Source organism: Budorcas taxicolor, chromosome 18, assembly GCF_023091745.1.
Source record: "Budorcas taxicolor isolate Tak-1 chromosome 18, Takin1.1, whole genome shotgun sequence".
In the NCBI taxonomy this organism is placed as follows: domain Eukaryota; kingdom Metazoa; phylum Chordata; class Mammalia; order Artiodactyla; family Bovidae; genus Budorcas; species Budorcas taxicolor.
Window position 1 is genome coordinate 27,695,742 of NC_068927.1, and position 138,831 is coordinate 27,834,572.

Sequence of the window (138,831 nt, forward strand, 5' to 3'; positions counted from 1 at the left end):
CATTTTTAATGTTGGAGTTGATACTGCTCTATCTCAGCATCCACCCACATTCTTCAGAAAACTGTATTTCGTAGCCAGTTTCCTAGGACATTGTCCACTTTAAAAAACAGCTTGAGAACAAAGACTGAGTAGATACTTACCGCTGGCTTACCCAGCATTTGCCACAGCTCAAGGTTTTCATTGAATACAGTGTTACCCTTCTGTATTCACTGAAAACAAAGCATGCATTAATTACAAAGGGGATCGTGGAGATCATCACTCTAATCATGAATCGAACTTAAATCATTGATAAGGGACCAACTGACCCTCTGATATGATGCACCAAGAAGGGACACAGCATTTGCCCCAAAACTTGAACTTGAATCCAAACTGGGGAGCATTCTGCAAAACAGCACCTACACTCTTCAAGAAGGTCACTGTCACAAGAGAAAACAAGAAAACAAAACTCCGGAATTGTGGGCTCTCAATCAAAGGCGCCTGAGAGAGATAACTAAATGAAGTGTATCATCCTGGATTAAATCCTGAATTAAAAAAAAAGATAGGAAAGGTGGGGGGAGGGAGGAAGGGAAGGAAAAAGAATACAGCTAAAAGGTCAGCACTTACTGGGACTACTGGGGAAATTTGAATATAGGATGTAAGTTACATAAAGTATTGTGTCCATGTTAAATTTTATGAGTGTGAGGATTGCCTTGTTTAGGCGGGTGACTCTCCTGATCTTAGGAGTTACAAGCCAAGTGTTTAGGGATGTGGTAACATAACTTCTGCAATTTACTCTCAGATGATTCTCCAGAAAAACATGGGTTCGTGAGTACACACGCATACATAGGGAGAGGAGAGAGACTAAGGGAACATGGTGACCATATGTTGACAATTAAAGAGTGTGATTGAAGATCACATGAGCTTGTGATTTTTTGGTACTTTGAAAAATTTCAAAATAAAAACTGGAAGAAAATGAAGTATTTATGGGTTAGGTGGGCTTTGGAGTTTAATTCCCAAACCTGCAAGCCTCTGTTACAGAAGAAGACACAAACGTTCTCAGATTCTTAGTGTAGCCCTAGGGTTTCTTTCTGACAAGTCCCTGTGAACTAGTCTAGACAGAGGTTTTTAATCCTGAGCCTTTGGCTGAAGTTCCTCAGTTTTCAGAAACCTGATGCTGTATGCAAATTTGTGGAGTAATGTGTGTGTGTGTGTGTGTGTGTGTGTATGCGTTTGGGTGTGTGTGCATTCTTTCCTTAGCATCCATAGAATTCTCAAAGGAAGCCATGACCGAAAAATGGTTCCAAGCTACAGGTCTAACTACTAGGTCCAACCCCAGCTGCGGCCCCATTCCTCACCTCCACCCTCGCCCACCTCTGGCCCCACCCACCATCTCTGCACCTTCCTTTCAACCCTCACCACCTAACGCACACCCATCTCACGTAACCTGCTCCCACACCTGCGGGATGCCTGAAGACTCACCCACACAACAGTCTGGTGCAACATGCCCTTGGATTTGGCTGACACTTCGCTAACTCAGCTCTGAAACCTGCAGTCAGCCCTCCCACGGCCAAATGGAATATGCATTTGTGGTTTCTTGTAGGTAGGTTGGGCACCCAGTGGACTTGGTAGAGAGATCCATCTCCTCTCTTTCCTGCTGGTTTGCTGTGCAGCGTGCTTGGTGTCAGTTAAGATGGGCAACTGGAGATGGTACCAGTATAGCTCTTACTGAAGGAATAAGACTCACCTGGGTATGGAGAAGGACAGGCTAGTGGCTTCGCAAGGGTGGCCAACAGGGAAGGGACATTCCATGAACCTGAATCGACTTCCCCTAATTATTCTGTGTGTGGGGGCTTGGGGATGAGTCTAATTCAGGGTTACACAAGGGAGAATGAAAGAGAGCATCTTGAATCAACCAGCCCAAGAATTTTGTACCCGCATCTGTGCCCCTAAATTCTATCCAATACTAAAAAATAACCCCCAACCCCCCAAATTAGAAAACTGTCATAAGAACATTTTCTGTCTTCACAAAGCTTATTTCCAAAATATTTGAGAGGTTTACAGGCATTTATGCTATATTGCTGGTTCTAAGAACCTAGCCCAAGAAAATGATGAAAATTATGAGCAGAGAATTATTAATAGTATTAAAATTTGTGTGTTCAATATCATTGAATCCTGCAAAAACCATGAGGCTAAAAACCATTGAATTTACCCCTTAACTGACAGGATTGTATGGTATGTGAATGATATCTCAAGAAAGCTGTTTAAAAATCCAGCGAGATCGGGGCTATTGTAAGGATCTCCTTTTTTGCAGTTGTGGAAACCATGACTTCAGTGACATGGATAATTGAAGCAGAGCCTGGATTTGAATGCTGGTCTTTCTAACCACCAAGTCCATTTCCTTAACTCATTTCAGATTCAGTATATCTCTTCAAAGACCTAAAGGTGTTTATCATGAAAATCATCATCTTTACGGACTTTCCCAGTGGTCCAGGGGTTCAGTTCAGTTCATTTCAGTTCAGTCGCTAAGTCGTGTCCGACTCTTTGCGGCCACATGAATTGCAGCACACCAGGCCTCCCTGTCCATCACCATCTCCCGGAGTTCACTCAGACTCCCGTCCACTGAGTCCATGATGCCATCCAGCCATCTCATCCTCTGTCGTCCCCTTTTCTTCCTGCCCCCAATCCCTCCCAGCATCAGAGTCTTTTCCAATGAGTCAACTCTTCGCATGAGGTGGCCGAAGTACTGGAGTTTCAGCTTTAGCATCATTCCTTCCAAAGAAATCCCAGGGCTGATCTCCTTCAGAATGGACTGGTTGGATCTCCTTGCAGTCCAAGGGACTCTCAAGAGTCTTCTCCAACACCACAGTTCAAAAGCATCAATTCTTCAGCACTCAGCCTTCTTCACAGTCCAACTCTCACATCCATACATGACCACAGGAAAAACCATAGCCTTGACTAGATGAACCTTAGCACAGTAATGTCTCTGCTTTTCAATATGCTTTCTAGGTTGGTCATAACTTTCCCTCCAAGGAGTAAGCGTTTTTTAATTTCATGGCTGAAATCACCATTTGCAGTGATTTTGGAGCCCCCAGAAATAAAGTCTGACACTGTTTCCACTGTTTCCCCATCTATTTCCCATGAAGTGATGGGACCGGATGCCATGATCTTCGTTTTCTGAATGTTGAGCTTTAAGCCCACTTTTTCACTCTCCTCTTTCAATTTCATCAAGAGGCTTTTTAGCTCCTCTTCACTTTCTGCCATAAGGGTGGTGTCATCTGCATATCTGAGGTTATTGATATTTCTCCTGGCAATCTTGATTCCAGCTTGTGTTTCTTCTAGTCCAGAGTTTCTCATGATGTACTCTGCATAGAAGTTGAATAAGCAGGGTGACAATATACAGCCTTGATGTACTCCTTTTCCTATTTGGAACCAGTCTGTTGTTCCATGTCCAGTTTGAATTGTTGCTTCCTGACCTGCATACAGATTTCTCAAGAGGCAGGTCAGGTGGTCTGGTATTCCCATCTCTTTCAGAATTTTCCACAGTTTATTGTGATCCACACAGTCAAAGGCTTTGGCATAGTAAATAAAGCAGAAATAGATGTTTTTCTGGAACTCTCTTGCTTTTTCGATGATCCAGCAGATGTTGGCAATTTGATCTCTGGTTCCTCTGCCTTTTCTAAAACCAGCTTGAACATCAGGAAGTTCACTGTTCGTGTATTGCTGAAGCCTGGCTTGGAGAATTTTGAGCATTACTTTGCTAACATGTGAGATGAGTGCAATTGTGCGGTAGTTTGAGCATTCTTTGGCATTGCCTTTCTTTGGGATTGGAATGAAAACTGACCTTTTCCAGTCCTGTGGCCACTGCTGAGTTTTCCAAATTTGCTGGCATATTGAGTGTAGCACTTTCACAGCATCATCTTTCAGGATTTGAAATAGCTCAACTGGAATTCCATCACCCCCACTAGCTTTGTTCATAGTGATTATCTGGGTCGTGAAGATCTTTTTTTGTACATTACTTCTGTGTATTCTTGCAGGGGTTAAGACTCCTTATTTCCAAAGGGGTGGGTGCAGGTTTGATCCCCTGGTTGGGGAGCTAAAATCTCACATGCCTTGTGTCCAAAAAACCGAAACATAAAACAGGAGCAATATTGTAACAAATCCAATAGACACTTTAAAAAATGTTATGTGTGTGTTACTCACTCAGTTGTGTCCTAGTCTTTGGGACCCTACGGACTGTAGCCCACCAGCCTTCCCTGTACATGGACTTCTCCAGGCAAGAATACTGGAGTGGATTGCCATTCCCTTCTCCAGAGGAACTTCCCCATCCAGGGACCGAAACGTGGTCTCCTGCATTTCAGGCTGATTCTTTACCATTTAAGCTACGGTAAAGTACTAAACTAGAATGAAGCTAAGTGTAGTGTTAGTCACTTAGTGTCTGACTCTTATTGAACCCATGAATTGTAGCCCTCCAGACTTCTCTGTCTACAGGATTCTCCAGTCAAGAATACTGGAATGGATTGTCATTCCCTTCTCCAGAGGATCTTCCCGACCCAGGGATCAAACCCAGGTCTCCCGAATTGCAAGCAGATTCTTCACCGGTTGAACTTCAGGGAAGCACCATTTTAAAAATGGCCCATGTTAAAAAAAAATCTTAAAGATAATTATCATCTTTAAAATCATGAAAATGTAGAACAGCCTAAAGATCCCCAATTGGGGCAACCAATTAAATAAACAGTGGTGTATCCCTACAGTAAAATATAGGCATCATTAGAAATTACAGTTATCAGGGATTTTTAGTGATGAGAAAAATTTTATTATATAAGGTTTTTTAAAAATTACACAAGTAATTGTGATAGCAGAATAATACCACCATCCCTGCCTTGTTCCCCAAAGAGATCTACTTTCTAATCTCTGTGACCTGTGAACATGTGACTATGTTACTTTACATGGAAAAAGTCTTTGCAGATGCAATTAAATAAAGGACTCTGAGATGGGGAGATTATCCAGGATTAGCCAGGTGGGCTTAATGTAATCACAAGGGTCCTGATAAATGAAAAAGAGAAGCAGGAGAGTCAGTCGGGTAGATGTGAACATGGAAGCAGAGGTCAGGATGATGCAATTGCTGGCTTGAAAGGTGGAGGGGTCCACGAGGCAATGATTGCAGTCAGCCTACAGACTGGAAAAGGCAAGGAAATGGATGCTCACCTAGCACCTCCAGAAGAAAGGAAGCCTTGATTTTAGTCCAATGACCCCCATTTCAAACTTCTGACCTCTTGAACTATAATAGACCTGTGTTGTTTTAAGCCACCGGGTTTGTGGTAATTTGTTGTAACAGCAACAAGAAGCTCATAACTCAACAAGAAACTCTACAAGAAACAATAGAATATAGTTACTAAATATTCCTCAAGAAACTCAGTCAGCAAAGTCAAAAGTGAACAGTGTCTTCTTTCTCTTCCACACTCCCACAGTTTGATTCCTTCCGGGCCTTTTTGTCTTCATTTCAGTTCAGTCGCTCAGTCATGTCTGACTCTTTGCAACTCCATGAATTGCAGCATGCCAGGCCTCCCTGTCCATCACCATCTCCCGGAGTTCACCCAAACTTATGTCCATCGAGTTGGTGATGCCATCCAGCCATCTCATCCTCTGTCGTCCCCTTTTCCTCCTGCCCCCAATCCCTCCCAGCATCAGAGTCTTTTCCAATGAGTCAACTCTTCACATGAGGTGGCCAAAGTACTGGAGTTTCAGCTTTAGCATCATTCCTTCCAAAGAACACCCAGGACTGATCTCCTTTAGGATGGACTGGTTAGATCTCCTTGCAGCCCAAGGGACTCTCAACAGTCTTCTCCAGCACCACAGTTCAAAGGCATCAATTCTTCGGTGCTCAGCTTTCTTCACAGTCCAACTCTCACATCCATACATGACCACTGGAAAAACCATAGCCTTGACTAGACTGACCTTTGTTGGCAAAGTAATGTCTCTGCTTTTCAATATACTATCTAGGTTCGTCATAACTTTCCTTCCAAAGAGTAAGCGTCTTTTAATTTCATGGCTGCAGTCACCATCTGCAGTGATTTGGGAGCCCCCAAAAATAAAGTCTGACACTGTTTCCACTGTTTCCCCATCTATTTCCCATGAAGTGATGGGACCAGATGCCATGATCTTCGTTTTCTGAATGTTGAGCTTTAAGCCAACTTTTTTACTCTCCTCTTTCACTTTCATCAAGAGGCTTTTTAGTTCCTCTTCACTTTCTGCCATAACGGTGGTGTCATCTGCATATCTGAGGTTATTGATATTTCTCCTGGCAATCTTGATTCCAGCTTGTGCTTCTTCCAGCCTATATTTAACTTCTTCCATGTAAGTTAAACAAGCAGGGTGACAATATACAGCCTTGATGTACTCCTTTTCCTATTTGGAACCAGTCTGTTGTTCCATGGAACATGGAATACAACATATGCTTTTCTGCTTTGCTTTGCACCAAAATGTATGTACTTATTTTGCAGGTAAATTCCCAGTCTTGTAACAACTGCATAGAAAAGGGACTGCAAGGAGATACATTAAGTGCCTTTGAGTCTTGTAATCATTTATTTATATAATTGAAGAAATAACTAACGTTTAGTGGCTGTTGACTTATCTTGGCCTTTCTCCCAATGCCTATGGGTTAATGGGAGCTTTTCACCAGTGGGAGGTGAAAAGGTGGGGAGGCTTCCTGGTGGCTTAGACAGTAAAGAATCTGCCTGTGATGCTGGAGATGCAAGAGACGAGGGTTCCACCCCTGGCTCGGGAAGATCCCCTGGAGAAAGAAATGACAGCCTGCTCCAGTATTCTTGTCTGGGAAGTCCCATGGACAAAGTAGCCCGGCGGGTTGCAGCTCATAGGGTCGCAAAGAGTGAGACCCTGATTGACTGACTTAACATTCATGCACAGGCTGAACTCTGGTAATAGCCACCACATCCCCTGGCAAGACCATTGTACTTCACAAACTTTTATCCTCATCTGGGCAAACCAACTGCTCTTCCAAATTGTCCAGAATTACCATCAACTCCCACCTCTCATCCATCACCAAGTCCAGCTGGCAGCTCGCTTCCACCATCTTGTCTTGATTTAAGTCTGAATCATTTCCTCCTTAGCTTTTCTGTGGGTCCTTTTCTGCAGCCATTTCTTGGTTGTCAGGCTTACCATGTACTAACCAGTGTGTGTGTGTGTGTGTGTGTGTGTGTGTGTGTGTGTGTAGGAGGCTCCTTAACCTGGGTAAGTGTGCTAGAATTCAGTGGGTTCAGAACCTTGAGTAAAAAAAATTACATCTTTATTCACTAACATCTAAATAAAATTTAGCATTTCCTTCCATTATGGATGTAGTAAGAAAAACAAAAGTAAAAACAAATAAAGCACAGTGGTATTAGCAGTCCCTGTGAGTTTGTCACCCGTGGAAATCCCAGATGTGTGTTTATCACTTTACGGTTGGTATTATTTCAAATGAGAAAAGTGTGCTCTCCAGAAGGACCAGCTGCTCTGAGTGTTGGAGGCAAAAGGATCTGGTGGAATCCTCCTGATTTTGGACTTTTCCCCTTGGATTCCAGTCCCTACTCTGCCACCATGACGCCTCTGTTTAGAAGATGCTGAACCTGAGATTTGATACTTTTTTATTTCCCCCAATAGATTCTAGGGGATATACCCTGAGGAATAAGAAAAACACACACGCACATAAACCAATAAAGAAGCAACTAAACGAAAAGATGATGTACTTGCAAGCTTTGCTTTTTGTTTTAGAAAGGGCATCATCTTCTGGATGCTTGAGGAAGCCTTTCTCTGTTTGACTGGACAATGACACGGAAAGCCCAAATGCTAGTATTGGGCTGACCCTGCGAATGGAGGGACTGCCACCTCTGTTGCTCACAAGAGCACAGTGTACAACAGAGGTTCCTGTGGATGGACTTCCAGGCCCAAGAGGAAAATCACAACTCCACACCCCTAACTGGGGACCAATCTGTTCACTGAAAAAGTGGAAGAGGAGACCCAGACCACAGTGAGAGAGATGGGAGGGAGAAGATGGCCCTGGTGGCAAGCGCAGTAGACCCCTGTGGCATTGCTGGAACCATCGTGGAGTCAGGCAGGGACTCACCCTAATTAGCTCAAGAATTGGTTCCTTCTGCTGACACCATAATCCTTAGACCCTCGTCCTAATTTTCCATTTGCCCCACTAATATCCTTTAGGGCAAAAGCATCTCCTCCAGGACCCCGTGTGGCATTTCAGTTCAGTTCAGTCGCTCAGTCATGTCCAACTCTTTGTGACCCCATGGACTGTAGTGTGCCAGGCCTCCCTATTCGTCACCAACTCCCAGAGTTTACTTAAACTCATGTCCATTGAGTCAGTGATGCCATCCAACCCTCTCATCCTGTGTCATCCCCTTCTCCTCACGCCTTCAATATTTCCCAGCATCAGGGTCTTTTCAAATGAGTCAGCTCATTTTTTCAAGTTGAGATATAAAGGACATAAATTGAGTCTTGATAACATCCATTGCCATACAGTAACCATTGTCATGTTTCTTTAATCTCTCTCAGTTGAGGACAGTTCCTCAATTTCTTCTAGAAAATTATAGGCCAGTACTTTTGTAGCTTCATCCTCATTTGGGGGTTATCTGATATTTCTTCATGATTTGATTCAGACTGTATAGTCTTGACAGAAATATTACAGAAATAATGCCACGTTCTTGTAGCATCCAGTCAGGTGACGTATCATTTCTATTGTCCCGTTTGCTGTTGCTGTTTAGTCGTTAAATCATGTCCAGTTCTTTTTTTACCCCTTGAACTATAGCCCATCAAGCTCCTGTGTCCATGGGATTTCCCAAGCAAGAATACTGGAGTGGGTTGCCATTTCCTTCTCTAGGGGATATTCCTGACCCAGGGAGAACCTGAATCTCTGCATTGTCAGGCGGGTTCTTTACCACTGAGCCACCAGAGAAGCCTGCTGCTGCTGCTGCTAAGTCGCTTCAGTCGTGTCCGATTCTGTGCGACCCCATAGACGGCAGCCCGCCAGGCTCCGCCATCTCTGGGATTCTCCAGGCAAGAACACTGGAGTGGGTTGTCATTTCCTTCTCCAATGCATGAAAGTGAAAAGTGAAAGTGAAGTCGCTCAGTCGTGTCCGACTCTTAGCGACCCCATGGACTGCAGCCTAGAAGTCTATCGTCCCCTTAACCTGAGGTACTAACTTCAATCACTTGCTTATCATGGTGTGTGTGCTCAGTTGCTAAGTTGTGTCCAACCCTTCGCAATCCCATGGACTGTAGTCTGCCAGACTCCTCTGTCCATGGAATTTTCCAGGCAAGAATACTAGAGTGGGTTGTCATTTCCGTCTCCAGAAGATCTTCCCAACCCAGAGATCAAAACAGAGTCTTCTGACCTTCTGAATTGGAAAGTGGATTCTTTACCACTGTGCCAACTGGGAAGCAATTATCATGGTAGTGTCTGCCAAATTTCTCCACTGTAAAGTCACTCTTTTTACCTTTTTAAGGGATATGTATTCTATAGGGAAGTGTTTTGAAAACTGTAATTATCCTGGTCTTCCTCAGACTTCCCATTTGTTTCTTTATATTGATATGAAGTAAATGGCAACCCACACCAGTATTCTTACCTGGAGAATCCCATGGACTGTAGACTGTCAGGCTCCTCTGTCCATGGGGTCACAAGAGTTGGACACGACTTAGCGACTAAAGCACCACCATTGGTATGAATTCATAACCCATAGATTCCTGTTTTATTCTATGAGTTATAATCACTTCTTGTCATTATTTATTTTCGTGTTAAGACTGTCCCTTATTTGGCTAGTAGGAGTTCCTTCAAGCTGGCGCCTGTATCCTTTCAAAGTTTTTTGGCACCAAAAAAAATGTTGCAAGTGCATCTTGTACTTTCCCTGTCCCAGGCCAGGACACCTGGAATTTCTCCAAGGTGTCCTGATTCCTTTAGTGGAGAAGAGTATTAAGAAACCAAGATCTGGGTGCAATGTATGCACATTCTTTTTGGAATGAGCCTTCTTGGGTGGACTGAGCTATATAATATATATATGCTATATATATGTAGAATACGTGTGTGTGCTTGTGTGAGTACATACATGAGTGCACTCACATCCACACACCTCATTTCCTTCTATATTTATTGCTCTCTATATCTGTGTATATTGGAAACCATGAGTTAGGACTCCCCGCCTCCACTGCAGGGGGCATGGGTTGGATTCCTGGTCAGGGGGACTGAGATCCAGAAAGCATAAAACAAACAAAAAGAATAAAGTAGAACATTTGTATGCAAAGCACTTAGCACAATGTGGATTTCCCCATATCTCCAATTCCAGTCTGAGGCCATAGAATTCATCCTAGTTTTCTCCCTCTCTCCATTCGTAACCCTCTTTTCTGACAGCCAGCAACCTGGTACATGCAGGCCATTTTAGATGGAGGAGGGAGTGGTAAGAAAGGTCTCTCTGAGGAGGCAACGTTTACGCTGAGACATGAAGATGCTGGGAGTGTTGCAGGCAGAAGGCTGCAGTCCTTGTTGTGAGCAGAAGCCCATGGGTGTGTCTGAGGAGCAGCTGGAGTCCTGTAGGTGAGTCTGTAAGCAGATGACATCTGCCAGGTAAGAGGGCCTAGTTCAGGTAGCAGCACCCTGCGTGGTGAAGACTTCAATTTTTATAGTAACTGAGATAGGAAGCCATTGGAGCATTCTGCGTGCAGGAGAGGAATCTTTTTAAAAAGGTTGCTGTGACTGAAAATATGGAAACCAGGAGACCAGTGGGAAACCCCTGCAATAAACCAATGGGTGAGCTACGGGGCTAGGAAGGTGGTGAGGAAGGGTCAGATTCCAGAATCATTTTTCAGGGGGAGCCAACGGAATCTGTAATAAATTAGATGTAGCATGTGGGGTGTGAGAGATTGGTGGTGGCATATGGCGCTCCAGAAGTGCTTGTTAGGAAATGAATCAGGAGGAACCTCCCTTGGTGGTCCAGTGGTTAGGACTCCCTGCCTCCACTGCCGGGGGCATGGGCTGGATTCCTGGTCGGGGGGAATTGAGATCCGGAAAGCATAGAACAAACAAACGAAAAGAATAAAGTAGAACATTTGTATGCAAAGCGCTTAGCACAATGTGGAGCATAGAATAAACTAATCATGATCACTGTTTATCAGTTGATGAATGGAGGTGAAAACTTACCCAGGAGGCTTCTTATTCCAACTCTGGCCCCGTCCTAGCCTCCAGCAACCTTAACCCTTGAGCAGAGCTACCCCTTTCCACCTGTCCCCTCCACCCTTCCCAGTGAGTCAAAACTCCCACTTCCTCTGAGCCCTGTCTCTGCAGAATGTGGGAGAGCATCTGATAAACTAATTCACAATAATGTATTGACATCTAGCGAGATGCCGACTCCTCCCAGAAGCATTCGCATTTTCTAAAAGGTGGCAATTTATTTACTTAGCACTGGGTAAGGGTGGAGTCTCTGACAGTGTGGCAGGGTGTTGAAGGAGGTCATTTTGTTCTGGCCAGTACTCAAAGGACAACTTATAGAGGTCTGGAGTTTCCTTGAAGGGGTCCAGCCCAGGGCCAGACTACATTCCTCCCCTCTTTTGCCTCCCACAACAACCTGGGTATTTCCTGCCTCCATTTACCACAAGAACCACTTGGCTAGAAGACCATGAGTTTTAGGTGCTTTCCCCAAGATGGTCAGGGCATGGCTTAGCTGCCCTGGCCCTTCGGGAGCCCCCAGCTGTGAGATGGCTCAGCAGCGTGGTCTTCACTCATACATCAGGCTCCTCTCCCCAAGAGAGACTTAAACCTTGAGGTCACTGGGCTGAAGTCCTGATTGGTTTGCAAAACTGGTTTCTGAGCAAGGCTGGTTTAAGAGGCCAGACCACAAAAGCACAATGAGGTACCATTTCCGACCCACTGGTGAAACCATGAATAATCAGAGTTCAATCCATTACACCTGTAACTTGCCTTCACCAATCAAGGTAATATGTTGCTACAAAATCCCTTGCATGTCATTCAAGTTGCACATAGCCCAGACAATAAGATTTTTGCTGGAGTTGTTTCCTAGGAACTTGGAGTCAGCTGTGTCTAGTTAGAGCTGAGCAGGTTAAGACTGGATGGGACTGTTAGGGGAAGCGCACTGATTGAAACCACCCACCCTGGCCAGGCACCATAGTAACCATTTGCATGAGTTGTTTTACGACAGGAGGTCCTGGTAAGGAACATGGAACTAATAAGCCTCCACCAACCAGAAGAGTTTGGGAACGGTCCAAAGGAGGCACCACGTGTCCGACCACCTCCCAGAATCCTTCTCTCTGGCATCCATCTTGGCTGAACAAGGCCTGCACCACCAGGAAGGACTCTGAGTCAGAATGACTGGCTAAAGACAACTGGTAAACTAATCCCACCACCATAAAACCTGAGACTGCAAGCCATGTGACAGAGCTGTTCTCCTGGGTTCCCTTACCCTACTGCTCTCCACTGGGGTGCCCTTTCCCAATAAAATCTCTTGCTTTGTTAGCACATGTGTCTTCTCAGACAAGTCATTTCCGAATGTTAGACAAGAGCCCAGTTTTGGGCCCTGGATGGGGTTCCCCTTCCTGCAACAGGACCACTGATGCTCCAACTGAGCATGTGCGAGTTTCTGCTCAGTGACCTTTTGATGTCAGATGGCCGAAAACTCCACCCTTAGATCATGTTAAGGTGATCTCCATTTTTTTTCCTTTTTATTTGTTTTTTCTTTTCCATTATGGTTTATTACAGAATATTGAATATAGTTTCCTGGGCTATACAATAGGATCTTGTTGTTTATGCATTCTAAATATAATTGTTTGCATCTGCTCATCCCGCACTCTCAATCCAATCCTCCTCGTACCCTCTAAACACCTCTATCTTTGAACATGCATCCCACGAAGAAGCATGTAGCTCAGACAGATCTGCACGGAACACTGATTACCTCACCTTTTCCCTTCCTCTTTTCCCTGTTCCTAAGACCAACCTTGGAGAAGGCAATGGCACCTCACTCCAGTACTCTTGCCTGGAAAAATCCCAGGGACAGAGGAGCCTGGTAGGCTGCAGTCCATGGGGTCGCTAAGAGTTGGACACAACTGAGCAATTTCACTTTCACTTTTCACTTTCATGCATTGGAGAAGGAAATGGCAACCCACTCCAGTATTCTTGCCTGGAGAATCCCAGGGATGGGGGAGCCGGGTAGGCTGCCATCTATGGGGTCGCACAGAGTCGGACACGACTGAAGTGGCTTAGCAGCAGCAGCAGCAGCAGCAGCAGCAGCAGCAGCAGCAAGACCAACCTGCTTCTTTATTGCATAAATATCCCAAGGCCGTCTCCGGTGAGGAGGCAGATTTGACACTTGTTCTCCCATCTCCTTGCTTGGCTGCCTCATAAATAAACCGTTTCTTTGTGGTAAAACTTGGTATCTCAGTGTTTGGCTTATTGCACACTAGGCAAATTAACCTGCCTAGGTAATACTAGAATGGCTTTAATCAAAAGACTGATAATAACAAGTGTTGACAAAGATGTGGAGAAATTGGAACCCTCCTACACTGCTGGTGGGAATGTAAAGTGGTGTAGCCACTTGGGAAAACAGCTTGGAAGCTCCTAAAAATGTCAGGTATAAAGTTACCACATGTTCCAGAAATCATACCTCCAGGCATGTGCCCAAGAGAAATGGAAACATGTGTCCACAAAAAAACTTGTAACTAAATTTTATGGAAGCATTTTTCATAAGATCCAAAAAATGGAAACAATTCATGTTCATTAACAGATTAAAATGTGATCTATCTCTCCAATGGAATACAATTTGGCAATGAAAAGGCATGAAGCTCTGGCACAGGGTGTGACATTGATGGAACCTGGAAATACAATGCCAAATTAAAGAAACCAGACACAAAAAACCCCTCACAGGTTGTATGATTCCATTTACAGAAAATGTCCAGGATAGGCAACCACACAGAGATAGAATGTAGACGACCATGTGCCAGGAGCTGGGAGGTCATGGGGAGTGATTGCTAATCGGGATAGGGTTTCTTTGTGGGGTGATAAAAATGTTTTAAAACAATGCACAATTCTGTGAATAAACCAAAAAACATAGAATTGTACACTTTTTAAATTTTTATGGCCATACCATTTTTTGGGGTTTGTAGAATCTTAGTTCTCTGACTGGAGATCAAAGCTGTGCCCTCTGCAGTGGAAACGTAGAGTCTTAACCACTGGACCAGGAGGGAAGTCCCCGGAATTGTACACTTTAAATAAGTATATAGTAAGTAAGTTATATCTCAGTAAAGCAGTTTTATATATGTATATTTATCTCTTCCTTTTTTATTTTTTATATTATGAAAGTATAACAGATTTACAGAAGACTTGGAAAATGCAGAACAAAGTTTAGTTCCACTATACATTACAATTATTTTTTAAAGTAGATGGATTAAGTGTTTTAGTTGGAGTTTCAACATCAAACTCTCAACAATTAATGGAATGAATATACAGAAGGATATGCTGATGCTGCTAAGTCGCTTCAGTCGTGTCTGACTCTGTGTGACCCCATAGACAGCAGTCCACCAGGCTCCCCCGACCCTGGGATTCTCCAGGCAAGAACACTGGAGTGGGGTGCCATTTCCTTCTCCAATGCATGAAAGTGAAAAGTGAAAGTGAAGTTGCTCAGTCATGTCCGACTCAGCGACCCCATGGACTGCAGCCTACCAGGCTCCTCCATCCATGGGATTTGCCAGGCAAGACTACTGGAGTGGGTTAGGGTTATAGTAGACCTTAAAAGCACCATGAACCAATTCAACATAATTAAGATCTATACAATTTTCACACAATAGGCTACAAATTCTATTCAAGCTCCTATGGACCATAGACTAGGAGACACTGAAACATATCCAGGGACATAAAACAAGGGGCAAAAATTTCATGGTCTAAAGGCATTGGAATCATACAGAGTCTGTTCTCGTATAACTGTGGAATTATGTTAGAAATCAATGTCCAAAGATATTTGAAAATAGCATCTCTCTATATATTTTTAATGCAAGTAACAATGGAAGAAGAAGGAATTCCCTGGCAGTTCAGTGGTTAGGACCCTGTGCTTTTCACTAGCAGGGTCCAGGTTCCATCCTTGATCAGAGAAAACTAAGATCCCACAAGTCCCACAGGGTGGCCTGAAAAAAAAAAAAGAAAATCAGCATGTTAAATCAAAGTATAGGATGACATGTTAAAGAAAATGAAAGGAAGAAGAAAGAGAGAGGGAAAGAAAGGAAAGAGTAAGCCACATTGACTAGGAAATCTTGCCGTATACAGCAGCTCATTGGAAATACCCAGGTCCCTGGGGACTGGTCTTACCTTTCCAGAATGTGGATGAATAGGAGGAAGATGAGAGATTCCAAGGAGACCAAAGAATCCATGTCCACTTTCCCTTAGGGAAATACTGTGCAGGATTTGCTTGGGGAACCAGGGTACAGAACAGGGATATTAAGAAAAATTACCCCAAACTCGGAAATCGAGCAAAAGGAGGACTACATCTCCTTTCAGCTCATGCTGGAGCATTATCTAACTGGCCACCTCTGAATTATTTCACTATCTGGGAGATGTACCTTTGTTCAACTTAAACTTTCCTGTTGCTTGGAGCCCACGTTCTACAAAGTTGTTTGTTAACTTGTAGAATTCGGTAGAGATGCAAATAATTTTTGCCTGATAGAAAAGATAACCCCAAAGGTCACAGTTTTATTGCCCTGTAGAATAGTGATTAATGTTGTCTCTAACCAGTAAACTGATTTTAGCATGAATTTTCTGATGGACTAGATAACCCCTTTTAGTCTGATTCCTCTTTGAACCATCTTTCCCCATGCTGCTGTTTCCCTCACTAACAAATTCAACTTATCTTGCGTGCAGCTCATTTGTATGAGTCGTGTTTTGAGTGTTCTTAAAGTTATACTTTAACAGGGAACAGAGGTCATTTTCTGTATATAAAAAATGATATGGACAAGTGGTCACCTTAATCAGTATAAACCCATCAGAACTTGAATAAGGAGTAGCTCTCTGGATGTAGGAGCAGAGACTGATTGCAAAACACTTTAAAAAATTATATATTAATATTTGGCTGTGCTGGGTCTTAATTGCAGCACATGAGATCTAGTTCCTCGACCAGGAGAAGGGTGTAAGGAAAACCACCAAAAGAATGTTATCAGTGTATCTGAGGGAGCCTAAAGGGAAAATTTTAATTCTCTTTCCTGGGTTTTTCTGTATCTTTCCACTTTCAGTCATAAATATGTATTACATTTGAAAGTTTCTCAAAGTTATTTAAAAGAAAACCCACAAATAAACTTGATAGAAAAAAATCTGGGAATAAATGAAGAGAAAATCACCCTTTATCTGGGCACCCAGGAGAATGGCAGGCTGAGAATATACATCCTGTCCTGGAAAAAACTCCAATACTTTGGCCACCTTATGTGAAGAGCCTGATGCTGGGAAAGACTGAAGGCAGGAGGAGAAGGGAGCAACAGTGGACAAGATGGTTGGATGGCATCACCGACTCAGTGGTCATGAGTTTGAGCAAACTCCAGGAGATGGTGAAGGACAGGGAAGCCTGGCATGCTGCAGTCCATGGGGTCACAAAGAGTTGGACATGACTGAGCAACTGAACAACAACCTCAAAAATCATAAATAACTGGTTTTACCAGAAACGAAGCAGAAACAGCTAAGTGGGTCACTTGTTGCTAAGAGAACTTCAGATCGGTTTTGAGCTGATGGTGATTTTGCCCCAGGCAACATTAGGCAAAGTGTGGAGACATTTCTGCTTGTCATAACTGGGGGCGGGGTGGTGGTATGTGTGTGTGGAGAAATGCTATTGGCACCTAGTGGGCAGGGGCCAAGGATGCTGTGAAATATCCTCCAACTCACAGACCTGCCCACAGCTAAGAATTCTCTGATTACAACTGGAATTCTGCCAAAGTTGAGAAATCCTGGTTTTTAACAAAAAACTCGGGGGAGGAAAAAAACAAACAAACAGGATCTGGGGACTTCTCTGGTGGTCGAGTGGCTGAGAATCTGCTTGCCAGTTCAGGGGATGCAGGTTTAATCCCTGGTCCAGGAGGATCCCACATGCCATGGAGCAACTAAGCCTGTGCACAACAACTACTGAGCCCAGGCACCAAAAGTACTGAAGCCCACCCGCTCTAGAGCCCACGCTCCGCAGCAAGAGAAGCCACTGCAATGAGAAGCCCTCACCCCGAAACCGGAGAGTAGGCCCTGCTCTCCGCGACTAGAGAAAGCCCACGTTCAGCAACAAAGACCCAGCACAGCTCCCCCCCCTGAAAGCTCCCTGGGTGCAGTTAGAGTTGAGAACCATTGCTTGGCAAGAAAAAATACTTCAAATACTGACTTAACCAGAAAATTGTCATGTAACTATGTGGGAAGGACAAGGAGAGGGGAGGCAAGGAGGTAGGTCGGGTGCATATAAAGCAAGAAATCTGCATCTACCACAGGAAGGCAGAAGGTCATGTTGATAAATCAGGAAATAGAACATAAGCATCTTGTTTATAAATATGTAGGTAAGCACCAGAAGAACAGCTGAAAGAGGAGTAAGTCATTTTCTCAGAAGCACAGGACTCTGGAACAGCGGGTTTGTGTATATACGTGGAGGTGGGGGGGCAGGGGGGTAGGGAATGCTTACTGACTTTTGCTATAAGGTGGCGCTAGTGGTAAAGAATCCACCTGCCAATGCAGGGGGAGCCACAAGAGACCTGGGTTTGATGCCCGGGTTGGGAAGATCCTCTGGAGGAGGAAACTGCTGCCCACTCCAGTATTCTTGCCTGAAAAATTCCATGGACAGAGGAGCCTAGTGGGCTATAGTCTATGTAGTCACAAAGAGATGGACATGACTGAACACAGCACAGATAAACTTTGTTTCAGGCATGGTTCAGTCGCTTGTGCATTGGGTTGGTAATGCCATCCAACCATCTCATCCTTTGTTATTTAATTTTTAATATCATTAACATGCATGAATCTGATCAAAATTTTAAATAATAACTTTTATAAAGGGACAGAAGAAAAAATTGGGAGCCACCCAAGTATCCATGTGTAAGAAGAGGCTGAATGAATCGTGATATGTCACTGAATGGACTACAAGAACGAGATAGCTGGGTAGGTCCTGAAATGGCTGGATCCTCAAGACTCAGCATGACTGTGACTAGCAAAGACTAAATATGATATCCCAGCATTTACGTAAAACACAAGCACACAAAATAGAGCTATGTATTCCCCATAAGAATAGAAATATGTACAAATAAAAGCACAAAGAGAAAAGTAGGGAAGAATACAGTTGGAAGAGGTAGGCATAACACCTGGGCCATGCAGAGTGGACTCAGATGGGGGATACAATTCAGGGCAGATTTTGTTCTGTTTCTTCTTTTTTTCTCAGAGAAGGTAAAATGTTGTGTTACTTCTAAAATTAAATTTTTAAAGTTGAATATACATTAAGAGAATAAGAAAATAAGCCATAGGTTGGGAGAAAATATTTACAAAAGACACATCTGATAAAGCAATGTTATCCAAAATTTATGGATTCATATCTACTGCAGCATTATTTACAATAGCCAAGACATGGAAACAATCTAAGTATCCATCAACAGACTAATGGATAAAGAAAATGTGATACATGTATGTATATGTGTGTGTTAATCACTCAGTCGTGTCCAACTCTTTGTGACCCCTTGAACTGTAGCCCACCAGGCTCCTCTGTCCATGGGATTCTCCAGGCAAGAATACTGCAGTGGGTTGCCATTTCCTTCTCCACATATATGTATACATATACATATGAATACTATTTTATTCTTGTTCAAAAAACCCCACAAAATATACAAAGAACTCAACACTCTCAATAAGAAATCAAACAATGTAACTGAAAAAATGGGCCAGGGGTTCCCCGGTGGCTCCATGGTAAAGAATCCGCCTGCCAATGAAGGAGACGTGGGTTCAACTTCTGCTCCGAGAAGATCCCACACACTGTGGGGCAACGAAGGCCATTCACCACAACTATTGGGCCTATGTTCTAGAGCCTGGGAGTCGAAACTACTGAAGCCCGTGTGCCCTAGAACCTGTGCTCTCCAACGGGAGAAGCCACCCTAATGAAAAGCATGTGGACTGCAACTAGAGAGTAGCCCCCGCTTGTCACAACTAGAGAAAAGCCTGTACCGCCACAAAAACCCAGCATAGCCAAAAATAAGTAAATAAACAGAACGATGAAAAGAAAAATGGGCCAAAGCCCTTAACAGGCATCTCACCAGAGAAGACATGCAGATGACAAACAAACATATGGAAAGATACTCTACACTGCATGTCATCAGGGAAATGCAATTAGAACTCTGAGATGTCATTACACACCTACTGGAGTGGCCCACATCTGGAACACTGACAACATCAAGTGTTGGAGACAATGTGGGTTAACAGGACCCTCTCATTCACTGCTGATGGGATTGCAAAACGGTACAGCTACTTTGGAATACAATTGAGTGGTCTCTTACAAAACGAAACATACTCTTACATATGATTCAGCAAGCACACTCCAAAACCTGCACACAGATGTTTATAGCAGCCTTATTCATTATTGCCAAAGCGTGGAAGCAACCAAGATGTCCTTCAGTGGGTGAATGGTGAAATAAACTGTGGTACGTCCAAATGATGGAATGGCATTTGATGTTGAAAACCTTGAGCAATCTAGGCATGAAAATATATGAAAGAATCAATGAATATTACTAAGTGAAAGAAGCCAATCTGAAAGGGCCACGTACTATAGGATTCCACCTGTAGGACATTCTGGAAGAGGCAAAACTGTGCAGACAGTAAAGGAAGTGGTTGCCAGGGATTGGAAAGAAGGATGAATAGGCAGAATACACAGGACTTTTAAGTTTTTATTCATTTATTTTTAAATATTTATTTGTCCATTTGACTGGGCCAGTTCCCAGTCAAGGCAGGCAGGTATCTTTGATCATTGCAGCCTGTGGGATCTTTACTTGTGCCGTGTGGAATCTAGTTCCCTGACCAGGGATCCAACTCCAGCCTCCTGCATTGGGAGTGAGGAGTCTCAGCCACTAGACCAGCAAGGAAGTCCCCAACATTGTAAATTTTTTAAAATGTTGTAATGAACAAAATTGCATATGTATTATATAGCATTTGAAATGTCCCACACCAAGCTGTTAATAGTGGTTTCCTCTGGAGACTGGCTTGAGAAGGAGGCCAGGGAGGGAGATAAAACTTCCTCTTTTTCCTCTGTGTCATTCAGTAATAATAGTTTGACTGTGATCATCTGAATGGCTTCTGAGTAGAACGGGGTTCTGGGGTCCTGGTAGTCCTGGCTGGCCTGTGTCTCTGGCTTTTCACACCGAAGGGCGTTGAGGGTTCCAGCTTGGCCAGGGTGGGGCGGGCTCCAGGGGGATCTGGTAGAACCAGCTGTGACGTCAGATGGGCATGTTGACAGAGTGACTCATTGTTCTGGACGGGTGGAGGTGATTCCCTCCTCTCCTGGCCTGCAAGCCGCCCCTGGGGCTGCAGCCTACAGAGTGCCCCGTTTCAGCCATCCTAAAGGAGGAGTCCTTTACAAATCAATAGAAACAAGGGACCATTTCAATCTGGGCCTTTGCACAAAGCTCTTTTGAGTCAGCCCGGGATGGGTTTGGGGGTAGGGGTTGTGCAAGGTTCATTGATTAAAGCAAATGCTGAAGAGGAGGGTTAGACGGGTGCTGGGAAAGAGCCTTAAAATAGGGATCTGGGGACCCCTTGGGCCTCGGGGTGGGGGGGGGGCGAGTTTGGGCTAATGAAAGGATTTTGTCATCCATTGAGCTTCATTAGTCACTTTGACCATGTGACATGTGGAATCTTCATGCCCTGACCAGGGATTGAACCCATGTCCCCTGCATTGAAAGCACAGAGTCTTAATCACCAGACCACCAGGGAGACCCCTAGTGACCTTTTATTTAAAAGATCTTGTAAGTATAGTTATTTTCTTATTTGGCTTCAGGGCCACGTGTGAGGTAGAAGGAAGTGGTATAAATATGTCCATTTCTCAGATGAAGAAACTGAGGCCTGGCGAGATCAGACCATTTATCTGAGAGGCAGGTTAGTAGCTGAGGGCAGTGTCCTCTCAGCCTGGCCCATCGCCTCTCCTTGCCTCCTGGTACAGGAGGTTACCTCTGAGGTCATGCAGAGAGTGGCTGGCAGAGGACTGAGATCATTGTTGGGCAAAAGGGAAACAAACAGAGCCACATGGAAGAAGGAAGGAGGCGCCTGTGGGTACCCTAGATGTTCCCAACACACAGAGTAGAGAACTCGCGACATCAGCAGTCCTTCCCTGCAGCCATCAGTTCTGCTAGCAACCTTTGGGGGAGGCGGGCAATGTCTCTTCACTTCAAGGGAGGCTCAGCGAGACTGAGTAACTTGTTCAGGTCACACGGCTAGTGGGAGATAGAAGAGGTAGGGGGGTGGTTGGCTTTGGACTCCAGATCCAGTCCCCTCTTCCTCATCCTGCCATTCAGTGGAACTCAGAGGATGGAGGCTGAAACCAAGACTGAGAGAAATTCCTGACTTACAAACTGACACCCCCAAGTTACTCTGAGGCTTTGAGGTTTACGAAGCATTATGACACTCACATCTTTATCACCGTATCTGTCCCTTCTTTTGTGGTTGATTAGGACAGGCTTCACGTGTGCATCGGCAGGACACAGGTGACACATTCAACTGGGTCACTGAGGAAAGTGTAATCAAGTCCTCTTTATTACGGTGAAGGCAGGATGTAGGGAACCCAGCAAGAACTGCTGCTGGACCTGCGGTGGCAGGGAGCTGTCACCTCCTGTAGCCTGAGGGGCGAGGAGAGGGAGTGATGACTAGACCCAGGAGGAGCAGTGCTATATGAAGAAGCGACAGGGAACCCTCGGTGGAGACACACAGACAGCCCACACTGGAAGAGACGGAGCTGGAAATACACATCCTGACTCTACCCACTTAGCTGAGCCCAACCCCAGCCCAGAAGGCAGGAGAGCCTGATTCTATAGGCTGCACGGGTTAGTCCCCCAGGGCACAGAGCGGGATGAAGACGGTGGGGAGTGGCTATGGTATGGGGAGGGGGGCAGGGTGGAGAGCAAATAGAAGAGATCTAGCATAGCGTACGGGGAAGAAAATGGAGAAGGAAATGCACCCCACTCCAGTGTTCTTGCCTGGAGAATCCCAGGGTTGGGGGAGCCTGGTGGGCTGCCGTCTATGGGGTCACACAGAGTCGGACACGACTGAAGCGACTTAGCAGCAGCAGCACAGCATATGACGCAAGCAGATCAATAGTCATCAGCCCCAGGGCCTTTGTTGGAGTTACTGGGTAAAAGTTCACTCTCTCTCTTTGCTGGAGTTGCTCAGCTGGTAGGATTTAAACCTGGTGCTATTGATGATCTTGCTGCCACATGAGAAGAGTGAAGATTCAGAACAAAGCCAACATAGAGGAAAAGTAAGGGCAGAAGAGATGGAGGAGGTTGGAATCTTGATGGCATAATTGTGTCCCTGGATCCAGCCACGCCTGAAGGTGGGAAGCACCCTTATGGCCAATGGATTTTGTTTTGTGTAAGCGGGCTGGAGTTGGGATTCTTTCACTTGCACCAGAAAGGGTTCTGACTGATACACAGCTGCCTGCAGGCACTCAGGGATGAAGGCAGCTCAGAGTGGAGATCTTCCTGGGCCATGAGGAATAGTTTGTGAGCACCACTTGTTGGGGGCAGGGAATAAAAGATTGAGAAGTTGTCTCTAAGGGCAGCAGCCTCTGTGTGAAGTCATGACAACCACCAACATCGTGTGTAATCATACTCTCACTTGCCAGCTGCAGTTCTCTGTGCTTGACATACATCAAATGGGGCCACCCTCTCCAAAATCCTCTGGGGGTGGTACATGCCCATTTTACAGATGAGAAAACTGAGGCATAGAGATATTAAGTTGCTTACAGAGACAGGATTTGAAACCAGGATATCTGACTTCTCCTTTTTTTTAGCCACACCATGTGGCTTGTGGGATTTTAGTTTCCTGACCAGGGATGGGACCCATGCCACCTGCAGTGAAAGTGTGGAGTCCTAACCACTTGGCCAGCCTGGCTCTTTTTAACCACCTTCCCCACCACACTGTCCTAAAACTTCCCCAAATAAAACAGAGTAAAATCCCAATGTATCAAGATATAAGACAGATATTAGCAAAGTTGCTCTGAGGGTGGGGGTCAAGGTCGGGGTTCAGAGAGAGAAGACAGAGCTGCGCTGAGACTCACCATCACTGTGGAATTCTTTTCCTCTTCATTTGAGCACCATGCTGCTGCTGCTGCTAAGTCGCTTCAGTCATGTCCAACCCTGTGTGACCCCATAGACAGCAGCCCACCAGGCACCTCTGTCCCTGGGATTCTCCAGGCAAGAATACTGGAGTGGGTTGCCATTTCCTTCTCCAGTGCATGAGAGTGAAAAGTGAAAGTGAAGTCGCTCAGTCGTGCCTGACTCTTTGAGACCCCATGGACTGCAGCCTAGCAGGCTCCTCCGTCCATGGGATTTTCCAGGCAAGAGTACTGGAGTGGGGTGCCATTGCCTTCTCCATAGTAGAGGGCTATTAGGAAGTACGCTGGGGAGGTAGAGAAGTAATTTAGACCCATATTCAGGAAAAACCTCGAATGTAGACTTTTGGTGTAACGGTCTAATGTGGATCAAATTATATTTGTATCATATTCTTTTTTAAAAAACTATCGATTTGTTAAATGTAAACACTTAAACACCCACTGCAATATGTACAACCCCACCCCCCACCCCCTTTTTGGACATATTGTCTCCTCCTCCTTTTCCTTGTTCTTCTCCTTCTTCCCTTTAAAGATTGAAGGATGAATTGTCTCCTGAAAGAAACTAGGACTATTTGGAGAAATGGCTGTTTCTAGATTTGGGTAAGGGAAATGTAGATGAACATCTAGTTTGCCAGAAACTAAGCAACCACACAGAAAATGGTGCAGATATGTTAAGAGGATGAAGGAACCAGTTTGAAGGGGCTCCCACTGGCCAAATTTGGGATAATTTGAGCATTAAATTAAATAATGATAATATGGGATTACAAATCGTAGAATAACAGAATTCATAGGTCCATACAGATATAAATAAATAAAGTACAATCTTGACTAATAAATGTAAGATTCCTAAGATTAGAAAAATCACCATTTGGCAGCTGTCTCTGTAACAATTTATTCAGGCAAGAATTACCAGTGATGGTGGGTGAGAGTACGATGAGAAATAGAGTATTTACAGACATAAATTATCTCTCCACAAAATGCTTATAAAGGACAGAGAAATTCAGTAACCTTAAAGCAGAGAAACCTGGCAGGCACCACCTTAGTCAAGTGACCAAAGTTGAAATCACACACTATCAAACGCCTCCTGACACACTGTTCTGAGAATGGCATATCGTTTCTGCGGTTTTCCTACCCAAGAGACAGAACCTGAATCTAATCGTGGCAAAACACCAGACAAGCCCAAATTGAGGAGCACAGATCAAAATAATTGGCCTCGACTCTTTATAAATGTCAAGGTCACAAAAGACAAAGACCAAGGAACTGTTCCCCATCAGAGGAAACTGAAGACACAGGACCACTAAATGCAGTTCTGGACCAGAAGAATTCACGTGTCTGTTTTACTAGAAAGACATTAGTGAGGCAATTGACAAAAATTTAAATAAGATCTCTGTGTTAGATAACAGTATGAAATCAACGTCAATGTTTTGATTAACATTATCTTAGAAGATAATATCCTTGCTTTTAGGAAACACACCCTGAAATATTTAGGGATAAAGAAGCATATGGGGTCTGTAACTACTCTCTAACATTTCAAGAAAAATGTTTGGGTAAGGAAAATATAGATGAACGTCTATTTTGTTTTATATATATATATTTATATATATAGAGGGGCTTCCCTGATAGCTCAGTTGGTTAAGAATCCTCCTGCAATGCAGGAGACCCGAGTTCAATTCCTGGGTCAGGAAGATTTCCCTGGAGAAGGGATAGGCTACCCACCCTGGTCTTCTTGGGTTTCCCTTGTGGCTCGGATGGTAAAGAATCTGCCTGAAATGCGGGTCACCTGGGTTCAATCCCTGGGATGGGAAGATCCCCTGGAGAAGGGAAAGGCTACTCACTCCAGTATTCTGGCCTGGAGAATTCCATGGACTGTATAAGTCCATGGGGTCGCAAAGAGTCGGACACAACTGAGCGACTTTCACTTTCACATGGAGAGAGAGGTAAATGATGAAGAAAATGTAGTGAAATGTTAATATTTGGAGAAGGTAGAAAATCTGGGCAAAAGGTGTATGATAACTTTATTATATTTTGCAGCTGAATTTATTTCAAAATCAAAATTTTAAAATAGCACAATATTGGGATTTCCCTGGTAATCCAGTGGTTAAAACTCTGTGCTTCCATTTCAGGGGGCACAAGTTTGATCCCTGGTGGGGGAACTAAGGTCCCAAATGCCTTGAAATGTGACCAAAATAATAATAATAATAATAATGCTGTATTAAAAATACACCTCATAGAGTGGGATTATTATTGTGATCCCCAAATGGGTAACTTATGATCTGAGGCTAGCGTCTGGGATAACATAGGCAAATTCATCAAAAATACTATTTTGTTAAATAAAATAAGTTCATTGTTGGTTTTTTTAAATCTGAAGGCTATAATTTGTTTTCAGTCCATTACTAATCATAAATTAAAAAGTACATAACTGAGAAACTCGAAAGGTAGTGTACATGCAATAAAGTACAATTTTATACTGTGCTGTGTGTGTGCTAAGTCGCTTCAGTCGTGTCTGACTCTTTGTGACCCTGTGGACCCATAGCCCATGAGGCTCCTCTGTCCACAGGATTCTCCAGGCAAAGGATACTGGAGTGGGTTGCCATGCCCTCCTCCAGGGGATCTTCCTGACCCAGGGACTGAACTCACATCTCTTGTCTCTTGCTTAAGCAGGCAGGTTCTCTGCCACTGGTGCCGCCTGGGAATCCCACAATTTTATATTATACATATGTAAATTTTGCAAGCTCGACTACCATTGATACTCACCCATTTTTTAATCCTCTCAGGACCCCAACCAGGTGGGCATGATTATCTTCATTTTACAGAGAAGGAATCTGAGGAAGGTCACACTCTAGCATGGGGTAGGATCCAGATTCAAAGCACTGTCTTTTGAATTCCAAAGCCAGTGTTTTTAAACACTCTGCTATGCAAATTATTGGGCTTCCCTGGTGGCTCAGAGGTTAAAGCGGCTGCCTGCAATGTGGGAGACCTGGGTTTGATCCCTGAGTTGGGAAGATCCCCTGGAGAAGGAAATGGCGACCCACTCCAGTATTCTTACCTGGAGAATCCCATGGATGGAGTAGCCTGGTAGACTACAGTCTACGGGGTCGCAAAGAGTCGGACACGACTGAGCGACTTCACTTTCACTTTCATGCAAATTATTGAGGCTATTGTCATCAACAGACATCAATTGAGTATCAGCTACTTTAGCTCCTCACGCCTCAGTTTCCTCATCGGTAAAATGGAATCATAGTAGCACTTTTATTAAGACATTTCAAATGCTCAGAATAGTTCCTATACAGTCATGTGTGAATAATCTTAGTACCTACTATGCCTAAGGTCAGGAAGCCACAGTTAGAACCAGACATGGAACAACAGACTGGTTCCAAATAGGAAAAGGAGTATGTCAAGGATGTATATTGTCACCCTGCTTATTTATCTTCTATGCAGAGTACATCATGAGAAACGCTGGGCTGGAAGAAGCACAAGCTGGAATCAAGATTGCCGGGAGAAATATCAATAACCTCAGATATGCAGATGACATCACCCTTATGACAGAAAGTGAAGAGGAACTAAAAAGCCTCTTGATGAAAGTGAAAGTGGAGAGTGAAAAAGTGGGCTTAAAGCTCAACATTCAGAAAACGAAGATCATGGCATCTGGTCCCATCACTTCATGGGAAATAGATGGGGAAACAGCGGAAACAGTGTCAGACTTTATTTTGGGGGGCTCCAAAATCACTGCAGATGGTGACTGCAGCCATGAAATTAAAAGACGCTTACTCCTTGGAAGAAAAGTTATGACCAACCTAGATAGCATATTCAAAAGCAGAGACATTACTTTGCCAACAAAGGTCCGTCTAGTCAAGGCTATCATGTATGGATGTGAGAGTTGGACTGTGCAGAAAGCTGAGCGCCGAAGAATTGATGCTTTTGAACTGTGGTGTTGGAGAAGACTGTTGAGAGTCCCTTGGACTGCAAGGAGATCCAACCAGTCCATTCTAAAGGAGATCAGTCCTGGGAGTTCATTGGAAGGACTGATGCTAAAGCTGAAACTCCAGTACTTTGGCCACCTCATGCGAAGAGCTAGGAGGGATTGGGGGCTGGAGGAGAAGGGGACGACAGAGGATGAGATGGCTGGATGGCATCACCGACTCGATGGACATGAGTTTGAGTGAACCTCGGGAGTTGGTGATGGACAGGGAGGCCTGGCGTGCTGCAATTCATGGGGTCGCAAAGAGTTGGACACGACTGAGTGACTGAACTGAACTGAACTGATGCCTAGGCACTGGGATCACCATGAGATCTAAGATTCTATTCTCCACTCCCAGGCTACTCCCCACAAATGTAAACAGCCACTGGAATCATCTCACATTGAGGACCAGCCTGTGGATATCTGGTCCAGGGAACCAGATAGAGGGATACCTTGGAGGGAGTGGCCCCAGCCAGCAGGACACTGAGATAGGCCTGCTGACATCACTCCTCAGTCTGGAAGAAGCAACTGCCTTTGTTTGGCAGGAGTCCTCATGGTGACTGACTCCCCAGGCAACCTAGCATATGTCTAACAGAACCCCCCCCCCCCCAACCCACAACAGGTCTCATCTGTCACCATCAATGCCATGGTCTGGGTGAAGGAGACTTGTCCTTCTGCCTGGAGATCTCCCCACTGGCCTTGCAGGCCCCTGCCAGGATCAGTCAGGATTCAACCAGAAGAGAAACCACTTCTAGCATCTGAAAAGCACACGACTGCACGGATTTAGATACATACATGGTGAAAGAGTGGAGGGGAGCCAAAGAGCCGCTGAGGGTAGGAAGTTATGGCCTCCTCACAGCTGGAGGGACAAGGGGGCAGGTGACGTCACTGGAGACCAGGGCCACTGTCACCTGCAGAAGCTGCAACCACACCTGGCCTGTCCCCTGGGGGCTGCGGAAGAGATGTGGCCACAACTTGGAAAAAACCCTGGTGCTGGGGAAGGCTGAGGGCAGGAGGAGAAGGGGACAACAGAGGGTGAGATGATTGGATGGCATCCCTGACTCAATGGACACAAGTTTGAGCAAGCTCTGGGAGATAGTGAAGGGCAGGGAAGCCTAGCGTGCTGCAGTCCACGGGGTCACAAAGAGTCAGAAACAACTTAGTGACTGAACAACAAAGGCAGGGGGAGAGGAGAGCTCCATCCTCCCACCTCCACCTCCCATGGCTGTGCCCCAAGCTTCTTCCTTTCACCTGTCCACTGGGCTCCAGACAGGGCCCTCCAGCTGCCCTGGGAGCCTAGGAAATGCAGACTGAATGGCTCATTGTCAGCCCCTGCCCCACCCCACCCCCTACATGGAAGATGAAGGGGAAGGAATAGATCTCAGGGCACAAAGGTCAAGACTAGCCCATGGCTTTTCCACCTTGGCATTCCAACAGTTCATCCAGTGCCTGGCACACACCCAGGCTTCATAAACATGTGAACAAATGACTGACCGTTGGGGCAGGAAGGCACAGTGCCCTATGTCACTGAATGTTTTAAAAAGTGAGCGACAGTGAAAGTTGCACAGTCATGTCTGACTCTTTGCGATTCCATGGACTGTATAGTCCATGGAATTTTCCAGGCCAGAACATTGGAGTGGGTAGCGGTTCCCTTCTCCAAGGGATCTTCCCAACCCAGGGACTGAACCCAGGTCTCCCGCATTGCAGGCGGATTCTTTACCAGCTGAGCCACAAGGGAAGCCCAGAACACCTGGTATAATCACTCGAAAAACTGGCAGTATCAACTAATATTGACTAACGCTGAACCGACTATGACCCAGCAATTGCACTCCTAACTGTGTACTTAACATAAATGTGTACACACGTTCCCAGAAGACATTTACTAGTGGTAAATGTTCTTAGCGGTGCTTATGACAATAGCCTTGTACTGGAAACCCCTCCAAAGCTCACAGACAGTGGTATGGACAAACACAATGGAATATCGTGCAGCCGCGGTAATGAGTGATCTATAACTACCCACATCAATGCAGTTGGCTCTCATCAACAGGACGGCGAGGGAAAGCAGCCAGACACAGAGGCATATGTGCTGCACAATTCCATTTGTATAAATAGAAAAACAGGCAACACTAATGTCTGCTTCTGAAGTCAGAGTCCTGGTTGAAGCTTAATCCTTTGGATGGATCTGATCCTATGATTCTGAACTGAAAATGCAGAGGCTACAAAAATGCCAGGCAGGGGGCAGCATCCACATGGAGATGCTGAAGTCTGTAGGAAGAAGCGGTCCCCGGAAAACGAAGGGCAAGGGTGACCTCTGGACTTTGAGCCTCTCTGAGACCTTTTCTGTTTGTACCTACCTAGATTAGCAGACATATTCTCCTTTCTTCCCCAAGAAGAAATGCCTCTCTCTGAGTCAGGTTTCCCAACCTCAACACTATTGATATTTTGATATAAATATTTGTTAGGGGAGCTTGTCCTGTGCCTTGAAGAGTGTTTAACAGAGCTCAGCAAGTCCCCCACATACAAACCTTCAAGTTGCAAACTTTCATGTCCAATCATGTAAGTTAGTTCATGTGTCTGACATACATTGTCATGTACATGCGTCCTCTACAAGTGTGGCTGTGCTGTGGCATACTTGACTGTCCTGTGTTTGTCTGTCTTTTACACATTGTTCAGATGCTCAGTCATGTCCAACTCTTTGGCATCCCCACGGACTGTATCCCTCCACTTTATCCCTGAGGTTCTCTTGGCAAGAATCCTGGAGTGGGGTGTTATTTCCTCCTCCAGGGCCTTTTGGCTGAGATCGCAGATGGTAAAGCATCTGTCTATGATGTGGGAGACTCGGGTTCTATCCCTGGGTTGGGAAGATTCCTTGGAGAAGGAAATGGCAATCCACTCCAGTACTATTGCCTGGAAAATCCCATGGACAGAGGAGCCTGGTAGGCTACAGTCCATGGGGTTGCAAAGAGTCAGACATGACTGAGCGACTTCACGTTCACGTAGGGGATCTTCTCGACCCAGGAATCGAACTCTCATCTATTGCATTGACAGGTAGGTTCTTCACCACTAGCACCACCTGGGAAGCCTCTTTTTACGTATTCAGTTCAGTTCAGTTCAGTTGCTCAGACGTGTCTGACTCTTTGCAACCCCATGAATTGCAGCATGCCAGGCCTCCCTGTCCATCACCAACTCCCGGAGTTCACTCAGATTCACGTCCATCGAGTCAGTGATGCCATCCAGCCATCTCATCCTCTGTCGTCCCCTTCTCCTCCTGCCCCCAATCCCTCCCAGCATCAGAGTCCTTTCCAATGAGTCAACTCTTCACATGAGGTGGCCAAAGTACTGGAGTTTCAGTTTTAGCATCATTCCTTCCAAAGAAATCCCAGGGCTGATCTCCTTCAGAATGGACTGGTTGGATCTCTTGCAGTCCAAGGGACTCTCAAGAGTCTTCTCTAACACCACAGTTCAAAAGCATCAATTCTTTGGCGCTCAGCTTTCTTCACAGTCCAACTCTCACATCCATACATGACTACTGGAGAAACCATAGCCTTGACTAGACGGACCTTAGTCGGCAAAGTAATGTCTCTGCTTTTGAATATGCTATCTAGGTTGGTCATAACTTTTCTTCCAAGGAGTAAGCATCTTTTAATTTCATGGCTGCAGTCACCATCTGCAGTGATTTTGGAGCCCCCAAAAATAAAGTCTGACACTGTTTCCACTGTTTCCCCATCTATTTCCCATGAAATGATGGGACCAGTTGCCTTACTTGTGTATAAAGTATTAATATTATAAATCCATTACAGTGCTGTATAGCCGATTGTGTTAGTTGGGTACCTAGGCTAAGTTTGTTGGACTTATGAACACCCTCTCAGAATGGAGCTCATTCATATGTAGGGGAATTACTGTGGTGGGTGGAAAAGCATCCCTAAAAATTTATGTCCATCTGGAATCTCAGAATGTGACCTTGTTTGAAATAATGGACCTTGCATGTCCTTATACAAAGAGGAGAGGCCACACAAGACACAAGGAAGAAGGCCATGTGAAGAGGTAGGAAGAAATTGGAGCGACAGAGTTAAAGGGCAAGGAATGCCAGGGATTGCTGGGAAACATCAAAAGCTAGATAGGATTCTTCCCTAGAGCCTTCCAAGGGAGCCTGGCCTTGACAACCCCTTGATTTTGGACTTCTAGCCTCCAATATTGTGAGGCAACACATTTCTGTCTGTGGCAATTTGTTATGGCAGCCTTGGGAAACTAATTGCAAGCACTATCTCTGACTTCTAAACTTTGGAAGTCAAAGGTACCCTTTTCAGTTATAACAAACAAAGATTTCTCCAGATACTGCAGAATGTCTCCTAGTGGGAACGGGGGATGCAAAACAGCTGCCCCTTGGCCCTTGTTAAGAACTGTTATGCTAAGGGGGCAGAAATGGTGAGAGGACCAAGCAGAGTGGTCCTGGTGAAAGTAATGGTGAATGGTGGAAGTCACTCAGTCATGTCTGAGTCTTTGTGACCCCATGGACTACACAGTCCATGGAATTCACCAAGCCAGAATACTGGAGTGGGTAGCCTTTCCCTTCTCCAGGAGATCTTCCCAACCCAGGGATGGAACTCAGGTCTCCCACATTGCAGGCGGATTCTTTAATAGCTGAGCCACAAGGGGAGCCCAAGAATACTGCAGTGGGTAAGCCTATCCCTTCTCCAGGGGATCTTCCCCACCCTGGAATTGAACCTGGGTCTCCAGCATTGCAGGTGGATTCTTTACCAACTGAGCTATCAGGAAAGCCCAGCCAACTTGTCTAAGCTACTATATTCCTCAGTTTCCGGATCTGTAAGAGGAAGAGAACAATACCAACTTCATAAGACTGTTCTGAGGATGAAATGAGTTGATGACTATAAAGTGGCGTGAGCCACAACACTGTCACCACCGTCACTTCAGGTTTCAACAGTTAGTTTAGGGGCTGTCTCCTCATTTAACCAGGAGCTCCTTGACGTACTGAATGGTCTGCTCCATACATTTCCCCCCAAGATACTCAGGATCATATACTAATATGATCAATGCCTATTTAGAAACGTCTTAAGTTTATACCCATTTAATAATCAGCCAAGCTTTTCCCTTCCAGGAATGCAGATTATTGGTATCTGAGAGAAGCTGCAGTGAGTATGTATGAAGCTCCAGATGGTGAACAGAGTCGAGGCCTCACAGTGAGGTGGAAGAAGGAAGACACTCCTGCCAATTCAATGAACTTTCTGGGTCTCAATTTCTCCATTTGGAAATGGAGAATAGATACTATTACAAGGTTGTTGCAAGGATTTTTATAAACTATGCTCAACATGGTGTCAAGGGTATTAGTAACTGCTGAGCAAACAGCTTGTATTATCATCGTTTTAAGTATACTGTTGAAAAAAAGTAAATAGCGAATGCACCTAGGTATCTAGTCCAAGGACAGCGATCTCGCTTTGGTCTGCGCTGGGCTGGCCGAAGCGCTGGACTGGGTCTCCGGAAGCCCCGCCCCTCCACTACCGCGTCGGGTCGCCCTGGCAACGCACTACTTGGTCGCAGCCTGAGTGAAGCGGTCGCTGGTTCCCGGCGCTCTTGGCCACAACTCGGTATTGACCAGAGTAGCTTCGGCAGTGATGACGGACGACGACTCTGAGACTTCTGCCTCGGAGACACCGGGCCAGGAAGAGAGCGATCTGCCTGTTTTCCAGTTGTGTGGGCTGGTGGAAGAGCTCAGGTACCCACCGGCCGGATTCTGAGGGTGGTCCCTACTCAGTGTGTGGGCTCCGAGGTTGGTCCAGCATGGAGATACTCCAGGTCCACGCTGAACGCTGAGGAAACTGAGACCAGCACCCCCCCCCCTAAAAAAAAAGTGGTAAAGGCGCCTACCTTTGCTCTTTATTCTCCTATCTCCACCTTCAGGGCACTAACAAGCCACTGGTGGAGACAAAGATGCGAAGCCTCGAGGGTAATTGGTGAAGCTAGAGCTTCAGCCTAGTGGGTCTGTCTGGTACCATGCTGTGTGCTTGGCCACTTCTCTGTTGTGCAATGACAGCTTGGAGCAGGTAACCTCTAAGTCCTTTTCCAATGCTAAGATTCTATAATAAAATTAAGGTGGAAGCAGATAGAAGGGAGGCTATTGAGATACTTTTATTATAAAGCAATATACCTAAACCAGAGTATAAGCATAGAAGTGAACAGCAAAGAAGGACTAGCCCAATTGTCTATATTTTTACCAGTCTGTTTTAATATCTACTGAGAAACGCTTGGCTGGAAGAAGCACAAGCTGGAATCAAGATTGCCAGGAGAAATATCAATAACCTCAGATATGCAGATGACACCACCCTTATGGCAGAAAGTGAAGAGGAACTAAAAAGCCTCTTGATGAAAATGAAAGAGGAGAGTGAAAAAGCTGGCTTCAAGCTCAACATTCAGAAAACGAAGATCATGGCATCTGGTCCCATCACTTCATGGGAAATAGATGGGAAACAGTGGAAACAGTGTCAGACTTTATTTTGGGGGGCTCCAAAATCACTGCAGATGATGATTGCAGCCATGAAATTAAAAGACACTTACTCCTTGGAAGAAAAGTTATGACCAACCTAGATAGCATATTCAAAAGCAGAGACATTACTTTGCCGACTAAGGTCCGTCTAGTCAAGGCTATGGTTTCTCCAGTAGTCATGTATGGATGTGAGAGTTGGACTGTGAAGAAAGCTGAGCACCGAAGGATTGATGCTTTTGAACTGTGGTGTTGGAGAAGACTCTTGAGAGTCCCTTGGACTGCAAGAGATCCAACCAGTCCATTCTGAAGGAGGTCAGTCCTGGGTGTTCTTTGGAAGGAATGATGCTAGTACTTCGGAATGATTCAGTACTTTGGCCACCTCATGTGAAGAGTTGACTCATTGGAAAAGACTCTGATGCTGGGAGGGATTGGGGACAGGAGGAGAAAGGGACGACAGAGGATGACATGGCTGGATGGCATCACTGACTCCATGGACGTGAGTCTGAGTGAACTCTGGGAGTTGGTGATGGACAGGGAGATCTGGCGTGCTGTAATTCATGGGGTCGCAAAGAGTCGGACACGACTGAGTGACTGAACTGAACTGAACTGATAGCGAGTAAATTGGATATCAAGATTCTACGAGATAATTGAGGTTAGTTGTACAACTTACTGGTTTCGCATAGAACATCCTGGCCTGGCAGCTGAATAGCTGTTACTGCAAAATGTTTATAAATAGTTTAGGTCAGAATTGAGGTGTTATTACTAAAATAGCTACAATCTTGAGTGCTTATTATGTGCCAAGTATTTTGCACATATGAACTAATAAAATAACAAAATAACCCTAGTAAGATGGTGAGGAAACAGACACAGAGGTTAAGTCACTTTCTTACAGTCACACAGCTAATCAGTGGTAGAGCTAAAATTAAGACACAGATCGCACTATTATATAGAAACTACATAACTAATAAGAACCTACTATATAGCACAGAGAAATCTATTCAAGGCTCTGTAATGACCTATATGGGAATAGAATGAAAAAGAATGGATATATGTATATGTATAACTGAGTTTGCTGTAAGCAGAAATTACCACAACTTTGTAAATCAACTATATTCCAATAAAAAATTAATTAAAGAAAGACTTTGGTGCAATTCCATAGCCTACACTGGGAACATGCATATGCTGAAAAAGAAAGATGCTTTGATCTATCAGGCTTTTCTGTTGAGTCTTTCCCACTAATATTAAAATTCAGCCAAACAGGATTTTCAGCACAGTAAACAGATGTTCAGCTCAATACCATATGAAAATATCAAAGCTGTTCTCTCTCTTATATATACACTTACATACATATGTGTGTATTATACTGTTGCTGTTCAGTCTATAAGTTGTGTCCGGCTTCTTTTGTGACCCCATGGAACAGAAGGAACCTGGCGGGCTATAGCCCATGAGTGCATACTAAGTTGCTTCAGTCGTGTCCGACCCTTTGCCACCCTACAGTCCATAGAGAATTTCTCAGGGAAGACTACTAGAGGGAGTTGCCATTTCCTTCCCCAGAGGATCTTCCCCACCCAGGAACTGAACTTACATTTCCTGCACTGGCATATGGGTTCTTTACCATTGATGGGTTCTTTACCATCGTGAAAGTGAAAGTTGCTCAGTTGTGTCTGACTCTGCGACGCCATGGACTATATAGTCCATGGGATTCTCCAGGCCAGAATACTGGAGTGGGTAGGCTTTTCCTTCTCCAGGGCATCTTCCCAATCCAGGGATCGAATCCAGGTCTCCCACATTGCAGGCAAATTCTTTACCAGCTGAGCCATCAGGGAAGCCCTGTACACTCATGTAACATACAGGTATGTTAGAGAAGTTGAAAGGGTCACACACAGTCTTGGGATATACAGGATAAACTAGCTTTGTCATCTCTAATGTTTAAAAACCATCTGTTCAAAGCGTTCCTACCTTTTATAATAGACTTCTAGAGAATAATACTTCATCCACTGGGTGGCTGGAAATAAAAGAACTGAGAAATATAAACCAAAGGAAACCTCTGAAGATTGTGGATGTGTGTAACTTCAAGAATTATGTATTGGACTTGCCTGGTGGTCCAGTGGTTAAGAGTATGCCTGCCAATGCAGGGGACACAGTTTTGATCCCTGGTCTGGGAAGATTCTGCATGCCACGGAGCAATTAAACCTGTGCGCCACAACTACTGAGCCTGTGCTCAAGAGCCCGAAAGCCACAACTACTGTAGTCTGTGCACCTAGAGCCTGTGCTTTGCAACGAGAGAAGCCATGGTAGTCAGAAGCCCATGCACCACAACTGGAGGGAAGCCCCTTGCTGCAACTAGAGAGAGCCTGTTTGCAGCAACAAAGACCCAGTGCGGCCAAAAGTAAAATTTAAAAATAAAATATTCAGTATTAATTCAGAAGGAATTTCACAGATGGGTTAGAAGATATTTGAAGATGAAACTTGTACCAATTTTCAGTATATAGGCATATCTCATTTTATTGCGTTTTGCTTTATTGTACCTTACAGACATTGTGTTTTTTACAAAACAAAGGTTTGTGGCAACTCTGCATTGAGCAAGCATATTGATGCTTTTTTTCCCAACAGCGTTGCTCATTTTGTGTCTCTGTCACATTTCCATGATTTTTGAAATATTTCAAGCTTTTTCTTTATATTATTATATTTGTTATGGTGATTTGTGGTCACTGATTTTTTGATGCTACTATTGCAAAGATTATGACCTGCTGAAGGCTCAGATGATGGTTACCGTTTTTATTTTTTATTTTTAGCAATAAAGCATTGTTAATTAAAGTATGTACTTTTTTAGACATAATGGCATGCACACTTAGTAGACTACAGTATAATATAAACATAATTTTAATGCACCAAAAAAACAAAAAATTATGCGACTCACTTTATTGCACTATTTACTTGATTGCAGTTGTTTGAAACTGAATCCATTATATCCCCAATGTATGCCTGTAATACTAGTGCTCTGAACTTTATGGCTCATTAGATGTATATTAAAAAAATATAGAGAGTATGTAAATAGCATTCACTGTGTGCCAGGCACTGTCCCAGAGTCTTTGCTTTCCTTATCACAACTCTCAAAGATAGTTGCTATTATTATTCCCATTTTACAGATGAGGAAAGAGAGGCACCAAAAGGTTAAGTATCTTACAAGGTCATACAAAGCTAGTAAGTGTTAAATACTAGGTACTTGGGATTTAAACTCCAGTTGGTGGAACTTTTTCAAGGGCACTCTCTGTTTTGCAGCTATGGAAACTCTGCTCTCAAAACTGAGACAGAGATGTTTGAAAAATATTACAGTAAACTGGAGTCCAGAGACCAGCGACCTCCACGATTATCAGAAATCAAAATAGCAGGAGCAGAAATTGCACAGGTATGCAAGAGAGATCTAAGAATTCTCTAAAGCTCTTTGCCCCTTTAGAGGCAAGTAACATTTGTTATCTGCCTTTGCTGTGCCTTTCTTGGCCAAGTGGCATATGACTGTCTCCCTGTTCTAACTTTGGTTCTTTTCCCTCCAAGATTTCTCTTTAGATTAGGATTGACATATATATACTACCATGTGTAAAATAGATTGCTAGCAGGAATCTGCTGTATAGCACCCGGAGCTCAGCTCAGTGCTCTGTGGTGAACTAGAGGGGTGGGGTAGAAAGGGTGAGAGGGAAGCCCAAGAGGGAGGGGATATATGTATACACATAACTGATTCACTTCATTGTACAGCAGAAACTATTACAACTATAATACAACATTATAAAGCAAGTATACCCCATTTAAAATTAAAAAGGGAAGCTGACTCGAAAAAAAGTACGGAGTGGGGGGTCTATCTTTTGAGGATCAAACAATGCCATCTTCAGGTCCACACACTTCCTGGGTCACCTGCTTTTGACCTTGGGCTTCATTGCCCTGTTGTTGCTGTTCAGTCGATTAGCCATGTTCTACTCTTTGCGACCCCATGGACTGCAGCACGCCAGGCTTCCCTGTCCTTCACTATCGCCCAGAGTTTGCTCAAACTCGTCCATTGAGTTGACAATGTCATCCGACCATGTCAATGCCTAGGAAATCCAACGTTTTTGTCTGTTTTTTGATGAAAACCTTGGCCCCCAGTGCATTTTCTCTTTTATATCTAGCTCAGGAAGCGCTGAGCTCCAGGCTTTCCCTGACACTGATTTGATTGCTAGTCTGTAGCAATTTACTTTAGTTCAGGGTTTCCCCACACTCAAGACACTTCCCCTTACTTATTTTCAGTTCATTGTCAAGCATAGACCTTTGAAATATTTTGTGCAGTACCTTAGGTTGACTTGTGAAATAAACATCACCTCGGGCCCACTGTCCAGCATCATTTATCATGGAGTTGGTTTGCTCTGGCCATCATTCAGAGTGATTTCTAGCATGTTCGAGTGGTCCTTTTGATACCCACCTTCGGTTGCTTTCTTACCACTTCCTACTTGACAATGGCTTTGTACTGCTTGTGTTACAGTTACGAAGCAGGCGTAAATCCAAGTCCCGCATGGGCATGGAACGTGTGATGGGCCTCAGTGTGGACCAAAAATTGGAACTTGTGCAAAAGGAGCTGGAAGACACAAAGGATGAGATCAGGCACATGAGAGCGAATGCTGAGCGCGACCTACAGCATCACGAGGTAGGCCTTCCAGTGGGCCGTCCTCCCTGGCTCCCCGCTTCTGCCTCAGCAAGAAGCATCTTTATTACGCTCATATGATTGTTGGTGCTTTGAGAGAAATACACTCGGATAAAATAAACTGAGGACCTACCTTTAAGGAACTTACCACTTGCTTGAGAGGATATCAAATTTTAAACTTTTTGGTCTTCCCTGGTATTCCAGTGTTAAGAATCTGCATTCCAGTGCAGGGGACACAGGTTCGATGCCTAGTCTGGGAAGATTCTGTGGGCCATGGGGCAGCTAAGCCCCTGCAACTACAACTACCGAAGCCCCACAACTATGGAAGCCCTAGGGCTCCAGAGCCTGGGCTCCACAACAAGAGAAGCCACCCCATTAAGAAGCCTGTGTACTGCAACTAGAGAGAAGCCTCTGCTTGCTGCAACTAGGGAGAGCTCTCATGTAGCAACAAAGACCCAGCACAACTAAAAATAAATAAATAAAATTAAAAAATTTTTAAACTCTTTCAATGAAAAATTTCAAAATACACAAATGTAGAGAAGCTAGCGCAGTGAACCCTCATGCATTCAGTGCCTGCACATAGCAGTCACCAACATGTGGCTGCTCTTGTTCCCTCCGTATCCCTACCAACTTCCCCCTCGTAACTGGCCACTGGGCTATTTTATGAAGGGGATCTTACAGATACTGTTTATCTGTAAATATTTCAATATATGTTTCTAAGATGTGGATTCTTTAAAAAAAACCCGTAATCAATAACCATCAGTTCAGTTCAGTTCAGTTGCTCAGTTGTGTCCGACTCTTTGCGACCCCATGAACCACAGCACGCCAGGCCTCCTTGTCCATCACCAACTCCCGGAGTTTACCCAAACTCATGTCCATTGAGTCAGTGATGCCATCCAACCATAAATGCTCTTAAAAATTCAGAATAATTCCTTAATGATATATGGGGCTTGAGGTTTAAGTCAGTGAGTCGAGTGAAAAATCCCTCGTCACTCTCCATGGGCTGCATCCATGACGATGGTTCACGTCATATGGGAGACCAAGGTGGTCAGTTTTCCAACAGGAAGAAATATCACTGTTCATTTGATTGCCAATAGGATGAAGTTGCTGGCTTGCATTTCATAGCCATCTTGTATGAAAAAATAGATGTTTCTGTTCTATTTCTAAATTTTTTCCACTTCTAATGGAGGCATCATATTCATTTCCTTGAAAGGGACAGATAGTGAACTCATGTCCCCATTGATAGAACCATCTCTACGGCGTAAACCTCTCCTGCCCTTCCCCCGCTCTCCTTCTTTCTTTTTCCCAACACGCTGCATTGAATTCTAACATGTTAAAGGAGCTCAGGATGTGGTAGCATTGTCCTCACATGCTGAACTGTGTGATTAAACATCACGGTGTGGGTTAGAGTGGTCAGAGAAGACATGTTGGGGCGGTAGGGCTGGACATAGCACTTGACATGTGAAGAATGGCGGCTGCTGTTGAAGGAATAGGAAAACAAGGGCCCCCTAAGTAAGGTGAATGACATGAACAAGGAAGTGGAGGTGGGAATGTTCACAGCAAGTTCATAACCCTGAGGAGGTTGGTGGAGGTTAGAGGAGAAGGTGCTTTGGGGGCTGTATTAGGAAATCAGGTTGAGTAGGCAGAGGGGTTTCTCTCTGATGTCTTAGAAAGCAGGACCCCAGTGAGGATAACTGAGCAGGAGAGTGATGTATCAATTCATTTCAGTTGCTCAGTCATGTCTAACTCTGCGACCCTAACTGCAGCACACCAGGTCTCCCTGTCCATCACCAACTCCCGGAGCTTACTCAAACTCATCTCCATTGTGTCAGTGATGCCATCCAACCATCTCATCCTATGTCATCCCCTTCTCCTCTCACCTTCAATCTTTCCCAGCATCAGGGTCTTTTCCAGTGAGTCAGTTCTGTGCATCAGGTGGCCAAAGTATTGGAGTTTCAGCTTCAACATCAGTTCTTCCAATGAGTATTCAGGACTGATTTCCTTTAGGATTGACAGGTTGGATCTCCTTGCTGTCCAAAGAACTCTCAAAAGTCTTCTCCAACACCACAGTTCAAAAGCATCAATTCTTCAGTGCTCAGCTTTCTTTATAGTCCAACTCTTACATCCATACATGACTACTGGAAAGACCATAGCTTTGACTAGATGGACCTTTGTGGGCAAAGTAATATCTCTGCTTTTTATATGCTGTCTAGGTTGGTCATAACTTTTCTTCTAAGGAGTAAGCATCTTTTAATTTCATGGCTGCAATAAGCATGTGCACTGATTTTGGAGCCCCCCGAAATAAAGTCTCTCACTATTTCCACTGTTTCCCCATCTATTTTCCATGAGGTGATGGGACCAGATGCCATGATCTTTGTTTCCTGAATGTTGAGTTTTAAGCCAACTTTTTCACTCTCCTCTTTTTCACTTTCATCAAGAGACTCTATAGTTCTTCTTCGCTTTGCCCTAAGGAAGGTGTCATCTGCATATCTGAGATTATTGATATTTCTCCTGGCAATCTTGATTCTAGCTTGTGCTTCAACCAATCCAGCATTTCTCATGATGTGCTATGCATATAAGTTAAATAAGCAGGGTGACAATATACAGCCTTGGTATATTCCTTTCCCAATTTGGAACCAGTCTGTTGTTCCATGTCCAGTTCTAACTGTTGCTTCCTCACCTGCATACAGATTTCTCAGGAGGCAAGTCAGGTGGTCTGGTATTCCCATCTCTTTCAGAATTTTCCAGTTTATTGTGATCCACATAGTCAAAGTCTTTGGCATAGTCATTAAAGCAGAAGTAGATGTTTTTCTGGAACTCTCTTGCTTTTTCAATGATCCAGCAGATATTGGCGACTTGATCTCTGGTTGCTCTGCCTTTTCTAAATCCACCTTGAACATCTGGAAGTTCATGGTTCATGTCCCGTTGAAGCCTGGCTTAAAGAATTTTGAGCATTACTTTGCTAGTGTGTGAGATGAGAGCAATTATGCAGTAGTTTGAGCATTCTTTGGCATTGCCTTTCTTTGGGATTGGAATGAAAACTGACTTTTTCCAGTCTTGTGACCACTGCTGAGTTTTCCAAATTTGCTGGCATATGGAGTGCAGCACTTTCATAGCATCACCTTTCAGGATTTGAAATAGCTCAACTGGAATTTCATCACCTCCACTAGCTTTGTTTGTAGTGATGCCTCCTAAGGCCCACTTGACTTCACATTCAAGGATGTCTGGCTCTAGGTAAGTGATCACACCATCGTGATTATCTGGGTCATGAAGATCTGATTTGTACAGTTCTTCTGTGTATTCTTGCCACCTCTTCTTAATATCTTCTGCTTCTGTTAGGTCCATACCATTTCTGTCCTTTATCGTGCCCATCTTTGCATGAAATATTCCCTTGGTATCTCTAATTCTTTTGAAGAGATCCCTAGTTTTTCCCATTCTATTGTTTTCCTCTGTTTCTTTGCATTGATCACTGAGGGAGACTTTCTTATCTCTCCTTGCTATTCTTTGGAACTCTGCATTCAAATGGGTTTATCTTTCCTTTTCTCCTTTGCCTTTTGCTTCTGTTCTTTTCTCAGCTATTTGTAATGCCTCTTCAGACAACCACTTTGCCTTTTTGCATTTCTTTTTCTTGGGGATGGTCTTGCTCCCTGTCTCCTGTACAATGTCACGAACCTCATCCATGGTTCTTCAGGCACCCTGTCTATCAGATCTAATTCCTTGAATCTAGTCACTTCTACTGTATAGTCGTAAGAGATTTGATTTAGGTCATACCTGAATGGTTTAGTGGTTTTCCCTGATTTCTTCAATTTCAGTCTGAATTTGGCAATAAGGAGTTCCTAATCTGAGCCACAGTCAGCTCCCGGTCTTATTTTTGCTGACTGTATAGAGCTTCTCCATCTTTGGCTGCAAAGACTATAATCACTCTGATTTCAGTATTGACCATCTGGCGATGTGCATGTGTAGAGTCTTCTCTTGTGTTGTTGGAAGAGGGTGTTTGCTATGACCAGTGCGTTCTCTTGGCAAAACTCGTTAGCCTTTGCCCTGCTTCATTTAGTACTCCAAGGCCAAATTTGCCTGTTACTCCAGATATCTCTTGACTTCCTACTTTTGCATTCCAGTAATGTATAGAAAGTAGCATTTAAGGTGGACAGATGTTCTGGCCTGTGAAGTTTATGGGGAGGGAGGAGCCTATGGCCAGATGCTGGCCAGCAAAGGAAGATGCTTTTGTTCCTTGGTGCCCAGTGAAAGAGCCTGATCAAAGATGATTTGCTCTGTGGCTACTCATTTTATTCTTAAAATAATATATGCGTGTTTGCATTTTTAAATTTAAAGATAATCTCTGTTGTAGCAAAATTTAAACATGCAGGTAAGCTAAAAGAGAAATATTTGAAAACATCCACCTAGAGGTAATTACTGTTGGTTCCTGTATTTGTCTCCTAGAGTTTAGATTTCCTATGTATATATGAATGTCTTTATAAAAAGACATCATATTATTTTGTGAACTGTATTTTTCACTTAATAGTGTCTTTTTGTATCAATACATAGATTCATTATAACTTTTTTTTTCAAATTATAAAAGTATATAGTAAGAGTACTTCTCTGCTTCCTTCCTAGTCCATCTTTCCAGATACAGCTGTGGTTATTGTTTTGGCATATAACCTCCCAGATATTATATATGTGTAATATATATATGATATGGTATATATATGATATATGATATACATATATATATGATATGGTGATATATGATAGATATTAGTGTTATAATTTTAATGATAAATAACATTTCAGATATGGAAATTCATATTTCTGGAGACACTCGAGGCCCTTTTTTGTTTGTTCTTCTCCTTATATATATAGATACTGTAACTTTTTTGAGGCATGCTTTTTAATAACAAGGTTCATATGGTCCCATTTGTATCTTCAGGATATCTTTCTAAGACTAAGAAGAAGCGTCAGGCATTGGGACCCAAATAGGCCTGAGACCTTAGGTTTCCTTAGATGCATGTCTCCTTGAGAAGTTTTGCAAACTGTCCTCTCTTTGCACTGACTCCCCCAGGCCATCATCGAGGAAGCTGAGATTCGATGGACCGAAGTCCAGAGAGAAGTGCATGAGTTTGAAAAAGATATTCTAAAGACCATATCCAAGAAGAAAGGGAGTATTTTGGCCACTCAGAAAGTGATGAAGTACATTGAGGACATGAATCGTCGGAGAGTGAGTTGACACGTGGTTGGTTAGAGCTTAGAGAGGGGAATACTTTCGTAGAACGATGACACAGAAGTGGTCCACGTGAGGCTGCCCCAGTCCATTTGGTCCACCATAACTATTGCCCACATATGAACATTTTTTGTGTCCCGCAAAGCGTGTGTGTCTTAAAATGCAAGTTTATCAAAGCCAAAATCAAACGGGCAGAATGGATATTCATAGTTATCTCAGATCAGCTTCTTCCTTTTAATTTTCTCGTTTGTTTCAAGACCTGCTGTCTTGTTGAGAAAAGTGTGAGCCTGTTTAGTCAGGTGACTACGTAGTGTAGAACAAGTAAACCTCAATTTCTTTGAGTTCCATTAGTGTAAGAATGAGACAAAATGTTCCTTTACTTTCAAAGATTTTGTAGCCTATCAAGCTTTGGATCCTGCAGATAGGTAGTGGTACTAACCCTAACATGTTATATGTAATAAAAAATTATGTAAATTACCAAGAGGGTAATAGATCAAGGAATCATAAGATCATTTTGTCAGGAAAGGCCCCTATATCCAACAATATACTCAAGTTATCTTGAATTTAAAAGTAATAGAAAATTTGTATGGAGCAGACCCAGTTTCCTCTGCTGTTTGCTCACGAGCAAGGGTATCGTAGCAACACCAGCTTGAGTAGACGTCAAAGAGTTAAAAATAAGTGACTGCATGTTAGGGCTCAAAGTTTAATTCTGCAGTCGCAGACCTGCTGATAGGGAAGAAGGAGGACAATGGATTAAAATGTGCTTTTATTTTTTAGGATAACATGAAAGATAAATTACGTTTGAAAAATGTTTCGCTCAAAGTCCAGAGGAAGAAGTTGCTTTTACAATTGAGGCAGGTATGTGGATTTGTCTGTCTTTCTTTTTTTTTAAGGTTACTGTAGTGGGTAGAACAGCATCCTCCCCAAAATGTCCATGTCTCCAAATTCCAAAGATGTCCATGTCCTAAATCCTGGAGTCTGTGACTATGTTACTTTACGTGGCATAAAGATTATGCGGGTGTGATGAAATCAAGAATGTTGAGATGGGGAGAATATCTTGGAGTATCTGAGTGGGTCCAACGTAATCACAAGAGTCCTTAGGAGAGGGAGGCAGGAGGGTGAGACAGAGAAGATGTGGGAATAGAAGCAGAGATCAAAGCGAAGGAAGGGATCATGAATGAAGGATGCAGACTGCCTGTAGAAGCTGGTAATGGCAAGGAAACAGATTCAACTCTAGAGCCTCCAGAAGGAATGCCACCCTGCCAACTCCTTGGTTTTTGCGAAGAACTGTTTCGGACTTCTGACCTCATGAGCTGTAAGAGGATACACTTCTATTGTTTTAAACCTCTGCATTTGTAGTCATTTTTTACGGGAGCAAGAGGAAACTAATACAGTTTCTATGCTGATAAATCTGTAATGGAGCTGGCTTGAATTTAAAAGACCTTCATGGGGCTTCCCTGGTGGCTCAGTGGTAAAGAATCCACCTGCCAATGCAAGAGACACAGGTTGATCCCCAGTCCAGTGACTAAGATTCCGTATGCCGCAGAACAACTAACTCACAACTACTGAGCCTGTGCTCTAGAGACCGGGAGCCACAACTGCTGAGCCCAGGTGCCACAACCACTGAAGGCTGTGTGGGAGCCTATGCTCCACAATAAGAGAAGCTGCTGCAATGAGAAGCCGCCAACTGCAACTAGAGAGTAGCCCCTGCTCGCCTCAACTCGAGAAAAGCCCCCACAACAGCAAAGCCCCAGCACAGCCAAAAATAAAGAAAGAAAACCATATATAAAACACCCCTCATGACATACTTGTTGACCCTTTTGGGGAGTGTGGCCTGGGTGGCACAGTTCGGAGTATGCTTTGCCAAGTCTTCGAGCAGCTGATCCAAAAGGCTCCTGATTAAAGGCAGACATGGCACAAGGCCTCTGGAATGTGGCTACATGGTTCCCTCCTCTCTGAGCTCAGTATTTCTGTCATTAACCCAAATGCAGTTACTAATGGCGTGTGCATCAGAGGTGGCCGCTGACAGTGACACAGAGTCGGGCAGGAAAATTAATATCTGGGGCCTGTGGATTGATTGACTTGGGATCCCAAAGGCTCAACAGGTTGGGGGCAACTTTAACACATGAGGTAACTAAGGACAAATGTGAGATCCTTCACTTTGATTCCCCCCAAATACCTGCACAGGTCCTGGGTGGCTTGGTCGTGGAGCAGCTGATACAGTCAGTTCAGTTGGGGGCCATGCTGTGGCCTAGGCTGCACTCCACAATGCCCCCCCACAAAGGGGTGGTCTCTCTGCCCTCTGTTCTGATGTTCTGAGTAACCCCACCTGGAGCACCGTGTCTCATGGAGAGCTCCACGCTTGAAGGAATCTGCAAACTAGAGTCCACGTAGGAGAGGGAACCGAGAACACATCAGGGGACCTGGGACTCATGGGGCCGAGGAGCAGGGGCCCACGAGGGCTGTAGCTGCTGCCTCCAAGTCCTCTGGCTGCTGTGGGAAAGGACCACGCCGCTTGGGAGGGTCCCCAGGCTGGAGCCGGGGTGGAGATGTCAGCGAAGGAGAGTTGAGTTCAGTGGAAGAAAGAACATGGCCCCAGCACGTTTTCAAGAACGTGCCTCCTGATACCGAGTTCCTGGTTCTCTGGGCTTCATGCAAGCTCAGGCATCCAGAAGCATGAGAGGGGAAGCAGATGGCTGACCTTGAACCTGAAAGCCATTGCTACCCAGAGATGACACTGACGGGGTCCTGTCCTCACAGCCTCACAGGGAGAGGTGATGGTGAGAAAAGGCGTAGATGCGTAACTGCTAGACGGAGACCACAGAAGCCGCAACCAGGAGCCACAAAATCCAGAGACTGAGTGGAGGCATGGGTTGCCTTCTGGTGTGGAAGATGGGAACAGTTTGAGCTGGAGGATAGGTCAAGGTAGGGCTTAGGGAAATTGTTGTGTTATTCGGGGGGAAGGGAAGAAGATGTCTTTTAGGAGATATACAGCTTGAATAGCGAGTGGGTGTGGGGAGCAGTCCCGAGGTTGGCTTTTGTGACCACAGACGTGAGATGCCGTAGAGCTGGTGGGACAGGTAAGTGGGGTGAGGGCTAGGGAGGAAACCCAATGCACTAATATACCCCGAGTGCAGAAACGTCATGTGATCAAAGGAAAGGCATTTATGAGCTGCTTATTCTGAGTTTTCCAGGTTAAAAACAACCTTTAATGGCCTCTTCCTTCACAGCCCTGTTTAGGCACCACCTCCTCGGGGAAGCCTCCCCTGACCCCGCCTTCCATACTCTCCTGGCCTGCCTGGAGGGGCTTCTGTTTGCATGCTGCCCCTGTGTGTCCCACGACACCATGCTGTGACCTGCCTGTGAACTGTCATTGAGTATGGGAGTGTTGTATTTACTCAGATCTCTATCCCTAGGGCCTAAGGCCATGCCTGGCACCAAGCAGATCCCCAATCCAAGTTTGTAGAATGACTGAATGATGACTGACTTCCAAAAGCTCACCTGAAGTTAAATGTATGGCGATACAGAAGTCACAACCTCACATCATTTCTTTTTCGGCCATGTTCTATTCTTTATTATTTTTTTTAACTGGCATATAATTGCTTTACAAAGCTGAGTTAGTTTCTGCTGTACAATGAAGTGAATCAGCTATACGTGTACATACACCCCTCCAGGCCCTCTCACTGCATCCCACCCCTCTGGGTCATCACGGAGCACTGAGCTGAGCTGCCTTGCTATACTGCAGGTTCCCACTGGCCATCTGTTTTCCATACGGTAGCATATACATGGTGGGCTGCCGTCTCTGGGGTCGCACAGAGTTGGACACGACTGAAGCGACTTAGCAGCAGCAGCAGCAGCAGCATGTACATGTCGCTCCCAGGCTCCCAGTTCATCCCACCTAGCCCTTCCCCCACTGGGTCCAAGAGCCCATTCTCTGCATCTGCACCTCTATTCCTGCCCTGCACATAGGTTCCTCTTATCATTCTTTTTAGATTTCACACTTACGCATTAATGTATGTTTGTTTTTGTCTTTCTGGCTTGTGTTACTCTTCTTTCTGAGCTGTAGAAGGAAGAGGTAGGCGAGGCCCTCCACGACGTTGACTTCCAGCAGCTGAAGATTGAGAATGCTCAGTTTTTAGAGACGATTGAAGCAAGGAATCAAGAGCTGATCCAGATGAAGCTGGCATCTGGAAACACCCTGCAGATCCTTAACGCGTACAAAGTAAGGTCCAAGCTCATGCCCCGGTGCCTGGGGTTTTCCGAGCCACAGCAAGGTTCTGGGACATCACTGTGGCTTCACCGAGAGCCTAGGCATCCTACGCTCCCCTGTTGCTCTCTGATTTCTCCCAACAAAGCCATATCTCCTGCTGTTGCTGCTGCTACGTCGCTTCAGTCGTGTCCGACTCTTTGCGACCCCATGGACTGCAGCCTACCAGGGTCCTCCATCCATGGGATTTTCCAGGCAAGAGTACTGGAGTGGGTTGCCATTGCCTTCTCTGGCCATATCTCCTAAAATCCCCCAAACGTCTCTATAACCTTGACTATGTGTAAAAACCAGTTGAGGAGCCTTTTTTTTTTTTTTTTTAAGATAGACACACTAGCTCAACCCCAACCAATTGAATTAGGAGGTGAGAGCTATACATTTTTTTAACTCCCCAGCTGATTTTTATGCACTGTGAGTTTTAAGAACCAGCCACAATTAGGGCTCTATTTAATTTAGTCTGTAATAAGCACCTCCCTGGGGCTTCCCTGGTGGCTCAGTGGTAAAGACAATGCAGAAGACTTGGGCTTGATCCCTGTCTTAACGGGGAAGATGCCCTGGAGAAGGAAATGGCAAACCACTCCAGTATTCTTGCCTGGGAAATCCCATGGACAGAGGAGCCTGGTGGGCTACAATCCCTGGAATCGTAAGAGAGTTGACACGACTGAGCAACCAAACAACAATAAGTACTTCCCTGCTTAAAACTCTGCAAAGGAAATCATCTTAGCTATAAATTAAAAAAAAAAAAACTGCTAAATAATTCCTTATCTACACAGAACAGTCTTTGGCGAGAAAGAGGCAATATTGATAATTAAGCAGGGACTATGGGCATGAGCATGGCCTGTTCCTGGCAGACCAGGTGGTCTGGTCATTCTGCTGGCAACTGTCTGATACAGTGGCCCATCTATCCTGCCCACTGGCCTAGGAGACAAGGGTGGTTTTTACAGAAGAACATTTGCAACTGATTTTGATAGAGAACACTCTCTTTGATACCCAATTAAGTAAAATTCATTTCTCCCCTAGAAATTTCATTCCTCTCATTTGTAGACCGATATCCCAAAATATTATACTCGATTATTTCATTTTGAATTTTATCAATAAAACAATTGTGGCAGTTTGTATTTTTCTCTTGTTAATATAATTGTACAGTATCAGTTTTGCCTCTTGGCCTGCAAAGCCTGAAATATTTCCCATCTAACCTTTTACAGAACAAGGTTGCTGACCCTTGGCCTCGTGCCTTGGTGGCAACAGCAGCCACGGACTTGGGCAGCTGACAAGCAAACTTCATTTGGCCCACACAGTGTCATTTAAAACCATGAATTCGAATGTGTTTATATTAGGCTTATGTTTGTTCAATGTTTTCCTTTTACAAATGAAAAACCCGAGGCTGAAAGAGGGAGAGCAATTGCTGGATTCAAGCCACATGCTGTGACGGAGCTGGGGCTCCTAGTCCCGTGTGTGTCCCGCCTTACCCACTGCCTTCCGCTGGCAAAATGTGTGTAGGCAAGGTCGTGCTCACATTCTGAAATTCTTGTGTCCAGCTGGAGAGCTGTGAGGTATGTGGTTACATCACACTGGACCTTGATCTGATCCTGAGGAATCAACTAAGTGGCCCAGGGCCAGTCTGGTCTTGCGGGGAAAAGTCAGGGCTTTGGAGTGGAGCTACTGTCTATAAAATATTAATACGACAGCCAGGCCCAGGTCTTGAGCTCCAGAACGCGTAGTGCAGATTGATGGTGAAACCCAAGCAGCCGGAACACAGGCCGTGGTGGGCAGGATGGGAGCCATTCTGGTCAGAATCCCAGGGGCTAGGGTGCCTGTCAGCCTGCTGAGAATAACAGCAAGCAGATGGTGAAGCTGGGAGGAGACGCCTACGGGAGACCTAAGGCGACACAGCCTGAAGCTGAGAGAGACGCAGTTTGACTTTTCTGTGTCTCAGTTCTCAGGTCTCCTGCGGAAAGCAGGGCCCAGCATGGTGAGTTGTAGAGTCAGGCTTACCTGGGTTTGAATGGGGACTCCTCTGGGAACCATGGGCCGATGCTTCCCCTCTCAGAAGCAGGTTTTTGTGGCTGCCTACCAGGACAGAGCTTGACTGGTCAGTGATGTGTCCCTAGCACTGAGGACAATGGCAAAGCAGGTGCTCAGTCAGAATTGTCAAAAAACTGCTAAAAATCCAGAAGTATGTTTACGGATGGATGGGCAGCAGGTTGGATCATTTTCATTTTAATGTCAAACACCCAAGTGAGAGATGTCATTACAAATATGTAGAATGGGACTTCCCTGGTGGTCTAGTAGCTAAGACTCCTTGCTCCCAATACAGGGACCTGGGATCGATCCCTGGTCAGAGAACTAGATCCCACATGCCACCACAGCTAAAGATGAAAGATCCTGCGTGCCACATCTAAGACTCAGCACAACCAAATAAATACATATTTCCAAAATAATAAAAAAATATGAAGGATAATTTGCCTCTATTACTAAATATATGAGAACCTGTGGCACACTAGGCACAGGGCTAAGTGCTGAGGGTTTAGCCATGAAGGAGACAGACAACAGCGTCTTCTCTTCTGTGAGTTTTATGAGTGAGTCTCAGTCAAGGGAGCCCCTGGGGCATCCCTGGTGGCCCCATGGTAGAGAGTCTGGCTGCCGTTGCAGGAGACATGGGCTCGATTCCTGGTCTGGGAAGACCTCACATTTGAGATCGCACATGCTCACAGTAGCATCCACCTCTTTGTCCGTCCAGATGACGGTGGTCTTAGGCCACGTGCTCTCCGTGTGCCAGGCACTGTGCTCAACACTTTACCAGGATCTGTCTCTGTCAAGCCTTCCCTGGTGGCTCAGACAGTAAAGGATCCACCTGCAGTGCAGGAGACCCAGGTTTGATCCCTGGATTGAGAAGATCCCCTGGAGAAGGAAATGGCAACCCGCTCCAGTATTCTTGCCTGGAGAATTCCATGGACAGAGGAGCCTGGAGGGCTACAGTCCACGGGGTCACAAAGAATCAGATACGACTGAGTGACTAAGCACCACAACCCTACAAAGCAGTCAGGCCAAGTCTAGAGAGGTTTTCTTAGTAACGGTGGGGTGGGATTTGGGTCCAGGTGTGTCTGGGCGCTTTGCAGGTGAGAAGCCTCCCGAGGTCCTCCCCTGCCTCTTAGGCACCAGGATTCTGAAAATCTGGAGTCATGAGAAGGACAGACCCACGTTCCTGGATGGTCCTGCTATTCTGCTGAAGAAAGAGTTGTCTGCCTCTTTTTCCTATAGCGATCATCTTTGCTCAAGACTTCCTGTGTTGTTATATTGCAGAGCAAGCTACACCACGCCATGGAAATGTCCCTCAATCTGACCAAGGAGTTCTTGCTGAGAAAAGAGTTACTTGAAAAAGTTGAAAAAGAAACCCTACAAGCAGAGGAGGTAGGCGAGGGTAAAACATGCTCTTTCTTGTGCTTTTCTCCTCCTGTCAACTAGGAATCTGAGTCAGCCACCTTGGTTTCTGTCTAGAAGAGCCTTAGATCAGAAAAATCAAAATAGTTCTGGGCCATCAGAGGAGAAGGCTCCCAGTCCATGGTGTTGGCATTTTAATTACTGCTGGGTTAGAATCTAGAGTCAGAAATCATCTAGAAACCACAGAGTCCAAATCACCCTTGAGAATTCCTTAAGTGACTCATAAGGTACCAAATTCAAAGTATAGTGTATTCAACCTGGCAAAAACATGTACGATGCGTGTAATAATGTAACCAATATAAGAAAAAGAATGCACAGCAAATGATAACATTCTATGCAAAGGAGAGAAAGCTTTTTAAACACGGAGCTCTCACTTGGTATGATGGCTGCTCAGATGGTAGACTTGTGACCTCCGTCCCAGTGCCCTCCAGGGCCTGCGGTCACCATGTGAACATCTGAGCTCCCTCCATCTGCACCGGGGTTGAGTGCTCTCAGTATTTGGCTGAGCACATAGAGTTGAATTCCCGCAACCTAAATGCACCTGGGATCCTCAAAAGCGACTTTGGGGGTAAGATGGGGGACAATGAGCCCTGGACTTGTATTCTGAAGGCCTGGCATCAGGTTTGGTATTGCCAGTCTTTAGCCTCGAATAAGCCTTTGAAGGAGACAGAACTCAGTTTCCGTATCCCGGCAAAAGATGTCACAGCCTTTGTTGCGGTGATCAGACAGGGTGCTTTGTCAACCTCTTACAACCATCCATCTGTTCAGTTAATACTGTCATTGTCTCAAATGAGTCTGAAGTGTCCCCGACACTACCTGCAACAGTCCCGAAGCCACAGGATTACTACATCTGACTCAGTTTTGCCGTGGCGTCCGCATCGTATTCTTGGTGGAGAGCCTGAATCCTTTGCAAATAAAAAAAAAAAAGCCGGTCTCAGTACAGAGTGGCCTATAACAAAATCAAAGCAAAGATCTGTGTATTCTCTCTATGCGGAATTCCTGTAGTCCTTCTTTGTTTGTGTTGATGCTTCTTAGATGACAAGTAAAATGTGAGATCAATCTTTAAAAGCCTGGCGTTAACTACTTAGTATATTTTCATTTTCTTAACTTTTAAAAAAACAGCTCAATTGGGATATAATTCATGTATGAAATAATGTATCAATTTAAAGTGTAGATTCGAGTGGCTTATAGTATATTCCCAGAGTTGTGTAACCACCAGCTTGAGTATTTTTGAACATTTTCATCACCTCAGAAAGAAACCCTGGATCCACTAGACATCCTTTATTTTACCTCACCTCATTCCCATCCACCAACCACTCACTCACTCACTTTAGTCTCTCAGTCGTGTCCGACTCTTTGTGACTCCGTGGACTGCAGCATGCCAGGCCTCCCTGTCCATCACCAGCTCCCGGAGTCTACCCAAACTCACGTCCATTGAGTCAGTGATGCCATCCAACCATCTCATCCTCTGTCGTCCCCTTCTCTACCTGCCCTCAATCTTTCCCAGCATCAGGGTCTTTCAAAATGAGTCAGCTCTTTGCATCAGGTGGCCAAAGTATTGGAGTTTCAGCTTCAACATCAGTCCTTCCAATGAACACCCAGGACTGATCTCCTTTAGGATGGAATGGTTGGATCTCCTTGCAATCCAAGGGACTCTCAAGAGTCTTCTCCAACACCACAGTTCAAAAGCATCAGTTCTTTGGTGCTCAGCTTTCCTTATATCTATACAGTTTTCTCACATCTATACATGACTACTGGAAAAACCATAGCCTTGACTAGATGGACTTTTGTTGGCAAAGTAATGTCTCTGCTTTTTAATATATTGCCTAGGTTGGTCATCGAAGAAGGCAATGGCACCCTACTCCAGTACTCTTGCCTGGGAAATCCCATGGACAGAGGAGCCTGGTAGGCTACAGTCCATGGGGTCGCAAAGAGTCGGACACGACTGAGCGACTTCACTTTCACTTTTCACTTTCATGCATTGGAGAAGGAAATGACAACCCACTCCAGTGTTCTTGCCTGGAGAATCCCAGGGACGGGGAGCCTGGTGGGCTGCCGTCTATGGGGTCGCACAGAGTCGGACATGACTGATGCGACTTAGCAGCAGCAGCAGCAGGTTGGTCATAACTTTTCTTCCAATGAGTAAGCATCTTTTAATTTCGTGGCTGCAGTCACCATCTGCAGTGATTTTGGAGCCCCCCGAAATAAAGTCTCCCTCTGTTTGCATTTTTTTCCCATCTGTTTGCCATGAAGTGATGGGACCAGATGCCGTGATCCTAGTTTCCTGAATGTTGAGTTTTAAGCCAACTGTTTCACTCTCCTCTTTCACTTTCATCAAGAGGCTCTTTAGCTCTTCTTCGCTTTCTGCCCTTAGGTAGGTGTCATCTGCATATATGAGGTTATTGATATTTCTCCTGGCAATCTTGATTCCAGCTTGTGCTTCATCCAGTCCAGCGTTTCTCATGATGTACTCTGCATATAAGTTAAATAAGCAGGGTGACAATATACAGCCTTGACGTATTCCTTTCCCGATTTGGAACCAGTCTGTTGTTCCATGTCCAGTTCTAACTGTTGCTTCCTGACCTGCATATATATTTCTCAAGACACAGGTCAGGTGGTCTGGTATTCCCATCTCTTTCAGAATTTTCCACAGTTTATTGTGGTCCACACAGTCAAAGGTTTTGGCATAGTCCATAAAGCAGAAATAGATGTTTTTCTGGAACTCTCTTACTTTTTCGGTGATCCAGCGGATGTTGGCAATTTGATCTCTGCCTTTTCTAAAACCAGCTTGAACATCTGGAAGTTCACGGTTCACGTATTGCTGAAGCCTGGCTTGGAGAATTTTGAGCATTACTTTGCTAGGGTGTGCTGCTGCTGCTAAGTCGCTTCAGTCGTGTCCAGGTCTGTGCGACCCCAAAGACGGCAGCCCACCAGGCTCTTCTGTCTCCAGGATTCTCCAGGCAAGAATACTGGAGTGGATTGCCATTTCCTTCTCCAGCTAGCATGTGAGATGAGTGCAATTGTGCAGTAGTTTGAGCATTCTTTGGCATTGCTTTTCTTGGGTATGGAATGAAAACTGACCTTTTCCAATCCCATGGCCACTGCTGAGTTTTTCAAATTTGCTGGCATATTGAGTGCAGCACATTCACAACATCATCTTTTAGGATTTGAAATAGCTCAACTGGAATTCCATCAGCTCCACTAGCTTTGTTTGTAGTGATGTTTTCTAAGGCCCACTTGACTTCACATTCCAGGATGTCTGGCTCTAGGGGAGTGATCACACCGTCGTGATTATCTGGGTCGTGAAGATCTGTTTTGTACAGTTCTGTGTATTCGTGCCACCTCTTCTTTATGTCTTCTGCCTCTATTAGGTAACCACGGGTGACTACTAGTCAGCTTCGTGTCTCTGTGAATTGGCCTTTTCTCATAGGGTCTTTCGGAGAAGGCAGTGGCAAGCCACTCCAGTACTCTTGCCTAGAAAATCCCATGGATGGAGGAGCCTGGTAGGCTGCAGGCCATGGGGTCGCGAAGAGTCCGACATGACTGAAGCAACTTAGCAGCAGCAGCAGCATAGGGTCTTCCCAGGTGGCTCTAGTGGTAAACTACCTGCTTGTCAATCAGGAGAATTAAGAGGCTTGGGTTTGGTCCTTGGGTTGGGAAGATCCCCTGGTGGAAGGCATGACAACCGACTCCAGTATTCTTGCCTGGAGAATCCCATGGACAGAGGAGCCTGGTGAGTCCATTGGGTCACAAGAGTCGGACCCAATTGGAGAGACTTAGCATGCCCATATGCTGCATTGCAGACATATTCTTTACCACTGAGCTACCAGGGAAGCCCTATATATATATAGTACCTCTATGTTTAACATTTACAGAAACTGCCAAGCTGTTTTGCAAACTGGATGCTCCATTTTACATTCCCATCGAAAATGTATGAGTGAGGGTTCCAATTTCTGTACATCTTCACCAACACTTGTTATTTTCAGGTGCTTTCTTCAATGCTTTGCAATAGGGGGGAAGTGGTATTGATTTGAATTTCTTTATGACTAACGATATTGAGCATCTTTTCATATGCTTTTTGGCTACATGTCTGTCTTTCCTGGAAAAATATCTATTCAAGACCTTTGCCCAGTTTTTTTTTTTTTTTAGATTTATTTATTTAATTTATTTTTGGCTGCACTGGATCTTTGTTGCTGCATGGGCTTTCTCTGGTTGTGGCGAGCGTGGGTTACTCTTCAAGGATTTCTGATTGCAATGGCTTCTCTTGTTACAGAGCACAGGCTCTAGGGGCATGAGCTTCAGTAGCTTCAGCATGTGGGCTCAGTAGTTGCTGAGTACGGACTCTAGAGCGCAGGCTCAGTAGTTGTGGTGCATGAGCTTAGTTGCCCCTCAGCACATGGAATCTTCCTGGACCAGGGATCAACCCCCTGTCCCCTGCACTGGCAGGAGGATTCTTATCCTCTGCACCACCAGGGAAGTTCCCTCCTTGAGTTTCTTTATCATCTTCATGATAGCTGCTTTGAAGACTTTGCCAAGCCCTTCTTCTGGATTCTCTGAAAAGCAGTTTAAGTTGCCTCTTTTTGTCCCTGTGTGGATCACACGTCCTTGTTTCTTTCCTATCTCATAATTTTTCTTGCAAACTGGACATTTTAGATAATATATTTTAGCAACAATATCTTGGTCTTGTTATCATTTTTGCTTCTTGCTTAGTGATTTGGCTGCACTATTCAGTAAAGTCTCCCTCTCCTGCTCTTAGTAGCCTCTGATGTGGCTCCTCAGAGGGTACAGCCTCGCTCACGGAGTCTATCTCCCTGACAACCAGGGTGATTTCAGCTGAGTTCTCTTTGACGCCTCCATCTTCTAGCTAAACCTCGCGCTGGTCTGCCTCTATTGGTACCACACCTAGCTGTTAGCCTCCTTCATTACTAGCTGATGGCTCTACTGCCTTAACACCCTGAGACGTTAATTGCTCCACATTCTTGATCTAATTAACATCAGGCTCGATCACAGGGGCAAAGCATTGCCAGTCATTGAGGCTTGCTCTAACCACATATTTGTTGTTTCAACTCTTTGCGACCCCAAGGGCTGCAGCACGCCAAGCTTCCCTGTCCTTTACTATCTCCTGGAGTTTGCTCAAACTCATGTTCATTGAGTCAGTGATGCCATCCAACCATCTCATCCTCTGTCACCCCCTTCTCCTCCTGCTCTCAATCTTTCTCAGCATCAGGGTCTTTTCCAATGAGTCAGTTCTTCTCATCAGGTGGCCAAATTGGAACTTCAGCATCAGTCCTTCCAATGAATATTCAGGGTTGATTCCTCTAGGAATGACAGACTTGATCTCCTTGAGTCCAAGAGACTCTCAGGAAGGCTCTTCTTAATTTTCTCTTTCTCTGGTTAAGTTAAAGATCTAACTGATCTACTTTTTGCTTGTTGCTACTTCTACTGGAACTATCAGATTGATCTTAACCACTCACCCCAAAGATCTCCACTGTTTTCCACAAAGTCCTTAGGCATGATATCCCCACACTGTTCCAAGTAAAGTTCATTTCTTAGGCCACATTCCGGAGCTCTTTGTTTTACAGCCTCTCCCCTGCACCATTGCACCGGAGCTGGGCATGGGAACAATGGCCTGCCTTTCCTGTAGTTTCACCCTGCTCTTCAAGCGGGGTGCTGGGTGAGACTGCAGTCCCTGCTCTTCTGAACATATCCCTCGTAGCTAGTGCTTAATGCTCTAGTTCTTACTTCATTATATTCATCTCAGGTATTCTCTAATCATCATCCTCACAAGAGTGTCCGCTGATGGTTCTGAATATATTTTTAGGTCTCCCCACAGTTGTGTGTCATGCTAGACAGATAGTAGGTATGCACTGTATACTTCCTGACAAATTTTTACTGCATTCTGAAAACAAGTTAATAAAAAATTAATTTTGTTAGGTTGTCTTAAACTGAATTAAAATAGCACTTCTCAAACCAGAAGAAGACAATCAATAACTGGGGAATCTTGTTACAAGCAGCTTCTGATTGGGTAGATGGCCTGAGAGTCTGCATTTTCACCCAGTTCCCAGGTGATGCCAGTGTCACAGGATGGTGATTCTTTTGTGAAGCAAGGAATCAAAATAACACACTAGGTTAGGAAGAGTCAACATCATAAGAATGTTAGTTCTATTTAAGTTGATCTGTGAAATAACAGTATTCCAATTAAAATAACAAAAGTTTTTGGAAGGTTTAAATAAACTGACTCAAAAATTCTTTTGGAAAAATAGGAAAATTAAAATTCTTAATAAGGAGGAGACTAGCCCTACCAGATACTGAGACATGTCATGAGGTTACAGTATTTAAAACAGGACCATTAAAAAACAAAAGACCATGAATAGACTGGAAGATCAAAGAAAAAATATAAGCCAATTGATATAAGTATACATTAATACTGATGGATTTAGTTTATGATAAAAGTGACATTGTAATAAAAGACAACAGATTATTCAGTTAGTAACAATTAACTTGGAACTTATATGTAATGGTGAAATTAATCCAGTCATATCATAAATTTAAATGTAAATAATAAAGCCATTAAAGTCCTAAATTTATATAGTGGGAACATTTTTATTATGATCTTGGAATGGGGAAGACATTTAAAATGTAAAGCTCATAAACCATGAAATCAATAAAGTCAACTATATAAAAATAAAAATTTTTCTGCATGACAGAAACCATCGTAAGTAAGGCCAAAAGATAAGTAACTGGGAAAATGTTGTATCTAACATCACAAGGAGCCAATTTTCTTAAAACATAAATGCATTTTAGAAATTAATAGGAAAAATCTAACAAAAAGTAGGAAAAATAGGCCAAAGACTTAAACAGTTTACAAAAAAGCTAAAAAACCTCAAACATATTAAAAATGTTCCTCTTCACCCATAAGGGTCAGAAAAAGTAAAGCTACAATGAGGTACTATTTTTCCTCCATTAAACTAACACAGGTGAAATAGTAAGATTGTGTTGAGAGAACAGGGAAAACAGGCAGTCTTCAAACATTGCTGCAGAAGTATATTGGCTTGATCATTGTAAGAGAAGGCAAGTCAGCACCGTAAATCGTGTACACTCACATGCTTAGGGCAGAGTTTCTCAACCTAGACACTACTGACATTTGGGGTCAGATAATTCTTTGTTGTGGGGTCTGTCCTCTGCATGGTAGGGTATTCAGTAGCATCCCTGATCTCAGCCTACTAGATGCCAGTAGCACTCCCCTAACTATGACAAGCAAAAATGTCTCCAGGCATTGCCAAATGTCTCCTGCGGGGAAATAGCTTCTGGTTGAGAATCACTGCCTTAGAATAAGCAATTTCACTTTCAGTAGCTTATCCTACTGATATATTTGCATTTTTACAAAATAATGTATACCCCAAAGATTTGTAATCACAGCACTGTTTGTTGTAACAAGAGATGAAGAAGCTAAGTGACTGGGGTGGGGACTTGTTAAATTATGGTACATCCGTACAGTGGAAAATTATGCAGCTGTTGAAAAAGAGTAAATTCTTTATGTGCTGATACAGCAGATCCTTCAAGATTTATTGAGGGGGAGAAAAAAGTTGGATAAATAAAAGTGAATAAAGATCCCCATAAAGCAGCCTGTCAGGAGCGGTGTGCTCTGGAGTGGGTGCTCCTAGATCTCACTTGTTTAATCAAAGAGGAAAACCTTCCTTTGCTTTTGAAGTGAATGGGTTCTCATTCTATTGGCTCCAACAACCCCAGGCAGGAGGACCCTTCTTGGGGCCCCACTCGAAAAGCTCAGCAAGGTGTCTAGCATAAGAAGCTGTCAGAACTTGAAGGTCCAGTCCTCTTTCTTCCTGTCCTACAAAACCACCACTAAGGTTTTGGATTTTGGAATGGGTGATGGTGACTTCACTTCTTCTTCAGCTTCTCAAGTATGACAGGATCAAAGATTATCTTGTACAGAGATTGTACCTCCCAGCTTCCCTACTTGGAAAGAAACAAGTGTGGAAATGGAGCAGCAGAAGTGCCTCTTCTATGATCTAGAAGAGATCTAAGCTGATGCTTCTGGAGAAATCTCTTAGGGATAAAAGCTGGCAGAGTTGAGACTGTATGCTCAGCTGGAGACCAGCTTCATCCTAGATAAACTTCTTCACTGCAGAGTGTCTCCCCTGGAATGTTGCTGTTCATGGGGAGAAGATTTGAATCTATTTACTAACTACCTGGAGATTTGCTTGAGAAGCTTCTGCTGCTGCTGCTGCTAAGTCACTTCAGTCGTGTCCGACTCTGTGCGACCCCATAGAAGGTAGCCCACCAGGCTCCCCCATCCCTGGGACTCTCCAGGCAAGAATACTGGAGTGGGTTGCCATTTCCTTCTCCAATGCATGAAAGTGAAAGGTGAAAGTGAAGTCGCTCAGTCGTGTCCGACTCTTAGCAACTCCATGGACTGCAGCCTACCAGGCTCCTCCATCCACGGGATTTTCCAGGCAAGAGTACTGGAGTGAGGAGAAGCTTCTGAGTCTCAGTTTTAAGATGGAGGAGAAAAGAAAAGGAGTAATCTTTAAGGAAGACTGATCAACAAGCACTAGTATTGCTGGGCTGTGCTTAGTCATTCAGTTGTGTCTGACTCTTTGTAATGCCATGGACTGTAGCCTGCCAGGCTCCTCTGTCCATGTGATTCTCCAGGCAAGAATACTGGAGTGGGTTGCCATGCCCTCCTCCAGGGGATTTTTCCATCCCAGGGGTCGAACCCAGGTCTCCCACATTGCAGGCGGATTCTTTACTGTCTGAGCCATCAGGGAAGCTTAAGGATACTGGAGTGGGTAGCCTATGCCTTCTCCTGGTGAACTTCCTGACACAGGAATCGAACCAGGATCTCCTGCATTGCAGATGGGTTCTTTTACCAGTTGAGCTACTGGGGAAGTCCAGAATATTACTGAAGCCAATAAATGCCTCCTTGGTGCCTAGGGCAGGTGAAACAGTGCCATCCACTGGCCGATTCCCCACACCACAAGATGTCTCCAGGCGGCACATTTGCTGAGTTTATTATTTCAAAGTATCCAGTGATCCCAGATTTAATATGAGGCGCCCCCAGAGATGCCAATTCCTTTTAGGAGAATTTTGTATATTCTACTTTTGTTTCCCCCCAGATTTCTACTTTATTGTTCTAAAACCAAATTAATTCCAAAAAGGGAAGAGGTTCTTTGGCTCTTGCCTTACTCATCGGCTTGCAGACATGTTTATATTGCTGAAGGGGTATTGAATTGATAAAACTTTGTATGATCATTATTCTTAAAATTTACTGAGTGCTACTGTGTACCATACCCTGTGCTAAGAGCTGACAGCCACTTAAGAGTTTCATTGGATTCTCATAACCACTATGTAGGTTATCTGATTAGTCTTGTTTTCTAGATGAGGAAACTGAGGCTCAAAGCAGATATTCACAACCATCTACTTTAACATTGAGAAAGTCTGGAATTTGATAGCAGGTGTTTGAGAGTGAAAAAATTTGTGAGATTTCTGTGCAAATCACTTAATATTTCCGAGTCTCAGATAGTGATTCCTTCCTACCTCCTGGGATCATTGAGAACTGAAAGGAGTTGTGTATGTGAAGGTGCTTGATAAACTGTAGACTTTATTATAGTTCTAAACAATGATTTATATCCCTTCATGAATAATCTTCCTGTTATTGTATTTTTAAAAAGTGAATATAATTGGCTACTCTTTGGGTCAAAAAAAGTAAATATAGAGATTTCTATCCATGCAAACGTATCAAGATTGCCGGGAGAAATATCAACAACCTCAGATATGCAGATGACACCACCCTTAAGGCAGAAAGCGAAGAAAAACTAAAGAGCCTCTTGATGAAAGTGAAAGAGGAGAGTGAAACAGTTGGCTTAAGACTCAACATTCAGAAAACTAAGATCATGGCATCCGGTCCCATCACTTCATGGCAAATAGATGGGGAAACAGTGGAAGCAGTGACAGACATTTTTTTGTTAGTGGGGGGCTCCAAAATCACTGCAGATGGTGACTGCGGCCATGAAATTAAAAGACGCTTGCTCCTTGGAAGAAAAGCTATGATCAACATAGACAGCATATAAAAAGCAGAGATATTACTTTGCCAACAAATGTTCGTCTAGTCAAAGCTATGGTCTTTCCAGTAGTCATGTATGGATGTGAGAACTGGACCACAAAGAAAGCTGAGCGCCGAAGAATCGATGCTTTTGAACTGTGGTGTTGGAGAAGACTCTAAAGAGTCTGTTGGACTGCAAGGAGATCCAACCAGTCCATCCTAAAGGAGATCAGTCCTGGGTGTTCAACGGAAGGACTGATGTTGAAGCTGAAACTCCAATACTTTGGCCACCTGATGCAAAGAACTGACTCATTGGAAAAGACCCTGATGCTGGGCAAGATTGAAGGCAGGAGGAGAAGAGGATGACAAACGATGAGATGGTTGGATGGCATCACTGACTCAATGGACATGAATTGGAGCGAGCTCTGGGAGTTGGTGATGGACAGGGAAGCCTGGCATACTGCAGTCCATGGGGTTGCAAAGATTCGGACACGACTGAGCGACTGAACTGAACTGAGAGATTTCTTGAAGGATCCAGGAAACCTAAAAGCAGTATATGCTTCTTGGAAGGGGACTTGTGCGGCTGGGGACAGGGGTAGGATGGGAGTTTCTCATTGTGTACTTCTATACCATTTGGATTGAATATGTTGCCTATTCAAAACAATTGTTAAAAGGACAATGCTAATTCAAAATCCACTCAAAAAAGGACTAGTTTTACTGTATAATAATTTTAAAAAATAAAATTTAAAAAGACAGATTCCTCAAAAAAACAGAATAACCATATGATCCAGCAAGTTGTCTTCGAGGTATATACCCCAAATAATTTGGAAGCAGGAATTTGAACAACAGGTATTTGTACACCCAGGTTTGTAGTAGCATTATTTACAATAGCCAAAATGTAGAAGCAACTCAAATGTCCATTGACAGATGGGTGAATAACCAAAATGAGCTGTACATACATGTAACAGAATTTTATTCATCCTTAGAAAAGAAAAAATTTTGACATGTTACAAAATGGATGAACTCTGAAGACATTTACACTAAGTGAAATTAGACAGTCATGCAGGAGCAACTATTGTATGATTCCACTTATATCTAGAGTAGTCAGATTCAGAGAGAATGGGGGAAGGAATCCCCTAGCAGTCCAAGGAACTAAGCTTACTTAAGCCACACGGTGAGACCAAAAAAAAATTTTTTTTTAATTCATAGAGACATAAAATAGAATGGTAGTTGTCAGGGCCAGTTAGGGAAGGGTATGGGAAGTTTAGTGTTTAATAGATACCGAGATTCAGTTGGGGAAAATGAAAAACTTCTGCAGACAGATTGTGATGAAGGCTGCAAACCAATTCGAGTATACTGAATGCCACAGAGCTGTACATTTTTAAATGGTTAAAACGGGCAATTTTATGTTATATATATTTTGCAAAAAAAAAAAAAAAAAGCCCCTAAGCAATCAAAAGTAAAGCACATTCCTTAAAAAAGGAAGGAAAGGAAAAAGGAAAAAAGGAAGGGAGGAAGAAAGACTGTGTAGACTGAACTTAGTGTTTCTGAACTGGACAAACATGTCAGGATCTGTAAAAAGTCAGAATCTTGTGATTTCACCCACTCTTTTGAAAATGTAAACGTTATTTTTAGAACAACATTGAAAGTAGGGGGAGTTGCCAGGGCCAGTAAGTCCCAGGAGGCTGGAACTGCCAAGGGAGCCCCACAGTCTAATTGGTCCCTTCCCCCACCCAGGACCGGGCCAAGGCCCTGGCTCTGAACATGCAGCTCCGGAAGCAGCTGTCTGAGTTCCGAGCTCCACAGGTGATGATGTACATCCGGGAGAAGATCCGCAACGGGGACCTGGAGAAGACCATCAGGATGTGGGAGAGGAAAGTGGAGATCGCAGAGGTGAGCCCCAAGACCCCTCAATGTCTTATGCACTGCCCCCCATCTTTTGTTTAGGATTTTGTTTTCTGAGCTAAGAATGCAGGTGTTTGGATGTGTAATGTCTGAGAAATCTCAGTCATTGCTTCAATGTTTACACCAAAATAAAAGATGACTTCTTGAAAAAAGTTTTTCCTTAAAGCTCCTTTTTCTTGTTAAAGACAGGGCCTTTTCAGGTTATCAGGAAGACACTCTGTAGCAATAGTGTGTTTTTAGTTGCTTATTTTCTTATTGAATTCTGGAAGCTTCTGAGTCCCTCTCCCCACCGTGGATAATTAAGTGATTGCTATTTAATACATGGATAAGCCAGGTTTTTAAAAAATGAGATAATAATGGATTTTAATATCACTCAGAACCTGATTCCATGCATTTACACAGTTGACATGGGTCTTTCCGTTGACTAAGTCCGCAGCCTTTTCATACGGTACAGTGTGCCCGGAAGCCCCCTTGCCCATTGTGAGCTGTGGAGAAGAAAAAGGAAAAGTGCAAATGAAATGCTGCCGTCTAAAAAAAAGACAAAAGGGAAGCACTGAGACTGCCACAGGCCAGGTTGCACACACGGGACACTAGAGACATCCTTAGAGCAGCGCAAAAACCCAGTCTTGGAAGCTCTGGCATGTAAACCCCAGGTACATTTTCCAGGGTGCTTCTTTCTGCCTTTCCCGTGGTCACTTGGCAGCAGGATAATAAACTAGGGTCCAAACATGGGCCCATCGTATCTGGGGCCAAGAAGTAGCAGAGAATCACAGCAGGAGCCTGCAACTTCTCACTTCACGGAACAGAAACAATGAATCTTCCGATGCCCCAAGGTGGCCGGTGGCCACCGCCCGCACGCAGACACTGCGCCCAACACAAGGTCATCCTTACCACCATAGGGCTAGATGCGGGTACGATTGGTACAATCCGTTTGTCTCAAATGACCTTCTCCCCCCTCCCCCTTTCTCATTTTGTAGATGTCCTTGAAAGGCTACCGCAAAGCTTGGAATAAGATGAAAAACACCAATGAGCAGTTGCAGGCAATTTCCGGCCCTGGGAAATAGCCAGAAGGAAGCTACCGCTGCCGACCAAAAAGTGATCCATTAAAGTTATTAGCTCCTGTCTAAGTCATGGGGTCCTCTCACTGTTCCCTGCACTGGCTGGGGTCCCCAACTCTCCAGCCAGGCTGCCAGTCACCTCCCAGGCCACCTCAGCCCCTAGGGAAGTGTTTTCACAGCCTGGCCCCGGGAACCCGTGAACACCGGAAGAACCACAGGGCACTCTAATGGTTTGACACTTGTTAGCCCACGTTTAGTTCACAAGCACACACGAAAGCGACCTTCCCGCTCGCGGACGTGGGGCTAGAGGAGAGGGAGCCGGCCCAAGTCTGAGAGCGGGCCTGTCCACGGCCACCCAGCTGCGCGACTCTCAAAAAGAGACACCGAAACAGCATGGTGAATGCCTGGCACTCAGCGTTCTGAGCTTCCTCTTCGGTTTGGAGGGCTAGCTCCTAGACGAACATCCCATTACCAAAGAAAACGAGCGCAAAGAAAAAGTAAGGTAATTTCTTGGGGCTGATGTAACCTGGGCTGGCCTGAAGGGGGCGCCTGCGCCATGAACTCCCCACCGTAGTAGTCATAGTACATGGGCTGGATAGCCGTCTCAGACCTGCCCGGCTCCCTCCGCCCCTTTTCCCGGAAGTCTAGACTCATTTGAGTGCCATTGTCTGGCAGTGAACGCGTGGAATGCACGGTGGACCTTTCTTGTCCTTGGAAGGATAGTCGGGGCCACGCAAGCTGGCTCAGCCTAGCCTGTTTCCTCTGTGTCACGAGATCACGTGATGAGTATCTGGGTAAAGGGCTGGGGTTCTCCCAGTGATGGAAGGAAGACAGGGGAGAGCTGGTCTTCCTGGTTTTGGACGTGATCCAGTCGCTGTAGTCTTCCACCCTGATGTACAGGAACAGGCCCGGGCATTTCTCCCCTCCTTGGGACAGGATTCCTCTCAGCACCCACAGACTCATTTCCTTCAGCTGGCACATCATTGGGTTTCCCGGGTCCCCCTGTGATAAACGACAGAAGGCTTCAGGTCTTAGGAAACAAACTCGTTCTCTCTCGCTCTCTGTTTGTAAAAAATATGTCCTAGTGCTATTTACTCTCTGTTCTAGAAAAGTTTTACACTATTCTGGCCTGTTCTAGCTGGTTCTCACTAGAAATGAGGTAAATTATAAGATACTGTTTCTCATCTAGGCCACTGTCCCCACAAATTCCAACAAGATGACTTTTCCTTTTATCATACAAATGGAAGGCTCCTGCAGTTTGCCTGTAGCTTCCTGGTTCCCGCTTCATTTTCTTGCCCCTTTCTAGGACTTTGAATAAACCCACCCTCTCTCTGGTTTCTCACTCCTCAGATGTTATTTTGTTCCTTTCTGGCCTGGAATGGGCCCATTTTCCCCCTTCTCTTCTCTGTTTTGTTTTGATTTAAGCTGCTCACACCCACCCACAGTCCAGCTAGGGTCAGAGTCAGACTAGTGGGGGAGCATATGCCACCAGGCGGGACTCAGATTTATCAGCCTGGCAACTGTCAGCCAGGCACCCTGCCCCCGCCATCCCCATCCAAGACTGTAGAGAGCTGTCCTCCTGGCTTCGGGAGCTCTGCCCTGCAGACCTGATCTCCCTTCAGGTGAGTGGGCAGGAGCCTGACACACCTGGCTGGAGATGTAACCCTGGCAGGTTACCTAATTCTCTGAGCTAAACTGGGGACTCAGTCCACCTCTGTAACACCAGCAGAAGTCCTAGCACAGTGTCTGACCTACAGGATGCACTCAGTAAACAATTAGCTGCTATTACCCTGGTGTCGAGAAAAGGCCGTCGTTTCTACATGAAAAACTGAGAAATGTGGAAAAAGAAACGAGGCAGCAGCTAGGAATAATTTGTCTTAACTGTCCTCTCCCGCCCCCATCCCCCAAGCCGCCTCTTAAAGGAATACCTGCTCCCCAGCCCTGGCCCGTGGTCCATCTTGGTCCAGGCGGGAGTGGTTTTCTCATCGAAGGCTGGGCGATTACACTTCACTCTCACTATTTGGACTGAGGCATGGGGGAGGGGGCTTACAGTTGACAATGGCAAACAATCTGAACAGATTGAACCATGAGAATCAGAGAGGCGCAAAAGTGGTCACGTCAGTCCCTGCCCATCCCCAGGCCTCGGTGCCTGAGCCTTCTTGTGTGTCTATACGTTTGCAGCCTCTTTCACTGAACCCTCCTTTTTCTGAGGAAGCCATGCCAGAACAGAAACGAACAGGAGAAGGCAAGAGCCACTCCGCAAGCAGGACCAGGGGAGGCACGCTCGGCAAGGCTGCCATAATTCCCTGGTTGTCTCACGGCCACACACACGTGAGGATAACATTCTAGATTTCATTCTGTGCCTCTCATCAGACGGAACGGGGTGCTTGAGTGTGGAACTCTTCATTTTTCAGCTTTTCACACTCTACTGTTTTCATCCTTTGCTGCCAAACAGCAGAAGGTAGAAACTTCATCCCAGAGCTCTGGCCAGTCCTCCTGGGACTGGTGAACAGGCTGTTTCGTCTGCACCCTGTTGTGTCTGCCTGGGGCACAGAGGGTTTCTGGCCAAGCATGGAGTAATCACTGTGTTCACCAGACCCACTTCCAGTTTGTTTTAACTGTGCTTTTACAGCTTGAGGAAGAAAAGGAATGCAATTCAGGACGAATAGTTTGACAAATGATTATGTGGTCGCCATCCCTGGCTCTTGGGTGGTTTTGCAAGCTGCTGTTCCACTCAGGTGTAGAGTACGCTGCTTTTTCTCTTCTCCATAACCTGTAAGGCTGAGACCTCTGCAGCTCACGCAATGGAGACAAAAAGTACCAGCTGCTCCTCTGGAGCAGTCTCACCTCATCTCCTGGGGGAGCGACCCTTTCATTGGGCGATCCTCAACCTCAACATTCAGCAAAAGCCCTAACAGTTTGGGAAGAAGGAGGGGTGAATTCAGAGTGATTCTGCTTTTGTTGGATCTCTGGGGACTCATTAGAGCAGACACTGAAAAGCGAAAGTGAAAGTCGCTCAATCGTGTCCGACTCTTCGAGACCCCATGGACTATACAGTCCATGGAGTTCTCCAGGCCAGAATACTGGAGTGGGTAGCCTTTCCCTTCTCCAGCAGATCTTCCCGACCCAGGAATTGAAGCGGGGTCTCCTGCATTGCAGGTGGATTCTTTACCAACTGAGCTATCTGGGAAGCCCAGAGCAGACACTGAACCTGGGTGAATTATTCTACATGTGAGAAGTGTGGTTTTGAGGACCCCTGGACACTAGAACACAATTCCTGGGACTCTAGCTGGACAAGGCACTGTTTTTTTTTTTTTTCTGATGTTCTGAGACAGTTTGTAAGCATAATTCTAAAAAGCAAAGGACTGTCTACAGGTGTGCTTCCGTTAAAAACCAATCTGAATTTTGTGGGTGGTTTAAAGAAGTGATCATTTAGACTGTAAGCAGTTTGTGTGTGCTGTGTACTAAGTCATTTCAGTCATGTCTGACTCTTTGCGATCCCATGGACTGTAGTCCGCCAGGTTTCTCTGTCCGTGGGGATTCTCTAGGCAAGAATACTGGAGTGGGCTGCCATGTCCTCCTCTAGGGGATCTTCTTGACCCAGGGATCGAACTGGAGTTTCCTGCATTACAGCGGATTGTTTACCGCTGAACCACTGGGGAAGCCTGAAAGAAGTTTACCATATTCCTATGCATCTAAGAGTCTCTTAAAACTTCCGATCTTTGAAATGGAATGTGTCTTTTAATCAGTTGATTCCAGAATTTCCATGCACTTTTCTTCCAGCATTTTTTCCTTCTCAATGTTACATAAAAAATAGTGTGCTCTACAACTGATAGCATCTAGATTTGATGAAGTGTGGCTCTAGATTGACGGAGTGGCTGATGGCAGGATTTTGTTAAGTAGCTACATCATCTTCTGCATTTTAACACATTCTCTAAGAAGTTGCTACAATCCCGCATCTGACAGAGCTCAGTACAAAGTTGGTTCAGTTGCTCAGCTGGGTCCACTCTTTGTGACCCCAGGGACTACATTGCAGTACAATGTAGAACACTCGATAAATGTTAAATCAGCTTTGGAAGGGCAGACTTATTGTCTGATGAAAGGCAGTCCTTCATGCTTTTGCAATGAAATGACTTTGAGAAAGAATTGTCCACATCTAAGTATTTTTTCCCCTTTCTCTTAAAAAAACTTTCCCTTAGCCCTCTGAAAAAATTTTCCCACTGGGGAATCCTGAAGACTATTTTGAGAAAAGTGGTTGATGGAATAGAGGAGGGAAACTTTGTCTGGAAGTCTGACAGACCTGGGTTCTCGTCTTTAATGTGTATTAACTGTGTGGCCCTGGTAAGCCACGCTTTTCCCAGGTACAGATACGAGGGCCATGGACAGGTGTTTGTGAATTCTGTGCATTTCCCTGAGGCAGTAGAACAGCCCACATCCAGGTAGAGGGCAGGGCTTCTTATCGGAAAAAAGAAACCCCGTGACTGATGAGCAATAGCATCAGTCTAGGTTCCAAAGGAGCCAAATAGAGTGAGCCTGTGCTGTAAGCACACTCAACACATATCCCCATGTGTGGCTGGGTCTCATTCTTTCAAACTTTTAGCTCATGAAAAATCATGTTACTTAGCCATGCTTAGTATTTCACACCGACAATGGTGACTGGTTAGTCCATTCAGCAGATGGTTATTGAGCTTTTTATTATTATTTTATTTTTTATTCTGTATTTATTATTATTATTATGGAGTTATTGAGCGTATTTGCCAAGTGCTGCTCATCCTAGAGATATCTGTGAATCCCAAGTGACAGTCCCTGACCACACGCAGCTCACCATCCAGCCAGGGGGCGTCCCCAACCCTCCCCATGAAGTAACCTCTGCTTACTCTCAGCTTCTGTTCCACCATGTTCTTACCAAGCAGACGGCGTCGGTCTCCATCTCTAGGTGGTTGCCACATCCTGTTTTCTGCCCTATGTTTAAGGGACATGAGTCAATGTCTTTCACGGAGATTTTCCTCAGGATACTCATTGTCATGTGATTTCCTGTCTGGACCACGCAACAGAGAGCGCAAGAATTATTAACAGGAAGACACCCCCCAGGTCAGCTCAACTAGAGCTCACATACCCAGATGGGAGTCAGCAAGGAATGTTCTCGTAAACCCCCTTTCCCTCACAGAAATCACAACCTGTGTCTGGCTTTTTACTGAAGACTACCTTTGCGAAAGCAAACAGCCTGAATGTGAAAGCAGGCAGAGAACGTTTACCCTTTCTTTGCTTTTCCTTGTTTGCTTCCCAAGAGTCAGAGAAAACAAGGATGGCTCAGAGAAGAGGACTGAAAGCTCTGGTTCAGGGAATGACGTCCCCTCGCCCCTCAGTAACCCTGCAGTCATTGCAGGCGTTCGCTACCCATGTATGTCCAATTTTGGTGTAAGGATAAAAGAAAAAGGACCAAATGTACAAGTGACCTCAAAGAGGGCAAGCGCTGGGAATCCTGACCGGTTCAGTGGGGGTTCCAGCCCAACTCCAGAACCTCAGGCCACCTGAATTATAGAGCTAAGCCCTGGAATGGTTCATCCTGGTCACCCCCACCGCTGGCACACACACAGCCTCCTCTAGGAGAAGGAAGCCATTAACTGCAGATGTGGGGTTCCATCCTGCCACCCAGCAGTTCAGCAGGAGTGGCGGCCTGTTCAGCTTTCTGCCGAGGAAGCAGATGGGCCGGACCAGGCTGTTGAACTGCATCGCCGTGTCTGTCTTCAGGAGGGCTATGTTATTTCTCATTGTCTTATTGTCGAAGTCCTCATGGATGATTATGGTGTTGATAGGATACTCTTCATGAGCAATCAGTTTTGCATCCATCTTAGCTATACCAATTATAGCCACAGCATCCTTCCTGGAGAGAGAGAACAAGGAGGTCTTGAGAAGCTGAGGCACCGAGGAAGCTTCACACTTCCCTTTTTTCATGTTTATTGATTTTTTGGCTCCATCCAACTCCTCTTCCTAGGGCTACTTTTTACTCACCTTTTTGAACCATGTCTCCAGGAAATTTTTTTTCGTTTTATTGAAGTGTAGTTGAATTACAATCTTGTATTAGTTTCTGGTATACAGAAAAGTGATTCCATTTATATATATATGATATATAATATTTTATATATTATATACATGAAATATATTTCATAGATTATATATGAAATACATGAAACATTCATATATTGTATATGAAATATATTTCATACATATAAATGTATTCCATATATTATATACAATATATTACAATAATATATTTTATTTTTCATATTCTTTTCCATTATGACTTATCACAAGATACTGAATATAGTTCCCTACACTATACAGTAAGACCTTGTCATTTATCAATTTTATAATAGTTTGTCAGGAAATCATTTCTGAACCCCTACACTTGTGCCATCATCCTTTGAAGATTCTTCTATCTTACAAGCATATAGCCTACCACCTGAAGATAATCTGGTATGTTATGGCTGATTATCTCTCTTCTGCTGTTGCTACTAAGTCACTTCAGTCGTGTCCGACTCTGTGTGACCCCATAGACGGCAGCCCACCAAGCTCCCAAGTCCCTGGGATTCTCCAGGCAAGAACACTGGAGTGGGTTGCCATTTCCTTCTCCAATGCATGAAAGTGAAAAGTGAAAGGGAAGTCGTGTCCTACTCTTAGCGGCCTCATGGACTGCAGCCTACCAGGTTCCTCCGTCCATGAGATTTTCCAGGCAAGAGTACTGGAGTGGGGTGCCATTGCCTTCTCTGATCTTTCTTCTATGCTTATTTATTTATGGGTCTAAAATTAAAATGAAAGAAAAACTTTTAAAGCCATAGGTTGGAGTAATAATGTAAGCCCTGGCAATAACCAAATGGTGTAACAAAAACTGAAAAGAAAGCAGGGGTGGGTTGTATACACCAATTTTCTCACCTTTCATGGGAGTCTAAACTGTTATTTATTTACAGCTAATATAGGAAATAACAAAAGTGTGCAGACATTAAAGTACATAAATAACCTAGTAACACTGAGTGGTCGTGAGGCGAGAAGGAAAGAGTGAAAAGACAGGAATTCTGGCATCAACCATGGGAGAGTCTTGAGAGGATGATCCAGAGAGAAACAGAAGACTTGGGTATTTTCCATGAAATTGTAACTCTAAGACGAACACATTTGTAAGAAAACAAATTCAAGCTTTCCAAATCTGTTAGAAGAGACCTATGAAACAAAGCCATATAACGAAAACAGAAAGCCAGAAAAACAGAAGACATAATCTAAAAACAAAAAGCAGGAGTTTTATTCTGAATATCAAAGCAGAAGAGCATGCAACAAGACAAAGAAAGGCTTCTTGTGGTGATAAAGAATTCGATCTACAATGAAGAATTTATTGTAACACGCAACACAATATTCATGAATTAAATTCCAGGAAATAGAAGGAGAAAAAGCCAGGAGTTTGTAATTTGCCTTGGTCAGCCGAGGAAAGATCAAGTAGACTTCATGCTCCAATTTTATATATTAAACTATATTCCAAGGACAGAGGGGAACTTTTAAATTTACTTATGGAAAATAGTCACAGGGACCACGTAGTAGACCATGAAGACAACATGAACGAATTCCTTAATAGATCACCTTGCCGTCTAACTCAAAACTAAATCATGTTGGAAAACAAAGCAAAGCATCCTATCGCCTGGATATTTTTAAATGGTCTTTAATAAAACCCAGAGTCAAAAAGGAAATCAACCGAACCAGCAGATCAGATAGAAAATAGCAGTAATGAATACACTACGTAGAAAACAACCTCTCTGGAGGGCAATATATATAGCACATATAGTGGTTTTTTGTTTTTTTTTTTTAATCTAGTTTAATAGAATGTCCATTTACCGTAAACCATTTGGAGAATACGGAGAAGTTCAAAGAAGAAAACAGGAATCATGGGTGCTCTGAGCATCCAGAGATGGGCACTCTTCAAGTGTTTGTGTATTTCCTTCAAGCCTTTTCTCTCTGTGCGTATATTTGTGGCAGTCTCATGGTTGGGAAGATTCCCTGGAAAAGGAAATGGCAACCCACTCCAGTACTCTTGCCTTGAAAATCCCATGGACAGAGAAGCTTGGTGCAGGCTACTATCCATGGGGTCGCAAAGAGTCGGGCATGACTGAGCGACTTCACTTTCTTTCTTTCACTTTCATGGTTAAGGTCTGAGGTTTAAGTGTTTTAAACTTATCCTAAGCTGGTGGAGGTGATGGAATTCCAGTTGAGCTATTTCAAATCCTGAAAGATGATGCTGTGAAAGTGCTGCACTCAATATGTAAACAAATTTGGAAAACTCAGCAGTGGCCACAGGACTGGAAAAGGTCAGTTTTTATTCCAATCCCAAAGAAAGGCAATGCCAAAGAATGCTCAAACTACTACACAATTGTACTCATCTCACATGTTAATAAAGCAATGCTCAAAATTCTCCAAGCCAGGCTTAAGCAGTACGTGATCTGTGAACTTCGAGATGTTCAAGCTGATTTTAGAAAAGGCAGAAGAACCAGAGATCAAATTGCCAACATCTGCTGGATCATTGAAAAAGCAAGAAAGTTCCAGAAAAACATCTATTTCTGCTTTATTGACTATGCCAAAGCCTTTGACTGTGTGGATCACAATAAACTGTGGACAATTCTTCAAGAGATGGGAATACCAGAGTACCTGACCTGCCTCTTGAGAAACCTATATGCAGGTCAGGAAGCAACAGTTAGAACTGGACATGGAACAACAGAGTGGTTCCAAATAGGAAAAGGAGTATGTCAAGGCTGTATATTGTCACCCTGCTTATTTAACTTCTATGCAGAGTACATCATGAGAAACGCTGGGCTGGAAGAAACAGAAGCTGGAATCAAGATTGCCAGGAGAAATATCAATCACCTCAGATATGCAGATGACACCACCTTTATGGCAGAAAGTGAAGGGGAACTAAAAAGCCTCTTGATGAAAGTGAAAGAAGAAAGTGAAAAAGTTGGCTTAAAGCTCAACATTCAGAAAACAAAGATCATGGCATCTGGTCCCGTCACTTTATGGGAAATAGATGGGCAAACAGTGGAAACAGTGTCAGACTTTATTTTTGGGGGCTCCAAAATCATTGTAGATGGTGATTGCAGCCATGAAATTAAAAGACACTTACTCCTTGGAAGGAAAGTTATGACCAACCTAGATGGCATATTCAAAAGCAGGGACATTACTTTGCCAACAAAGGTCCGTCTAGTCAAGGCTATGGTTTTTCCAGTGGTCAGTATGGATGTGAGAGTTGGACTGTGAAGAAGGCTGAGCGCCGAAGAATTGATGCTTTTGAACTGTGGTGTTGGAGAAGACTCTTGAGAGTCCCTTGGACTGCAAGGAGATCCGACCAGTCCATCCTAAAGGAGATCAGTCCTGGGTGTTCTTGGAAGGAATGATGCTAAAGCTGAAACTCCAGTACTTTGGCCACCTCATGCGAAGAGTTGACTCATTGGAAAAGACTCTGATGCTGGGAGGGATTGGGGGCAGGAGGAGAAGGGGACGACAGAGGATGAGATGGCTGGATGGCATCACTGACTTGGTGGACGTGAGTGTGAGTGAACTCCGGGAGTTGGTGATGGTCAGGGAGGCCTGGCGTGCTGCGATTCATGGGATCGCAAAGAGTTGGACACGACTGAGCGGCTGAACTGAACTATTAATTCCCTTAAGAAGACTCCTTGTTCGGACTCTTATCAGTTCCCTTAACAAGATAAGCAGTAAGGACCTCTAGTGTCAAGAGTCAGTGCCTTTGTGATTGTAGTACATAAAGCGGGAGCCAATAGCCTTCCTACAGAGGATGGTGAGCGCATCCTTTCATTCCACAGCGGTGCAGCTGTTAGTCCTTACCACAGAGAAGACACAGACTGCGCCGACCTTGGCAGCTGGTGGTTTTAGGACCCCCAAGCTCATGGCAAGCCCTGAGCTGGTTAAAAAAAAAAAAAGTCGTGTTGCCCTGACACCAGGAATCCACCTTCCAGGCTTCCCCAAGCAGAGTAGGAAGCAGAGTCCCCCAGGGCCCGCCCCGCCTCAGTGGGCTGTGTCAGCTCCAAAGCTGGGGTACTGGCCTGTTCTGAAAGGTGGACGCGATGCTGAGGATCCAGAACTCACTGAGGATGCTGCCGAAAGTCAGGTGGGTGTACTGGGAATCCTGCAGCGACACCACCCACGGGAACTCCCGCTCTTCGACCAAACCCTCCTCGGAAGTGACCGCAATGTTGCTTTTCTGGATGCCGCAACCTGGAGGGGGTGTGCAGGGGCCTGACTGCCGGGCAAGCAGCTGGAGGCCTGTGGCCACCACTACCACTGCCACATCCAACCTCAGGACCTGCTCGCTCTCCTGCCATTTCCCCCACTTTTTCTGGCTCGCCATAACCATACCACCCTCGTTTATTTTCCTAGGAGTCTTCTTCCCCATCAAAGACCCTTGGTGACATCTTTGCATCTGAAAATGTTAGGCTAGCGATGATCACTCTCATCTATTGCAAGCTTAGCACTCGGCAGATTTGTTGTTGTTTGTTTAGTTGCTAAGTTGGGGCCAACTCTTTGTGACCCCATGGACTGTAGCCCGCTAGGCTCCTCTATCCACGGGACTTTTCCAGGCAAGAATACTAGAATGGGTTGCCATTTCCTTCTCCAAGGGATCTTCCTGACCCAGGGATTGAACCTACATCTGCATTAGCAGGCAGATTCTTTACCACTGGGGGCTTCCAGGTGGCTCAGTGAAAAAGAATTCCCTTCCTTTTCCACCAGGGAAGTCCCACTTAGCTTATCCTAAGCTGTTTATCTGAAATCTTTCATATATATCAGCAGTTCTTAAAGTGTAGTCTGGGATCTTTGGGAGTCCTCAAGACCCTTTCTGGGGTCTGCCAGATTAAAACTATTATCTGGACACTGTGTCCCAAGTCCAGTTGGCCCCTATGCGTTGGGACTTGGGGAGAGCCACTCACCTCTCTGGGCTTCAGTTTCCTTTTACGAGAGGTGGGGTAACACACACCTCTCACAAGAGGAGAGGTGTGTCCCCATGACTGATAATGCTGAGCTCAATGGATGATAGCATTACCCACCCCCACTGCTCTGGTAGCCACTACGTGAGTACCCAGCGTGTGTTTCTAAGTTGGTGGTGGTCCTGGGCCCTGGCGTGTCACGTGGTGGGTAGCACCAGCTAACAAGGTCAGGTCATTGGTGGCTTCCTTTTCATCCATTCATCTAACTACACACGCAGCCCTGCCGAGTTAGGGACTGGGCTGACGGCACAGATTTCAGGGTCCTGTCCTTACCCAGGGGAGGTCCCAATGCATGAGGGAGACAGACATGCTGAAGAGTGACAGTGTACAGAGAGATCTGTGACACAAGAGACTGTCCCCAGAGTACACAGAAGAGGGGACATGGACTTTGCCCAGATCATGAAGTCTGGGAGGGCTTCCTGCAGGAGGTGACCTTTGAGGTGAGCACCAGTGGCAGAGCCTTTCCAAACCGTGATGCTGGAGTTGACTGAATATTCAGTGCAGTCATTAAAGGACCACTCCATGCCAGGGCACCATGTGATCAGATTCACATTTCTGTGAGCTGACACTTGGAGACTTTGCTGGAACAGTGACAGAGCCGGTCGTTAGCAGGATGATGGCTGCAAGGCCATCAGGAGCTTCAGGGTCACCAGAGACAGGAATTCTGGTTTGTTTGTTTTTCCACAGGATATTGGCCATCTGTGGTGAGGAAGGCATAAACAACCTGTCCTCATGCAGCAGGAAGCTATACGTGTGTGATGACTTTTACCTTTTCAAAGTTCTAGTTGGCTGATTCATTCATTCATGACCTTATAAAATCCTTGAAAGGCCAGGATATAATGAGGAAATCTGTCCAAGAGATGAAATGTTGGCCCCAGGTCACTTGCTTGAGGCTTTTTAAGAGGGGCGGAGAGGCCCTTTCTGTGTTTTGTCTCCTTGGCTTCCCTGGTGGCTGAGAGGTTAAAGCACCTGCCTCCAATGCAGGAGACCTGGGTTCGAACCCTCGGTTGGGAAGATTCCCTGGAGAAGGAAATGGCAACCCACTCCAGTATTCTTGCCTGGAGAATCCCATGGACGGAGGAGCCTGGTAGGCTACAGTCCATGGGGTTGCAAAGAGTCGGACACAACTGAGCGACTTCACCTTCACCTCCTTGGCCTGCAAGGAGGTGGAGGAGGCCAGGAAGGTAAGTTGGTCTGCTTGGTGTGTGTATACGTGTGCACGGGGAGCTCTCTCATGTCTCCTATTTAACTCCAGGAAGACAGGAGAGAGCCAGCTGGGATGGCAGGAGCTGGCACAGAGACTGCTTTCGTCAGGTGCCCCACCATCTACCCCGTTCCAGGCTGGAATCTATAACCTGGGGATCAGGGAGGTGACTGCAGCTGCCACTTCTGCCAGGCAGCCTCTAAGGCACCTCCCTGCCCCTGGGCCCAGCCCTGCAGCTGGGGATCAGTTTAGAGGTAATGTTAAAAGTTTAAGGATAAAGGCCTTCATCCGAAGCTGAAATAGAAACACTTGGAAGGCCTGGTTTCCAAGTGCATAAGACACATCTTCCCCTCCCCTTACTCGCCCTCCAACTCTGGCTCAGGAAGGATGGAGCCTGGAGGATATGTCCTGAGGAGAGCAGGGGCAGGAGCGGTGAGTGGGAAGCCAGGAGCTCATGTCAACCCCCTCTGCCCCCCAGGGGGCCCTCTCTGTAGCCTAAGCTTTATTTTCCTGACCAGACTGTCACCAAGGACTAGTCCTGACACCAGGCTGCTCAAGTCCAGTGTCCTACATTCACCCACCACGTTCCATTTCTTTCCCTGGTTCCCTCCACCAACTCATGCTGCCCAGAGCAAGGCGGCGTGACTCACCCGCCCCCGAGTCCCTCTCTGGACTTTAAAAGGACAGTTTCCTTTTCTGGGATGATTCCCCCTGCCACGTCACACGGTCAGCTAAAGTCGTGACGGAAGAGCAAAGAGTGCACACTCACTGGCAGATGCGTGGGAGACATAGAGCAGGAGCAGGAGCGCCCTTCTCATCGCTGCCATCCCCAGAGACGGCCGCGGCAGACACCATGGGCAGCTGTGAACACAGAAGTGCTGAGCGCCTGGCCTTTTCCTCTTCTCCCCAAGGTGGTGACGTCCCCCACTCCCACCCCTGTATTGGAGTCCCTGTCCCTTGCCTTTCCACCCACAAAACTTCAGAGACACGGGAATCAGACCTGTCAGGTCCCTGTTCTTTGGTTCCGAGCAGTAAAGAGGCCAGGACCAGCTGCCCAGCCCTGATCTTCAGCCAGTGACTCGTAAGATGGCCCAAGGAGAGGAGGCAGCCACGCTGGTTGGTTTTCTGCACAACCCAGCCAGGGTCCCCGGGTTTTCCCACAGCGTCAGGTCTCAGAAAAACGTTATTTTTTGACTCGTGGAATTCAACCCTTGCCTTAACTCTGTAGCCATAGGATGCTGCTGAAAAGCAAAAAGTGGGGGTTCCGTAAAAGCCCACCCTGGTTTTGCCCCTCCTATGGGCTTCCCTGGTGGCTTAGATGGTAAAGAATCCACCTGCAATGCAGGAGACCTGAGTTCGATCCCTGGGTTGGGAGGATCCCCTGAAGAAGTGGAAAGGCTATCCACTCCAGTATTCCTGCCTGGAGAATTCCATGGACAGAGGAGCCTGGTGGGCTACAGACCACGGGGTCTCAAAGAGTCGGACACAACTGAGCAACTGAGCACATCAAACTGCTGGCTTAAGTAATGCTGGGTTTCTTTTCACTGATGACTGTTCAGACTTTTACATAGTAACCGCCCCAGCAGTTCGCTCAGTTCATTCACACAGTAACCCTGTGAAGTGGACACCGTCGCCATCCCCATTGTGTGTGTGTGTGTGTGTGTGTGTGTGTGTGTGTGTAAAGTCGCTGAGTCATGTCTGACTCTTTGCAATCCCATGGATTGTGGCCTGCCAGGTTCCTCTGTCTGTGGGATTTTTCCAGGCAAGAATACTTCAGTGGGTTGCCATTTCCTTCTCTGAGGGATCTTTCTGACCCAGGGATTGAAGCCCTCATCCCCATTTTACAGATTCAGAAACTGATACTCAGAGACCATAAGAATCCCACCCAAGGTCAGCCAAGGCTGCCCGGTGGTGGAGCTGGAGCTCAAAGCCCAGGCGTGCTCCTCCGTCCCTGCACCACCAGGCCTACCCTCACCTCAGACAATGCACAAGGGCCCTAGGAACCCACACACGCTGTTCTCAGTCACCATGTTCCGCTCATGATGCCAGATGTTTCTTGCCGTCAGGATGGTTCTCAGAGTTCTTCCGTGAACTGCTCCTGCAAAAGGAGAAGTGAACTCACTCTGACCTTGTACCGCAGAGCTCAACCGAGGGATTCCTTCTAGCACCTTGGGAAGAATATTCCATTGTGGCATCACGGTTACCATGGAGCCACCAAGCAAACGTCTGGACACGGGGACATGGGAGGAGAGGGGATGAAAAGCCGGCCTGTTTCATGAACTTGGCAAGGCTAGTCTGGAAGCCTGCCTCTCCCCAAGTCTGGCTGAGACAAATTCCCTTTCGCCAGGTCAAAGCACCCTGTCCGGTCACGGCCAAGCTCTGTCTGCTTCCTCGGCACCCGCCCTGTGTCTACATGAGTCTGTCCGACTGGAGGGAGGAAGCCCACGACTTGGGAGGGTTTGGTTTTTCCAACCCCGACAGCATTCTTATGCTCCTAGTGTGGTTTCCTGGAGGCTCAGCCCAGTTTTCTTTAACCCCCCAGCTTGTGGGTCCACATGGAGCTACCAGAAGTGCCCTGCCAGACCACAATTGCTAGGTGGATTGGCACTCCAGCCGCTCCAAACAGCCCAGGCTTCAGCACAGGGCCAGGACTTCAGAGAAGTGTTGACAACGTTGTGGTCAGATGTAATTCCACAGACCCAGAGGGCTGCTGGCATTGACTAGACAGATGAATGACTGATAGGTAAAGGATGGCTGGATAGAAAGCAAAGCCTGATGAGAGAGAAACCACTGCCTCCTTCCCTTCTTGGCTTCCCTGACATCCATCCCGTGTGCCTTGCCAGCCTGCATCACCTCCAACCCCAAGGAGGGAGAATGGAATTGGAAAGATTTTTGGCAGTGGGAGAAACCGGAATTGCTGATCCTTCAATATGCTCCGCATACTGCAGATCTCAAAGAGTTTTCACAATTTCTCATTCAGGACTCACAATCACCCTTGCCAGGATGAGGGGATTACCCAAGCTTTCCAGATGGAAACACCATGCCTCAAGGTGGGACAGTCACTTCCCTAGAGCCTAACACCTGGGAAACATGGGCAGGATTCCAGCCGGATCCTTCCAACTCCAGGGTGGTCAACCAGCTCCAAGTTGGCATTTCTCAGCCTGGACCACATGCTTGATAGGGGATGAAAGTAGAAACAGTGATCAGGGCAAAGTCGGGGGCTGCTCTTGAAGAATGGGGATGCTGACGTTAGTACCCAAGATGTCAACTCCCTCCAGATTCCTTCTTAAATTTCTGCATGAAAAGAAGCCATGTGCAAGCTGCCAGAAACACTGTCTCCTCGTAGGAGGGAGCTAGCATAACCCACAATAAGAAAGACTTAGAAACCTACAGGTGTCCAGCAGACCTTACAGACGTGCACATGTGAGCTCAGTCCCTAAGTCGTGTCCTACTCTTTTGCAACCCCATGGACTGTAGCCCGCCAGGCTCCTCTGTCCATGGGATTTCTCAGCCAAGAATACTGGAGCAGTTTGCCACTTCCTTCTCCAGGGGATCTTCCCTACTCAGGGATCAAACCCACGTCTCCTGCATTGGCAGGTGGATTCTTTACCACTGAGCCACCCGGGAAGCCCAACCTTATAGACAGTGGGCCTCAAATTTTCACCCTCTCTGGGCCACTTAATATAGACTGTCAACTTTAGGTAAATTTTTAAAAAATTCATCACAACATTTAAAATAATTATTTGATTCTTTAAGGTTAATAATAATAAAATTTTTATTTTATATTAAGAGGAAATTCATTTGCAATCTTGCACCAAGGGCTTCATGCTCAGGACAGTGGCAGCATGAAACATTCAGTTTTTCAACCTGTCATTTTTTAACTTGTTTTCTTTATTTTCATTAAGTTAGAAAATCTTAACTCTCAGCTAAAGGGCATCCGAAATCACAGTGTGTTCTGGAGTTTCCATCAGATATTCAGTTCAGCGTATTCAGATTAAACATGGACTCCAAAATTACAGAGAGTTTTTTTCAGTGGTGGCTGTTCTCACATGCTCAGGGGCCAGCCCATCAAGCTCAAAACCTGGGCTGAAATTTTCTTCTAGGAAACTGAAAGCTTCATCCTGGGAGATAGCGATGGTTGGATTACTAGTCCACTTAGTTGCTTTTCCCTCTGGAAAACATTACTTCATGTCCCATTGCCGCTATGTTGAAAATGTTTTTTACACATGCCAAGAAGAGCTTTACTGTACTTCAAAAATCTCTTGTGGAATTAACAGAATTAAAAAATCAAGCACTTCATTTTGTTGTTGTTTAGTCTCGAAGTCATGTCTGACTCTTTGTGACCCCATCGACTGCAGCAAGCCAGGCTCCTCTGTCCTCCACCATTTCCGGAAGTTTGCTCAAATTCCTGTCCGTTGTGTCGGTGATGCCATCTAACCATCTCATACCCTGTTGTCCCCTTCTCCTTTTCCCTCATTCTTTCCCAGCATATGGGTCTTCCCCAGTGAGTCAACTCTTCCCATCTGGTGGCCAAAGTATAGGTGCTTCAGCTTCAGCATCAGTCCTTCTACTGAATATTCAGGGTTGATTTCCTTTAGGATTAACAGCTTTGATCTCTTTGCAGTCTAAGGGACTCTCAAGAGTCTTCTCCAGCCCCACAATTCAAAAGCATCAATTCTGCAGTGTTCAGCCTTGTTTATGGTCCAGCTCTCACATCCTTACATGACTGCTTATTTATGTACCACCGATTTCCCCAGTGTTGCTTCCTACTCATCCCTTGTTTGTTAAATTGTTAAAGCAAAATATCTACTCGCCCAATATGTCATAGTTATTGCTCACTTGCATGGGGAGACTTTTCTACTGTCCTACAACGTCTCTTGGATAGGAATTTTGTTGATAGTTCATGCTGCCTTCTCTTTGAGGTATTTTTCATTAATGATCATGTTCACTGAAAACTTCCCAGGCATGATATGATGTCTGCTATGAAGAGCAAAACTTTGAATTGGACTTTTGCCATTTAGATATCTTTTCTGCTTAGGAAAAAAAAAAGCAAGAGTTTTAAATTAAAGAAAGCATTATAATGCCCACTTTCTGGAAAAAAACTCTAACTTATGTATCAAAGAGGTCATCATGCTTGTTTGAAAATGACAAAAATGTTTCAATGATGTCATGCCCTGATTTGGAAATTTTATTTTCAGATATGTATGTTGGATTTGCAGGTTTTTCATGAAAGATTATCCATAGAATGTTTTAAATCTTCCTAGAAGGGTTTAACATAGACTATCAAGTTCAAAACATAGAATATTCCCATGTTCTTAACCCTTAAAGAAGGAACTTGTATGCAAGAATTTTTCAACTTTTATCAAAATAAAGAGGATTTTATTAACCACTGGCCAGCTTGCCAGTGGGCTTAGTGGTAAAGAAGCCTCCTGCCAGTGCAGGAGACGAGGGTTCAATCCTTGGGTCAAGAAGATCCCCTGGAGAAGGAAATGGCAGCCCGCTCCAGTATACTTGCCGGGAAAATCCCATGGACAGGGGAGCCTGGGGGCTACAGTTCATGAGGTCACCAAGAATCAGACATGACTGAGTGACTGAGAGCACACACACACACTCACACAAACCTGATAGTCAAATTACCCAATCAATCTTTGAGACTGGCTGTTAGTGAATATTTGTACCACATGTAGCTGTATCAATGTAAATTTCCCTAATGAAAACTTTCAATTTTAAGTTTTAAGAAGAACATCTCACAAATATATTTATTTAGTAAAAATAAATTTATAGTATAAAAATATATTTATAAATATATTAAGTCAAACCTACCATACAAGAGCTAGGACATTACCATTATCTTGTATCTGTCTATGTATTCCACCCTCTATCTTTTCTCTTACTCTTTGTTTAATAATAATCAGTTCATCCATTATGCATGCTTAAACTACATATTGAGTATATGGGCAAGAATTTCTCTAGGGTGTATATACTAGAAGTAGGGTTCCTAGGTCAGAGGATCTGTTTAGTTCCGTTCAGTTCAGTTCAGTCACATCCGACACTTTGCGACCCCATGGACTGCAGCACGCCAGGCTTCCCTGTTCATCACCAACTCTGTGGAAAACCATACCTTTGACTAGACAGACCTTTGTTGGCAAAGTAATGTCTCTGCTTTTTAATATGCTGCCTAAGTTGGTCATAGCCTTTCTTCCAAGGAGCAAGCATCTTTTAATTTCATGGCTGCAGTCACCATCTGCAGTGATTTTGGAGCCCAAGAAAATAAAGTCTCTCACTATTTCCATTGTTTCTAAACCATCTATTCGCCATGAAGTGATGGGACTGGATGCCATGATCTTAGTCTTTTGAATGTTGAGTTTTAAGCCAGCTTTTTCACTCTCCTCTTTCACTTTCATCAAGAGGCTTTTGGTTCCTCTATGCTTTGTGCCGTAAGGATGGTGTCATCTGCATATCTGAGGTTATTGATATTTCTCCCAGCAGTCTTGATTCCAGCTTGTGCTTCATCCAGCCCAGCATTTCGCATGATGTACTCTGCATATAAGTTAAATAAGCAGGGTGACAATATACAGCCTTGAAGTACTCCTTTCCCAATCTGTTAGGATATATCTATCTTTAGAAAATAAGGCTAAATTGTTTTCCAAGGAGGTTGTAACAATTTGCACTCATACCAGCAGCATATATGGGTCCTGCTGATCTATGCCCTTTCTAACCTTTGCTACTGTCAGCCTTAATTTTTGGCCAATCCAACAGTTATATGTGATATCTCATTGCTAATTTTCATTTCTCTAATTATTAATAAGGTCAAGGTTATTTCCCCACATGCTTATTCTCTCCAGAGTTAATGCCTGTGTCTTTTGCCCTTTTTTTCTGTTGAGTTCTTAATGGTATGTGAGAATTCTTGATACATTCTGAATATTGTTCACTGTACATATTGTGAATATCTTCAACCAGTTGTGGCCTATGTTTTCACTTTTGATTTCTTTATGGTGTTTTGATTAAACAGAGGATTGAATTTTGTCAAGTAATTTTTTTGTATCAATTAAGACAATCATTGGAAGAAGAAATGGCAACCCACTCAAATATGCTTGTCCGGGAAATCCCATGGACAGAGAAGCATGGCAGGTTAAAGTCCACAGGGTAGAAAAAGAGTCAGACATGACTGAACAACTACACAAGATAATCGTATGGTTATTCTTGAAACTGTTAGTGTGGTTAATAAAATGGACAGAATTTCTCAAGCCACTCAAATTCAGGGATTAATATTTTATCTTTTTATACACTACTATTTGCCAATGTTTTATATAGCCTTTTTGGCATCTGTGTTTGTGGGTTAGACTGACTTGTAATTTTCCTCTCTCATTTTATCAGTTTTAAGGCCCTGTGGAATTTTTGGGAGATAGAAATGACATGTTCTCTGAAATTTTGCAGAATTCAGTTGAAAACTGTCTACGTCTGCTGTTTGTGGGTGAATTTCTAAAGGCTGTTTAATTTTTTTAGTGCCTCTAGGTAGCCTGGAAGGCTGCAGTCCATGGGGTCACTAAGGGTCGGACACGACTGAGCGACTTCAGTTTGACTTTTCACTTTCATGCACTGGAGAAGGAAATGGCAACCCACTCCAGTGTTCTTGCCTGGAGAATCCCAGGGACGGGGGAGCCTGGCAGGCTGCCGTCTATGGGGTCGCACAGAGTCGTACACTACTGAAGTGACTTAGCAGCAGCAGCAGCAGGATGATGCTGACTATTCATCTTGAGGCACATAGATATTCTTGCCCTCTTTTCTAAAATAAACATGTAAGACTTTGTATTTCCCTTTATCTTTTAAGTTTGATACATTGTGCTTTCCTTATGGTTCATTTCTAATATTTTAATGTTTTCATTATGATTATTTTTGACTCTTGAACTACTTAGAAGTGTGTTTTTAAATTTCCAACTGTATGACTAGTTCTATTTAACTTTTTCTAGCTATTTCTAACACAACTGGGTTGAAGAATATCTGTGTGATACTGATTCTTCAAAATCTCTGAGGCTTGCTCTTGGCTTAATACATAATAAGAAACTTTTTAACTGTTCCATGTTTGCTTGAGGAAAATGCAGACTGTCTCTGCCCATCAGTTCACCTTCAGTTTGTCGACTGTTCTCTTCTGTATCTCTGATTTTCTGTCTGTTTGGCCTATCAATTAAGAAAGGTGCTTCCTATCATGGTGACTTACTCAATTTCTTCTTAGCATCATAGCCAGTTTTGCTTTGTGTTTTGAAGCTATTTTACTAGACACACAAATTTTAAATTGTCATATTTTCCTGATGAATTGAACTACAGTTCTCTGTCATTGTTCTCTGCAGCTGTATTCTATAAAGTTGTGATAAACACTGAATTAATGAATACTGAACCATTGCTCCTTGGGGAAATATTAGGCTAGGTTCACATAAGCCTCTCATTATAAAGTTTTCATCAATTAATCAATATGTAATCTTGTTTCATGTGCGTTTCTGTCTCAAGGCACCTTATTTAGTACATATCGTTTATTCGTTAACATTGAACATGTGGCCAACAGCATTGTAACTCATGCCTGAATGAAGCTTCTCTAATCCATGCATTTTCTCAATAAGCAGTCTTGTGCATAGGGATGCTAGACACCAGCACTATGCTTGGGGACCATTTTAAACAAGCAAAATCACCAACAAAAAGCACAGAAATACAAAAACTACAGCACTAAATAGCCAAACGGATGGTTGTTTCTAGTATGAGCTAAAACAGGAAGCTGTTCAACCTCAGCTGGAAACATGCTTGTTGAGTGACTCAAAATTTCATCACTCTGTGTCTACTTGAGAATGACTGCAAAGCACTGCAAGTGTTTATTTTAGGGTTAAAATAAAGTTCAATGAGCAGGCAAACTTGCAAATACAGAATTCATGATAATGTGTATTGATTATATTTATGACTTCTATCCCTAATAATACCCTTAATCTTAAAAGCTTACTTTGTCTGACATGAGTATAACTATCGGAGAAGGCAATGGCACCCCACTCCAGTACTCTTGCCTGGAAAATCCCATGGACGGAGGAGCCTGGTAGGCTGCAGCCCATGGGGTTGCTAAGAGTCGGACACGACTGAGCAACTTCACTTTCACTTTTCACTTTCATGCATTGGAGAAGGAAATGGCAACCCACTCCAGGGTTCTTGCCTGGAGAATCCCAGGGATGGGGGAGCCTGGTGGGCTGCTGTCTATGGGGTCGCACAGAGTCGGACACGACTGAAGCGACTTAGCAGCAGCAGCAGCATGCCTACTTTGTATCTGTTGATGTTTCTTTTTCCATGCTTTTACCTTTTTTTTTTTTAGCTCAGGCAGGTGCTGCTTCTTTTTTAATTTATTTATTATTTATTTTTGGCTGCCCTGGGTCTCTGTTGCTGCATGCAGGCTTTCTCTGGTTGTGGGAGCAGGGGCTACTATCTGGTGCAGTGTGTGGGCTTCTTGCGGTGGCTTCTCTAGTTGCGGAGCTCGGGCTGTAGGACGCACAGGCTTCAGCAGCTGCAGCGCTCGGGCTCAACAGTTGCAGCTCGTGGGCTTTAGAGAGGGGCTCAGTATTTGTGGCACACGGACTCTGTTGCCTTGCAGCATGTGGGACCTTCCTGCACCAGGGATCAAACCTGAGTCCCTTGCATTGGCAGGCGAATCTTTAACCACTAGACCACCAGGGAAGTCCATCCATGCTTTTACTTTTTCACTTTCAACCTTTCTGTAATTTTATGCTTCAGATGTATCCCTTATGAATAGTACATTGTTGGATTTTTTTTTAAAAAAAGAACTCCAGTCTGGCAATTTCTGTCTTTTTAACTGGCATATATACTCTGTATTAATTGGGATTATTAGTATATTTGGAATTGTTTTACTATCTTCATTTTTTTAAAAAATTTGTCTGTTCCGCTTTTTCTGAGCTTTCTCTCCTTCTTTCTTGCCTTTTTGGCTTATGTTTTGTTTTGCCTATTCCACATTTTCTTGCTCCTGGTTAAAAATTTTTACAGTCTATTTCTATTCTTTAGAAGGTACCACTCAAGCTATCTCCCCATGCACATTTAACTTCATCACCTCTAATGTTAATTTTTATATTAACTCCCCCATGATAATACTACCACCTTAGAAGGCTTCCGTCTTAATCTCCCCTCATGATGCATACACTATTCTCATTCTATATTTTAGCTCTTTCTTTAGCCCCATACACTATAGGTTTTAAGTTACTGTGATTACAGCTGTGGTTTTATTGTTTGCCTTTAAACACTATTTACCATGCTCTTTGCTCACTATGTTTTGTATCTTAGACTTCATCTCTACATCTGCGTCTCTTCTCCAATGAATCACTTTTAGAAGTTTTCTTTAGTACAGGTTTCTTTTATTTTTATTTTTTTAGTATAGATTTCTTAACGATAAAAATGTGTCAGGATTTGCTCGTCTTTAAATGTCCCTTTGTGCACTTCTTTTCTTGAGAGACCGTTTTGGTGGTACACAACTCTAGGTTAAGAGATACTTCGTTCAATCCTCAGAAGGCGTTTTCCCCCTTGTTTTCTGGATTCCACTGCTTTGAGAAGGATCCTGTCAACCTAACTGTTGTTTCTTTATAAATTATCTGTCCTTTCTCTCTGGCCCTTTTTAAGATCTTCTTGTTTTGGGTGTACTATGCTTTCATTAAGGTGAGTTGAAGCATGAATTTCTTTTTATTTGTGCTTTTTGGGGTATGCTATACTTTCTGGATTTGTGTTTTTATGTTTTCTTATAGATTCTGGAATGATCTCAGCTCTTTTCAAATATTGCCGCTTCAGGCTTTCTATTCTTCATATACTTTTCATATTTGTATCTTTTGGTCACCTGGACTGCATTCTGGGTGATCACTGTGGATATACATCCTAGTTTACTTAATTTTCTCTCTCTCTAATTTACTATCCAGCCATCCTCTGGAAGTGTTTTCAACTCAACAAAGAAACGCCTTTATTTCCCGAATACCTATTTTCAAGGTCTCTCTGTGTCTGGTTGTATCTTTTTGGTCCTCACCTTTGTCATTGCATCCTTTATTTGTTTAACCATTTCATATATATCTGTTTTATATTTGGTATCTGACAGTTCAAAGATCTGCTAGTTGAGATGTGGAGGAACTCTAAATATGTTTTCTAAATTATCTGTTAACTCTTAGAATGGCTTGCCTTCCCAAGTACCTTCCTAATAATGATGGAAGTGAGTTTCTTCTTCAGCTAGGAAGTCCTCTGGATCTAATCTGGGAACACATTTTTCCAGAGAGTTTGCTTATGCTTCTGGCCACTAGGCTTCCCTAGTAGCTCAGATGGAAAAGCATCTGCCCGCAATGCGGGAGACCCAGGTTACACCCCTGGGTTGGAAAGGCCCCTTGGAGAAGGAAATGGCAACCCACTCCAGTATTCTTGCCTGGAGAATTCCATGGACAGAGGAGCCTGGTGGGCTACAGTCCATGTAGTCGTAACTAGTTGGACACGACTGAATGACTAACACACACACTGGTCACCAGAGAGCATCACTACCAGGGGCTGTGGCTTGGATTTCCACCCTCCTTGCATGTTAAGTATTTTAACATTTGCGCCCCTTAGAGCACTTGCCCCTAAAGCCAGTGCGTTAACAGCTCAGGTCTCAGCTCATTTTTCTTGAAACCTTCTCCTAAAGCTTGTGGGAACAAAGGTCATCCCAAGGTGTGTCCTCTGCACTGTTTTGCAATAAGAGGGCTCCTCAGACCACCCAGTCTGCAGTGATGCTCAAAACCAAAAAGGCTTGAGCTTTTCCGCAGACCACACATTAGAAACTGGACTCATGGGCTCCCAGTAGAGCAAAATGTAATTTCCAGGTAGTCACTGTGGTGCTTCCTATTTCACTGTTGGATTTCTTTGTTGCTGTTGTTTGGTTTGCCTCACCTAGATTTTTGGCTGCTTTCTCAAACTCATCGTGCTCCCAGATTCATTTATATCAGAAGTGAATCACGCTTGGGTTCCAGCCACTCCTTTTCTGAATTACAGTATTCACGCTTCTATTTTTATCATTATTTTTAAATTTCACGGAAACTCTTTTAGCCATCCCCTCATTTTTGTGAATTGGGGCTATAACACGGCACAGGCCTGATATTCCCACAGGCCTCGGAGTGGGACCTGTGACCCGAGGCAGGCTCATCAGATCGTCCCCTCCCTGGAATTTGAGTCTTGAGCCAAAGGGTAGAAAGACCAAAATAGCTGGAGCCGCTGGGCCAGACCAACAGCAGGCCGCGCTAGCTCCGCTGCCTCACTGAGGGTTCCTCTCTGACACTCGGATCTGCCATAAACAAGCTCAGATCCCACCAGCAAACTTCTATAGAGGACAGAAAAGTCCAAGGCAGGCATGGGTTTGTGTGCACAGAGGCATTAAAGATTTGTAGAGCAGAGGGAACTAGGAGGTTTGGACTTCATCTTTGAGTTTTGGACCTACGGACCTCCCAGACCAGGGTCTCTGATGCAGCTTTGAGGGTCTAAGAGCAGAGGTATCGACCCAGGTCCCATACAGCGAAGGCATCGGCAGCCACTGAGGACTGGAGGGATGAAAACCAAATGTTCCAGGGCAACCAGCTCTTCTCTCATTGCTTAGGACTGGAGGCGCCTATAAAATGTACATGTACATGCATACAGATGTGTGCACATGTGCATATACACATGCAGGCCTGCACATCTGTACACACGTGAAGAGCTCCCAGTCCTTCTGTGCCCCCGCGTCATGCACACGGCCCCTTTGCCACTCAGAGATGACCAGCTGGCACTCCGCAGGTTGCAATTGGCCTATCTGAGAATTCAGTTTGGACCTCATGCTGCTGCTGCTAAGTCACTTCAGTCGTGTCCGACTCTGTGCCACCCCATAGACGGCAGCCCACCAGGCTTCCCCGTCCCTGGACCTCAGTGGTGAATAAAACTGGATTTCCAACAATTAAAAAAACTCCAGGGCTTCTCAGATGGCTCATTGGTAAAGAATCCGCCTGCCAAAGCAGGAGACACAGGTTCCAGCCCTGACCCTGAAAGATCCCACATGCCGTGGAGGGTCTAAGCCCAGGCGCCACACCTGCTGAGCCTGTGCTCTAGAGCCTGGAGCCACAACTATGAAGCCTAAGCACCTGGAGCCTGTGCTCCACAACATGAAAAGCCACCACAATGAGAAGCCCATACACGGTAAGTAGAGAGTAGCTCCCTCTCACTACAGCTAGAGAGAGAAGAGCCCATGCAGCAGCAAAGACCCGGCACAGTCAAAATAAAGTTATTTTTTAATAATCTAAGTATTTCCCATAAAATAATGGATTTCTGACTTCTCGCAAAAGGAAGAAAGAAAATCAACCCCAAATACCTGAAAACATTGGGCCCACATTCCAGTATGGCAACTTAGAGCTCAGAGGTAGCTGCATACCAGCAGTGTTTTCAGACTGCCACAGACCCCACCATTCCCTATTGCCTTACACCAGCCCACCTGTGGGTGGAGCTTGGAGCTTGGAGTAATCAGAGAACTGGAGAACTGGAAGAGAAGACGGGGTGGTGGTGGGGAGGGGGAGGCTGGAAGCAGGAGAGGAATAGGAGAGAAGAGTAAAACAGGATGCATGCTTCAGTCTCACAGGAGGGTACAAAGTGATTGAAAATGTCTCCCATCTACCAGCCATCATCGTGACTGATGAAATCATGATCCCCATTTGTTGGACAGCAGGGCTATACATATTTTCTGGGGGTTACATTTATTATTTTACTTCTTGCAGTACTTCTGCCAGGTGAATTTTATGATCTTCATTTGATACATGAGGCAACAGACTCAGAAGATAAGTATGTTGAGCCCAAACTTTAACCCAGACTTCAAGACTTCCTACCACCTTTTTTCACTTAAAAAATATTAAAAATAAAAGCACAAAGGATAATACAGCAAATACTCATGAGCAAAAGTTCATTTTTTTCATATTTCTTAAAAAAATAATATACAATCAACAGAGTGAAAAAGCAACCTATGGAAGGGGAGAAAATGTTAGCAAATCATATACCTTATAAGGAGTTAATGTCCAGGACATACAAAGAGCTCCTACAACTCAACAACAAAAAAATCAAATAACCTTATTTTTAAATGGACAAAAAACTGCATAGACACTTCTGCAGAGATGATATACAAATTGCTAATAAGCACATGAAAAGATGCTTAATATTACTAATAATTAGGGAAAGGAAAATCAAAACCACAATGAAGTATCATGTCATAGTCATCACAAAACATAGTAAGGTAACAGAAACTAAATGTTGGCAAAGATGTGGAAAAATTGGAACCCTTGTGCACTATTGTTGGAAAGGTAAAATGGTACAGCTGCTTTGGAAAACAGTACAGATGTTCCTCCAAAAAAAAAAGAGGAACTATGATCCAGTGATCCCTTTTCTGAGTAAATATCCCAAAGAATTGAAAGTGAAGTCTCAGAGAGATATTTGCATACCCAGGTTCACAGAAACACGATTCACAATATCCAAGAGGTAGAAGCAACCCAAATGCCCATTAACAGACAAATGGAAAAAGAAAATATGGTGTATATCCAGGGTATGTATCCAGAATCCACAATGGAATATTCTTCAAACTTAAAAAGAAATCCTGTCACATGCTACCACATGGATGAAACTTGAGTACATTATGTTAAGTGAAATAAGCCAGTCACACATACACAAAATTACTGTGTGATTCTACTCTTATGAGATACCTAGAGTAATCACATTATTCTAAGCAGAAAGTAGAGTAGTGACTGCCAGGAGCTGGTGATGGGGAGTCTCAGTCATGCAAAAGGAAAAAGTTCTGGAGGCCTGAGTTACAGCATTGGGAATATACGTAACACTACTGAGCTGTATACTTAGATTTGGTGAAGATGGTAAACTTCATTTTTTTCCCTACAATAAAAAAGAAAGACATTGACATTACAGGGACCAGGGACGTGGCCCAACTGGGTATTCTCTTCCCTTCCTTCATAAGGTCATCCCTGACCTTGGGATGACTCCCTTTCCAAGGTCATCACTGCCATGTTGCTACCAATCCATAAACACGAGGCAGCCTCTGTGTGTTTTTTAAACAGTCTCACACCACATACCCTGCCGCTTGCTATTTCACTCCATGTTATTTTAAGATCTACTCCAGCCATGTTAATGTCGGTCAAGTATTCCAACTATAAATATATTTCAGTGTATGTATTCATTCTCATGCTGATGGGCATTTCCAATTTTTAAAATATTAACAATTCTGCAGAAAATTTTTTTGTACAGGCCTCCATATGGAAGCATACAGGATTTTGTATGTAACCCTGTTACACTAAAGAAATATCATTGCTTGACTGTGCTGAGTCAATGTAAAAATTAGTTTTCCTGGAAGGAACTTTTCCTGGACATGTAAAATGCATCAGCTTGTCACTGTATTTCTCAATGTCAATGGCCAATGCCCTGAAGGAAATGGAAAATGTGACCTATATATGTTTTGCTGGGGCTCTGGATCCCCTCTGGCAACAATCTGATCTAGCAGCAAACCCCACGCATCTTGCCTCCTCCTTCTACTCACTGTAGGGCTGATGATTGCCCGGTTCCATCTGGGACCCTCTTGCTGTCTTGAAGGTTTAGAGTTTCCAAGGCCATGACATCCAGCCACAGGCCACCACTGTTCAAGGGACAAAAGCTGCCCATTTCCCAAGGATCCCCTTGCAGATTGCATCTGAGGCCTCGAGATCTTTTCCTAGTTAAGATGGCCTTGCTTGAGGCTACTAGTGCCTTTAAGAACAAAGCCTGCATGAAGAGTCCTGTCCATAGAAGGAGGTGCTGCTCCATGCCAGGACCTCCAGAAGGCCTAGGTCATCTGTTATTGAAGGAGAAAAGCAAGCTGTAAAACAGGATATGGACTGTGAGTTCATCTCTGGCTTTTTTTTTTTTCAAGTAAAATGAAAAGATAAGACATTGAAAACATCTGACAGGCCACATTCATACCCCCGAGGAATCGATTAAGACTGTGGCGGGGGTGGTGGGGGTGGGCGGGGAGAGGTAGGGATCTTTTGCTTTGACCTTCCTGTCTCTGTGTACCTCCTCTTAAGTACCCACTACTGTTTCATAGGAAAGAACGTTTACCAGATGCAGACTGAAATCCTGGTACTTCTATGGAGATCAAAGGCACAGAGTTAATTTAAAAAATATTCTGTTATAGGGACTTCCCTGGTGGTCCAGTGGTTAAGACTCCATGCTTCCAAAGCAGTGGGCTTGGGTTCAATCCCTGGTCAAGGAACTACAATCCCACATGCTGTGTGGCTGGGCCCAAAGATTTTTTTAAAAAAAGCATTTTGTTATAAATAATTATTGGGGCTTCCCTGGTCGCTCTGACAGTAAAGGATCTGTCTGCAATGCAGGAGATCTGGTCAGGAAGATCCCCTGGAGAAGGGAATGGCTACCCACTCCAGTATTCTTGCCTGGAGAATTCTACGGACAGAGGAGCCTGGTGGGCCACTGTCCATGGGGTCGCAAAGAGTCAGATACAACTGAGTGACTCACACTTTCACTTTCACAAATACTTAACAAAGATTATCGTACTTCAACAAATACATCATATCTCTAACATTTATCGCTCAAGAAACAGTTGCTGAGCAAGGGTTAGAATGAGATCTTTTTTTGGAATAAAATGTGATGTGTCTAAGTTCAGTTTAGTTCAGTCACTCAGTCGTGTCTGACTCTTTGTGACCCCATGAATCACAGCACGCCAGGCCTCCCTGTCCATCACCAACTCCTAGAGTTTACCCAAACTCATGTGCATCGAGTCGGTGATGCCATCCAGCCATCTCATCCTCTGTCATCCCCTTCTCCTCCTGCCCCCAATCCCTCCCAGCATCAGAGTCTTTTCCAATGAGTCAACTCTTCGCATGAGGTGGCCAAAGTATTGGAGTTTCAGCTTCAGCATCAGTCCTTCCAATGAACACCCAGGACTGATCTCCTATAATGGACTGGTTGGATCTCCTTGCAGTCCAAGGGACTCTCAAGACTCTTCTCCAGCACCACAGTTCAAAAGCATCAGTTCTTTGGCGCTCAGCTTTCTTCACAGTCCAACTCTCACATCCATACATGACCACTGGAAAAACCATAGCCTTGACTAGATGGATCTTTGTTGGCAAAGTAATGTCTCTGCTTTTTAATATGCTATCTAGGTTGGTCATTCTTGCCTGGAGAATCCCAGGGACAGGGGAGCCTGGTGGGCTGCCGTCTGTGGGGTCGCACAGAGTTGGAAAGGACTGAAGCGACTTAGCAACAGCAGCAGCAGGTTGGTGATAACTTTCCTTCCAAGGAGTAAGCGTCTTTTAATTACATGGCTGCAATCACCATCTGCAGTGATTTTGAGCCCCCCAAAATAAAGTCTGACCCTGTTTCCACTGTTTCCTCATCTGTTTCCCATGAAGTGATGGGACCAGATGCCATGATCTTCGTTTTCTGAATGTTGAGCTTTAAGCCAACTTTTTCACTCTCCTCTAAACCCGCCAGCTATTTAAGGAAGGACTCGGTGTCCCTCACTATAAAATAGGACACTTGAAGAGACTGGTGACCCATATCTTGCAGTTAAGATACTCAGACTCACTGCAGAAATAGACATCCTAGATTCATCCACATCAGCTTACCGAGACAGAGAAATTTGGGGCAAAAAATACCTCGACTGACCATTGCGTGAGATGGGGAAAAAGGAAGAAGAGTGTCATGATGATGCCCCAAGTCCTTAGCATGGCTCTTGATGTCCTCCCCAATACAGGCTCTTCCCCGGCATCCTTGTCCGCTTCTCACCTCTGCCCCAGCCCTTCCACTACCTCCTGTGGGTCCTGCCCCCTCACTGCTCTCCCCACCTCCAACCCACCCTCCACCCTGCTGCCAGTCACCTTCCTCCAGGAAGCTTTGCCTAGATCTCTTCTCCCACAGAAAAGAAGCCCCAGCATAGCCACAGACACACCTGATTCCTGCCAACCCCTGAGCCTCATCCCTTCACCTCTTCTAGAGCATCCAGCTCACCGAATCTTACCACATCAGTTAGCAGTGCCCAGGCATGGTCCCACCTACCCTCTTCTGGAAGTCTCCCGAGTTCCCTGGTGGCCCAGTTGGTAACGAGTCTGCCTGCAATGCAGGAGACGTGAGTTCAATCCCTGGGTTGGGAAGATTCCCTGGAGAAAGAAATGGCAACCCACTCCAGTATTCCCGCCTGGAGAATTCCATGGACAGAGGAGCCTGGTGGGCTACAATCCATGGGGATCAGAAAGAGTCGCACACAACTGAGTGACTTTTAACTTTTTACCCTCTTCCTGGAAATCTCCCTACCCCTGCCCCCAGCCTCTCTCCCTGACTCTGATAAACTCTGCACCATATATATATATATGGTCCTTAAGACTCAAAGTCTACCTTCCCCACTTAAAACAGCTGCTATTAATAATATGTGAGGTGTGTTTACTATATTATTTGCTTATTTAATGCTCACAACAAACTTGAGGGTAGTAATATTATTGCTGTCTTACAGGGAGGAAACTGAGACTCAGGGAGCTTAAGACTGAGGCTCTGAACCCAGGTCTCTGTCACTCCAAGTCCTGGCTCTTATCCACTGAGGCATGAGAATTGTTTGTGGACACTGTGTGTTGTTTCTGTGGAAACATGAGATCTTCAAAGTATGTGTCATTTGCCTCTATTGTCCTAGATATGAGCTTAGACTGGTTTCTCACTATCATACATTCACGGGGGAAAAACATTTTCACTTAATAACATCTTTGAAGAAGTCATTCAAGTCAGTCATTATATTAAACCATGACTTTAGAGTACATGCTTTTTAAATTCTCTGCATAATGAAGCAGGAAGTAAGCGTAAAATGTTTCTTTGGCGAACTGAAGGATGATGGTTACCTCAAGGAGAAGCATTTTGTGATTGAGTTGCCAGTCAAACAAACCCCCTTCATTATGGAACATTGTTTTTACTCAAAAGTAAGACTTACAAACTATGGTCATTCAAACTTGAGTATTTGACAGACATTTTCTTAAAAATAAATGAAGTGACACTGTCATTTCAATGAAAATAACTGAAATATTTATTGGGAATGATGAAATTTGAGCTTGCAAGTGAAAATTACCATTTGGAAAAATTGCATTGACCGCTGTGAACTTGGCAGCTTTCCAGCACTTTCCTGGTGGGATTGTTGGTGATATTAAAAAGCATGATTTTAAAATTCTACATAATGAAAACATGGAAAATCTACACAACTCAATGAACCAATATTTTTTTTTCTAAATCCATTAATGGGTAAGAGATCCACTCAAAAGCTGGGAACATTTTGTCAAAACTTCCCTCCCTACCCCAAGCCACAGATCAGAAATAGGTACTCACAGCACCCTCCCAGCACCTGACACCAGAGAGGGGTGTAGTGTGACTTCTGAGAGTATTCACTTTGTCTTCAGTCTTCACCACCTAAAGTAGCTCCACGAAGCTATTTCCTTGTCGTTTTCATTCACTGCTGGCTCCTCAGTTTCTAGGACATTTGTCCAGAGAAGGAATGAGTGAAGATGTGTGTTCAGCAGTGTGGGACCAGCAGAAGCTGCGGGCTGCGGGCTTTGCAGCCGTGCACGTGGGTCTGTGTCGTGGAAGCATAGATGATACTTTGCATGATTTGTGAGGATATTTTTATTTAAATCAAACCACAGTGAGTTTCATTAGAGGATTTATTTTCCAGAGCATTTACAAAACAAGATAGTGCTGTGTTGAGTGAGAGAGACAGGAAGAAGGGCGGGTGTGCCTCGGATCCTCACAATCTCCACCCCAACCTCTGATTTTGCTCCTGGAGGGTAATCCCACTGATGGAGAGAATGGAGGGATCAAGAGAAGGAATTAGGTCACCATCCTCCCAGGACCTCCTTTTACTCCTTCCTCTCCAGGGAGAAGGCAGGGCACACATAGGATTTTTATCTTAATGTGGATTCAGAAAATGTGTGATTCAAAGAGGTCCCAGGTGGATTCAGTGGCAGACCCAGAAAATCAGTTTTAATGATGAGGAAAGAAGGAAATGATTGTCAAGATATGACTTTGTTAAGGCATATTCCCTAGGGGCCTATTCTGGCAGTAAAGATAACTAAGTTTAAGTTTTAAAGGCCAGTTTTAACCAGCTCATGAGGCAAATGGCAACAGTGACATCATCCTGGTCCTCTGTATCTATGGCAACAGAATTTCTGAGCCGTGATTAAACATCAAACTAGAACTACTGCATTAGTCCCAGCAAGAGTCCCAAATAAATAGGGAAAGTTGGAGAACTTTACACATCCTCCTGTAGCCTATTACAGAGAAAACAAGCACTCGGCCCTGCTGTTAAAACTGTCTGCTAATGTAAAACCAGGGTGTCGAGAGCAAAAGCAGAGTACCGCACATGCCCCCTGCATTCAACACCACCAGAGGGGTGGCAACGCACCCAAGCCACCCTTCTGGCCTGATCCCTGGACAGGCCCCTACCATCACCCCACGTAAGAAACAGGCTCACCACTCCTCACCCCAGGGAGCAAGTGAGCAAGGGAACCTGTTGCTTGTTCTCAGTACCTGATGCCGCAGCAGGGACCGCGATGAAGACTTGCCTGAAAAAAAAACCTGCCTTCTAATGAAGCCAGGTCACCAGCCCAGCCTCCTTTGGGGCCTTGTGCAAGAGGAAGATCACCCCCAAATCAATGGCTCTTCATTAGTGTATTGATCTAAAGTTGGAGAGCTAGGTAGCATCAGTTCAGTTCAGTTCAGTTCAGTCGCGCGGTCGTGTCCGACTCTTTGCGACCCTATGAATCACAGCACGCCAGGCCTCCCTGTCCATCACCAACTCCCGGAGTTCACTCAGACTCACGTCCATCGAGTCAGTGATGCCATCCAGCCATCTCATCCTCTGTCGTCCCCTTTTCCTCCTGTCCTCAATTCCTCCCAGCATCAGAGTCTTTTCCAATGAGTCAACTCTTCACATGAGGTAGCCAAAGTATTGGAGTTTCAGCTTCAGCATCATTCCTTCCAAAGAACACCCAGGGTTGATCTCCTGTAGAATGGCGTGGTTGGATCTCCTTGCAGTCCAAGGGACTCTCAAGAGTCTTCTCCAACACCACACCTCAAAAGCATCAATTCTTCAGCACTCAGCTTTCTTCACAGTCCAACTCTCACATCCATACATGACCACAGGAAAAACCATAGCCTTGACTAGACAGACCTTTGTTGGCAAAGTAATGTCTCTGCTTTTCAATATGCTATCTAGGTTGGTCATAACTTTTCTTCCAAGGAGTAAGCGTCTTTTAGTTTCATGGCAGTCATCATCTGCAGTGATTTTGGAGCCCAAAAAAATAAAGTCTGACACTGTTTTCACTGTTTCCCCATCGATTTCCCATGAAGTGATGGGACCAGATGCCATGATCTTCGTTTTCTGAATGTTGAGCTTTAAGCTAACTTTTTCACTCTCCTCTTTCACTTTCATCAAGAGGCTTTTTAGTTCCTCTTCACTTTCTGCCATAAGGGTGGTGTCATCTGCATATCTGAGGTGATTGATATTTCTCCTGGCAATCTTGATTCCAGCTTGTGCTTCTTCCAGCCCAGCATTTCTCATGACGTGCTCTGCATAGAAGTTGAATAAGCAGGGTGACAATATACAGCCTTGACGTACTCCTTTTCCTAATTGGAACCAGTCTGTTGTTCCATGTCCAGTTCTAACTGTTGCCTCCTGACCTGCATACAGATTTCTCAAGAGGCAGGTCAGGTGGTCTGGTATTCCCATCTCTTTCAGAATTTTCCACAGTTTATTGTGATCTACACAGTCAAAGGCTTTGGCATAGTCAACAAAGCAGAAATAGATGTTTTTCTGGAACTCTCTTGCTTTTTCGATGATCCAGCAGATGTTGGCAATTTGATCTCTGGTTCCTCTGCCTTTTCTAAAACCAGCTTGAACATCTGGAAGTTCACGGTTCACGTATTGCTAAAGCCTGGCTTGGAGAATTTTGAGTATTACTTTACTAGCATGTGAGATGAGTGCAATTGTGCGGTAGTTTGACCATTCTTTGGCATTGCCTTTCTTTGGGATTGGAATGAAAACGGACCTTTTCCAGTCCAGTGGAAAACTCCACTGCTGAGTTTTCCAAATTTGCTGGCATATGGAGTGCAGCACTTTCACAGGATCATCTTTCAGGATTTGAAATAGCTCCACTGGAATTCCATCACCTCCACTAGCTTTGTTTGTAGTGATGTTTTCTAAGGCCCACTTGACTTCATATTCCAAAATGTCTGGCTCTAGGTGAGTGATCATACCATTGGGATAAGAAGGTGGTAACTTGACATTTGAATAATCCTTTTTAAAAACAACCATTTTCTTCCAAATCATAAGAATGATGATTAAGAAAACAATAGAGTTGTCCCCCCCTTATCTTCAGTTTTGCTTTCCACAGTTTCTGTTACCCTTGGTCAACCATGACTGGAAAATGGAAAATTTCAGGAATAAACAGTTCATAAGTTTTCATTAGGTGCTAGTCTGAGCAATCTCATCCCTCCTAGGGTGTGAATCATCCCTTTGTCCAGTGTATCTATGCTGTATCCACCCCTATCCCCCATTGAAAGTGAAAGTGAAGTCGCTCAGTCGTGTCCGACTCTTTGCAACCCCATGGACTGTAGCCCACCAGGGTCCTCTGTCCATGGGATTCTCCAGGCAAGAGTACTGGAGTGGGTTGCCATTTCCTTCTCCAGGGGATCTTCCCAACCCAGGGATCGAACCCAGGTCTCCTGCATTGTGGGCAGACACTTTACCATCTGAGCCACCATTAGTGTAAGAAAAAGCATATTACAGTTGACCCTTGAACAAGCTTAAACTATGCAGGCCCACTAATATGGGGGTATTCTTCAAGAAATACATACTACACAATCCAAGGTTGAATCCGAAGACAGAACCATGGATTCAAAGAGCCGGCTGTAAAGTTATACTTGGATTAGCAGATTTTCAGTTGCAGATGGAAAGCGGAAGGGTTGAGATTGGAGTCACTGATGCCTGGGTTGTTCAGGGCTGAACCAAAACATGGAACGCTTCAAACTTACAGTGTTATATGTCAGTTGCGTCCTGATTAAAACATTTTAAATCAAAAAAATGAAAACAACTATCACAACTGAGGCTTATTCAGACTCAGTTTGATAATTAAGTGTTTTGTTGTTGTTTATTTAAAAGCATATATTGAGATATAATTCACATATCATACAATTCACCCACCTCAATTTAACATTCAATGGTTTTTAGTATATTCACAAATTTGTGCACTACCGCCATAATCAATTTTAGAACATTTTTGTTACCACTAAGAAAAAAAATCCATACCTAATGACAGTCCCTGTTTCTCCCTGACAATCACCTCTGTAGCCTCAGGCAACCAAAAATCTGATTGCAATCTCTATGGATTTGTCTTTTCTGGATATTTCATTAAAACAGAATCATACATTAAAACGGAATCATGCAATAAGTATATGGGAAGACAGGGAACAGAGAATGACTGCTTAATGGATTTGGTGGTGATGAAAAAATTCTGGAACTAGGTGGTTGACATTGTTAATCTGTTGAATGCCACTGTACACTTTAAAATGGTCAATTTTATATTATGTGTACTTTACCATAAAATTTTTAAAAATCCAAACTGAGGGAAGCCAGTGTTTGTGAAGTCACTGGACAGTATCATACCTAGTTTTAACATTAATCATAAATATTTAAGTGGATTCTGTTTTGTCACGTTGTGCTAAGAAACAACAAACATCGCCCAATACAACACATATTTAAGCTTTATTTCACTAAAACAAGGTGGTTAGGCATTATGTTTCTTCAACAACAAGGTATATAATACTTTGAACAAAACAAACATATGGAGTTAAAAACATTTTAGCTGGAAATATAAATTGTGCTGTTGCTGCCTTTCACTAGATGACATGGAGCACGTGAATGAGAAAGCCTTGCTGTGTCTGAGCGAGGCTGGCTTCACCTTGCTCTTTCTCTTTATTTACAGGAAAGAAAGATATAACCCTTCAGCTTTTCCAGGTCCCTAAAGATTTCTCTCTTTTACACAGAACAAACTGTTTCTTCAACAAACTGCCCAAGCCTTTTCCTTTCCCCCGGGAAATGCCTGGTTCAGCCTGTGGACAGGGAAGCAGATCATCTGCCCAGGAGGCTGTCTGACTCTGAAGGTGATGGCATTCAGAGGTGTGGCATGAAATTCTAGAACATATTCACGTGTGTGCTATACGTCATTTTGCTTCTATGCGAGGGAAACTTAGGTTGGTTTCTGAATAGTTCAGGACTATTAAAATCAAATGAGCCAAGAATACTGAAACCTTGAAAACACTAGGAATAAATCTGCCATATGACCAAGCGATCCCACCACTGGGCATTTACCCTGAGAAAACCACAATTCTAAAAGACACACGTACCCCAGCGTTCACTGCAGCACTATTGACAACAGCCAGGATATGGAAGCAAACTAGATGTCCTTCAACAGAGGAAGGGATAAAGAAGATGGGGAATATATATACAATGGAATGTTACTATAAAAAGAAACAAATTTGAAACAGTTGTAGTGAGGGGCGTGAACCTAGAGCCTGCTATACGGAGTGAAGTAAGTCAGAAGAGAAAAGCAAATGTTGTATATTAACGCGCATCCATGAAATCTAGAAAAATGGAACTGATAAATGTATTAGCAGGGAAGGAAGGAACACGTGTAGAGAAGTGACCTGTGGATACAGCAGAGGAAGGGGAGAGTGGGGCACATTGAGAAAGCAGCTTTGACATGTACACGGTACCGTGCATAAAACAGATATCCAGGCGTTTTGTATGGCACGGGGAGCCCAGCCCGGCACTCAGTGACCACCTGTATGTATTTATAATTATGACTGACTCATGTTGTACGCCAGAAACCAACACAACATTGTAAAGCAACTTTGCTACAATTAAAAAAAGAATACTGCAACCAAGCAGGCATACAGCAGTTTGTAATATTGGCACATTAGAATCACCTGGGGGCTTTTAAAAGCTGGCCCCCGCACCACACCCTGGTCCCACCCCAGACCAACTGAATCAGACGCCGGGTGTGGGACTCGGGCAGGACCAGTGCGTTCATGCAGTCCTTGATTCCAAAAGGCACACAGAGGAGGCTCTAGATGTAATGATGTGAGAAGTTTGACAATTGAGAAGTTTGAAACTTAGTTATCCCTCAGCTTGGCAGAGATAAGCCTGCAGGTGGAGTGAAAGTCCCGCTCCTACAGGAACTTTCAGAAACTCTATTCTGAAAGCTCTGGGGAAGCTGAGCAGATGGAAGACACACAAGGGACAGGTGGTTCATTCATTCCCTTGCCCACCCATCTGCAGAGCCCACACCCCTTTGCTCACTCCCTCACACACGTTCACTCTATATTTCTGCAGCTCTCTGCTGGGCCAGACCTTGTACTGGGCCCTGAGGAAACCGAGTCAAAGCAAGGCCTGGTGCCCACCCCCAGGAAGTTCACAGGCAGCGAGGGCAGGGAGTGCTCCAGGAAGAAGTGAGTCCCGTGTGTCCAGGAGCAGGAGGGGGAAGGGGCAGGAGGAGGGAGCACCCCTGAAGACATCTTCCTGAGGAGAGGATACCGGCTTGAGATCTGGAGCAGGTCAGGTGTGGCGTAAGTGCTGCTGGGAAATCGGCAGCGAGTCCCCTGTGGATGTGGTTCTCAGGCCGGGCTGCACCCTGGAGTCACCTGGGAGCCTCTCAGCACACACGTGTCTGGTCACAGCACAGAGGCTCAGGTTTAATTGGTCTGCAATGGGGCCTTGGGCATTTATATACTTTTTAAAATATCATTGTAATTTTTTATTGTGGTGACATTCACATCACAAAAAATTAACCATGCTAAAGAGAACATGAGTTTGAGCAAACTCCAGGAAACAGTGAAGAACAGGGCAGCCTGGCATGCTGTAGTCCAAGGGGTCAGAAAGAGTCGGACATGACCGAGCAACTGAACAACAAAAAGAGAACAATTAAGTGGCACTTGGTACGTTCACGGTTTTGTGCAGCCACCATCTCTGGTTCCAAAACACCTTCATCGCCTCAAAACAAAACCTGGTATGCGTGATACAGACATTCTTCACCCTCCCCTTACCCAACCCCCTGGCAACCACAATCTGCTTTCTATCTCTATAGATTGAGCTCGGTATTTCACATAAAAGAATGTTTTATATAAAAAGGAATCTCACAAGATGAGACCTTTTGTAGCCTTCTTTCACTTAATGTCTTCAAGCTTCATCCATGCTGTAGCCTGAACCTGGGTGCATGTTCAGCGGCTCACTCATGTCTGACTCTTTGCGACTCCATGGCCTGTAGCCTCCCAGGCTCCTCTGTCCACAGAATTTTCCAGGCAAGAATACTGGAGTGGGTTGCCATTTCCCCAGTGGCTCCTCCCTACCCAGGAGTCAAATCTGTGTCTCCTGCGCATCTCCTGCTTTGGAAGGTGGGTTTTTTTCTTTTTAATTACTGCACCAGCCTATATCAGTACTTCATTTCTTTTTAAGGCTGAATGATATACCATGACATGGATATACCTCAATTTGTTTACTCATCATCCATCAATAAAAATGTGGGTAGTTTCTACCTTTTTGTTATTATCACTAATAATAACAAATCACTAGTAACTTGGTTGTTGTTGCTACGAACATCTGTATACAAGTATTGTTTAGCATCTGCTTTCAATTATTTTGGGTAGGTACTGGATATCTGGGTTTCCCTGGTAGCTCAGCTGGTAAAGAATCTGCCTGCTTTGCAAGAGACCCCAGTTCGATTCCTGGGTCAGGAAGATCCCCTGGAGAAGGGATAGGCTACCCACTCCAGCATTCATGGGCTTCCCTGGGTGGCACAGATGGTAAAGAATCTGCCTGCAATGTGGGAGACCTGGGTTCGATCCCTGGGTTGGGAAGATCCCCTAGAGGAAGACATGGCAACCCACTCCAGTATTCTTGCCTGGAGAATTCCCATGGACAGAGGAGCCTGGTGGGTTACAGTCCATGGGGTCGCAAAGAGTAGGACACAACTAAGCAAGTAACTATCCAAAAACACGCTGGATATACATACATGTATGTATATATATAAGCTCTCCCAGTGATTCTAACATGGAGCCAAGGTTGCCAACCACTGCACTGAAACAGTGGTCCCCAAACTGTGGTTCTGGTTTAATAAGTTCCCAAACCTTGGCTCTGGACAGTCTAATTTAGAGGCTCAAGGAATCTGTCTCTCTTTATGTCCCCCTCTCCATCTCGGTACATTCTTCCTCCATGTTGGCCAGCCAGCCTATCTGTCAGCCTCAGGAGCGCCTGACAATGGACCCTTCATCAAATGTAGGAACAATCCCTTCCCCTCGAGAGAGACCCCTGAACCCCAGTGCCCTCATATCCCTCAGGTGAGGCCAAGCTCCTCCTGATCCTTCCTGCCTGGGCCAGCCTGTGGGCAATTTGGGGGCACTCGTGTTCCCCCAAAACAAGTCATTATGTTGAGAGATAATGCAGGCTGAATCCATCTTTAAGGCCCAACACCATCTAACCCTGCTCTGTAAGGACAGTCAAGCTGTAGCTGCCTTTACCATTCACATGACTCCACAGGACAGCCTGCTGAAGCATTGGTATCTCAGTTACAATCAACCACGCAGTTGCCACCACAAACTTTTTATATCCGTGTGACTAAAAGTCATCCTGGTGATTTTCCCCAAGCAAAGAAAGGCAAGTGCTCTAAAAATGGTCACTCGATTCCCAGAGATAGAAAACCACCCACAATTTTCACACAGCACTTCTTCAGCTTCAAAACAAAGTTCGACGAACACTAGTTATTTTTATAAATGTTTTATTTAATTACTTATTTGGCTGTGCCAGGTCTTAGTTGCAGCACTCAGGATCTGCAGTCTTCGTTGCTTGGTTGATCATTGCAGCACGCTTTAATTGCAGCACTTGAACTCTCAGTTGTAGCCGGCAGGATCTAGTTCCCTGACCAGGGATTGAACTTCGGCCCCCTGCATTGGGAGCTTGGAGTCTTAGCCACTGGACCACCAGGGAAGTCCCAGCACTAATGATTTAGATAAGCCAAAGTTGTATAGATTCTGGCGTCAGGGTCAGTTTCAAGGACTGTGTAGTGTGACCTCTTGTGGGGCTGCAGCAGTCTCTTCTGTCACCTGAAATTGGAAAACCAGGGAAGCATAAGGCTTGTCTGTCTCCATACACGGGGTTGAAGTGGCTCTAAAAACCTTGATCAATAAAAAGCAAAACTTTTGGAAATAACTCATCCCTACAAGTCAAGGGGGAAAGCCAGTAAATACGTTAAATCTACTTATAGGAATAGCTATAACATTAATTTTTTACTACAGGCCAAACAGTTTATTCAAGATGTTAGCACATATCATCTCACTGAATCTTCACAACAACTATAGGAGGTAGAATTTCATGTCCATATTTCCAAGATGAGGCAAACCGAGGCCCAGAGAAGCTACACAACTTACCCAGGGTCACACAGCCAACATAAGTAGTGGAGCTGAGATGTAAGCACAGACTTGTTTGACGTCAAAGTGTGTGCCCTAAATGACAAATATTTACTTGAAATGTGTCTTTGTGCAGTCTGAGGCAAGGGACCTGGTGAGCATTCTTGTTCACAACACCTCACCGGGACCTGGGTGTAAGCGGTGCTGGGTAAAAACTGGTCAGTGCTGATGCCCCACTTCCCAAAATGAGGGGTTAGTTATTCCTGTGGACCCAAAGAAGAACTTATGGGTTAGATTGATTTTGAAAATATAAGCATTCATAATTCTACAAAATTCCATATTTTTAGAGCTTCCATTTCACGAGTTTGTAAAACACTCATTCTGGACAACAAATGTTGTTCCAGAGGCTTAGAGGATTCCAGCAGAGTTGCAACAGAAATGGGAACATTTTTTTCCTCAGCTGGGTAAGTTTGGGGCTCACGTTTATTTCCAGATGAACATTATCACCCATCCTGAAGTGAAGTGAAGTCGCTCATCCTACGTCTAAGTAAGTCCTGCCAGCCACACCTCGTGTTCATCTCCCAAGTCGCGCCGCCAACCAAATGCCACACCGGCAGTTACGGGCAATGATCGTTAGGGGGCGGTCTTGCTCGCAACATTCTACAGTCACCTTTGTCAAAAGGGCAGCCAGACGTGCACTCAAGAAAATCAACGAGTGAAAAGGTTTCTCTGCCGAGGGTTCCTTGGCAGCGAAGCTGCTGTTTGCAAATAGTAAGACAGAAGTGTTCAAAAGCAAACCAGGGAGCCCTGGTTTCTAATCACTGTTTTTAGAAGCAAGTGCTCTAAAAAGAAAGGATAGAAAAGGAGGGAGAGTGGGGAGGAAGGGAGGGAGGGAGGAAAGGGAAGACGGAAGGTAGGGGCCAACTTTTGTCAACTTATTGAGAATGTTAAAAACGTAAAATTTTGGTGTTTTCTTTTTGTTCACTGGTGTCAAGTGGCTTTTTCATTTGCCTCATTTTCCAAGGCCCTTTAGCACCTGGACTTTCTTTTAAATGAACTTAAACAGAGGCTGAGCAGGCTGACTGGGACTGCAGGAAAGTGCTGCCCTAGGTGGCAGCAATTGTTAGAAAGTTATTTCTGCCTCATGGAAACTTGGATTTCCAGTTGCTCCTCTATTTCCCTTGCAGCATCCTAGGGACAGAACTTGGAGGCTGAGAAGGGACCTCTTTATCCGAGCACCTGTTCCCATGTTGGAGATAAAAGTTAAGATTCCTTTGATGGAAGTTCTCTTGCTGTCAAAACAAACCAACCAACAGAACACCCTCAAAACCCATTATTTCCCAAAGGCCCAGGGGTGTCAAGTGCCATGGGGAGGCAGCTGGGGTTATATTTCGAGTCTCTTGACTCAGTAAATGAATGAGCAAAAAGAAGGTCCCTTACAGAAATGGTGTTTAAACTGTGTTAAGGTCAGTTTGAACAGATTCTCAAAAATGAAGTGTTTGTCACTGCGGTATTTAAAATGAATAACCAACAAGGACCTACTGTAGCACATGGAACTCTGCTCAACATTATGTGGCAGCCTGGATGGGAGGAAGGTTTACATACATGTGTATGTACAGCTGAGCCCCTTCACTGTTCACCTGAAACTATCACAACATTGTTATCAGCTATACCCCAAACAAAATAAAAAGTAAACACACACACACACAAACGAGTGTTTGTAAGCTTGCATTGTCCATAAAAATGCCAACTCAAGCTTCAGAAAGCTATAATAAAACTTATTTTTTTAAAGATGATGGATATATAATCCTTTTGGATTTGTACCAGTTAGTAGTGTTTCAAACTTTTGTTTGGGAGGATGGGGATAGGCCTCCTTGCTTAGAGCACAGAGGAGATTTTCCGGAAGCACAGCTGAGAATGGGATTGCATACCACGCATTAGGCTGCTGCTGCTGTCGCTTCAGTCGTGTCCGACTCTGTGCGACCCCAGAGACAGCAGCCCACTAGGCTCCCCCATCCCTGGGATTCTCCAGGCGAGAATGGAGTGGGCTGCCATTTCCTTCTCCAATGAATGAAAGTGAAAAGTGAAAGCGAAGTCGCTCAGTCGTGTTCGACTCTTAGCAACCCCATGGACTGCAGCCTACCAGGCTCCTCCATCCATGGGATTCTCCAGGCAAGAGTATTGGAGTGGGGTGCCATCGCCTTCTCCGCGCATTAGGTTAGGGGAAAGTATTGGACAAGAGGAGACACTTGGATGGAGCATCTGCTTGTCTCAGATCTGTCTCGGGGGAGTTTGTCCTTACCTGCCTGGCAGGGTGGGGCAGCTCTTCTCTGCTGGGGTTCCTTCTCTCCTGTCCTGTCTTCCTCAGTCGTTGGTTGAGCTCCATGTTGTTGCCACAAGGAAAACCGCAACTGGGACTTCCCTGGGGGACCAGTGGCTACGACTCTGTGCTCCCAATTCAGGGGGGCCAGGTTTGATCCCTGTTCAGGAAGGTAGACCCCCACGTGCTGCAACTAAGACCCAGTGCAGCTAAATCAATCAGTCAGTAACAGTTAAATTATTTGTTCTAGCCCTGAGGACAAATGGTAAAGGACCCCGTGGGTAATGTTGGAGTTGGAAAGGCCAGAGCTGCTTGCCAACTCCCTCAGTTTACAGAAGTGGGGGTCGGTGACTTGCCTGGTCACCTTGAGTAGCGCAGCTGGGCTAGAGGTGGCAGATTTTATATCTGGTTAGGAGTTTGTTCCGTTGCATCCCAATGACTCAGACCAACTCAGTGGGACTGTGCACGTCAGAAATTGCCTTGGAATGGCTCCTGACCGAGTCCTTAAGAGAGTTCTCTTGATCATTGATAGAACTTAGTTCCTTCAGTGTGAAAAACAAAGGAAAGGTGAGTTTTCAGAAGATTCCTTTTTTGTTGTCTTTTTTTTTTAATGATCATAAACTGTTTATGAAAACAGCTTTTAAAGAATAAATTCTGCAATCCCCTGTTGTACTCAAAATTGGTGTTTAATAAGTATTTGTTGTTTGATTGAATAAATAGAGATGGCTCCAAACTGAAGAACTGACTTCATATATTCACTGCAACATCAAGATTTTTCAAACCTCTCATTTTTAGGCCTTTTTTCCCCTCTAGACCCAGACCTCATGAAATTTTTTTCTTTTCCCCTTAACTTGTTCTATGTATCATTCATGTAAGTTTAATCTCATACAGCCTTTTCTTGTTACTTGTTTCCCACACATATCTTATTATCCCACCAATGTCGTCTTCTCCTCAAATGCTAGGCTAATGTTTTGTGTGCCTACAATATCCAGTCAGTATCTTGTACAATGCCAGGTCCAGAGAGAAATTCTGAAAATATGATTGAAGGAAAATTTCAGAAATGGTAAGAATTAACATTATGCTTTAAAATAGCATTTTTCCCTGTTCCTTCTTTCAAAAATTCTTCCTTTTTCAACAACTTAACAATTTTCAACATTTGCAACTTATGTTCAAATTAATTTTTTTAGCTTTTATTTTTCATTGTGGTAAAAATTTAAATAACATAAAATTTATCATTTAAATCATTTTTAAGTGTATAATGGCATGAAGTACGTGCATACTGCTATATAACCATCACCACCTTCCATCTCCAGAAATTTTCTCATCTTGCAAAGCTGAAACTCTGTCCCCATTAAACACTAAGTCCCCATTCTCTGCCTCCCAACAACCTCTGCCATCTACCAACGTACTTTCTGACTCTATGAATGTGACTATTCTAGGTTCTTCATATCAGTAAAATCAAACAGTATTTGTCTGCATCTACTGTGTGTTGGAATCCATTTTTCAGTTCAGTCAATCTCAGTCTCCCAGTTCATCTCATCCTCCTTCCCCACTTTGTATCTATACATTTATTCTCTACATCTGTGTCTCTATTTCTGCTTTGCAAATAGGTTCATCTGTACTATTTTTGTAGATTCCACATATATGTGTTAACATAGAATATTTTTCTTTTGGGGACTGGTATATTTTGTTTAGCATATGTCTTCAAGTTTAATCCACGTCGTAAGACATGGCAGAATGTTCTTCCTTTTTAAAGCTGAATAATATTCTGTTGTCTGTATGGACCATATTTTGTTTACCCATTTGTCTGTTGATGGACACTTGGGTTGCTTCTCCCTCTTGGCTATTGCGATTCATGCTACTATGAGCATGGGTATACAAATATCTGTTCCAGCCCCTGCTTTTAATTATTTTGATTATATACCCAGAAGTGGGGTTGCTGAACAATACGGTAACTCCATGTTTGATTTTGTGAAAAATCATTGCACTGTATTGCATAGCAGCTGCACCATTTCACATTCCCACCAGCAGTACGCAAGGTTCTATTTAGTTCACATCCTCACCAATGCTTGTTCTTTTCTGTTGTTGTTTGTTTGCTTTGTGTGTTGGCAATCCTAATGGGTGTGAAGTAGTATCTCATTGTTCTTTTGACTTTCATCTCCCTCCTGAATAGTGATGTTGAGCATCCTTTTATATATGAACCAGTCACTTCTATATCTTCTTTGGAGAAACGTTTATTGAAATCCTTTGCCCCACCCCCCCCTTTTTTTAAATGGGTTATTTGTTTATATTGAGTTGTATACGTTCTTTATTTTTTAATCCTTCCTCATTTTTTCCTTCCAGTTTTATTGAGACATAATTGACATGCAGCACCATATAAGAAATAGAAAGCTTGAGGGAAATGTTGGCCTGCAAGACCAGTGTAACACATATTCATTAGTGGGTGAAATTCCGTCCTTCTCAGAATACCTTGTAAAGAATGGAAGGATGTAGACATGGTTTGACAGAAACAATTAACAAAAGGAAAATGTTAGGCATGGTCATCTCATGAAAGAATGTTACTCTTGGAATATTTATAGGCCAAAGGGTATCATAAATATTATCTGAAAGGCACATAAGATGACCAAGAATAAAATTATGCCTCAGAAAACAAAGGAGGATTAGTGAACATGTAACTCTAACCACAAGAGAAGGGAGGGAGGTAGGCTTGAAATAAACACTGATAGCAACTTTGTGCTTATCCCAGTATCAGAACTGTGGAACACTTCAAGGACAATTTACAGAACATCCTGCTTAATCCCCAACGGGTTTATTTTTGTCACTTATTTATGGTATCCATAAAGTTACTTATGTCAACTATATATGACTTAAAGAAGTTTCTCAGGGCTTCCCCGGTGGTCCAGGGGTGAAGACCTCACCTTCCAATGCAGGGGGTGCAAGATTGATCCCTGGTTGGAGAGATAAGATCCCACATGCCTGGTGGTCAAAAAAATAAAATATAAAACAAAAGCAATATTGTAACAAATTCAATAAAGACTTTTTAAAAAGAAGTTTCTCTTCCATTTTCTTAAAATTTGAAAGCAAGCACTTTTGTGTGTGTGTGTGGATTCACCTGAAAATATAGAGTCCACATGAACTTGAGAACTTAAAATATAAACTCTTCCCAAGCCACCAAAAGCATCTGAAGTATCAAAAACACATTTTTATTTATTCTGGTTTGGTATTTTCAGATTAAAAAAAATCATGTATCTTTATATTGAAATGTTAGTTGACCTCTTTCTCTTTTTTTTCTTGGACCTTTTTCAAACACTAGTTTTACTAAGACAGATTGTATAAAAAAAATGAAATCTATGAGTGTCTTACCTGACAATTCAGATTTATAGAGAGTTCTGAGAAAACAATATTGACAATAACATTTTAGAGTTACTGGTCAGTAGGTTGGAGATGAAGATTATAATAAATGTTTCTTTGTGGTGTTGCAACTGGTTTATCAGAGAAACGTGTAATATATTTCCCACCTATGGGTGGCAATATTTGTGCTATTGGCATCATCTTTATTAAAGGGAAATTATTAGAAATAGTTTTGCAAAAAAATTTTAAACTTTTTATTATGGAAAATTTCAATCATACATAAAGACAGAGAAAGTAGTATAATGGACCATTATGTTCCCACCAACCCCTTCAACAATTACCATGGCAGTCTGGTTTCATGAGCCTATATCCCTTCTTGACCGTCTGGGTTATTTTGAAGCAAATCTCGGATCATATGAAATTAAAATAAAAAAATAAAATAACAATATCCCCTGTCAAACACTTCCAAGAAATTGTAGTAGCACCCGTGGAATCATAAAAAAATAAGTGGACAGATAAGAAACAGACCAAAAGCAACCTTCTTGTTAAGATGAAAAGCATTGCATGTCATATCCTATAAAACATGGCGTGTGAAAACTCTATCAAACAATGTAAGACCATTTCTATTTTATTATGCATACAGGTGGAGTAAAAGGTGACCCTTGTCTGAAGGAAAAAAGCTTTAAGTTTTTGAAAAGTGGTTACTGAGTTACAGAAATGACAAAAGGCTAAATGATGGATTCTATGACACACCCACCTTCCCTGAGGGTGAATAAAGTGACAAGACCAAGTTAGAAGCTTTTGCAGGGAGAGTGATTAGATATATAAAGAGAATACAAATAAGCAAGGGGCATGGAAAATTACCGACTTGTTAGAACAAAGCAGTGACAGCTGCTAGCTCTAAAATTAAGAACAGAGACAAGAAATTTTCCGAGCACCACCAAACAAACCACAAAGGCTCACTCCATCCAGAACCTTTCAGAAAGGTTTTAACCCCTTAGAGAATACGAGGAAAATAGCTACTTCCAGGGTGATGACTTGATGGCTATTCACGTCCCAAAACCTCGATGCTCTGGCCCAAGGCCATTTGTCTGCAGAGGGCTGCCCTTGGACGACAGCTCACATTAAAACCAAGGGCCGAGAGTGCCCATCCTCTTAAAGACTTTTATATTTTCTATGATTTGCTGAGACTTTTATGATTTCACAGACAACCTGAAAGTCCAGTCCCAGTTACTTACATCTTCATCAAACACTTTGTGCTCTTCCAGCCCAGACTGGGACTAAAATGATTCCCTGAAGCACTCTAGTTGCATCACAAGGACCATGAACCCGTCTAGGAATCCATCTGGGTTTCTGTGTGGTCGATTCTTTCACCTACCTGAAGTAGCAACAGTCAATGCTACTTAAAAAATTTTATTAATTAAAGAAATCTCATAGGACTTCCCTGGTGGTATAGCAGATAGGAACCCACCTGCCAACGCAGGGGACCCAGGTTTAATTCCTGGTCTGAGAGGATTCCATATGCCACAGGGAAACTAAGTCTGCACACCACAACTACTATGTGCTAGCCCACGCGCTAGAGCACGTGCTCTGCAACAAGAGCAGCCACGGCAACGAGTAGTCCTCACACCGCAACTGGAGAGTGCTCCCCCCGCACTGGCCAAGACTAGAGAAAGCCCAAGCCCAGCGACAAAGACGCGGCACTGTCAAAAATAAATAGCGTATTAAAAACCTCACGTGATAACCTTAAACCAAGCACTTCTGTCCTCAGGATAAACAGAAAGTCATTTCAGGAGCCTAAGACCAGGCTTATAGTTCGGCTGTTGTCTCAGGGTGACCAAGGACATCATGCAACCCACATGGAATTTTGATTTCCTCAAGAAGAGAGAGTATGACTGTACTTGCTTTAACTAAGTCACAGGAATATGGCCGGGGATGACTGAGGAAACAGTCACAAACACACTTTGAAACTGTTCAAGGTGTCCCTGATGGCTCAGTGGGTGAACTATCTGCCTGCAATGCAGGAGACGCAGGAGACGTGGTTCCGATTGCTGGGTTGGGAAGATCCCCTGGAGGAGGAAATGGTAACCCACTCCAGTGTTCTTGCCTGAAAAATTCCAGAAAAGCCTGGTGGGCTACAGTCCACTTTTGTGACCCGCAAGGAATCGGACATGACTGAGCAACTAAGCACACAAATGCTAAAGATTAGCTTGCCTAGTGGTTTCTTTTACTTTACTTCATTATTGCTTCTGTATTTTTTCCCCTAATGGTGATCATTTCCTATTTTGGTGGCCCAGCATCAACTTCCCCTTCTGCTCTTAACAGCAATTTGCCCCAAGGGCCACCCCCTCCTTACTCTTAGTGCTGTGCTTGAGGGTACTAGACCCTGCCCTCCCATCAGGGGGTGGCATGTGCCCCCACTGAGGGGCCCTGTGGCTGTGGGTGAGCTCTAGGGCAGAGATGAGTGTCCCTTCTTCTCTTTTCTTGCTGGACTTGAACCTGGAAGGGTGGGGCAATGTGGGGAGCTGTGACCACCCCACCTCAACATGAAGCCTGAGAATGAAGTCAACCCCAGAGCAGAACAGAGCCAATCGACCCAGAGGTGGGGGCCCGAGTGTCTCACTTTAAGGTCCCAAAGCCAGTTCCCGGGGGAGCTGCTCGGTTATGTCAGTGGATTCTCTTTGTTTAAGCCAGTTGGGGCTGGGTCTTCTGAAACAATAACAAGAATCCTAACTGATGAAATAGTCACACAGCACACACTTACACACAGCTTGGTACCTCACTGCATCACATGAGGAGGTTAATATCAGCAGTCCCCAACCTTTGTGGTACTAGGGACTGGTTTTGTGGAAGATAATTTTTCCATGGACTGGGGGTCAGAGAGAGTTGACTTTGGGATGATTCAAACACAGTACATTTATTGTGCATTTTATTTCTGTTATTATTACATCAGCTCCACCTCAGGTCATCAGGCATTAGATCCCAGAGGTCGGGGACTCGTGAACTATGTCACAAACTTAAATTGAGAGCTTCAGTTAGTCGTTGACTAGCCTGTGGGTTCTGGGGCTAGTCTTGATTCCTTCCAAATCAGAATTCATAAGTAACGTCTAAAGTGCCTCGTTTCACTTCCGCTTATGCTCTCAAGAAATCAGAGCAATACCATTACCTGAGATTTTGAGAATTTCTCATCATAGGCTGTTGGCTGCTTTGTGGAGAGGATTATCTGAGTCCTACATATTTCCGATTAATTGATGCATGATGGAATTAGTGTGGAGATCATTTGAAATTGCTCTTGCACAATAACTAAAAGGGGTCCTGACCATCGCCTTTCCAAAAAGCTGGAATATTGGTACAATTTTTGGTTTCCACTGTAAAATGCCAAAAATGTAAAGTAAGAGATAGGAAGAGGTCATAAAAGCATCACATAAGGTCAAGTTTAGGAATTATTAGACAAGATAAACTTTTTTTTTTACTTTTCCAGTTGTAACCTTTTTATCAGGGTGTAGTTGCTCTGCAGTGTCGTGTTAGTCTCTGCTGTATAGTGAAGTCAATCAGCTGTATGCATACAAATACCTCCTTCCTCTCGGTTCTCCCTCCCACCCCACCTCCCAATCCCACACATCCTGATCTCCGCAGAGCACTCGGCTCAGCTCCCTGGGCTGTACAGCAGCCTTCCACTAGCTATCAGTTTTACACATGGTAGTGTATATATGTCGGTCCCAATCTCCCAATTCATCCCACCCCTCTTCCCCAGGGGAAGCTTTTGTAGTGTAACTTTTCAGAAATAATTTTGCTGGTAATACACTGAAGCTGTTGGGAACTCCCTAGGACACCTTTCAGGGAAAGGAGGCATTTATCAATCCCATAACGTCTACTATCATTCCCTGATTGGAAAAGTGTGGTCAGTGTGGAGCAGGGAAATGTCAACACTGTAAAGAATAGGATTTCTTATTTCCAAGGCTATAGACATTTGGGGCTAATAATTGTGGGCATATGTGGAGGACTGTCCTATGCATTGGGCTTCCCAGGTGGCCCTAGTGGTAAAGAGCCTGCCAGTCAATGCAGATGTAAGAAATGTAGGGTCAGTCCCTCGGTGGGAAGATCCCCAGGAGCAGGGCATGGCAACCCACTCCAGTATCTTGCCTGAGAATCCCCATGAACAGAGAAGCCTGGCAGGCTACAGTCCATAGAGTCACAGAGTCAGACATGACTGAAGTGACTTAGCACACGTGCATGTCATGCATTGTAGGCTGTTTAGCAGTACCCCTAGCCTCTATTCACCAATGCCAAGGGTTTCTATGCCCCAGTGTGACAACCAGAAATGTCTCCAGACATGGCCAAGTGTTCTCAGGGGAGGGCAAACTATCCCTGTGTAGGGCCCCTGGTGTACAGATTCAGCCTTTGAAGCAGAACTGTCACCAGGTTGAAACTGAGCTGGTTACAAACACTCAAGCTTGGGATACCATCTGGTACAGTCATTATGAAGGTTAATGAAGATGTTGTCTACTGTGGCCCATTTGGGAAATTCCAAAAAGTGAAATGTGGGCTGATGGTCTGACAGTGGTTGAATAATCAGAATATAATATGCTTTGAGTGTTTATGAACTGTAAGCAATTTCAGTCCAGTGAAATTCCTTTAAATCATTACTGGAGGGTAAACTACCACTAGTTTTTCCAGTGGTCATGTATGGATGTGAGAGTTGGACTGTGAAGAAAGCTGAGCGCCGAAGAATTGATGCTTTTGAACTGTGGTGTTGGAGAAGACTCTTGAGAGTCCCTTGGACTGCAAGGAGATCCAACCAGTCCTTCCTAAAGGAGATCAGTCCTGAATATTAATTGGAAGGACTGATGTTGAAGCCGAAACTCCAATACTTTGGCCGCCTGATGCAAAGAACTGACTCATTGGAAAAGACCCTGAGGCTGGGAAAGATTGAAGGTGGGAGGAGAAGGGGATGACAGAGGATGAGATGGTTGGATGGCATCACTGACTCAATGGACATGAGTTTGAGTAAACTCCAGGAGTTGGTGATGGACAGGGAAGCCTGGTGTGCTGCAGTCCATGGGGTTGCAAAGAGTCAGACACGACTGAGTGACTGAAATGAACTGAACTGAACCACTACAGAACTGCAGAATTTGTGTGATGACATGGATATGAGGTACCTAGAATAGTCAAATCCACAGAGACAGAAAGCAGAAGAGTGGTTGTCAGGGGTGGGAAACGGGGAGTAACTGTTTAATGAGTACAAGAGCTTCCATTTTTCAAGATGAAAAGAGTTTTAGAGATGAGTTATTCAGCCATGTGAACGTACTAAAGATCACTGAACTGTGCACTTAAAAATGCTAAGTCGGTAAAATTTGTTATGTGTATTTAACCATAATTTTAAAAAAAGTACAGGGACTCCCCTGGTGGTCCAGTGGTTAAGAATCCACCTGCCAGTGCAGGGGACACAGGTTCAATCCACAGTCTGGGAAGATCCTACATACCCCGGAGTAACTAAGCCCATGTGCCACAACTACTGAGCCCACACACCCTAGAGCCCAGGCTCTGCAACAAGAGAAGCCGCCTCAATGAGAAGTGCATGCACTGCAATGAAGAGTAGCTCCCATTGGCCACAGCTAGAGAAAGCCTGCATGCAGCAGCAAAGACCTGGAGCAGACAAAAAATAAAATAAACAAATTTTAAAAATTGTTAAAAAATTACAGAGTTCACCACATTTGTAGTGGAGAGAGAGTGGACATTCTCCACACTTTAAACTTCCCTCTTAGTTTTCCCAGGTTAATAAACCCACAGAAAGGCTTTGATTGGCCTGACTTTGGAAATGTCCGTGTGTGGACCAAAGGATGAGAAGGTGGGGGTACCATGTTATCCCAGACTGCAGAAGAGTAGGAATGATCTACGAGCATCTATGATCCATTTAACTCTAGCCAGGGTGTGGAATCTTTTATCCAGACCATATGGCTAAGTGGGCAGAGAAGCAATTCCAGAAAAGGGTGGGGAAGGAAGTTCAGGGCAGACAAAGCAATAACTGAATAGACTAGAATTCATTCAACCACCATAGTTATGATCTAGTATTTCCTATCCCTCCTATTATCCTTGTTGCCAAGTTGGTTACATACACATAGGGCTTGGGATGCCATCTGGTACAGTCATTATGAAGATTAATGAAGAGCTGTAGACTTCTGCAGTGGGAAACATAATCTATAAAAACTACGCCTATGCTGAGTAAGAGCCTGCATTGCGTAGCCCAGGAAGAGTCTGGGATTGACACAGTTGGCTTTCTTCACTGCCTTATCAATGAAGACACCAGGCATTAGAATGCCTGGGGCAGAGCTGCACCATCAGCAGCTTTAAGTCCTGCCAGGCTCCTCTGTCCGTGGGATTTCCCAGGCAAGAATACTGGAGTGAATAGCCATTTATTTTTCCAGGGGATCTTCCCAACCCAGGGATGGAACCTGGGTCTCCTGTATTGCAGGCAGATTCTTTACCATCTGAGCCACCCAAACCTGAGTTTATAATGCAGTTCACCACTTGCAAGGGATAGAAGTTGCTTCACCTATGGGAGCCTTCATGTCCTTGTGAAAATTAAATCAGGCAGCCATGTAGAGCATCCATATCAGTCTGGCTTTGGAAGAACACAGATCAGTTCAGTTCAGTTCAGTCACTCAGTCGTGTCTGACTCTTTGTGACCCAGTGGACTGCAGCATACCAGGCCTCCCCGTCCATCACCAGCTCCCAGCATTTACTCAAACTCATGTCCATTGAGCCGGTGGTGCCATCCAAGAACACAGATTCGGGCTGGTAATTGGGGCATGTCATGAAGGCATTGGCAGTGGGAAAGGTCAGACTCTCACCAGGCAGTGCCCCCCTGCCATGCCTCACAGAAACAGTCGCCAGGCAGCCTGATGGAGACTGAAGGAGTTCATGGTAGGAAGAAGGCAGCCCAACTCTGGGGACCAGATGATATTGCCTCCCGTCTGCAGTGGGTGTTCCTTCCTCTCAGCATCACTTGCTCCTCCCTCTTAATTCTCTTGCTCAGATCGCTCTTCTGGGAGTTTGGCAGTTTCTATTTTGCATCTTGGTCTGTGATCCTTTTTGGGGAGCTAATTTTTATGAAAGGTGTCAGATTTCTGTCTGTTGTTGTCGTTCAGTCTCTATGTTGTGTCTGACTCTTTGCAATCCCGTGGGCTGCAGCATGCCAGACTTCCTGGTCCTTCTCTGGTCTGTGTCTAGCTTCAGGTTTTTCGAATGTGGATGTCCAGTTACTCCAGCACCACTTGTTTAAAAGACTGTCTTTGTGCCGTTGTATTGTCTTTGTTCCTTTGTCAAAGACCAGTTGATTGTCTTTATGTAGATTTATTTCTGGACTTTCTATGCTGTTCCATTGATCTGTCTCTTCTTTCGCCAATACCACACTGTCTTAGTTACTGTAACTTTATATTAAGTCTTGAAATCAGGTAGTGTCAGTCCTCTACTTTATTCTTCTTCTTCAGTATTTTGTCTGCTATTATGGGTCTTTTGTCTCTCCATACAAACTTTAGAATCAGTTGATATCTACAAAATAACTTGCTGACATTTTGATTGATATTGTGTTGAATCTATAGATCAGGTTGGGAATAACTGACATATTGATAATACTGAACTCCCTATCCATGAACATGAAATATCTACTTATTTAGATCTCCTCAAATCCTTTCATCTGAATTTTGAAGTTTTTCTCATGTACATCTTATACGTATTTTGTTATGTTTACACCTAAGTGAATAATGTCAACTGTGTCTTGCCTGGAGAATCCCAGGGACGGAGCCTGGTAGGCTGCTGTCTGTGGGGTTGCACAGAGTCGGACACGACTGAAGCGACTTAGCAGCAGCAGCAGTAGCAAACAGAGACAGTTTTATTTCTGCCTGTTCAGTATACCTTTTATCAATTTGTTTTGTCTTATTGCATTAGCTAAGATTTCCAGTATGATGCTGAGAGAGTATGCTAATCATTTTAGCTTTCTAGGCCAGTACATACAAATTTGCTTTATTCTTTTAAATGACTGTAGAATAAGGAAAGAGAATTTGGGGAGGCAGTATCTAGGATTAAGAATCAGACCTCTTTTGATGTCCTTTAAAGTATAGAAGTGAATGTTGGAAGCCTTTTTAATTAACTTTGTTCACTGGGGTGTGTTTCTTTGAATGTCACACCAAGCTGAGATGGGCACTGGCAAAGATTTATTCAGGTTACATGAGAGAGAGCTTCAAAACCCTGGGGTAGAGAATAGATTCGTGGAAGATAACGTTTAGACTAGAAAGAGAGAAAGGAGTGAAGACAGAGTATCTCCGTGGAAAGAGAAGAAAAAATGCAGCCAGGAAGAGAGACTACAAGTTAGTGTTGAAAGACAAGAGAAATACCAAGGAGATATTACACCAAGTACCAAGGAGGAATGCTATCCTGAAATGCAAAAGAGAAAAATAACACCCAGAAGAGTGGAGTGGCAGGTGATGTGCTGCTGAGAAGCCAAACCAGGTAAGATCTGCAAAAGGTCCATTGGATCTAGGTGATTGTGGATAGTGACATGGATGGTTGGAGAAGGAAATGGCAACCCACTCCAGTACTCTAGCCTGGAAAATCCCGTGGATGGAGGAGCATGGTGGGCTACATACAGCCCATGGGGTCACAGAGAGTTGGACACGACTGAGTGACTTCAGGTCACTTAGTGACAAGGATGGAGCAGAAGCCAGAGAGTCAGGCTGGAGGAGGTGGAGAAGTACATTCAGAGCAAAAGGTGGGCATAGCAGGGATAATACTATGCTTTGAAGAAATTTCACTCAGATGAAAGGAGAGCAGTTAGGCAATGACTAAGAAGAAGTCACATGAGGCTGTGGGGATAATTTTGAACTCCTATCACTGTTATATATAGAGATGAAAAAAGTCAAAGTTCAGAGAGTCCTATTCACTTTTATAAAACAAACTCTGTCAAGTTAATGAGGCTTACATTAGTGAGTCAGACCCCATTAAAGCATATGTCACTGGCTGTTATAGGTACCCAGCCATGACTCAGAAATGCTGACACAGAGCCCTGTGGCATCAAATATTGCTAAGCATCGCATATGCATTGTCAAACAGTGATTTACAAGTTTACATAGGGTAAGCAGCTGGCAGACCAGCCCAGAACTATGGAAGGTACATTTCCTTTTACGGAAATTTGCCAACCATTATTTTATGAGAAAATGCCTTGAGATTATAAAAGCTAAGTCATAGATACTGAAAAGTTGCAGCTTTCTTCATATTTAAGCCTCTTTAGGGATTCCCTTTAAAGGGCTTCCATGATGGCTCAGACAGTAAAGATTCTGCCTGCAATGCAGGAGACCCGGGTTTGACCCCTGGGTCAGGAAGATATCCTGGAGAAGGAGAGGCAACACACTCCAGTATCCTTGCCTGGGAAATCCCATGGACAGAGGAGCCTGGCAGGCTGCAGTTGCAGAGTCAGACATGACTAAGCGACTAACACAACAGGGATAAAAGACCCAAGAAATGTCTTGACTCAATTCCATAGACGTGTTTTCTGAGTCAGGTAATTAATCTTAAAAAAAAATAGATGGTGGATTACCATGGCAGTCCAGTGGTTAAGAATCCTCCTGCCAATGCAGGGGACATAGGTTTGACCCCTGGTCTGGGAAGATCCCACATGCCTGGGAGCAACTAAGCCTGTGCATCAAAACCACTGAGCCTGCGCGCCTAGAGCCTGTGCTTCGAAGCAAGAGAAGCCACTGCAATGAGAAGCCCCCATACCTCAACTAGAGAAAAGCCCGTGTGCAGCGACAAAGACCCAGCACCGCCAAAAGTAAATTAATTAATGAGAAAATAGACGACAGTGTGGTATAGCAGTTAAGATCACAGGCAATGGACCCCAACAAACTTGCATTTGAATCCAAGGTAACCTCTTGTGAGTCGAGATATCTTGAGCAAATTGATAATTTGTAAAATGAGAAAAATTATAGTACCTACACAGAGAGTTGTTATGCAGATCCGATAAGGGCAGGCAGATGAAGTATTATGGCACCTGGGAGGTGCTCAGGAAGCCTGAGCCTCCACTCAGTTCTCTGGGCCAGCAGGGTAGACACTGGTACAAAGAGAAGCGCAGGCACAAAAGGCCGAAGACAGTAAGGCTGGGAGAGAGTATTGGAAGGAAACCAACAGAGAATGAGGTAGGTAGGATGGGAGCAAGCTATGTGAATCTTCTGTTGGCAAAAATAATGAAAGACCAAATAGTATTGATATCAATATCAATATTGATATTGAAATATCAAATAGTATTGACTATCAAATAGTATTTACATATATATGAGTCTCTCCTGTGCTTTGCTAAACCTGTGGTGGAGATATTATCTGAGCCACCCCATGTGTCAGTATTAAGTGCCAGAAACCCAACTTCAGGTGGCCTAAGTCAATATTGAAAGATACCCAGTCATGTCACTGAAAGCCAAAAGGGATGGCTCCGGCATAGCTAGACCCAGCACCTGAAGGAGGACCCAGCCTCACCCGCCCCACCTCTCAGCTCACCCCTGTCCCTGCAAGCTCCCAGGTTAGTCAGGCGCTGCCCTCCAGGCGACCAGAGTTATCTTCCCAGCATCTCCTGCCTGAAGAGCACACTTCTGGTCCCACGATGGGTCTGGTTTGGTCACATACCCGTCTCTTTACCCCATCTCTATTGGGATTAGGAGGGAAAGAACTGTAGATATTCTGATTGGACAGTCTGAGTTCCATGACCACCCAGGTCAACTTGGCAGAAACCCCAAGGACTGAGAGTGGGGAAGGGCGGTTTTCTAAGGACAATTCAACAGTGAACAGATTCTGAGCTGGTAAAAACAACCCACGTCCTCTATCCTCTCTGTCTCAGAGGTTGGCTGCTGCTGCTGCTGCTAAGTCGCTTCAGTCGTGTCCGACTCTGTGTGGGTTGGAAATACTTTCAAATGTTTTCAGTTTAGGAAATTACGGGCTTTAATAAATTCTTGTACCCATTTTCTAAAGGCTCCATTTCTCTGCAGCAGAGTTTTTCAAGCTAGTCATTGCTGACATTTTGAGACAGCTAATTCGTTGCTCTGGTCAACATCCCTGGTCTCTATCTACCAGAAGCCAGTGGACTATATACCTTCTCCCTCCTGTTCTGGCGACCAGAATTGTCTCTAAGTTAGTAAATAGGCCTTGGGAAGCAAAAATCAACCCCTGTTGAGAGCTATGAAAGTGAAAGTGTTAGTCACTCTGCCGTGTCCAGCTCTTTGTGACCCCATGGAACATAGCCTGCCAGGTTCCTCTGTCTATGGGTTTCTCCAGGAAAGAATAATGTAGTGGATTGCCATGTCCTTCTCCAGGGGATTTTCCCGACCCAGGGATCCCACCTGGGTCTCCTGCGTTTCAGGCAGATTCTTAACCGTCTGAGCTACCATGGAAGATCGCTGAGAGTGATAGGCTCTGTGATTTCCCTGGGGTTTACTTTTATTATAATTATGCAGATAAAATTCAATTTTATCAAGTGGTTCTAACTACAGAAGGTTTCTCAGTGAGTACAACTGGCATTTGGGAAGCTGGGGAAAGAAATCCTGTCCAAGCAGCTTGAGTGAAAGGAGGGTGTCATAAGAACAGAGTCGTCATGTAAAAGAAGGCTGAATCTGCGAGCCTTCAAGAAGGAGTCCCCTCTCCACCCCACTCCCTCTTGTCAGTTTCTCCAAGCTGGTGTCCAGTGCTGATGGCAGCTGCACTTTGTGTCAAATACTGCAAGAGTCAAGGAAGGAACCTGATTGGTCCAGCCCATGCTCTGCTTGGATCAGGGGTCTGCCCATCCAATCAGCTGTATCCCAGGCTGGAGGGAGAGTAACAGCCTATGTTTCAGAGCCTGCCTTTCTAACAGCAGGGGCTGTGACAGGGGATTCTCCGCCTATGGGATCTCGGTTAGAATGAGTGGGTGAATCAAAACACTTCTACCATATGATGGAAGGGCAGAGGGGACAAGGCACCAAGGTGTAAGACATGGCTTGCCTATCACTGACTCAGTTTTGTTTTTTAATTTTAAGAAAATTGCATCATGGTAAAAAATATATATATAACAAAATTTGCCATTTTAACCAAATTTAGGTGTACAGTGGCATTAAGTATATTCTTTTTATTTTATTTTTTACTTGTATTTTTTTTATTTCTTTTTTTCAAGTGCATTCTGTATACAACGTGTGCCTTAATACATACTGTGACATTAAGTACCTTCACAATGTTGTACAGCCGTCAGCACCATCCATGTCCAAAACGTTTTTATCTTCCTCAACTGAAACTCTGCACCCATCAAGCAACTCCCCCTGTCCCCCAGGTCCTGGCAATCACCAGTCGCCTTTCTATCTCTAAGTCTGACTGCTCTAGGGACCGCATATAAGTGGATCATACAGTATTTGTCCTTTCGTAACTGACTTATTTCACTCTCCATAATGTCCTTAAGTTTCATCCATGTTGTAGCATATGTCAGAATTTCTCACTTTTGAAGGTTGAGTAATATTTCATTGTATGGACAGGCCACATTTTGTTTATTCATTTATTTGTCAGTGAACACTTGAATTGCTTCTACCTTTTAGCTGTTGAGGATGGGACTGGCTCAGTTGGGTTGCTTTTATTTTTAAGGAAGTCTGATATTCTAGTCTTAAAATGGGGGGGGGGGCGGGGGCTGAACATTTCCAATTTGATCTTATATTTTAGCATCAAATTGTGATTGCCATGTCAAAATCATTGAGATTATTCAGATCTGTGGCAGGACACTGACTAAAGAACACTCATAAAATTTTTACAGCTTTGTTGAGTATAAGCATGGACAAAATGTACATATTTGATGTAAATATTGTGAAGAGTGTGTATATATGCAAACATCCATGATTTATCATCACTGCAATTAAAGAAATAAACTTACCACCTCCAAAGTTCACTGTATCCCTTTTCTTTGTGTGTGTGTTGAGAACACATCCCATCATATTTGCGCTCAAAGTTTGAAGTGCCAAACACCATAATTGTTAATTATAGGCACTCTGTCATACTGTAGATCTCTAGAACTTATTCATCTTGTATAACTATAACTTTTACTCATTGAACAAGTCCCTATGCTCCCCTCCCCCATCCCCTCGCAACCACCATTCTATTTTCTGCTTCTGTAAGTTTGACTATTTTAGATACTTCATGGAAGTGGGATGAAGCAGTAGTTGTCCTTCTGTGACTGACTTATTTCATTGGCATAGTGTTGTTGCAAATGGTAGGATTTCCTTCTTTTATTAGCACTGAATGATATTCCATTGTACGTACACACCACATTTTCTCTGTCTATTCATCGGCTGGTGGACCTTTGGGTTTTCTCCATATCTTGAACAGAGTGCGGAATGCTGCAGTGAACGTGAGTCTGCAGATTATCTCTTCAATATCCTGATTTCAGTTCTTTTGGATATGTCCCCAGAAGTGGGATTTCTAGATCATATGGTAGTTCTATATTTAATTTTTTGAGGAACCTACATACTGTTTTGCACAGTGGCTGCCCCATTTTGTATTCCCACCAGCAGTGCCCAGGATTTCCAGTTTCTCCACATCCTTGCCAACACTTGTTATCTTTTATTTTTCTGATAATAGCCATCATAATAGGTGTGAGGTGAGAGCTCATTTGTGATTTTCATTTGCATTTCCTTGATAGTGATGTTGAGCACCTTTGTGTGTACCCATTGACCACTTACATGAGTTCGTTAGAGAAATATCTGCTCAAGTCATTTGCCCATTTTTAATCAGTTTTTTGTTGTTGCTATTCAGTTGAATGACTTCTTATATAGTTTGAAAATTAGCCCTTTATCAGACATAAAGTCTGCAAATATTTCCTCCCATTCCAGAAATTGCCATTTAATTCTGTTGATTGTTTCCTTTGCTGTGTTGCCCCGAAGCTCTTTAGTTGGGTGTAGTCCCATTTTTGCTTCTTCTTCTTCCTTTTTTTTTTTGGCTTTTTTGCCCCGATTTTTGGTGTCATATTCACGAAATGGTGAGGGACATAGAGACCTGGCGTGCTGCAGTCCACTGGGTCACAAAGAGTCGGACATGACTGGACAGGGACAACATCCACAAGGTCATTGCCAAACCCAATGTCATGAAGCTTTTCCCTTATGTTTTCTTGTAGAAGTTTTACAGTTTCAGGTCTTACGTTTAAGTCTTTAATCTGGAACTAACTCAGTTTTTTTCTTAAAAATATTTATTTAGCTGGTGCACGGGGATGAGCCAGAGAGATGATATGGGGTGGGAGGTGGGAGGTGGGAGGGGGGTTCAGGATTGGGAACTCAAGTATACCCGTGGCTGATTCATGTCAATGTATGGCAAATCCGATATAGTATTGTAAAGCAAAATAAAGTAAAAATAAAATAAAGTAAAAGTAAAAAAAAGAAAATATCAGAGCATACCACTAGAAACAGCATTATTTCAGGAAACTATTTTTTTTAATGTGTTCTTGTAAAACTGGATTACAACGTAAAATATACTGCTTATTCTAGGTTGTGGTCTAAGATGTTTGAAAATTACTGCTCTACCTATTACTAAATACTGTTTAAAACAGAAATTTCAGCATTGTTATTGGTAATTGGAATTGCTTTTCTCTACCACATCAAAACTATTATAACTAATTTGATAGAGTTCTTCAGAATTAAAAGAATCTGAAACAGTAAAAAAAAAAAAAAAGTTTATTTATTTATTTGGCTGCACCAGGTCTTAATTGTGGCACGTAGGATCTTTAGTTGTGGCATGTGGGATCTAGTTCCCTGACCAGCGGTTGAACCTGGGCCTCCCTCATTGCAAGCGCAGAGTCTTAGCCACTGGATCACCACGGAAGTCCCAGGACTAGCTCAGTTTTACACTGAAAGTCGTGTGTCTCAAAAAACCCCTCAGTCCCTGGAGAAACCAAGACAGTTGATAACCCTAGACATGAACCAGGCTGGTGTACTGAAAGCCAAGACGTCAGCCGAAGCAGACAAGGGCGCTACCACCAGTGATGCAAGATTTTGGTGTTCCAGGAAAGGTGGCTCTTCCTTCTCAACCTCCAACGACTGAGCAGGTTAAAGTGAGGTGGCTCTCAGAGGTCCCCAGCGGAGTGGCCAGTCCCAGTGACAGAATCCATGTCCATAGGAGACCCTGAAGGTGACTCTCCCACACTTAGGCTTTGCCTCAGCCTGGTCTTTTCATAAACTCCAAAGTGCATTAAAGATCTAACTCCTACAAAGCTGAGAGGGTTTTCCATTAACAAGAAACTTCACAAAAATCGTGAATTTTCAGTAAATCTGAAATCTGTTTCTTCCCTTGTGTTTTTGTGCATTACTTCTTAAACATGTGAGCTGCCAAAGTTATCACTTTTCTATATATTTCTTTTCACACTGCATTGCTTGCAAGAAAACGGAATGCTCAGTTTCTGGCATTAAACACGTTTTTTGGGGATCACTGTCAGTGTAACCAACAAGGCTTATGTTTTTCACGGTCTGTAACGTGGCTTGTTGTTTGGTAAGAACAGGAACAGTAGGTTTTGGGGAGGTGTCATGTTCTATTTGCATTGGCTTCCCAGCTGCTAAGCGCTGACAGATTTGAGCATCTTTCAGGTCTGAAATAGTTTCGATCTTTGGTTGGAGATGGGGGGAGGGAAAGATATTAAAAAAAAAAGTTATTGATCTGTTCATCATGGAAACAAGTTACATTTTTGTACTTTAAATCTCACATTTTAAGTCTCACCTGTGTGATACTGTCTTTTGTCCACTGCTAGGGTGAGATGCAGGATTTTTAAAGTGTGTTTTTATAGATGCTTCAGTTAAATTTTTTTGTTTTGCTCAATAAAAATCTGCATCTCCTAAGCAGAGGCTTCATCAACAGATATTAGGCAAATATGATCAACTGCCAGAGAGTTAAAAGAACTCAGTAACGATGACATGATATTGATCGTGGTGAGCTAAAGAAACTGGCTCCATTTCTAAAGGTCAAACAGCCCCATTAGCTTCATGGAAATGGATGGGAGTGGCATTTTCACATCCAGCAGAAGCGTGGGCCTTCTTTATCTTCAGCACGCCCTCCAACTCAACATGTTAATACATAAGGACACCTACGTGGCTGGGTCTACGGGTTGATTTAAAATTTTAAATGATGTGTAATGATATTTCGGAAGACAAAAGCCTCCCCTGGGGCTGAGCCGTTGTGGCTTGAAGCCGGGTCTCAGGCTGTCTATACAGGCAGCAGCAGAATGTTGCAAAATGGTGCCCTGTCAGGACATGGGGAGCAGTGACACCCTCCCCTTCACACCCTCACTGGATTTGTAAATTAGGAGGTGCAGGTGGCCTCCTGGAGAGGGGTACAGGCTGCTGGCATGTGCCCAGCCACTATTTCCCCACTAAAAGGAGCATAGGATCTTTGTTTATGGAATATAAAGTGATGGCTTATAAGTGCTCATCTTTGTTTTCATTACATAAAAAGTATTTATTCAAATTTCACATTTGCTCTGTTTTTAAATTTCTTGAGGTTTTTAATGCAAAAGTAACACATGCACAGGTTTAAAATACCAAGCCATGCAAAGGTTTTTATGATGGAAAGTAAGTTTCCCTTTTCCTCCCTTCAGCCTCCTAGTTTACCTTCCTAAGAAAACCAGTTATCAGTTTCATTAATATGCATATTTTATGAATAGGCAAAGACAAGCGTATTTATAGATCCCCATCCTTTTTACAAAAATAGTATCATGCTACATACAATGTTCTGCATCTTGCTTTTTTAAATTAAACTTTAAAAAATAATTGTAGGTTCATATGCAATGATAAGAAATCATACAGAGAGATCTGTGTACCCCGAACCCAGTTTCCCTGAGTGCTAACATCTTACAAAACTGTTATATAAAACCACAACCGGGATATTGACTTTGATAGATTCCATCCACCTTATTCAGATTTCCTCACTTATACTCACTCCTTTATGTGTATTTAGCTCCATACAATTTTATCACACATGTAGGTTTGTGTATCCAGCACCACAGTCAAGATACAGAACAGCTCCATTACTCCAGGGATCTCTCATGTTACACTTCTTTTTCTTTTAATCTGGCCGTGCTGGGTCTTCAGTTGCAGCATATGGGATCTAGCTCCCTGACCAGTGATTGAACCCAGGCTTCCTGTGTTGGGAGTGCAGAGTCTTAGCCACTGAGTCACCAGGGTAGTCCCTCGTGTTGCTCTTTTCTTTTTTCAGATTTATCTGTTTATGGCTGCACTGGGTCTTCACTGCTGCACTCTGGCTTTCTCTAGTTGCGGTGAACAGGGGCTACCCTCTAGTTGTGGTATGCGGGCTTCTCATTTCTGGGGCTCTAGAGTGCAGGCCCAGGTACAGGCTTAGTGTCTCCATGGCATGTGGAATCTTCCCAGATCAGGATCAAAACTAAGTCCCCTTTATTGGCAGGTAGATTCTTAACCACTGGACCACCAGGTTGAATCAATAAAGCTGTTATGAACATTCATGTACAAGCTTCTTTTTTTACAACATAAGGTTTCATTTTTCTTGGTCAATACCTAAGATTGCAATTTCTGGGTCATATGGTAATTGTATGTTTAGTTTTGTAAGCAATTAACAAACTTTTAAAAAATGACCATTTTACATTCCTATCAGCAATCCAGTTTTTTTGTATTTTCACCAACACTGGGTGTTGCCATTATTTTTTCTGAAAGTAGAATGTTATTTTTTACTTTCCATGTTGTGTCTTTTATTTCCTTTTTCCTTTTTTTGCCTTATTACAATGGGATTTTTTTCCACTTATGCAATAAAATCAACAGTTTTTTAAAAAGAATATGACTTGGATATCATATGACTCATGTGAATCAGCCTCATTCTTCTTAATGGCTTTGTAGTGTTCCATAGTAAAATGACCTTGTTATACCAGCATCCTATTGACTGGCCTTTCCGTTCAGTTCAGTTCAGTTGCTCAGTCGTGTCCAACTCTTTGCAACCCCATGAATCACAGCACGCCAGGCCTCCCTGTCCATCATCAACTCCCGGAGTTCACTCAAACTCATGTCCATTGAGTCAGTAACGCCATCAAGCCATCTCATCCTCTGTCGTCCCCTTCTCCTCCTGCCCCCAATCCCTCCCAGCATCAGGGTCTTTTCCAATGAATCAACTCTTCGCATGAGGTGGCCAAAGTACTGGAGTTTGAGCTTTAGCATCATTCCTTCCAAAGAACACCCATGGCTGATCTCCTTCAGAATGGACTGGTAGGATCTCCTTGCAGTCCAAGGGATTCTCAAGAGTCTTCTCCAACACCACAGTTCAAAAGCATCAATTCTTTGGCACTCAGCTTTCTTCACACTGGCCTTTAGTTGATTCTAATCTTTTGCTATGAAGAACAAGGCTTCAGTGAATGTCCTTGTACATGTCTTTTCATACACGTGTAGGATATTATAGAAAAAATTCTAGAAATAAAGTTATTACATTAAGAACATGTTCACTTTATATTTTGATAGTAGCTAAACTGCTCAATAAAGGACAGAAATGGTCTGGACCTAACAGAAGCAGACGATATTAAGAAGAGGTGGCAAGAATACACAGAAGAACTGTACAAAAAAGATCTTCACGACCCAGATAATCACGATGGTGTGATCACTCATCTAGAGCCAGACATCCTGGAATGTGAAGTCAAGTGGGCCTTACAAAGCATCAGTACAAACAAAGCTAGCGGAGGTGATGGAATTCCAGCTGAGCTATTTCAAATCCTGAAAGATGATGCTGTGAAAGTGCTGCACTCAATATGCCAGCAAATTTGGAAAACTCAGCAGTGGCCACAGGACTGGAAAAGGTCAGTTTTCATTCCAATCCCAAAGAAAGGCAATGCCAAAGAATGCTCAAACTACTGAACAATTGCACTCATCTCACATGCTAGTAAAGTAATGCTCAAAATTCTCCAAGCCAGGCTTCAACAATATGTGAACCGTGAACTTCCTGATGGGTTCAAGCTGGTTTTAGAACAGGCAGAGGAACCAGAGATCAAATTGCCAACATCTGCTGGATCATCGAAAAAGCAAGAGAATTCCAGAAAAACATCTATTTCTGCTTTGTTGACTATGCCAAAGCCTTTGACTGTATGGATCACAATAAACTGTGGAAAATTCTGAGAGAGATGGGAATACCAGACCACCTGACCTGCCTCTTGAGAAATCTGTATGCAGGTCAGGAAGCAACAGTTAGAACTGGACATGGAACAACAGACTGGTTCCAAATAGGAAAAGGAGTGCATCAAGGCTGTATATTGTCACCTTGCTTATTTAAATTATATGCAGAGCACATCATGAGAAACGCTGGGCTGGAAGAAGCACAAGCTGGAATCAAGATAGCCGGGAGAAATATCAATCACCTCAGATATGCAGATGACACCACCCTTATGGCAGAAAGTGAAGAGGAACTAAAAAGCTCTTGATGAAATTGAAAGAAGAGAGTGAAAAAGTTGACTTAAAGCTCAAAATTCAGAAAACGAAGACCATGGCATCTGGTCCCATCACTTCATGGGATATCGATGGGGAAACAGTGGAAACAGTGTCAGACTTTATTTTTTGGGGCTCCAAAATCACTGCAGATGGTGATTGCAGCCATGAAATTAAAAGACACTTACTCCTTGGAAGAAAAGTTATGACCAACCTAGATAGCATATTCAAAAGCGGAGACATTACTTTGCCGACTAAGGTCCGTCTAGTCAAGGCTATGGTTTTTCCAGTGGTCATGTAGGGATGTGAGAGTTGGATTGTGAAGAAGGCTGAGCGCCAAAGAATTGATGCTTTTGAACTGTGGTGTTGGAGAAGACTCTTGAGAGTCCCTTGGACTGCAAGGAGATCTAACCAGTCCATTCTGAAGGAGATCAACCCCGGGATTTCTTTGGAACGAATGATGCTAAAGCTGAAACACCAGTACTTTGGCCACCTCATGCGAAGAGCTGGCTCATTGGAAAAGACTCTGATGCTGGGAGGGATTGGGGGCAGGAGGAGAAGGGGACGACAGAGGATAAGATGGCTGGATGGCATCACTGACTCGATGGACGTGAGTCTGAGTGAACTCCGGGAGTTGGTGATGGACAGGGAGGCCTGGCGTGCTGCAATTCATGGGGTTGCAAAGAGTCGGACACGACTGAATGACTGAACTGAACAGAACTGAACTGAAACTGCCCTCCAAAGTGGAGGATATTATCGAACACAGTGTCTTCTCAATTTTTTCAAATCTTTGTCAATTGGATAGGTGAAAAAAAGGATATCTTTTTGTTATAGTTGTTGAATTTTAAGATGAGGAATTGAAACTTTGTTTAAAATAAAGTCAAATTTATAAAACTGAAAGTGATTCTCTAAAAATTAGAAGAGTATTTTGTTTTCATATGTCAGTTAGATAATATCACTTAAAAAAAATTCAATCCAGTCTCCAGGATGTATTTTAAAAACAATATAGAGGGACTTCCCTGATGGTCAGGTGGTCAAGAATTCACTTTGCAATGCAGGGAATGCTGGTTTGATCCCTGGTCAGGGAACTAAGATCCCATGTGCCTTGGAGCAACTAAGATATGCACCGCAACGAAAAGATCATGCATGCCGCAACCAAGACCCAAAGCAGCCAAATAAATAATTAAATTTTTTTTAAAGCAATGTAGAAGTCATGACACATTTCATTCATGTATATTTAGGGAGCTTTAGTTGAGGCACTTTAGAAAACAGTCACCAAATACCAGTCATGTCAATAAATAAAACCTCGGCTTTCAATGAGCTTGTGGTCTAGCAGATGAGGCCAAAGAATTTCACTGCAATCCAGGAAGTATTAGCATAACTGTCTACATTGGAAGCTACTTTACAGGACAGACGGGAAAAGGCACTGAGCTGAATCTGGAGGTCAGAGAGGGCTTTGTGCAGGAGAGAAGTTCTGAGCTGAGATGAAAGGAGAATAGGGACTAGCCAGGTGGAGACAGGTAGACTGCCATCTCAGCAGAGGGACTGGCATGGCAAAGACACTGAGGCATGAATGGGCTTGAAAAGTGAGGAGAATACCAGAAACCCAGCATTTCTAGAGGGACAGGCTGAGGATACAGAAAACTGCTCAAATTTTACACACCCTTGTGATCAGCACCCAGATTGAGAAAGAGAACATTACCAACATCCTGGGCCCTTAAGTTCTCTTTTGGTCACTACACCTTCAAAGGTAGCTATCCTGACTTCTATTGCTGTAGACTTGTGTTGTCTTTATTAAGCTGTTAGAATACATCTTATTCAAATAGAATCATATAGCATGTACTCTTTGGTTTTATTTATTTCTTCTTTCACTTAGCATGTTTCTGAGATTCATCCACATTGTCCTGTGTGACTGTGGTTTGTTCTTCTTGTGGGTGTATAGCATCCTATCTTATGCGTATATATTTATCTATTCATTCTCCTGTGGATGTATATTTGGGTAGTTTTCAGTTGGAGACCTCTATAAATAGTGCTTGCATGTATCTTTGGATGAACATGAATATGGATTTCTATTGGGAGAGGCATAATTGAATCATAGGGTAGATATCCGTGGGCTTTAGTAGACACTGCCAAGAGTTTTCCAAAATGGTTGTACCATTTATGCTTCCACCAGTGGTCTATGAAGGAATTCCACTTGCTTCACAGTCTTGCCAACACTTTCTGTCCTTTTCATTTTAGCCATTCTGGTGGGTGGTATTGCATTTTGGGTTTAATTTGCATTTCCTTGATGACTAACGAAGTTGGGAACATTTTCATAATTTCCCTTGATTTTTTTTTTTTTCTCAGCTTTTTATTACAAAAATGTTCACATTCAGAAAAGTTAAAAGAATTGTATAACAGACACTCATATATTTAGTTCCTAGATTCAAACAATTGTTAACCTTTTGCTATCTTTACTTTGTGTGTGCATGTGTGTTTAAGATTGTTTTGCTAATCCATTGGAAAGTGAGTTGTGATCAAAATGACAATTGATCCATAATTACTTCAGAAAGTATCTCCTAGAAATAAAGACACTTTTCTATATGACCACAATACCTTGATCATATCTAACAAAATTTACAATAATTTCCTAAAAATATTATCTACTTGCCCCCAAAGTATTTGCCACTGAGTTTTTTGAACCAGGAGCCAATCAAGGCTGACATTGTATTTGGTTGCTGTAACCCTCTAAACAGACCCACCGTCTTCTCCTGCACCCATTTCATTGACTCTTTTTTTAGCTGTGCTAGGTCTTCGTTGCTGCACCTGGGCTTTCTCTAGTTGCAGAGAGTGGGGCCTTCTCTCTAGTGTGGCGCTTGGGCTTCTCATTGTGGTGGTTTCTCTTGCAGAGCACAGGCTCTTGACGCATGCGGTTTCAGTGCTGAAATCACAGGGGCTCATTAGTTGTGGCTCGCAGGCCCTAGAGCAGTGCAGGCTTTGGTAGTTCTGGTGTGCGGACTTAGTTACTCTGTGGCATGTGGAATCTTCCCAGACCAGGAATCAAACTCAGGTCCCCTGTGTCGGCAGACAGATGCTTATCTACTGCGCCACCACACTGACATTTTGGAGAATGTCATTACGTTCCGCCTGTCTATATAAAGAAATTTTTTACTTCAGTGGCTTAAACCAGCTATTTTATATCTCACAAATTTAGGCAGGGCTCAATCAAGTGATTCTTTGTTTTTCATGACATTGACAATAGTCAGTGGTGGAATTCACTTGGCAGATGGACAGGCTGGAGGATCGAAAGATGGCTTTGCTCTCGTACCTGACACCATGGTTGCGATGGCTGGAATGCTGCCTCCCAGCTAGGAATGCCCACCAGAGCATGTCCACGTAGCCTCTCTAACATGGTAGCCTCAGAGTAGTTTTCTTATATAATGGCTCATGACTCCGAGAATGAGTGTTTTGGTGAACAGGACTTTGTTCCTTTTATGACCTAGCCTCAGAAGTCACATAAGCATCATTTTCATCAGACCCTGTTGTTTGAAGTAGTCACAAAGCCCACCCAGTTTCAAAGAATTTGAAGCTATGTTTCAAAAACTTCCAAGGTCTGCCTTCTGGCCACAAATGACAGATCTTCTTCAATTGATGACGTGGCATCCTGATAAACCCATTATAAAGTGAAAATATCACAAATTGAAAATGCATTGAATACATCACTTACCCAACATCATAGCTTAGCCTTGCCTGCCTTACAAGTGCTCAGAAAGTGAAAGTTGTTCAGTTATGTCTGTCTCTTGGAGACCTCATGTTCTATACAGTCCATGGAATTCTCCAGGCCAGAATACTGGAGTGGGTAGCTTTTTCCTTCTCCAGGGATCTTCCCAACCCAGGGATTGAACCCAGGTCTCCTGCATTGCAGGCGGATTATTTACCAGGGGAGCCACAAGGGAAACCCTAAGTGCTCAGAACACTTCCATTATTCTATGGTTGGGCAAACTCATCTAACACAAAGGCTATTTTATAATAAAGTGTTGAATGTCTTGTGTAATTTATTGAACACTGAAAGTGAAAACAGAGTGGCTGTCTGAGTACAGATTGTAGGTGTATTTATTGTTTACCACCAATGATCGCTCGGCTGTCCGGGAGTTTTGGGCTTGCTGCCATTGCTCAGCATCAAATGAAAGGATCGTACCACACACCACCAAGGCCGGGAAGAGATCAAAGTTCAAATTTTGAAGAACAGTTCCTGATGAATGCATATTGCACCACTGTAAAAAAATGAAAAAAAATATAAGTAGAACCATTGTAATTTGAAGACTGTCTCTATCTGGCTTTCTCTCGCATGCAGGATACACACACCCTTTTCAAGCATTCTCCAAAGTCTCATCCAGTTATAATATCAGGTTCAGGCTCTTTGAGAGATGCCTTTTTAAAAATGTTATTGCATCTATTTATTTCTTTTTGGTTGCACTGGGTCTTCACTGCTGGGCATGGACTTTTCTCCAGCTGCGGGGGTCAGGGACTACCCTCTGTTGCAGTGCATGGCTTCTCTGGTTGCGGGACACAGGCTCTAGGCATGCAGGCTTACTAGCTGCAGCTCCACCGCTCGAGAGCATGGGCTCAGCCACATGCTCAATTGACCCATGGCATGTGGAATCTTCTCTGACCAGGGATCAAACCCATGTCCCCTGCATTGGCAGGTGGGTTCTTATCTACTGCACTACCAAGGAATACCCAGGGATGCCTCTTTTTTTTTCTTGAGTTCCCTGTTGCAGCTGCTATTGGACCATCCCCTTAGGAGTCTTAGAAGCACTACTATCTAGCTGAGAGGAGTGATGATGTAGGCCCTTAAGATTCCTAGGGAGATTTTTGTATACTTGAAAAGGTTTTGAAGCATCCTCTTAATTCTTTCTGAGGTCAGAAACTTCTGTCTTACAGTCCATGCACCTGATTCCCTATTTTACTCTTAGGAGGCTCCACGTTCTGATTCTGTCTACTTGTTTCCTCTTAATGTCGTTTTGCTTTTTCTCAAACCCACCTCACTCACTTCCATATTTCTTGTAAGGTTGAATCTAGAGGCTTGATTGGATTCAGGTTAACTGTTATGGCAAGAACACTTCACAGAGGATTCAGCATACACTATGCTGCACGACATCTGTCGACACATGCTATCAGATTACCCCATCAATAGTGCGTTAGGTTTTATCACTTGCGTAGGGTGGTGACCATCAGCTCTTTCCTTTGTAAAACTACATTGCCTTCTTTGTGATTAGCCTGTAATCTGTGGGGTGATACTATAAAAAAATACGTAATGCTTCACAGGTTCACTTTATCCTTGTGCAGGGGCCATGCTAATCTTTCTGATATTCTTCCAGTTCTACTCTGTGCTATGGAAGCAAGTGCTGATCTGGGTTTCATGCATACAGATGTCCCATCTCTTACCCCAGCACCTCCTCCAGTTCCAGGTGTCTGTTGACTGAGCTTAGAATATCCCCCAAATGTTCTAGTTTCTTTGGTAGTAGTTTTTTTTTCCCCCATCCATGTTTAAGCTGTGTTTTTCTTTGCTCCAGTTTTTCTATCAATCTGATCCCATCTGCTTTCTATCTCATAGGAATTCATGTATAATCTGCTCTTCTGGTGGCACTCTTTATTGCTTTCCTATGTTTTTATGGGTTTCATGTAGAGACATGAAATACAGCAGGGATCCTTAAGAACATGTGAGGCAGGAAATAGGAAGGGTGGTGTGTATGGCTGTGTTCAATCAGCCATCTCCAGCTAATCTTCACTCTTGGAAACTGTATCATTGGGTAACAATGAGAAATTAGCTGCAGATGGAAATGGAAACCAGCTTATTACTGCCTGGTATTAATCAAATTAGGCTTTCCAGGTGGCTCAGAGGTAAAGAATCTACCTGCAATGCCGGAGACACGAGATGTGGGTTCGATCCCCGGGTCAGGAAGATCCCATGGAAAAAGAAATGCAACCCACTCCAGTTTTCTTGCCTGGAAAATCCTATGGACAGAGGAGCCTGGTGGGCTACAGTCCATGGGGTCGAAAAGAGTTGGACAGGAGGAACCCACCAGGCTCCTCTGCCCGTGGGATTTTCCAGACAAGAATACTGGAGTGGGTTGCCATTTCCTTTTCCAGAGGATCTTCTTGACCTGGGGATCAAACCCACATCTCTAACGCCTCCTGCACGGGCAGGCAGGTTCTTTACCAATGGTGCCACCTGGGGGGAGACCCTAATGCAGTATGGCCAGTGTCCTTATAAGAAAGAAACACCAGGGATGCATAGAGGAAAGGCCATATGACGACATCATCTGCAACCAAGGAGAGAGGCCTCAGGAGAAATCACCCCCGCCGACACCTTGATCTTGGACTTTCAGCCTCCAGTACAGTGAGAACTTTTCTGTTGTTTAAGCCACTCAGTCTGTGGAATTTTGTTGTGGTTGTCTTAGCAAGCTAATACGCAGATCATGGAAGACATGTATGACGGAGCAAGGAGTTTAGAATTTATTCTATAACTGAGGGACTTATCTGGTAGTCCAATGGCTAACACTCCTCGATCCCCATGCAGGGAGCCAGGTTCAATCCCTGGTCAGGGAACTAGATCTCACACGCCACAACTGCAAGCCGAGGCTGAAGAAACGAAAGATCCTGTGTGCCGCAACTGAGACCTGGCATAGCCAAATAATTTTTTTTTTTTAAGAATTTATTCCATAACCAATGGGAAGCTGTTTGGATTGTGATCAGGGGAGTAACAGGATCAACAGGATCAGATCTCTGGGTTAGAAAGATCACTGTGACAGTAGTGCAAAGGAACTTTGAAAGAAGGAGAGAGAAGAGGCGGAGGAAACCTGGTCAGGAAGCATTCTGAGAGTACAGGTGAGAAGTGATGAGGGATTGAATAAAGGCAACTTTATAGGCAAAAGAATGAAAAAAGGTAGACTCAGCAGAATCTACTGAAAGGTTGGATATAGGAATGTGAGAGGAGAAGTAATACTGAATTCTTCCCAGCGTCCTGGATTGGGCAGTGACTGCGGTAGGTATTTGTTCTACTCCTCAGCTCCCCCTTCCCTAAAACTGTCTAGATTATCATGGAGAAGTTGGCCTTCAGTTTCCCCTGTTGTGCAGCCCATGTGCTTGAAGGAGACTGACCCCCTTCCAGCTTTAAAGGTGGGCCATGAGCGCCTGCATGAATGCTCAGCTGTGTCTGACTCTTTGTGACCCCGTGGACTGTAGCCCGCCAGTCTCCTCTGTCCATGGCATTTCCTAGGCAAGAATACTGCCATTTCCTTCTCCAGGGCCTCGACTGACTTACACTAATTAGCTTACTCCATTGCTCTCACAGTAGTTTGGGGTTCAGGGGTATGTGATCTAAACCTGCCAGTGAGGATGAATGTCAGAATTCTCTATTGAAACCCAATGATCTCCTTGTTTTGGACAAAAATAAAGACCCTGCAGACCAGACTTAATTGCAAACATTTTGTGACCCCAGGGGAATGATCCATAACTGGATGTACCTATGTACAGAGCAAAGCAACAATTAGATTCTTAGTAACATCCTTGGGCTGTTGGACCAATCAACCATGAACTCTTAGACTCCTGTTTTAGAGTCTAGAATCCCTTGTTACTTAAGCCAGTTTGAACTGGATTTTCCTGTTATTTGTCGTATGAAGATACAGGTCATCAGGCAGACGGCAGAGCCATTAACCAGGATATGCAAGGCAAAAGGAGGGACAAGTCTGGAAGAAGAGAAGTTTGGTCCTGAACTTCCACAATCCCACATCTTTTTCTTTCTTTTTTTAAAATTGGAGTATAATTGATTTACAGTGTTGTGTTTCTGCTGCTCAACAGTGTGAATCAGCCATATGTATACACATATCCCTCCCTCTTGAGCCTTCCCTCTCCTCCTCTAGGTCATCACAGAGCACTGAGCTGAGCTCCCTGTATTATACAGCAGCTTCTCACTAGCTGTCCATTTTACACATGGTAGTATATACATGTCAATGCTATTCTCACAATCTGTCCCACCCTCTCCTTTTCCCGCTCCTTCCCACGAGTCCGTTCTCTACATCTGTGTCTCTATTCCTGCCCTCCTAATCCACATCTTCACTAGAAGTTGATCCTTGGGTCTGGGCTGACCTCTCCTTGCACTTGTGTGCCTGCTGGAAAAGTCTTACTCACTCTTGAAGGCCGCCTTCTGATACCCCTTCCTCTGTAAAACCTTTGTAAACCCCTCTTCTGCCCACGTCAGAATCCCCCCAGTCCTTCTGAACTTCTACATTTTGTACAGGGCTCTGTTGGTCTTCCCTGCTAGCTCAGACAGTGAAGAATTCCCTGCAAGGCAGGAGAGCCGGGTTTGATCCCTGGGTCAGGAAGATCCCCTGGAGATGGCAACCCACTCCAGTATTCTTGCCTGGAGAATCCTATGAACAGAGGAACCTGGTGGGCTACAGTCCATAGGGTCACTAAGAGTCAGACACAACTGGATGACTAACACTTTTCACTTTTTCTATCAC

General features: G+C 44.1%; 2 protein-coding genes and 2 non-coding genes across 4 annotated transcripts; 2 read left to right on the forward strand and 2 right to left on the reverse strand.

Moving 5' to 3' along the window:
• Positions 1-32,927: 32,927 nt before the first annotated feature.
• On the forward strand, positions 32,928-64,420 carry CCDC113 (coiled-coil domain containing 113). Its single transcript, XM_052656578.1, has 9 exons — positions 32,928-33,028; positions 37,079-37,205; positions 38,307-38,468; positions 43,525-43,680; positions 44,461-44,541; positions 47,750-47,905; positions 51,251-51,358; positions 63,189-63,344; positions 64,334-64,420. The coding sequence occupies exons 1-9, from the start codon at positions 32,928-32,930 to the stop codon at positions 64,418-64,420; spliced, it is 1,134 nt and encodes a 377-aa protein (XP_052512538.1).
• Positions 63,781-77,478, reverse strand: PRSS54 (serine protease 54). Its single transcript, XM_052656579.1, has 6 exons — positions 77,421-77,478; positions 74,509-74,680; positions 70,040-70,298; positions 69,321-69,452; positions 65,115-65,416; positions 63,781-63,841 (listed from the first exon to the last, which is right to left on the reverse strand). The coding sequence occupies exons 1-6, from the start codon at positions 77,476-77,478 to the stop codon at positions 63,781-63,783; spliced, it is 984 nt and encodes a 327-aa protein (XP_052512539.1).
• TRNAW-CCA (transfer RNA tryptophan (anticodon CCA)) lies at positions 76,390-76,461 on the forward strand. Its single transcript has one exon. It is a non-coding gene; the product is annotated as a tRNA-Trp (tRNA).
• A 58,131-nt stretch (positions 77,479-135,609) lies between the features above and the next one.
• Positions 135,610-135,712, reverse strand: LOC128064269 (U6 spliceosomal RNA). The gene has a single exon (XR_008200985.1). It is a non-coding gene; the product is annotated as a U6 spliceosomal RNA (small nuclear RNA).
• Between the last annotated feature and the right edge of the window lie 3,119 nt (positions 135,713-138,831).

Excerpts from the sequence above, each read along its gene's own strand:
- CCDC113 (XM_052656578.1), top strand. The coding sequence starts at position 32,928 with ATGACGGACGACGACTCTGAGACTTCTGCCTCGGAGACACCGGGCCAG. Across the intron at positions 38,469-43,524 it reads GCGACCTACAGCATCACGAG|GCCATCATCGAGGAAGCTGA; the intron begins GTAGGCCTTCCA and ends TGACTCCCCCAG. Across the intron at positions 44,542-47,749 it reads TGCTTTTACAATTGAGGCAG|AAGGAAGAGGTAGGCGAGGC; the intron begins GTATGTGGATTT and ends TCTGAGCTGTAG.
- PRSS54 (XM_052656579.1), bottom strand. The coding sequence starts at position 77,478 with ATGGCAGCGATGAGAAGGGCGCTCCTGCTCCTGCTCTATGTCTCCCAC. Across the intron at positions 70,299-74,508 it reads GCGTCCACCTTTCAGAACAG|GAAGGATGCTGTGGCTATAA; the intron begins GCCAGTACCCCA and ends CTCTCTCTCCAG. Across the intron at positions 63,842-65,114 it reads TCCTTCCAAGGACAAGAAAG|CTCACAATGGGCAAGGGGGC; the intron begins GTCCACCGTGCA and ends TCTTCTCCACAG.